Source organism: Magnolia sinica, chromosome 9 (assembly GCF_029962835.1).
Source record: "Magnolia sinica isolate HGM2019 chromosome 9, MsV1, whole genome shotgun sequence".
Lineage (NCBI taxonomy): Eukaryota > Viridiplantae > Streptophyta > Magnoliopsida > Magnoliales > Magnoliaceae > Magnolia > Magnolia sinica.
The window spans coordinates 640,230-755,678 of NC_080581.1; the positions used below are offsets into that span (position 1 = coordinate 640,230).

The following is a 115,449-nucleotide window of genomic DNA, read 5'->3' on the forward strand; positions in this document are numbered from 1 at the left end:
TATCCTCCCATTAAAACATTTGTAATCATTTGTTGGGCCCACCGAGGTGTGGTTCGCAGATCCAGCCCATCCATAATGTGTGTGTGTGTATAAACTCAATTAAAACTCAATATAATGTGCATATTCGGCTATATTCCACTGGTGGCAAATCCAAATTAGATTGATTGATATCCTAACTTTTCATTCATGGACATTTGTGTACAATATTGAATCTTTTCATTTTTAATTGTCTAATAAATGACTACCAAGCCAATAATCAGATGATCAAGCATGCATTATTTTCATACATTTTACATCAATATTAATTTTCTTTTTTTTCTTTTTTTTTTTTGTTTAGTTTCATTAATTTTATACTACATGTGCAATTTATAAATGCATGTGTATCATTCATCACACTGCCAGATTTCCAAAATTAACAAGATGTTCAATTTTGACAACTAGGGTCCATGCTTCAGTAATCTAAGCCATTGGTATAATATGTCATACTGTAGATGGGCCACCTCATAAAAGACTTCCTAATGAGACAATACAGACCTTTTGATTTGTGACCTACAAATAGATATTTCAGAAGATAGTTAGAGCAATGACCTAATTTCCCAAAAATCTCTCAAACTCGAGATCCTAGCCACTTATTCTGGGCTTTTTTAATTATTATTATTTTTGCACGCCAAAAGTTGGAATGTTAAAGATGGGGTTATCCTCTTTCATGCGCACACTTACTTAATCATCCAAACCATTGGTTCCATCGATTGATATATCATAACCTAATATTCAAAATGAGATGATTATCCTAGCTGCCAAGATGGTATCTAGAAATGAACGGTTAATAAATGAAAATTTAGCATTTCTCCAATTTTCAAACTGAATGGAACTGATCTTCTTAATGTGCTCCATCTGCAGTGAGGCCCAGTATCTGGATAGTTATGATTATTGCACATCACGACCATTTGAATACTGGCAACTGATAGATGAACGGTTCAGATTCAGAATTTTACGACCATCCGTCTTAGTTTGGTTATACAGGTTCCTAATGATGCAAAAAGCTCCAATTTAGGACTGTAAATGGGCCGGGCCTGGGCTTGAAAATCAAATTTTCGAATCCGATCGTTGAAATCACGAATCCAGGCCTAGCCCGTTGTAGATTGGACCACTGGGCCCCACGGCATGGTCAGACTCTCAAAATCAGCAAAGAGCAGATGGGCTGATTCAGGATTGTCTGACTAGTGGCTGGTTTTAAACGATAGACCATCCACGTTACTGACCAAATTAGGTGGATGGCCCACCTTTCCCCTGACACGTGTACGGTGGAGATTAATTTCAAAGTAGAGAAGTTCTCCGAAATGAAGGAAAAATTGGTGGAGCACCCAAATCCCAATCAGTCGCAACGCACACCCATTTTGATGAAACCAAGCGTGTCTAATTAACCTTTCGCAAATCCCAACCGATCATAACGTGGGCCACATCAGAACCCTGAATCAGACCATCCGCTCTTTTGCTGATTTTGAGAGTGTAGACTTCCTGATTAATTAACCTTCCTTATTTTTCGACCATCTTCGTGGTTGGATGTTCTGCACGTCTAACACCTGACCGGAAACATAGATCATTGTGTATAAACTGTTATTGACCGCTTCTTCCGGTTTCTACTGAGAGTGGGGGCCAGAGCACAGCATCCCATTCATTGATGGACGCGGATTTACAAAGCCTTTTACAACAAGTTCCTCCGCTGGGAAGCTAGGTGAGTCCCACTGTGATGTTTTTGAGAAATCCCCTCCGTTCAACCCTTTTTTCAGCCCATTTTAGTGTATGTTATGGAAAATGATGATCCAAAAAACTCTCAAGTGTGCTACACGAGAGGAAAAAGTGGGGATTGAACGACCACCGTTGAAAGATTCATATTTCCACAAAACTTTGTGTATCAGGCTAAGATATCTATGTTTTCAGTTCATCCCAGTGGGAAGGACCTTGTAAACAGATTGGATGATATATAAACATCCAAGCGGAGCCCATGAAGGTTTCAATGGTACGCGTCGTTTGAAGACGAGCGCTGACGCTCCTCGAGCTCCAAGTTGTACGAACGGTCGTAATCCTCGAGCTCCGAGCTGTACTAACGGTCCAAAGGAGATCAACGTAACATGCGCCCAACGATGATGTATTTATTATATCCATACCGTTCATCATTTTCCAAGCTTTTAGAGAACTAACCAAAAAAATTGATTCATTTCTAAGCTCAAGTGTACCACCCCACAAATAAAAATGGGACAATGATTCTAACTGTTAAAACATTCGTAGGGCACAAGGTAACGTTTATTTCCCATCCAATCTGTTCATAAGGTCACCCGAACCTGGATGAGGAGGGAAAAAATTATATCAAATTGATCCAAAACTTATGTGGCTACTAAAAAGTTTCAATGGTAGACTTTCAATCCCTCACTTTATTTTAAAGTATGGTCCACTTGATATTTTTATCTGTCTTATCTCAAGACTTACAACGAGCTCTCCAAATGGGCAGACGGTTTGGATATAAAACATACTTCGTGATGAGACCCACAGAACTTGGTGACGTCAACACACACCAGCCGGTCTGTTCCCCCATCGACAACTTGGGGTGCCGTACGATGACGGCTAAGTGGGAAGCTGTCACTTTCATGTGACGGAAATATCTGGGCGAACGTGCAAACGCATGCGAGCAACGGGTAGAGAGATGGAGAGAGACGGGTTGAGCGGGTGACGTGTCAGTAGCATCACCCACTCTCCATATCGTGGGCGCGGATTCAGTCAGGTGTTCGGTCTGGTCGTGATGGGGTTTAGGGTTTCAATTTATCACCACTCGTTGTAGCGGATCATCTTTCACCCTCACAGCATGACACGTTTGTAAAAAAGAAAAAAAAAAAAAAAAAAAAAAAAAACTGTACCGTTGGAGCCATAGAACTAACTAAGAACATCTCCTGGATATAAAATCAGGACGGTCGGCTCATTAGGTGGGACAAACTGTTAGAATAGACGGGCATTAAACTTGGACCAAGGACGGGTTCGAGCTAGTTGAAATCTCTAGTCTCGGTGGGTTCTCACAAGGCACAGCTAGGGCCATTGACGAATGGCCCAAGCCTCTAGTGGTTGACCGTTATACAATAAGACTGGATGGATTAAAAACACTAGTCAGCTATTCCCATGATGTATATGTACAAGGGTGAAACAAGGGTGAAATGCGTGTGTGGGGGCATACCATAGTGTTTTTATAACATCTTGATCCGTATAAACGTTCACGTGGGGTATTCCATTTTCATAATTACATTGACTTGATTTTTTGGGCATTCCATTTTTACGGTGGGATAACTTTTCTAGGGAGGCAAGATGTCATACAAACATCATAATAGGGCCCACATACCAAGTCATTGCGTGAAAATAAAAATAAAAATTCTTTAACTGGAGAATTTCAACTTTAATCGTTTAAATCTTTTTTGGGACTGGAGCTGGGGGTAGGGGCTTTTTGAGGCTGATTGGTTTCAATAAGAGTAACATTGTGGTTGAAGACCAAATCTCTCCATTTTTTATTTTTATTTTCATTTTTGGGTTTCTCATTGAGTAAGTTGCGTCTACAGTCTCTATACAGACGTTTCTTTACAAGTTTCCTATTCTCCTACGTCCGCGCATGCGTGTGACATTCAAACACGCGACTGCACTTGTCCATTTCACACCTCAATATATTGTGATGAACATGAACGGCCCCCGCCTTCATGCTCCTATATGTCCTTGAGCCTCTCTCACTCCCTACATGTTGCATCTGGTTCGCAGTTTAGTGATATGATGGTCCACTTCCATGTGAGCCATCTCAGATTGGTGCATCACCTGCCACCTGTGGTCTGTTCCTCTTTTAACCGTCTTATGTATTTTACTCTCCAAGGACTGTTTAGGCACTGACTGAAAGGCCATGAGATTTCCAAATATCCCCTTGTACAATGAGGCCCTTCAGATCATCAGATCTTCACCTCCATATAGAGAACACAGAAACAATGGAACCCAACATTGCAATCCTAATCTTCATCTAAGCCTTATTCCAACTAATCATTGTGATTTTCGTTTCATCTGGCCCATGGCGAGTTCATTGTTCCCAACCTGATGAATGGCTTGGATCTCTAACACGTGTTATGTATCCTCATATCTCTAACATGCGTCCCACCTCCTCAAAAGAGTAAACCCATACGGGCCAGGTACCTCGTGCCCCTAATCATCACCATGATACTGTAGGCCCCACCATGAATCTCACCTGGCATCTGACCCAATATGCAGGATTGGCCCACTAGTGAATGGATAAGCCTAATTTACACAAGTGGCATGTTGTCTGGAAAGATGGTATAATGCCCGAAAATCCCAATATCTCTGTCTTTATGTGATCAGTTCTCATTCTAATTCGATTGCTCTCCAAAGCTTTAAAAAGTTACAAGCGCAAAGCTCGTGTCATCAAAAAGCTGGAGAGCTTTAAAAAGTTACAAGCCCAAAGCTCGTGTCATCAAAAAGCTAGCAAATGAGAATCCATCAGTTCATTCATGCCTTTCTGGTTCAAATTTTCAAATGATATTTACAAGACCTAAATATTCGGGAATGCAATGCACTACTCAAAACTAAATATCATAGAACTATACAGTTGGATTCCAGATCCTGAACAAACTCTGAAAAGAAATGAATGAAATAATGTTCAGGAGCAGCAATTCAGTCACTGCACTGAATTTTTAACAGGCTCATCTGTCACTATTTCTGTTTTGCCTTCTAGCCTGATCCGCTTCTGATCTGCCTGCGGCTCGGATTCACTATCAGGATCGGTGGCTTTATGCTTTGATGGGAGAGATGAGCTGGAGTCCACCTTGGATTCAACTTTCTGTAGCAATGCATTAGTCGCTGAAGATCCAACCTGAGACTCAGAATTTGGCTGAAGGCCGGATGACGACTCTGGGTTTTGACCCGCAATTAATCTATGGCCAGCTTTCTGTTGTTCTTCCAAGATCTTCTGCAAGTGCCTTGCATGTTCCTCAATGCGTAACTGAAGGGCCCTTTGCACCTGCCGGGAAAATAAATAAATAAATTATACAATTAAATTCATGCCACTTGAAAGGGTGATAATCATGAGATTTTTGTGATAATAGGGGAAAAGATTGTTGTTTGCACTGCTACAGACGCATCATCTTGCTTATAAGTTTAACACAACGCAGAGAGAACTGAAGGAGCCTGAATTGAAAATCAGGTGAATAAGTGTGTTTGGACAGGAAAGTTATCATACTTATACGTTTATGTAATTGGAAAATTACTTCTTAATTTAGCAATGTCGCCTTTTGTTTTCAGAATTATTTCGAGTGTTTGACCTACCTACCATCGATCACAATTTACATAGTTTCCCTAGTTGTCTGTTTGGACTGCATAACCACAAAGTACAATTCAGCAGTGATGAGAAATGCACATTGCATGACTAGAGAAAGTGACACGAGTTCCAATGAGATGGCTAGAATATATTTACATGTACGGTATAGGGGCCTTTCATCTATCATTGTTACACTTTGGTTGTTAATTATCAATAAATCAGACAGGTGATCAATCCAACTGTTGGTTGACATCTGAATGTTGATCATCCATTATAACTAGATCCTGACATTGGTTGTCCAATCCCACTAGACCCAAGAACTGATAATTTATTATCACAAGATATGACAAGTGATCTCCCATTGTCACTAATCTAACCTTCCCTTCTTTTTTTTTTCTTGAAAGGCAGCTATTAACCATGTTGATCATTCATAATCACTAGATTGATCTTTCATTATTGCTAGATCGGACCATTGATCTTCAATCATTGCTAGATCGCCACTGATCCAGCCTTGATTACCCATCATCATTGTTGCTTTACCATTTCTCACCATTGACCTCTATCTGGACCCTTTGCTAATTGTTCCATGATGGACAAATCCTTGATTATTGATCCTTGCCAACTCTCTCTCTCTTGGCCCACTTGATCATCTTTACACTATTTTATGTCATATTAGGCAATTTGGGATGTTGGATCTCACTTTGAGACGTTGGATGCCGGGATGAGCAATGTAGAGCATTGGATCATATTTTGAGTACAGAATGTTGCCTTTGACAAGATGGCACCTAAAATTTGGATGATTTAATTTGTGTTCCATGTACTGTCCTTGTATGGTCCTGTACTTGACACTTCATAAATCATAATTAGAGAACATTTTACCTTTTTTTGTCAAACTCACTTCTGGATTTTGGGAGGGAATTTTCAATTTAACAGAACTTACCCACAAAGACCGTTTACCTTATATTTAACATAAAACTATAAACATATCAATATTACAAAATGCTTAAATTGCTTAAATTGAAATTTCATTTTGCACAAATGGACACTCAGTTGAAAGAGAATAAAATAGATTCAGATGTGATTGCAAATATTAGAAAATACATAGATTGCAATTTCCATGATTTGACTGTGATGCCTTGGAGCCTTTGGTACATTTATACAAAGCCTCTTTTTCAGCTTCTCCATGCAGACACATATTTTCAGGGAAGCGAATCAGGTGGCTGACGCTCTAGAAATTTTCGCTTGCTCATCCTTTTCAAATTATTTGCTGATTTCCCACAGTTGCTCGTAATGTTTATAGTGGGAGTGCCTTCCCCCTAGATTAAATGATGTATTCTCTGGGGTTAAGGCCAAATGTCACCCCCTAGTATCTTTTACCTGAATCAATAAAATTATAGGTGGTGTGCTCCCACCTTTTGAGAGAAAATAAAATAGTGGAAGGATGAATGACCAACATTAGAAAGTTTTAAGATAATAACATGTAAGCATCATACAGGCAAAGAATGCAGCTAGGAGACTTGTCAACGTAAAACTATGTGATCTAAACAAGAACAGAGAACCCCCTAGTATCTTTTACCTGAATCAATAAAATTATAGGTGGTGTGCTCCCACCTTTTGAGAGAAAATAAAATAGTGGAAGGATGAATGACCAACATTAGAAAGTTTTAAGATAATAACATGTAAGCATCATACAGGCAAAGAATGCAGCTAGGAGACTTGTCAACGTAAAACTATGTGATCTAAACAAGAACAGAGAACCCCATAAGTTAATTGACTAAAAGATATACAATCTTCTACAATTTCGAAGATCAAAATAATATTGCATTAGTATGCTCCTATTAGAATGAAATGTAGAGAAGACATCTTTTTACAGGAATACATAAACGAATCCAATTTTAAACAATACCAATGAGAAGGCAAAAAAATATATGATGAACAAAGGATTTGTTTGGGTAACCATGTCAATGTGTCTAACACCATCCTGCCAGTGTATCCAACATAGTCATTTCTTTGAAAGTGGATGGCCTAGTAAATTGCTGTTTAACATTTTCATATCAACTGAAACACCATTCTATGCAGATAGTATATGCTAGAGTGCACACCTCAAGCTGTTCATGAAGCTGTTTCTGGACTTCTATTTGCATGCGTAGAGCCTCTGCAACTTCCATGCCCCTGTAACAAAAATTGACAAATAAGAGAGCAAAAATATATAATAATAATAATAATTTAAAAGAATACTAAATAATGAAGAGTTACTTGACAAATTTGTGGGTAAAAGAACAAAAGAGAAGAAAGAAAAAAAGATAGGATGAAGGCTTACCTTTGGATGCATGGATCGGATTTAGTACCAACAGAAGCTCCCTTCATGTCTTCAGATGAGGACTTTTTCTCTATACAGCATGTAGTCAAAACCAAAAATCATAAAGAAATCTAAGTTCCACTACTACATAAGGACCTTCCTATGAAAAGTACTCTTCTGTGGGGTTATGAATTTCTCTACAAATATTTGATTATTTTTTTTCAGTGCCATTTCAAGGCTCCAAGAGCCCACAACATAGATGCTTCCAGTTGAGAGAAGGTGATGGTGGAAAAATCATGCTTGCAACAGCAAGAAATGAGGTGCTCTCCCAAATACAAACAATTACCCAAGAATAAAATGAGAAAATACATAACTAAAGACAAGACTGTCAAAAGTAAAGAGACAATTACAAGTATGCCTCTAAGGGAGATGTATAGAATTTGCAGACATGTCTACTTAATTAAGATGAGCTCATTATTCTACCAGAACATTTGGAGAAGTCATCTTTCCTCCCGACTTAATCAATTAGGAGCACAGATTGGAAATCACTATACATGCCATTAACAAATATATAGTTTTTAACTCGAGATGACTGACTGGTGGTTAACATATCATGTTACTAGATTACATAGTAAGCACTTCATTACTCAGCATAAGAACAAGTCCACATGTGTTATCATATATTACCTTCTTTTGCCTCCGGAAGATACTTGGCAAGTCGGTATTTCTGTAAGTTACGACCACATACAAAACTATTAGGTATCAAATGGCATAGGAACTGATTCAATATTAAAGATCTAGGTAATTCTTGAGAAGCTGAATACATAAAGTAATCGAGTGTGATAGCAGCTGAATGAATTGTTAAGATAACGATAATAATTCATGGAAAAAAAAAACTGAAAATACCTGTAGGTGGCTTTTTACATGATAGATTGTCAAACCCTGAACATTCATTACCTTCAATATACCCTTTGGAGTTGCCTCTGCATTTCATACTGACCTGTGTGAGATGAAAAATGCCTTGTATGTGTGTGCATCACTTGAAGTTGTGCACTCGCAAATACCCTCGACAACCGAGCAAGATGACAGTGGTTAAACCCTCATAAGAGGTATCATCAGTCATGAGACCAAATACTGTAGTTTATATCGTGCTGGATCCGGTCCAGAGAACTGACCTTACTTGACAAAAAAGGAAAAAAGGAAATAGAAGAAATTATATGCTCACTCTCGGCCCCATCAAGCTTGTTAACAGCTTCCAAAAACTGCTCATGGAGCTCTGGCGTCCATCTCAACCGTGGCTTGTTTAGAGCTGCAGCCACAGAAGTTGAGGGGCTTGAAGGGATTTGAACTGCTGGAGAGACCAGATGCTGATGGGTATCATTGCCTTTAGATCCAACTACTGGGACAGGTGGAACTTGAGGCATTTCATAAATTTCCTGCATAAAGTAAGCAACAATGTGAAAAGCAAGACACTGCCACAAACTTATTAAATAAAAGACATGTTGAAAGAACATGTTCCTGTTAGCACCTCATTCAGGGGAGAAAAAAAAAAGGCATATGGTAAATGTACTCACATCCAGCCCAGGATTTTCCCCATTGCCTGTGATGGCTATGTCGAGCTCCTCTGACAAAATCTGCAAGTCCAGTTGTTCTGTAAATGCTAAACTTTTGCTGGTGTAAGTCTCATCATCAAAGCTGCCGTTAGAAGCAACCCCAGGGAAATTAAGAAAGTCTTTCATCAGATCCTCTGAGCAGTCACCCTCATCCCATTGATCACCTAGAACCTCACCCAAATGCAATGTAGACTTTGTATATACAGGCTGGTCCCACTTCGGAGGATGAGGAAGGAAGGGTAGGTTGCCAAGCTGCCGATGGGTCTCTGAGCTTGTTGAAGATGATAAGTACAGATTGGTACAGAAAGAAGAAGATTGAGAACAAAGCTGTTTGGGGTCTTGGGGATGAGAACTATAAGAAATAGGACTGCTTGGATTAGAGTGCAGGCTTAACATCTTAGGATGGAATTCAGGTCCTTGCTGTGGTCTGGATGAACCAAGTGACTCTGTTTGTACATTCAAGGATGGATGAGTGGATGAAAAGCTCTTATCCAGCACTTTTTGGCCATTTGATTCAGCATTGAATAGATTACGAATTGAGGAGGGGGCATTACAAGAAGACAGTGATACTCCTTTATGAGACTCACTTTGTTTCAAAGTAATGATACTATCGCTACTCATGATCTTTGACAATGGCTCAGTCACTTACTGGGGTTTTAAACTGAGAAAATGCAATCTTCCAGTCCTCTTACAAATCTTACCTCCTTACAATACCCACTGAAACAGTGAACTTTCTAATGGATGGCTTTGAAATGAATTGAAGATAATAATAGACGACAAGTAATTGCATACAATCGAAGTTTCATAATCAGATCATACATGGTCCACCAGAAGAGTAGAGAATATCTGCATATTTACACAATAATCCAGAAACTAAGAACATATACTTGATTTTCTCTTAAGAGAGTTAAAAATGCATGTCTGACAGTCATTCAATAATTTGTACCCCTCGATAGGAGCTTCTGTCCAATTCAACAGCGGAGAAGGGAAAAACAGAGCCACATACTAATCTGATAGCCTAATTGCTTTATAGTTTGAATGATTATAATGTGTCACAAACATTAGACATTGGAAATAATAATAATTATCCATTAGCCAACCTTCAAAAATCAGTAATGAATTTACACTAGAACCACCCAATCTCGTGCTATTTATGTCCCCAGCTTTAAATTCATGGTCCAAGGAAGAAAGGGCTTCAAATCTATGCCGAGTGAATATGTTGCCACAAGCAGAAGCATTAACAGCATACTCTTTCTGATCATGAACTGTAACACAAGCCAGCAGCCAAATGATCAGTGCCATCAGATTCACAAGTAGCTTGGGAGTTAATGTGGCCTGTTAGCACTTAAATGAAAGACAAAAATGCTAAGTAGGATACATTATTCAGCCGAATCATATCTCCACTAGTCATAAACAGGTATTTAGACCACCATATTGAAATGAGGTTGCCAGATGTGGAAAATTAGGGAAAATTGACATCCAAGGAGTTGCCTTTCCTTAGACCTTAAGCGTTAAACAATCTGTATTAAGAGATTGAGAAGGTCAAGGGTTTCTGCAAAGGCATCAGGTACCTTCCAAGGGATGACAATCCTCTTGCCGGCCCCAAAAGAACACCATTGAGGGTGTATCCCTTGATGATTGAACCATAACCCTGTGAGACAGAAAGGTGCATCTCAAACACATCTAAAGTGACTTGGACTAAGCCACTGTAATCATTTCCTCAGGGGTGCCTATGTGAAGAAGTAAAACCAGCCAACAAGAATGGCATTAAACACTCTCATAACCGATGGATCCTGGGTTGTTTTTGCTGGAAAAAAATCAACCTTATAAGTAGGAAACAACATTTAAAAAAAAAAACAAAAAAACAAAAAAACAAAAAAACAAAACAAGAAAAAGGCCCATGCAATAGCAATGTGTCTCCACAAAAGTGTAACTAATCTTTCTCCAACTTTTTGTAGCCAAAGTATATATCTTAGGGAAGTAAGGAAGCGAGCAGGCTAGTAGTTCTATTGTTCACCTCCCATCTTTGTACAGCTAACAAGGTAAAGTTCACAAGCATATGCCACATCAAAGAAATGATCAGGTTTCTATTTAGCAACAAGCACAAAGAATGGTGAATGAACATAGATCATAGTAGACATTTATCATATTGTTTGATGTTTGATTTAGACATTTCAAAATCCAAAAATATAATCTGAACCTGCCACTCCAGCACACAGATTACCACAATTGATTCTTTCTGCAACTAGAAAGCAGGAAGTACTTCAATGCAAAATTCAAATTACCCAAACAAATAGGCTGAAGGATCTGGTCCCAGAAACTTCAGGAATCCTAAAGACAGTGCATAAAGTACATGCGTACAATGAATTTCTTAAACGAACATCATCAATCTTTCGCTCGACAGGTCTGCATGTATTGAGGAAGAGCTACGAAAACCCACAAAGGAATTTGTCCTCCCAACTTCTCACTACTAGATAAAATGCACAGAATGATATCTGCTATAACAAAGATATGCCAAAGGACTAGAAGGATCCAGAGCAGCCACGTCTTTCTTGGATCAAGAAAAATGAAATCTTGCTAAAACCATGACCAAACCATCAAACACAAATTGAAAATTTCTCAAAAAAAAAAAAATATAAATAAATAAAATCAAACACAAATTTCTCAAGCACTAACCTGGTAAGCAAATATGACCAGATTATTTATTTATTTATTTATTTGGAAGGGCAGGAACTTTTTTCGAAAAGGATCAAGAATAAATCAAGAGGGGCAAAATAAGTTCCAAAGAGCAAGAGAAGGGACAGCTGCCCCTCTAGCCAAACCATCAGCTAACAAATTCGCCTCTTTGCCAATGTGAGAAATCTATGTGTTAGCCTTGATGCTCAAAAATGAATTTCATCTAATACAAACAAGTGCCTCCATGGCTCAGCATGATTGAATTAAGAGATCGCCTTCCATGACAATCAAGCCCTTGTGCTCCTCACCAAGAAGCCTCGAAACCTTCATGAAGGACAAAAACTTCCATCTTTGATGCATAAATTATGCCATTAGGACAACGGTGCATAAAAATATAATATTGCCCTCATTGTCGAGAAGAACTCCCATAGCATAGGTCCAGGATTGCCACAAAAAGAACTATAGGAATTAAGCTTCCACCATGTTGGGATGTTCACAAGCAACAAATCATATGATTGAAATATTCATATTTGAGTTTAATTAGCCTAAGGATCCCTGTTTAGATATCATCAAATTTCTAGAAGCAAAAACCATAAATCCTATGACTATGATTATCTTCATCAAAGCCGTAAAAGAAAAGAACATTGATACCAATCATCCGAGCCAAAAGATCTCTCCCGATCTATCCCAAATGAAGGAGAAGGATGAGAGAGCCACAAGTTAGCACAAGAGTAGGACCAGGGTGACGCACGTGAGCTATCCGGATGTCGACCCCACACATGGAAAGAGGGAGAGAGAATGAAATCTCTCTAACTTCCCTCTCTTTTCTCTCTCTCACGAGGTGACACCTGAGAGGGCTTGGGACGTTCAAGGCTCTCTCTTAATCCTCTCCCTCTGAAATTGGATCTATTTATAAGGGAGGAATTCGAGTTGCGGGCAGAAACACTAGTTATGGTGCTCCACCACCCAACAGACTTTGGCATTGCCATACTACATCAAAGGTTTGTGATCCTGTTTTAACCATGCAACCAAATTGACCAAATCCCTCCACTCATCATAGCCACCATCCTTAGCCAATAACCCATGCAAGCCTAAGGTATTGATCACCATATCTTAACCATTGGATGTTCATCAAGCTCAGTTTGAAAAATTAATGGTTGAAAAACCTAAATTAACCAATCAAAATCCATTGATGCGCTAGACAGCCTTTAAAACACTTGATGAACGGCCCAAACCATAAGATTAATTCATTGGTAGTGTCCTAGGTAACCAAGTGGACCCCTTGTTGAATCATGTGAGTCTCAACTAGAAATTTATGTATGCACCCAGCTACACCCCTTTTGTTGGCCATAAGAAGACCTTGTAAATTGAGTCAACATGTCATCAAAACCTTGAATTCCTCACACGTCCTCAGGTTTAGGGATTGGTCAAAGCTAGTACATCCACAAGTCAATCTAGTCCAAGTATGATAAGCCCCCCAGTTTGGAGAGTTGAAATGATCTACTAATTTAAGTGTCCAACAAATCTAATACCAAGGGCATGTATCCATGGCACACTCACACTTCTACATGGGATAGGGCAAAGGCGCTCATCATAGTGCCCAACAATGGAGACCTTCCATCATGACTCGTTATCGGTCCCCTCACACAGGATAACCAAAACAAGAATAACCGCAAGTCTACAAGTTTCCAAGTAGTGATGGTCAAATAGTAACTGAGATCCATGGCCCACAACTCTCCATTTGGGAATGGCTCGTGTCCAATTTCGAGTTCCCAAGGACAACCAAAGGAATCCTTCTCTTTTACCAATTCACGAAGTATGATTACAATGTTCCACACAAATTAATGAGGCTAATGAATGAATGTCTCATACTATCATTAATAAGCGATGTCTTAAGAGTGTGAACATTGGTTTTCTAGGATGTGACCCCAACACACCACCCCCCACCCCCAAAGAGGACAACTCCAACGTGGCACAACATTGGGAGAGGGAGTTTTACAATCATAAACTACAAATATAGACATGGGGAGCTTCATTATCGTTAACTCCAGTGACCAAACAAATATCATGAATAACATTATCCAAAAATCCCCGAGGCTGGATCCGATACAAAGCTTTGTTGGCACATGTGAAGTGGCCAATAGCCCTCCCTTGAATAAGTCAAAAAATTTCCTGCTATCTTCTCTTTACAGGCTCATTGTTAAGTTGTTGGGAAAACTGTCACCTCCCATAGAGGGCCCTTTTCTACAGCTTTATATGGGAAAATCTAAGGGGTTGTGAGGAGCCCACTACAAATCAAAGATTCCGAGGTCATGAAAAGACAAGAAAAATACAACATACAATTAACACACTTAACTGTTCAAGCATATCCCATCCAAATCTGTGATCAACAGCCTTGCAACATTTCCTTCATAGGAAGCGACTAGTTTCTGTTGTCGTTCTGATATGCTTCACCTACACAAGTGCTTCTAAGTGAATCTGTATAAAATTTGTAAGTGCATCTAAGTTCATCCAAAAACTATTTGTAAGTTCATCTAGATGCAATGTACTTAAACGCATTTAAGTGCACTTAGATGCAACTAGACAAATGATGTATGTTATGCTTAATGTACAAAGCTTTGTCTTGAATATGGGCTCTAATGGCCACAATATGGAACATTGATTGCTGATACCTCAATAAAAAATTGCTCTAACTGCCCATGGGGGAAAAAAGAAAAGAAAAGAAAACAATTTCTCAAAAATACTGTTCATTAGAGAAATAAATAGCAATTCTACTAAAAGTTCTTGTCTTTCTTTCTATGAACAGCATTTAAGATTCAAAAACGACAACAATGATGACACAAAATACAAATAATTATGAATTTGAATGGAAACAATTCATCATTATCATCATCATCTAAGCCTTATCCCCAATTAATTGGAGTCACTACATGAATCCTATTCCACCATTTCACTCTATCAAAGACCAGACCGTCAGTTAGACCATAGGTCATGGGTCTTTTCTTGCTACCTCCACCCACATCCTTTTGGGCCTTTCCTTGCCCTTTTAGAGCCTTAAACTGGTACCAACTCACTCCTCCTAACCAGTACAGTTCTCTGTCTCCATTGCACATGATTAAACCATGTAAGTCTACTTTCCCTCATCTTATTACCTATTCATTTCTAATTCTATCCTTCCTCGTCTTGCCACTTATCCATCTCAACATCCTCACTTCAGCTACACTCATCCTATGGTTATGAGCATGTTGTTCCTTAACTGGCCAACATTCTGCTCCATAAAGCATGGGTGATGTTATATCTATCATATAAAATTTCCTTTTCAGTTTGAGGGGTACACGATGATCACATAAAGAAAGCAATTGCTAGGAAAATAAAAAATAAATAAATAAATAGAAAATATGAACTAATGTTCAATAGAGGCCAAACAATTAATTAGCTAAAAAAAATATCTAAAATAAAATATAGCTTCCCTTTCTACTCCCTCTCTGGAGAAGCAAATCAACGACGCTCCACTTCTGGTGCATACACCCCCATTTTTTGTTGAGTTTGGTACTAGATTGGACTTTGCGGTACTATATTCTAGTACCCAAAAGTACAAAATAGGGGCGCATGCAGCAAAAAAAAAAAAAAAAAAAGAGGTGTAGAATGTAAATGTCATTTAACTAACCAATTTTCTTAAATAAAAATTTTTAAAAAAAATTGAGAAAAATACGACAAGAGCAGCTTCTGATAAGAATAATAATCTTCAAATGAAAATAAGAACAAATCCCAAATATTATTTGAGGGAAAAGAAAAGAAAATTTCAGATTTCAAAAATTAAGAAAACTTGCATGAATTCACTTTACGAAAAAGAAAGGAAGAAGAAATGCTTAAAAAGACCTAACATCATAAAAATTAAAAATAATTCAAACGAAAAGGTATGACTTGATCCAAAAGAGAGATGGAACGAACGCATAGCATCTCAGCTCAGTAGCAAAACAGAGATAGAGATAGAAACAAAAAGAAAAGGCGTAAGGAAATTTTCTGACCTTTTAGAGAGAGAGAACCAAAGTAGAGAGCATATGGGAAAAGGAAAAACGAGAAAGGAGTCCCAGAAATTTGGGATTATATTCGTTGGTGCTTTCTTCTTTGTTTGGAAGGCGTCTCGTTTATCTTTTGCGTCTCTAATCGCTATTATTCTTAATTACAACTCCTTGTAATTCCCAACATACCTTGGATTCCTTACTCTGCATTCCTTCGGCCAGCTTTGTCTCTTCGCCCTCGTGTAAGGACAGGTACAAATGGAAACGACATAATTATAAGGAAATTTTACAGTTATCTACTTAATTATTACACAATTTACATTTCGATACTTTTTTAAAAATGATTTTACTAAACTAATCGTTACATTTCTCAAGGCAAGTAGGGTCAGCCGTTAAAGCAAAGAGGTGTGGATTGGGTGGGGTTAAAACCCACTTGAACGGGTGCTTCACCTCATGATGTGCCCATAGCCTGTAAATCAACCGCATCAATGATTCAGGTCGAATATATGATTGAAAATAATGGACAAGGTAACACTCACTCTCTAATTATTTCCTTAATAAGATGTTTCTTTTTTCATTAACATAGGTAAATAAATAATTATTATTTACTTAAGTAATTACCGCATCGTTCTTGAGGTTGATGTTGACAGCGAGTTTGTTTAATTACTATTTGGGTGAATTTAATTTGAACCAATAAATTTGCTGCAGTACAATTCCTTTGTGCATGCGCATGGAGAATTACGTCCGCCAGAGTATCTAATAACTCCTCCATACAAAGTTGTAGGTATCTCCCATGCGGGCGAACGACGGGTGAGATTATAGGCTTTCAGCTATAAAATGAGCTAGAAAAATAGATGGATGTTTCATTTGACATATGGATGTGAATCATTTACTGGTCATGTTGTAAAATGAGCTGGAAAATTGGACGAACAGCATGGATGAAACAAATACACCATGAGAGGCTCACAGAACACTTTCAGCCAATGAGGCTTGGCACACGGGCACTTTCAAATTATACACGTGCCATACATGGCCCAACCGCTGATGTTTGTGAGAAATTCATCCATCAATTGGTTTTGTCATTTCATTTTTATCATTTGAGAACTTGCACTAAAAAATTATGTAGATCGAAAACTCAAGGAAACCTATTAGTGAGCTGTATTTATGTGCTTTCATCTCATCCTAATAGGAATGAACGGTTTGGATAGCATATGAGCATCATGGCGGACAAAGGAAGATTTCAACGGTAGTAATTTTCCCACGCACTTTTCCCGAGTGTGACGTACTTGAGTTTTGATCTGATTTATTTTTTGGCCGAGATTTTAAAATGATATGAAAAAAATGTATGATGATATAGATTCCTCACAAAACTTCCGTGGACAGGAACTATAGTGCGTCGCAGGAGGAAACGGATTGGCTACTCCCCTGCCACCAGCCTAGTGGCTGGTAACCGGTACTACGTGGGCCTTACCATGATGTATATGTTTCATCCATTCCGTCCATCCATTATTAAAGATCACTTTAGGACTTGATCCCAAAAATGAGATGGATATAAATATTATTTACTTATCTATACACACTCATTTTTAAGATTTAAAAATGAAGGAAACTTGGGTTTTCACATCTGTAAATTGATTTATCTCTTGTACTTTTATTTTTATAGTAAAATACTTGTCACTTTGTGTCATAGTTTTTTCCTATAAGAGTTTTTACACGTAAAATAATATATTTTTTATTGTTTTTGTATTGTTTTGTTTATGTTTATCTTTCGTTTGTGTCATTCAAATTTGTGGTTTGCTTTCCCGATTCCCAACAAGTGATATCAAAGAAATACATTGGGATTCGAGTTTAATTTTGAAATATAATAATGAAAGGATCTAACATGAAGTATGAGATAAATGTTCAATAGAAAATATACCTTCGAATTATGGAATGTGAAGATAAGAGATTTTCTAGTTCAGTGAGGATTGCAACAGGTACTCCTTGACATAGCGAAGCGTCCTGTGACTATGAGCAATGAAGAGTAAGAAAAACTTAATCAGATGGCAATTATCTCAATCCAATTATATTTGGAAGATGGCGTCATTTATAATGTCCTTAATCAGAAGACCACTTCGAGATTTTGGACGAAGTTAGAAAGCTTATATACATGACAAAATCTCTCTCAAATCGTATGTATCTAAGAAAACAATTCTATAATCTAAAGATAACGAAAGGATTGAATCTTATTGAACATATTGACACGTTCAGTCAACTACTCTGCAAGTTGACAAGTGTAGATATGAAAATTAATGAAGAAGACTAAGCATTTATCCTATTGAATTATTTTCTAAAATCGTATGAGAGTCTCGTAGACACTATTTATCAAGGTAGAGAGACCATTGTTGTCAAAATTGTTATCTTAACCATTCAATCGAAGCAATTAAAAAAGAATGACAGTGGCAACGATTTCTCTACGAATGTGTTAGTTGTTAGGGAAGATGTTCTGAGTGGAATAATAAAAATTCGTGATTTAGGTCCAAATATAATGGCAAAGGAAAGATGAAATCCTAGAACTGTGGAAGGTTGGGGCATATGAAGAATGATAGTCAATATCTTATAGTTCAAAAATGCGGAGAAATCAGATGAATCACTAAAGGAGGTCAACACAACAAAATTCAATGAGAAGGCGGGTGGTTATGACCTATTGACTGCATTCAAATCCGCATATCTCAACAACGAATGGATTTTTTATTCAGGGGTTTCATACCACTAAATCTCTCATCGGAATTAGTTCACCAGTTACAATGAGTATAATGGTGGATAAGTGTTTATGCGTAATGACTTTGCCTGTGAGGTTATCAGTATCAGATTGGTACGCATCAAAATGTTTAATGGAATTGAGCATATCCTAACAAATGTAAGACACATTTCTAACCTAGGGAAAAATCTAGTATCTTTAGGGCTCTCGAGGAACTTTTGTAGATCGCTCGATACTTAGATTGATAGAGTGCAATTTTGCGTAATTGTGCGATTTGGTTCCTTTTTTGGGTGTAATATTATATATATGAGTGTAATGCGAGATTAGGATAGAATAGGGCGAGCTAAATCATTTCTACGATTTTAAAGGAAGGAAAATTGGATTTTCAATTCTGTACGTTGATATATTTATTGTACATTCATTTTCTTGTGCCTATTTTTTTTTTATGTGATTCGAATTTGGAATTTTCTTCCATGGCTCTCAACATAGACCAAGTGGACTATAATTGGCCAATTGGGCCCTAGTCTTATTAGATCGGTTCCCATCAGGTTTAAGTGTTGACATTAGATTGAAATTCTTTAAATTTCAGTGAAAACTATGACCACAATATTGCATTTTTACTATTTTACCTTTTAAAATGGTAAGAAAATCATTGAGACAAAAGGAGAAAAAAAACACACAAGTTAACAAGGTTTTAATCAGCTGCCTTGGTCTGATTGGATCCTTTCTTATCAAATCTATAGTTGTACAGGCCTTCACTAGCCCGGACTTTTCAGGTTCCATATATAGCGATGAGTGTTATGCGTGCCAATCATCGTATTATTAGAGTATAAGTGCAAGATTATCCAACAGTGATGGGTCCAACGGTGCACTCAAAAATTTTGTACTGCACTTAAGTGAAACTAAACTGTCCATATCATGAGCTGTGATTTATAAATGTTTTCTTAGCCGGCACATTGTTGAAGATAAAATTGATGGTTCATTAGATGTTCCGGTCTTAAAATGGGACATATCGTATCTAAAGTGAGTACCACAATTTAAGCGGTCTAGTTTAAGTTAATGTTAGAGAAATGTAGTAATGAAGGCGTAGGGACCATGACACTCTACCAGAGTATCAAGTACCTCGCCTCTCATTCTCATCCATGTGGAAGCTGATCACTAAGGGCAAAGGCTTAAACCTCTACCAATGTCATTAGGTAAATTGTGAAATACAATTAAAGCTTTTTAGAAGGTGGGAAAAAGTAAAGAAAAGAAAATCATAAGGGTTTGTTTTATTTTCCAATTACAATGATAAATAGTTGTAAATGTGTAAGATTATTTACTCTTGTAATTGTGCAGTGACATCATGTACATTTGATTGTAATGATAATTTTTCTAATAACAAATTACTTTAAAAATAATAATTTTATAATGTAAAAATATGAAAATTACAATTTATTTTACCTACTTTCTTCGTAAGTGCATTTGACTCTCAATTTATGAGCCATAACTCCTAATTCCACTTTAGCAAGGTTTCCAACCGATAGTGTCCCATAAGTACCACCATGATATATATGTTTTATTTCCAACCTATAGTGTCCTATAAGTATCCTAAAATAATCTACCTTTGTAGATCATTTTAGGATACAAGATCAAAAGTGAGTTAGATATATATCACAAGAAAACAGTAGCAATTGAATGCCCACCATTAGAAACTTCCTAAGGTCCACTATAATGTTCATTTGCCATCCAATCTATTAATTAGATCATGCAGACCTAGATGTGAGGGAAAACAAAAATATCGGCTTCATTTAAAACTTGTGTGCCCCTAAGAAGTTTTTAATGGTGATTGTTAAAACACTACTGTTTCCTTTGGTGTGGTCCACATGGGATTTAAATATGTCTATTGTTGGGGTTGTGTCCTAAACTCAGATCCCAAAATGAATGGAAGACGGGGATGAAACACATATATCACGGTGTGCGTCACAGAGCACCAGTAGACAATCAGGGTCGGTCCCTTGAGGCATCCAATGATAATTTCTGAAAAATTTTCATTGACAATAGATTCCATTTGGTAGTCTATTAAGACAACAAGTGAAGTTGAAGCAAACATCGATACAAAAATCACCTTAGGTTATTGTGTAATCCAACGTTTCCTTCTAAAGAAATTACATATTTTCATTTCTTTTTCTGCTTTCCAAAAGGCATGCAGTTTGAGTTTTCCATCTAAACAAGTGGGCTGTGTCCAATGACACTGACCATGGCCTGTTGGGTCCCACCTTATATTGTCCATGCCCACTACTCAATTGGAGAAAAGACCCCATCTTACAAGCACCATGGGGGACATCAGTCCCATGATCAGGATCTGAAACTTGAGCCGTACTTTTAAGAAACTTGAGACGCGGAGCATACAGTGCCCGTCCATCGCTTCAAGAGCAACGATAACATCACATCAGTAGTCTCAGTCTTTTAACTTTTGTTTTTAGGTAGACAAATGGCCCTTTAACCTATCGTTTGAGTTGTCTTCTTTACAAAAAAGGCACATCCAAACTCAAATCATTTTTCTTTTTTATTTTGTTTTTTTTTGGGCCTTAAGAAAATGGTAATAATAATATGAGGCTGAGAATGAATACAAGCATGCAGGACCACCGAAGTGGGGTAACATGCCACGTGAATAGCAGTCCTTAGTCCTTACCATCAATGAGATAGTCCAAAAAATCTACTGGTGGACCACTTTAAGTACCAACCATTCCATATTAGTTTGCAAATAGCTCACAAATCGAGACATTTCAAAACAAAAAGACCAACCGTCCACATTCTATAGGCAAACGTTCCCTGATTGGATGTTAGTTAGAATTGTCTCATTTGTGATATTTTTTAGCTGTTGGCCTACCCATGGTGAGAATGACATGATGAATGGTCTGGATCACCGTTCCCATTCTTCATTTGTTACTTGTTACAAGTTACTCCTTACAGCTGGAATATTTTTTTCAAAAAATGACGATTTTAACAAAGAATAATTCAAATATAGTATTTTTATTGAAGAGTGATTACAGCAAATGCTATAGTAAGCGTGATACATGTCTTGGCATGGTACACATAGGTTTTCAGTTCTGACAAGTCGCCTCAGAGTTCAGCAATCCAGACCATTGGTCTATTGCAATAGGACACTAGCATCTTCCATATAAGAAGATCCGAACCACCCATTTAGGACCTTTTTCATTTGAATGTGAACCACTGTCGTATTATCCTTTTGGCATGATCTATTCCAAGGCGGACTCTAGCCACCAGTAGTGTATGTTTCAAAGCCATGGACTGATCAACTTGTAAGACTGACAAGGGTGCATACGGATCTTCTGACAACTGGCGAATGAACGGATGAATGGTTTGGATCTTGCATATGGCCACTTCACCCCCATCGTATTTATTTCTAACACTTTTTGTTTTTTTTTTTTTTTTTTCTTTTTTTTTATAAACACGCGCACACACCGCACACACTCACGCTAGTGGAATTTCATCACCTATGGATAATCGAACCCTTGACAGGGTGTTGAAACTCCTGAGAGTCTACCACCCAAGCAAGAGTAAGAATCCTTATTTCTAACACTCTATTGGAACACCTGTGATTAATTTGGCCTCAAAAATCTCCACATTAAGATATTGAAATCGGAACAAAACTGCAACTGCAGAATTTTTGGGCCTAGAAGTTCCTGCGTAAGGATGATGGGTGGGGCCACCAAAATGTTTGTGAGAAATCCACCCCGTCTATCAGTTTTGCGAGCTCATTTTAGGACCTACGCATCAAAAGTGAGGTGGATCTAAAACTCAAGTGGGCCACACGAGAGGAAACAGTGGATATTCAATGAACTCCATTGAAACATTCTTATGGCCATAAAAGTTTTGTATTAGGCCAAATTTTTTTGTTGTTTTCACTTTATCCCAATGGGAATGACCTTATAAAGGGTTTGGATGGCATATAAACAACAAGGTGGAGTCTAGGAAAGTTTCAGCGGTAGGCATCAATTTTCTCAATTTTTTCTCTCGTGTGACCCACTTGAGTTTTGGATCTAACTCATTTTTGGTCAAATGTCGTAAAATGAGCTCGCAAAATGGATGGATGGAATGAATTTTTCACAAACATATCTGTAGAGCGCACCCAGCATCCTTGTGTAGGAACGTAAAAGGGCTTTTTCAAGATATCTGATATGTATATGTGGTTATGAGAAAAAAACGAGGCAGATTCAAAAATCAAGTGAACCACACGATAGAAAATAGGAGGAATTGAATATATATTTGAAAATTAAAATGAGCCTAGGGCACACAAATTGTGTACTGTCATCCAACCTGTTCATAATGTCACACGGCATGAATGAAAAGAAAACACATATCAATGTGATTCATAACTTTTATAGCCACAATGAAGAATTGAACAATAAGTGTTCCTATCTCCCTATTTCTTGTGATGTGGTCCACTGAAGATTTGGACTTGCCTCATTTTTAAGCTATTGCCTTAAAATGAGTGAGAAAAATGGATGAACAGCACTAATAAGCTAGATACATAACAACGGGCCTCACAGATTTTAGTGGAAAAAATCTTCTCTCCTCAGATCCAGCGGACAAGCTTTCCAAACAAGCTTCAGTCAACATCATCTTCAAGTCCACATCAAATGGCTGCATGTAATAATTACCCATTTACGATTATTTATATTGTGAATTGGAACTCTAGAGTTAATATTAGTATATGAATTAAAAGTTGGTAAAACAAAAATAAAAATCTTGCACAGGAATTGATATAAAATTCTTATTCTAATCTCAACAAAGAAAAATAAATAAAAAATAAGAAGATGACGACAAAGAATTAATAATAAAAATAACCAATGATTTGCAATGTAAAATTGACCCATTTTTAAAGCTACCTTTGAAGGTCCAAAATGAAATTTTCATAAAATAAAAATATACAGAGGGCACCTTTCACACCTAAAGTAATATGCACCTATGCAATTATTGATAAGCAATTGATTCTGTTGTGGGGCCCAGTGTCTGACAAGACTTCTCCATCGATGGTAACAAGTTGGACATTTGAGCCACCATCTCTCCACATAATAAGAGAAATGTCTACCTCACGCCCATCTCAACCGCATAACACAATCAACACCACACCTGCAAAAGAAGTGGACGGCTAAGAAACAGGCATACCCTCCATTAATGAGTGGGTAGAGTACATTACATTTGGAGTTATTTCAAATCGATTGGATGGCCCATTTACACAGTTGTGACTGTTGAATCTGGGGGTGGAAACACAAAATTCTGCCGTCAGCTAAAATAAAACACACAATATATAGGAAGATATGTCTATTCATTTATGCTATCTAATAATGATGGTGGTTTGCAAAATGTACCTGCCACCTTGATTTATTTCTTCTCTTCACTTCTACACAATAGGAAGATGTGTCTGTTCACTTATATCAGACAGTGCAAACTAACCTCCCTCCCTCTCTCTTTCTATCCCTTATACGTTATCTCACATGCGCCCATAAGGAGTTGCTACGTGAATGTTCAACATCTCTCACTCAATGAGAAACATACTTTTATAGGGCTGCTTGACAACATTAATCAAGATTGCATATAAAGAGCAATAATAAGGAAAGTGGGACTATCCTAGATTTCAATGTTTCTATTTATACATAGGTGTTTGTATACTAAATGATTAACATGCTAGTGCACAGCCTTTCATGTCAGCATATGCACTATTCATTTTATTTGGTTTAAATTATAAATTTCTTATGGTCATTTTTAAATTTTAATAAAATAAATTATTTCTATATATAAGTTTAAAAAATAAGTTACAAATTATCATCCTACAAAACTCGCTAATACCCCTGAAGATAAGTTTGTATAATCATGGTCTTAAGAAGTTGGAGTCGTTACAGCGGTTTTCCCAATTAAATATACAATTCTAAATTGACTAAGTTAATTTCCTAATGGTATATTCCTGATTGAATCAATCATGATTATCATACTGTATGCCAAAGTAGCGATATTCAATCTCATCATTCTATACACAAAGGTGGTGTTGGTCTCAAATTCAGACATACAGAACACGTGTGTGGAATGTGGGCGTTCCATAACCAATTGGATCTTATTCAAACCGTGATCACTGACTCTTGGCATTGAGATAGAGCAAGGCTCGGTTGTGTACTGTACTGTTTGTCTCTTCAACCAACTGTTACACACTCGTTACTCAGGCGATTGGTGGAGGTTGGGGGTCTTCCTTCAATGAGCATTTTTTTGTCTTGAAAATTCAATAACTTTCATAGGTACAACAGTTGTATAGTTAAAACTGGAAAAGAATTGAGAGAAATGGATGCAGGAAAAGGCATGTGACTTACCACTATAGTGGGATCACCGGCCTAGCTAAGAGCAGCAAAGTATTTCTAAAAGCAGTGTGTTGATGAGCGAGGCAAGGGCAATACTTGATATTATAAACAACGAAAGGCCCAAAGTATGAGCATAGGTGGACGAATTCTTATGCTAACGTCCTCCTTTAGATCCGGTACATAGGCACAAATGAAAGAAAATTACAGTTACTTGACTACAACTAAGAGTTGGTCAGGTGTGTGCGCAGGGACTATCTAGGACTAAATCTATACTATGAGTCTGTTGATGCTAAGCAGGGAAGAACTAAGCCTAGATAAATATCTTTGCGCTAGATTTGTAGTTGTGTTTTGGATTCAGAGATGGACCATTAAGAGACATATGTCTACCTAAAGCGCATGAGTACTAACTCATTAATTCTAACCTTATTAAATACAGGTCATGTTTAAAGTGTGCTGGTGTTAATACAACTCAATACTTCCACCGTTACTATAACTATGAATGTCATTCCACTCTAAGAGTCTCATCACTAGTCACCAAAGCTATTTAGAATGTGGTGGCATATTTCAATAAGTACTAAAAGGCATAAAATAAAAAGTTATATGAACATGCTCAACACATTAGGAATCCAATAATATATACATATACATATACGTAGTTGTGACTGGAGACCGACGTGGCTTATCTTCTGTTTCCTCATCTTCCATGTTGCGATAAAAGGTAACGGTACCTTCCTCATCCTAAAAATGTCTTCGACAGGCACACCAAGGATGGCCAATTCTCATATGAATGAAGAAGACTGGCTTACCAATGAAAAATGAATAAAAGACCAACAATGATTACATGGCTCTCAACCAAGACATAGTAAAAATTGATTGCATCATAAATATTTAATTAATGTATCATTTAAAAATTTTATTTTATAAATAAAAAAATTGAATACAAAACATTTCACATATGCAAGTCTACATCATGTACTCTCAAGAGTATATAAACTCTATGACATCTCACTTCACCAACTCTCAAAAATTATACCGTGTGATCTCTATCACTATAATCAATGGAGAAAATAACAAAAAAAATAGTCTCTCCTCTCTCCTATTTCTCCCATGGTGCACCACTGCATGTGCCTCTCTCTATGAGGGAGATAAAAGGGAAGAGGATTGGAGGTGGTTTTGCCAACCTCCCTCTCTCCTTTTATCTCTTACACGTACCACATTCACCCACCAGGGTTGCCACATGGACACACGTGTCCAACACTGGCTCCAATAACCCCGGGCGCCGATTAGCTACTGACAGGTTGATTAGCCAGACTATGATGTATGTATGTATTATATCAACACTGTCCATCCATTTTGAGATAACATTTCAGGGCATGAGCCAAATAACCATGCAGATAAAAAGATGTAGTGGACCCCACCACAGAAAACAGTGGGGAGAGTGATTCTCACCGTTGAAACTATCATAAGGCCCACCATAATGTTTATTTGAGATCCAACCTGTTCAAAAGTTTTTTAAAAAAAAGACACGAAAGAAGGAAAAACACAAATATCAGCTAGATCTAAAACTTTTGTGGCCTTTAGAAGTTTTGAACGGTGGGTCACTGTCCTCGCTTTCTGTGCTGGGTCCACCGGAGCTTTGGATTTAACTCATTCTTTGGATCTTGCCCTAAAATGATCTCTCCAAATGTACGGATGGCGTGGATACAAAACATACATCATGGTGGGCCCCACAGAACTTGGTGACGTCACTTCAGTAGCAGCGAGTCTCGCTACTCTAACCTGTCAGTAGCTAATCCGCACCCAATAACCCCACACGCATGCCACATTAGCACCACTGGTAGGCTGTCAATGGGCCAGCTCAGGCCTGCCAAAATCAAAATTTTGAATATACCTGGCCCAACGGCCTGGCCTAACCGTTCAAAATCTCAGTCGAAGCCAACTCCAGGCTTGGCCCGTTGCACAAGTGGACCATTAGGAAACGAGAATGCAAGTTGGCCGACCTCTCCCATCGGTATTACAAGTCTCTCTCTCTCTCTATTTTTTTTTTTTTTTTAAGGGTTGTCTAATCCATCCCACCCGTGCTTGTCTGAACAGCTCTGTTCGTTGATAGGATTAGTATAGACGGTTGCCATCTTCACTGACATGGACAGGAACGGACTTCAGGCTTTCCTGTTACCATACACTCCGTAGAAAATATCAACTGTATGATTAACTCGTTGATCTGAACCACTAAACCATTTGTGAATTGCTATCATTACAAGGCCATGCTCCATCCACAGCTGACCCTATCATTTTAGTGGACAGGATTGAGTTATACATGTTGCGTGCTGGTATATATATAAGTGAGCATCCTTTAAAAGTTGGCTGCTCACGTGAAAGCCGAACCCTTTCGGTCCACCACAGCCATAAATAGGTCCGTGCCACATAAGCCAAATTTTGTATAGTGACAGAATCATCAGGATATCTCTTAGCAGCCTTTTGTAATTAGACATGGCGGGATTAGATTAACCACGTGTGCTATCTTTTGAATCTGGTCATACAAAGCACGTTTGAAAGTTGTTAGGTTTAATATAATCCAATTTTATATCTTACACACGAGAAGCGTATTGTATATTACCTTAGTTTGGACAATAAGTCATCCGTCTAAATTTGTGTGGGGACCAATGTGATTTATTTGTTTATCCACACCATTCATTCTTTTTCTCAGATCATGTTCAGGCATGAACCCTAAAATGAGGCATATCCAATGTTGTAGTGAATCACACCAGAGATGATTCTTGTATTTAATGATTTGTACATTTAATGCAACCCAAGCTCACTATTTGGTGTGTTCCAATTGAGAATTGGATCTACTTCATTTTTGGTCCATGCCTTAACACGATCTGAAAAAAGGGGGGTATGAACGGCGTGGATAAACATATGCATTACAGTGGACCCCATATAGATCTGCTTGGATGGCTTACTGTCGGAGCCAGGTCGGACACAATCAGCTTCCCTCTGAAATCAACATGTGGCCAAATCAAATCTCACCATATCTGGTCACCAGGAAATCCACATCCCCCATGCCTGTACGGGCTCTGTGGAATTGTGGATGGGCCCACGCCATATGAAACAATGAGCAGACACCCCTAAACCTTCCAAGTCACGTGGTTACTCACGTGACTGTTGATTTTTTAAAACATCCGAATTTTAAGGGTGGAACGTAGATACCAAGAAAACATCAAGGTGAGCCCACGATGCAACAGTTGTAGAATAATAAGATTATCTTACATCCGTCGTTGGGCCTCCGTATGACTCTAATTCCTTACCAGAGTATCTCCACCACCATTGTACGCAGGCGCTTGCATGTTTACACGTGGTATATGTATCAGACTCGTATTAGAAGGTCCAAAAAATAGTTGTGGACCGTCAAATCACCAAACTCACTGTAGGTGGTACACACAAATCTAATAATAATATTAACTGGATGATTTAAAACTCTCCAGATTATCAAAGTTCTCTCTCAAAATTTGCAAACCAGCAACTATTTTCCTTTTTCTTTAAAGTGGCTGGCTAGCAATTGTATTCCTTAGGCCATGATTATGGATAATCGGATCCGTTGAAGAGGTAGGCCACACCAACATGAGGTAATTGGAATTTGGATTGGATGGGTTTCCATGGATGAACATAGATATCAATAATAAAATGTTAAATATTTAGTTGGACACATATTTTGTGGTGACCCCAACACATTATGACTCATCAGTAATGTGGGGGATATGAATAGAATTTTCTTGGACCAGGTGCTGCTGTTAAATATGTAAAGCATGTTCAAAAGTTGTATGTATGAGTGCCTATCTCGGATAGCGCTGCATGGCCCAATCAAACTGTCACGTCTTATTAAAAAGAATATTGATATGTGCTGTTGGAACACCATGCAATCTACATCCAACTTTAAGGAATCTATCAAATATGTTCAACTAGTGCTATGATCTCTTCCATTTTTATTTTTCACTTGTAGAAGAAAATTCAATTATATTTATTTTTCTAAAGGGTCCTGTGGATATTGTTGTTGTTATTTCAATCTCGGTCATGTGATTAGTGCATATGCATGGAAGAATTAAATGTGTGGCTCAAATTTTAAACTAAACAACTACGATTCCAAGTTCCAAAATAGGTAGATATATTGAAAATTTAGGGTCTGTTTGGATTCGCGTATAGGATTGTATTGCATTGTTATACAATACGGCAGATGTACAACAACGGATGTACACTGTATCTAGTGCCCTTTTCGTTTACGAACAGATTGTTTGGTAATGACCAGCTTTGGACATGTAATCAGTGGATGTATGCATATTCACTATTTGTTGAAGGATCAATCTGAAATGGAAAGTTAAGCAGACCACATACAATACGAGGTCCAGACCTCGTCTTCACCACATACATCCACGCTCAGGACCTCGTATGGATCTCGATGGACAGCGGGTGCTAAAGGACCTCCCATCTTCGCAGACGCCATCCTTTCTCTTCTCTCTCCCTCGCCTTCTCCCTCTCTTTTTCTCTCTCTGTCTTTCTCTCTCTTCTTATACCTCTATCTTTCCATCAATCCTCCAAAAACCAAACCTTCCAAATCACGATTCCCTCAATTCACGATCCAATGCTTCGGAATTCAATGGCCTAGGGTTTTAAATAACCGGCAAAAGATCGTCAGATTCTGAAAACATCGGCAAAAGGGTAGGAATGAAAACTAAGGATCAGCACAGATCTGAGACGACGGGAGAACGGAATTCTAATCAGCGTACCTGATATTATAAGGTCCAAAAAAATCGATAGTTGTACCTCTTCTTGTTTTGATTTTCCGTCATTTCTGTAAAACTAAGGAAATGTGGTGTTCTCGTTAAAAAACGAGGGGGTTGTTTTCTTCTTGTTTTTCTTGATGGAAGAAAGCTCTTTTAAGTTCATATCGCTGCTATCCATTTCATATTTATACTCCGCCAAAGTGTAATGGAAGAAAGCTCTTTTAAGCACGTAGTCAAAGGAAAGAGTTATCTGGTGGAAGAGGCGGTGCAGTGCAATGACTTCGCTGCACTTCCCGATGTCTTTTAAATGAACGTCCGAACCGCGTGTCCACGTTGTTCTGGTTCCGCGTTGTATTCGCATGTCACGTACAGATGCGGATTTCAAATCTAATTCAAACGGCGTATATTGTATTTATTACTCATAAAATAATGCGGTACGTCAGGATCCGGCGATCCAAACACTCCCTAACCGTATAAGATCGATCGCCTATTCAACCACTTGCACAGCGTTGCTTAAAATGATTAGGTGATAGTTAGAAGATGGGGTTAGGCCACGCCTTTACCTTCTATATGAAAGGATTTTTTTTTTCTCTTCAGTCAATGATTTAACATGCTACCTCTTGGACCATTTATATGATCTATTCAGGATTTACCCGCTAAGGTTCAACTATTGGCGATGGATCAGGAGCTACTCAATGATCTATCCCTCATGGAACAGTGGATTTCTGAAAAAATGCTGAAAAGACTACCCTCCTGATATATCCTGATTCTGAACTTCGGGAAAAAAATTCATGACCTCCCGCATTGGTCGCCTGAACTCGACATACAGTGAAGCATTCCTCTCATCTTAGGTCAGGATGGGAAGTGAATTCTACTATTTGGGAGGTATCGATGGCGGCTGAACCACGTTACCAACAGAACTTCCTTCGACATTATATTGTGTTATCGTACAAGGTCTTTCGATGATGATGGCTATCAATCAGTGCATGGCCTCGGTTTAGTTAACCATCCATCTGTTTACAGTCTCAATTTGAACACGAAATTGCTTGGCTTGTATGTATACAAACTCTACCTGAGCTCTTTCATATTCTCAAATGTATTAAATACTCATTTGCACATCCTGAAGTCCGACCGTTATCGCTTTAAGAGATGTCTGAGAAGTTGATGCCCCTCCTGGTTCACGAGACTGAGTGTCAAACTATTATTCAGATTCAATAATTCGAGAGCCACTTGAATCGGCACATCCTCTATCGGAGGTGATGTGGTTGGTGTAGAGGGTTCAGCCTCAGCAATTCAATTTCTTCTTTCATTCATATCAATTAGCAATGTCGCATAGGCAAGCATGCCAAGAATGTTATTGTTATTTCAATCTCAATCATGTGATTAGTGAGTGTGATGTAGAGCAGGTCGCAGACAGTTTCATGGCCAAGATGGATCAGAAAAGGCCCGGTCGACGACAGAAGTGATCCGGACCGTCGGATCTTAGATTGGGCGTATCTCACAATCCGGAATGAGTTATCTAACGTAAAATATATGATTTTGGGGTAGAACGAGCTACTTTAGCCAACCAACCCTGCTACGCCGGGTTACGCAGCCCGGAATTGCGAAAAACCCCTGGATCGAAGGTCGTTTCTCTGTTTTAATTTCGTTTTTACTATAAATAGTAAGTTTTAGTTTGATTATAACTCTTTATCCGTCGGGCTTTAGGAGTTGCGCCCAACGTGAAAAGAGCTTAGAATAATTAGGAGAAGGGTTTGGTGAAGCCAAATAGGACACTTACTATTTTTGGCCGACAACCTTGCGCACTAGTAGACATCACGACCGTCTATAAATAGTAAGTTTACTATTTATAGTAAGTCACAGATTCTAGGAGTTTGAGTTGTAGTTTGATTCTGATTTTTTTCCCATTACTTGGTACCCCTATTTAAAGGGTTGTGAACTCGTTTTTATTAATCAATTAATCAATTTCGAATTTATTAGAATTTATTTCTATTTTCTGCTTTCTTTCCTCGTGGATTTGAAAAGTCTCTGTGAGGAGTCCAGAGAAGCTCCGTGGATTCGGAGTAGTTATCCCCATCACGTTCATCCTTGCGTCAGAGTGCATGTTAGAATCGAATGTGCGGCTCAATTCAAACCGAACAGCTACGACCACAAGTGCCAAGATATGCAGATACGTTGAAAATTGACCATATAATAAGATCGGTCGCCTATTCAGTCACTTACACAGTCTTGCTTAAGATAATCAAGTAATAGTCAGAGGGTAGGATTCATACTCTAAAAACGGATCACACATTTGCCTTCCGTACGAAATGACTTTTTTTCTTTAGTACGGACAAAATAAAAAGAAAATTCTTACAATTAGCTACAAAGAATAATTGCAGAATGCTTTTTTAGATGGAAAACTTCACTTGATACTCTAACTGAATCCAACGTATGAGCGTGGACTCGAATTATAATTAAAGTTAACAAGTACTTGATTACTGTCGTGGATTACAATAAGGAATGTAAATGTTTGATAAATATAAGGATTACACTAAAGAATGTAAATGACGGATAATCGAAAGATAAATTTGACTTGGTTTAGTTTAATATGAGAAGTTTTTTTTATTGATTTCTTTCATTATTTATAGCATTATATTAAACATCTGAATTCTTTCCACATTCTGACGGTTGTTATAACCATTTCAACACTATTTACTTTTGTTACTTCTAAGTCACCTACCATATTTATTGATAACTGCTTCAACAAGACTACTTTTCGGTCGATTACTTTCTCTTAGGAGATGACGTAGTACTTGTCAAACACTAGTTATTTTACCATAAAACCCTCTTCGAATATCTCTAAAATTCTTTTAACTCCCTCCTGATTAACTTTTTCTACGTACTACAACATATAAGTAACTTATTTGAAATTAGTAAATTTTGTTTAAGATCAATTATAAGTAACTTTTTTACTTAAAAGTTAATCACTTCAAGACAATAAGTAGAAGCCAAAATGAGCATAAGTAGCTTATGTTAACTTACCATCCAAAGGCCCGTAAACATCCAAAAGGACAATGGAAGAGCAGGAAAGGTCATTCACATAATTATTGGATATGCTATAATTGAACTTGCTAATTAAGATTCTTTTTATGCAAAGAGAGAAAGTTCAACAGGGTTGGACCAAAAGTTATGATTAATTGAGCCGATAACTTCCAAGCTATTAAGTGAATGCAACACTTAACCTTTCTAATAGGTTCGGCCCACCAAGAGGATCTCCTAGTGCAAAAATCACCCCATCTACTCATCCTATGGATCACATCAAAGAAAGGCAATGTCTAGACATTGATAAATTGAAAAATACAAGAGTAGCCAGCTTAGTTAGTAGATGAGACTAATGTTTGCTTAAGGAAATCCACATGATGAGGCCAACCAGCTGAACGGATTGGATGTTAAAAGCACTGGAAAAGTTGGAAGTTATCCGATGGGTGGACTGTAACGTGTGGTTCAACCCATCGGACTTGAGAGACGTCACAAAATCACGCACTTTAAAAAAAAAAGGCAAATAATTCCATCTGAAGACCTGAGAAAAAGACGAGAGAGATCCCCAAGAGTCTACGGAAAATGCACCTCTCTTTCTCCCAACTCCTCATATTCATAAAAAGTCATATTCATAAAAAGTCAAAAAAGACAGCGCATGACGCTTGATAAGAAGCCCTTAGAAAATGTACACGTGGCATAAGGCAAATTAAAATGGATAAATTGTCCAAAAATTAGATTGGTTGAACGAAACTGATTCATGGACGTCTGTTGAAACAAATCCATTGAACAATTTTCAATTTTAATCATCCACGTATCTGATAGGAAGATGATCGAACGATTTAATTTGAATGCGACGCATGCAATTTCTAAGGAATTCTTAGGTTCCCTACGTCACACTAAAGACAGGGAATCGAAGTTTTTTTTCTCTAAAAAGAAGTCTCCAGAGGGATGATGAATCAAAGTAGAAAGAGAGAGAGATGATGTAACACATTCACTGGAGAATATTAGTGGTGTTGTTTTTGGGAATTGGGAACAGACCCCACTATCAATTTTTCTTCTTCTTTTTATTATTTTAATCTCCACATCATGGAAAAATAGTTAGTGGTAAGGATACCAATCATGGGATTTCATGGCCCACCTCCCTCTCTGATATAAGGATCCTCGTTGCCAAGAACTGCATTCGTAATTGGATAGCAGGCTTGGCATACCTTGGCTAGCCTGATCCAGTTGCATTCCTACCATTCCGACAGGTCAGCTTACTATATTGCAATCATCTGGATCTAACCATCGATCATCTTATGTGCATAATTCAGCATCTGCATGCAAGCAGCAATTCAATCTTAATTAAAACTATCAATCAGGTACGCCTGTCCTTGGTTGGACTGTCCACCAAGGGCGCCTTGGATTCCTCATCTGTTCAGGTTATTAGCGTCACAAAACGATTCCCACGTGCTCATGTAGATGGCATGCAAATGAGAATTGAGTAATCGTATCCGTATTTTCAAAGCTCGGTTAAACAAATCCCATTCTTCTTCCTAAATCTTCACAATATAGAAAGAAAAAAACAATGCTCCAGTGCTCTCAGAGCTCCTAGTTGCATCTCCGGCCGCTTGGACAGTCGAAGTCGAATTGATTGACCTCAGCTGTCCATTTAGTGCAGAAATGCAAAACTCACACCGATCAGATGGGCCAATCCATCCTTCACTTGCCCTTAATTTCATTAGGATGGCTAGGATTACCTAACAAAGACTTTTTAAAATCATAAGCAATCTATAACAGACCCTAACAAATATATTGGTCAAAATTGTTGACCGGACTTTTTTTTGGTTATAAATGATCTCAACCATCCATATTAAATACAAACAATCAGATTGTCACAATGTTCAGATCAGTGTGATTTTTGCATGGTATCCCATGAAATGTTTCTGGACTTAATAGACAGTCTGGATCGATCAATTGGATTGTCCAAATGACCAGATACAGCTATGAGGACTATAACTCACTCTGATGGCACTAGAGCATTCGCCACAACATATGTTTAATTTGAGCGTTTTATGATTCACTCACAGACTTCAGAATACGATTTCATCCAACTACATATCAATTTCTGGCCGTGATGTTCGAAATAGGAAATTGACTCTCTCTCTCTCTCTCTCTCTCTCTCTCTCTCAACCAACCCACTCTTGGTGAACTGAGTGGGTCCTCTTCAACATCAATCCAACTCCATAGAAGCACACCCAAATACCAAAGAAAAAGTTGTTTCATAACACAGTCTAGGATTAATCCAAGTCCTAACGTTAAAGGAGAAAAGATTTCCTATTACATAAATACCATTATAGCCCTCCAAAAAATTTTAAGGCGCTCTCAGGATTCCTCCTTTCAAATCTAAGGTAAATGACAACTAGATTCAACAGATAATATCATGGCATGAAATGAGTGCAGAATAGCTACACTTATGGAACTGAAAAAGAACCATAATAAAGCTTCTTCCATCCCCACTACCTATCTTTAAGCTCCTGTTCAAATTGAACAAGTTTTTCACGGATGGGCTGCAGAAAAAGCCTAATGTCCTTGCTGATCCGCTGTTTATCTGCCTCAATGATATCCTTCTCCTCGCTGAGCCTCACTTCCATCTGCCAGCCAATCAGGGTAAAAAGCAATCAGATTTTGGTATATAGAACCACAATCATCAGCATCATCAGCTTTGGATATCCTGATTTGCTAATCATATTCGAAACATCAATCTCATGTTTCAAGGAACAAATTATATCAAACTGGATTTCAAATTGATTAGGGTTGTTCATCGGCAATTGCCGAAAGCATGGTATATGGATGATTTGCAATTTAGTGCCTGAACAGATTTGCCTGTCTAGCATGTATTTTAGGTTTGCAACAGTGAAACAAAATCAGCTTGGACCTCAAGAGTTCAAGCTATTTTATTAATCAGCTTAACCAGGATCAAAGCATTACAATCCCTAGCACTTCATGATTCTTGGTCTTTTGTAGAACTTGGCTGAGATTATGATTAAACAACTACTATTCTCACTACCTCAGGCAGGCATGCCAAAAACAAAAACCATAATCTATATCCAATTATGTCTGGATTCTTCAATTTCTGAGATTATTTAAAGAGTCCTTTCATATACCTTCCACAAATCACTTAAAATTCCCACTTAGGGCTTTAGTGTCAATGGGAAAAGCACACTCCAATGTCCACATCTTGGTGTTGTTTTGCCAGACTCATCCCTAAAAAATGGGAGGATTTAGATAATTCACTCAAAATGGCAAAGATTCAACGTGGATTTCAGTGTGGCGAGCAATCGTACCCCTTATTAGGGTATGTTACTACCACAATAAAATCTTGCACCACAGAACCAAACAAGCGTTATTGGTCCAACAAAACAAACATAAGGCCTTCACAGATGATCAATTCCCCAGTCCACCCTGACCCTGATAGCCTACTCTCAACTCCACTCTCTGCTGATGTGCTTCTTTCTATCATCTCTCCCATTTTTTACCCACCCTTATTCAGATGATTCTTCCACTGTTTGTTGTTTTCTCACAATTTACCATTTATTCACTGAGTCACCAAGTTCACCCAACTCAAATCAAAATCCTAAAGTCCTGCATAGTCAGATTCAACCTTTTAAATATTGATATGTATCCCACATTATTTATTTATTCCCTCACATTTATAGATCAACATGGGGTCCAGAAATCAACCAAGCCATCGTGTTGCATGTTTGTCTATGAAAATTTTCTCTTTTGCTGCTGTGTTTAAGCATTCAGAGATTTTACCGTCTGTACCTGCAAATCATCTAGTTCACCAAATGAGAACTCCAGAATATCTATGTGGCCCTTGATCTTCTCTGTCTCCTCTTTAATTAACCATTCCCCTGTTTCCATCATACACATAGTTCTTTAAGTATCCGCAAGTACCTGTTGGATTTAGAATATAAAGAAGTGAAAAAAATGGGTAAATAGTAAAATTTATAGGCAATTATAACTTGCCCTTGAATTTCAGTGTTAATTCGTATGTGTATCCAACACGCTTCTTGTTTCGTACAGTCACCATGAATGCCTGCTCAAAGTTCCAGGGTTAAACATCAGTCAAATATCCACTCTAAAAGCAAAAGGCGCCCACGTTTATTACTTTAGTGCCAGAAGCAGCAGTGAGTGAGTAGAAAATAAGCTATTCAGGACACAGCATTCAGAAATCTTGAGATTTAAAGTGGGATGTACCCTAAGAAGGTCCATGCAACCAATGTTGTCAAAATCGTTATCGCATTACAGATCGTAACAGAGATTGAACTGTGTTGAATCACAAATGGTAACGTAAATCATAAGAAATCTTTATGATTTTCTTATTAAAAAAAAAAAAACTGAAAAATATAAATAAATCAGCAAAAAAAAATCATTAACCATTCTTTGCAATCAATATGCATCAAGTACCACCAAGTAATACCGTACCACGATAGTGTTGAAGAATTCTTATGTTTCCTTTATTTTCCTGTCTTTCAAGAAATTTCCGTTAAAATCATACAATTATCCTTTAATAATTTGTGTTGTTTTTACCTTTGTTGAACATAGAATCAAGTTGAAAAAATGGCATTTGATTATGTAGAGTGACAATAAAAGATATTATGATTTCTAATCATCTTCCCACAATACATATAGGTAAACATGATCGTAATCATCCATAAAAACATTCCAGATAAGTTATACATCAATTTGGTGTTTTGACCAATTAAGAAGTAAGAAATCATTATAAAAAAATAAAAAAATAAAAAAACTCCATGATTGAACATTAGAGAATATATATCATTTAATCTCTTATAAAGAACAAAATAAATAAATATTACCTCTTCTAAACGATTCTTCAAGCCTTCACCAATTTAAAAACATGGAATGAAAGCCAGGTTTAAAATAGACGAGAGCAAGTATAATATGAATGTAAATCATAGGATTTGAAACGTAGAATCATAGGATTCATATAAAAAGGGATTCAGGGTGGGATCCAAATCGTTTTTCGTAAGATTCAACTCAAGTCATAAATCATAGGATTTTGACAACTATGCATGCAACCAAATACCAATGTAATCACCTCTTTCTAAAGAATAGGCCATTCATCAATGTACCACTTGATGTTTACAGAAAACTCACTTCCCAAAATCAGAAGGAAAAGCACATGCCCTTTCAGGACAGCTCATTTTGCAACAATCAAGGTATAAAGCACTCTTCAAATCATTTTTCTTGGACGTCAAATTGCCTAGAAGATCAATTGATGTAAATGCAACTAACGAATTAAGCATGCATTCCTAGACTAGCAGAACATGAATAGGAGACAGGAAACTTCAATGACCAGAATAATATATTTGAGCATCCCCATTCAAAATGTAACCTCATGCGCCTTCAAAATTAATCAATGAATTAGGAATGTCTCCCATGCCCTCGAACTGAACAGGAAGGTTTTTTTTCCTCTAGAAGATGATGACACAAAAAGGCCCTTAGAGGGAGGGAGGGACGGAGAAGAAAAACTCACATCACCAGAACATCTAGATACTTCTGCAATATCTGCTTTTCCGCAAGAAAACTCCAAGGAGCCCATGGCGCCAAGCAACTCCTGAAATTCATGAGAATCAATGAAAAAAAAAATTTAATATATTAATTTAATTTATTATTTATAATATTAAAATTTTAAAAAAAAAAAAACACAAAAATACTAAAACGGATTGAATTTAAGCAGAACTACCTACTAAACCAACATCCTTGAAACAAATCCTTCATGACCTAGTGTTACTAGAGAGTTTGCATTGGTACTAACCTTTATCCTATTGCTTGCCCATGTATTAAGGTTCTTCTCCTCCCACGTACCAGCCTACATAGTAATACAACAGTTGTTATATGGTACAGGAAACCAAAATCCAGACAAAGGAGAAAAGTAAACTGATAGCACTAAGAGTGATATCAAACTTGGATTATGCCCTTTTGAGTAACCATTCAATTATTAACTTGGAAAATTTCCTATATGGTTGCTGGAGTTGGTCTGAAATAAAGTAACTGTTGGTGATACAGTACGAAGGTCATTTATGGGTTTTCAGTACCTTTTAGAGTTTTCTGAACTAGATAGTTTTTTACAATTTTTTATCATTAGAGTTTTAAGCCTATAAACATAGTATATGGTGCTCTACAGGACATGGATGCACCTAAGTAGATTAACCTCATCAGAATGACAAGTGTCTTTCCTGTAGTCACCAGCCACAGAAAGCCAAGTCGCAAAACCAATCACCTGGAAACTTTGGGTGAACCTTGCAAACACGAGTCTCTTTAATGGCAATGTTAGCTCACCCGTAGAGAGAGTCCATGTTCTATAAATCTCAGTATTGGAACAGCCATAAGAGTACACTGCTGCTTCAGAGTTCTATCTGGAAAGTTGAGCTCCTTCATCAAATGATGGTGATAGGTTGTGTGTGTGCATGCGTGCATGCATTCTGTACCTCTCTACTCTACTTTATTAGAAGAAACATAACTTCAACCCCGCATAATCTGCTCTTCATTTTTCCCCATTGCATTCTTCAATTTTTAAAAAGTTGCCTTGATAATAAATTCTACTTTTCCTTTCAAAAAAAGAGAGATTCTACTCTTCTTCTTTTTTCAGAGAGCCTTTGTTACTATAGTTAAACATGTTTTGGGCTTCTCTTTGTGTTCACTACATTCTTCAAAAGGCCACATTCCAATTCATACTACCATTTGCTTACCAGCTCTTTCTAATAATATTGCATCGAGGAATGCTAGCATGCTACCAAGACTCGCATGCATCATGGAGTTCCATGATGTGGGTTGATGCAGTGCAAAGCAAAAACTGAACATGAAAGTGAATTAGATTGTGCATGCTAGATTCTAGAGAAGGAATTCGACTTCAATGATGTGGAAATGTATCACGCGCACATAAATAGGGACTATTAAGAGAGGACTCAACAACCTGATAACGGAAAAACCACTACAAAAAGCTATAAAACTAGCACTAAAGAAAACTTCCCTTGGGCCACATTTATAACACCTAAACAACTCCACAAACCCCAATTTACAAGGCCTAAAACACTACTAATTCAACTTAGGGCCTGTTTATTAAATCTGAAGTCTGAAGCCTGAATCTGAAATCTGAATCTGAATCTGAAGTATGAATTTGAAGTCCGAAAACCTGTTTGGTAACTATTTGAAAGAAGTGCCAAAGTCTGAAAATTAAGTACGGAATATGAAACAACCCGTTCGTTAACAAACATCTAAGATGTATGAAATTTGTTAATTTGACACATTTGCCCCCTCCCCATTGCCCTAAGAAAAGCCCACTCCTTCACAAATTTTAACCTTTAATGAGGCCACCACTTTCCAAAGAGAGGAGGCTCTATACAGTGAGGATGTCTTTGTCCACCTAGCATTTTCTTGAACACCATACTTTCTACCAACAACTTCTCTCCAGAGACTACCCTCCTCGACCCCGAATCTCCACGCCCATTTCCCCAAAAGAGCCAAGTCTATAACCTCTAAAACTCGAAGCCCTACCCCCCTTTGTTCTGTAGGTTTGCACACTTTCTCCCATTTCATAAGATGAAAGTTGCATTTATCTTCTGCCCCCCTCCAAAGAAATCATGCTTATGCTTATCTACCACTGCTTTCGGACATTTGAACAGTGACATGTAGTAAACCAGTAAGTTTGACATTACCGCTTTAATCATTGTTAATCGCCCCCAATGACACGTGACTATTCTTCCAAACATATAGTCTACTAAAAAATCTTTCGATAACTTTATCCCATAGATGCTTGGGTGACTTTCCCATGCATAAAGGAAGCCCAAGATATGTTGTCGGAAAAACCTTCTCTACGGCCAAAAGTCTTGGCAAAGAAACCCACCTCTTCCTTAAACAAGCCAACTCACAGGATATCAGTTTTACCGAAATTTGCTGTCAAACCGGATACCACCTCAAAACACATATGGTCATCTTATGGTGCATTTAGTGGGAGAGAATTGAAAGATGCTTCAGGGACACTTGCCACTCCTCGACTTTCTTAGTCAATAAGGTGTTTTCTATCTGAAGGGAGTGGAATACTTGACCTTCGGGTTGGGGTGTTGTATTTTACTTTATGTCCTTGTTTTTCTGCTTTGTCCTTTGGCAGTTGAATAATATTCATCCTTCCAAAAAAAAAAAAACCTCAAAAGAAAATAATAATAACTGGATCTCAATTGATACATACATATATTGCTACTCCAATAAATTCAATAGCTTTTAATTTTATTACATTAGTAGAAAATGGATCATTGGCTCAAAGCAGAGCAACAGTTCACTTTCAATGATCAAAGTTGTCCAACCAGTACCATTGTTGACTTATTGGCCCCACCCATGCTGTGGCCCATCGAATCAACATTCCTGATCACCATATATGTTTACCACATGTATCTTGAGAGTAGCAACTCATTGCTGCACTTTAGCCTAACCATTGCGCATTGCTCTAAAAGGGGACTTTGCAATCAGCATGCAATAACAACAAGTTTGCTAAGAAGAATTTTATGTGTGTGTACACACACACACACACACACACACACATGCACAAGGAAAAGCCTGTGTGTGTCCAGATGGTGTCAATGTACCAGCCGGTTTCCAATCTAGGGAAAGGAGGGAGGTCAATGTAACATGAGCAGCCGATCATCAAACTATTGTCAAGAAAATATGCAAATTCCTGTTTTGACTCCAAAAAGCTGGGACAAGGCTACAAGGATTTTTTTTATTTTTTATTTTTTATTTTTTTGAAGATTAAGGCTACAACAATGATAATCTACCAAATTTATCCATTCTCAAAGAGATAGAGTAACCTCTCCATCTTTCCAATTAATACCAATGGCAACAAGAACATGATGATGGAGATAATTATGTTATTGAAATTCACATTCTAAGGGTGTGCATATAAAATTAGGACAATTGGGTTTCGTGAATTGTTGGAATGTGTCAAGCAAAGGAGCTATGGCAATGTAGTTGTTAACGGATGCAAGGTATTGGGCATAAATTACTATCGCCATTCCTTGCTTTCAATTGCTCTAGCTAGGAAAGAATAAAAACATGCATCTCCATTGCAAATCTCTTTTCATCTTCTGTTTTCTTGGTGATTGTCATTGATAAACTCCCGAAAAAAATAGTCACAGCGATCAACACATATAATTGGAAACGGTAACAAAAAGAAATAACATAGGAAAAAAAGAAAAAAGGGGGGATTTTTTTTATATATAATTTTGGGTTACCTGATTCCAGACAGATCCGAGAGTGGCGGGTTGGGACTGCTTTGATATGTCATCAGCTGAAAGCTTGCGAGGGGGCGGAATGGGAGCCGCGTCTTCCTTTGCTTCTCTAACCCAATACGTATAAGAAGCCTGCTTCTCTGCAACCTCACTCTCCATCTACAAACCCAATCCTAGAGAGAGATCCCACTCCAAATAACCCTAAAATCTCCAAACACTGCCTCGATCCGCAGATCTCTCTCGTTTCACGGCTAGAAATCGACGGATCTGGATTGGATGCCGTGCCTGCTGAGAGAGAGAGAGAGAGAGAGAGAGAGAGAGATTCTCCGATGGATTTGGGAAAAGTTCGGTTTTATATTTTTGGTGGGAGTGTTTGTCTTGATCTTTGACCCAACTAATGTCCTTGGAACCGCGACGCTTCGCGAAGCTTCGCCAGTTTTCCACGAACGCGGATTCCGTCCGGAAACGGATTGGCTAGTGGTCGGTGCTCTGTGGGCCCCACCATGATGTATTTATTTCATCCATGCCGTCAATATATTGTTCTAGATCATTTTAAGATATGATACAAAAAATGAGATATATTTCAATCTCAAGTGGACCACATTAATAAACTTCGACCATTAAAAACTTTTTCAGGGTAATAAAAGTTTTGGATCAAGCTGATCTTTGTTTTTCCTTCATCTGGGTATTTATGACCTAATTAACAGATTTGATCTCAAATAAACATTACAGTGGTCCTTAGGAGGATTTAAATGGTGGGTATCCAATCACTATTATTTTCTTTTGGTGTGGTCCACCTGAGATTTTTAACCTTCTAAATTTTTGAATATGCCCTAAAATGATCTTTAAAAATGGATGAACGGAGTGGATGAAATAAATACATCATGATATGGCCCACAGACCACCGATCACCAGCCACGGGGCTGGTGGCAGGGGGAGTAGCCAATCCGTTTCCGATTGCGTCCTGCCCCCTGTACCGAATCGGTACTGAGTTACTCATTACGCTCTTATCTTACTAAAAAATCTTTTTTGGGCCCACTGTGAATTCATGTGGATTATCCATGCCGTCCATCCGTTTTTCCAGATCATTTTAGGGGTTGAGACGAAAATTTAATTTTATCAAAATCCCAAGTATAACATACCAAAGGAAACAGTGGAAATATTGATTTCCACCGTTGAAACCTTTCTAAGGCCTCAATGATGTTTATTTATCATCCAACCTGTTCATAAGATCAAAAACACATGGATGAAGAGAAAAAACAAGTATCATCTTGATCTAAAATTTCTGTGGGCCCCCAAGAACTTTTCAACGGTAGAGTTTAATTCACACTGTTTCAGGTCGTGTGGTTCACTTGAGCTTTGGATATGAATAATTTTTTATTTAAAGCATTAAAATTATATGATAATATGGATGGACGGAGTTGATACAATGTATGAATGAATGTGAGCCCCACATAGCGTACTCAGTTGATCTGTACGCAATCCGCTTCCGCCTGGACGGATTACGGACGCGATTTCCTGCGAAAGCCTTTTGTGCTGCGATGATCATGAGAAAGTCACTCCGTCCATCCATTTTTTGACCTCATTTCCCGTATGTATGTGATAAAAAAAAGGGTGTATTCAAAAACTTAAATAGGCCACGTGAGAGGAAACAGTGGGGATTTAGTGGCCAGCGTTGAAACATTAATATGAAAACAAAAGTTTTGTATCCAGGTTAAGCTCCCAGTGTTCTCACTTCGTACAGTGAAAATGACATTATAAACAATTTAGATGAAATATAAATATCAAGATAAAGCCTAGGAACGTTTCAACGGTGGGAATTCATTTCCCACTGTTGCATCTCGTATGGCCCACTTGAGTTTTAAGTCCTCATTTTATGTCACATGTCCTGAAATGATCTCAAAAAACGGAAAAATGAGTTGGATTTCTCACAAACATTACATTCGGCCCTACCCAAAATCATTGCCCCGGAACTTCCTTCTAAAGGCTTCAGCAGGAAATCTGCTTCCACGGATTTACCGTCCAGCAGATCCATGGAGTGGCCCACCGTGATTTATCCGTTTATCCACTCTATCCATCCATTTTCTCTGATTATCTAAGTGCCCAACATATCTTACATTACATTACCCCCACTTATGGTCTACGTCTATGAATGGTTACATCATACTCATCACTTATTAGAGGATTAAATGTGGGGTTATCTTGATTTCCCAAGTACTGGAATAGATTAACAAGAGACTCGTTAATTTAGGGATGAGCATTGATAGATCAGCATCACACATTTCCTCCGTACCCATCTGGTGTAAGTATGATCTTTAGGGCCTATTTGGCCATTTGCATTAGGTGGGATTAAGATGAATGGAATTATAAAAGTTACAATAAATGCATATGTAAGGTATTGCTACTGATTGAATGTATCTCATGTTTTCTAATATTATTTTTTGAATGTATATATTAAAAAATAAATCTCAGGATTTACTTTCAAATTGCATTTGCATTGAACCTGGATGAAGTAAAAATTCATTATTCAGGAAATTATTAATCTCATCTCACACTTTCCAACACAAGGCTCATTTTCTAAAGCCTACAAAGTTAATTTTAACCTCATCTCACACTCTTCCAAACATGCCATTCTAAATTTCAAAGTGGGATTAGTAATGCAATCCCATTTAATACAACTTAATAACACTGTCGAAACAGGCCTTACCCTTTATATATTATTACATTTTATAAATTAAATGTTATTGCAAACAAAGATTCTTCAAATGGGTTGTATGATCAAATTATATTATATTCTATTCTATTGCATTTGTATGCCATGGACCTAACAAGTATCACGATGAATACACCAAGTCATCTACGCAAATGCGCAAAAAACACCCTCATATATGCCTTTAAATTGTATTTTTATTTTTTATTTTTTATTATTATTTTTTTGTGGCTGACTTTTAAGCCATTCATTATAGGAGGCCTCACGATGAAATTACCTTAACTAAAATTGAATCCATTCTATTATTCAAGTGAGTCACTCATGTTGAGAAATGAAAGGGAGAAAGTATGGCTTGGTGATTTATGGGATCACCTAATTAGTGGAGTGTGTCATTTGGGTCTATAAGTTAATATAATTGTTGGCCCAAATTTGGCACCAAGTATAGTGACTATAATCTTAAGTTTCAGGATGTGAATTAAAATTTGAGCATATATTACTTGAAATTTCACCGCACACGTTGTATATTTAAACTAAACCCAAATAAATTTTATTAAATTATACTTTAATTCAAAGTTAATTTTAAAATTTAAAATTTAAAACTAATTAATATACTTTTACTAAATTCTCTACTAAATGAAAACTTCACTAATGTCTTATTGTATTGAATTCAATGAAAAAAATAATTCAACCTAGTTTACGGAGGATGCTTTTATAGAAGTAACCATCAAGGTATTTTGCTTCACCCGTGTCTTATTCTTCCTAAAAAATTTTATGTGTTATTTAATTGGGTGAGCTAGAAGTCCAGTGAAATCATATTCATCTCAATTGAATTCTAAGGAAGACGAACAATTTGATAAAAGCGGAAGCTAAACAAAACAATAATAGGATAGAGACACACTAATGTTTACACTAAGATACAATGCACGACTACATGGTTCTAATGATATGAATGTATGATATGTTAAGCTAATTGTTTTATCTTGAATAATTAAGCAAAACTGTTTTTTTACGAACTCGCATAGCGTAGACATTGAGAATCTTTTACAATCCTAGTATACTCATATAATCGATTTACGAAGGCATGTACTTATATACAAGATCTTACACATCACTAATATTAGGGACCTTTTGCAATCTTTACATGCTTACCTAATCGATCCAACATTACAACAAATTCGGACATGCATGCAAATAGACAATCCTGAGATGTCCAAAGATCAGAGCACTTGAATCTCATATGACACTGACATTAGAAACCTTTCATAATTCTAACATGCTCACCTAATTAGTCTAATGAAGCGGCAATACCAGCATGCATGTAAATAATCAATCTTGATATGCTCATTGATCTGTCGCCCAAAAAGAAAAAATAAATCCAATTTTAAATTACATTAATTCGTTTCAGTTATTTCATGATCATGCACCTAATTCACTCGTGAAGTAATCGTAATGCGAGTCATAACACGTTTTCAAACACACGATACTCATGATGTATGTAATGTTCACGAATGGACAACTCTAATGATTATACAAGGTGAGATCAATTTAAGATGTACATCCTAACATAGATCGAGAGTATTAACTAAGACGCTGCCTCATAAACATTGGGCAATCTTAAGATCTTCTTACCCCTCGAAGGTTAGTTATATATGGTTGCTAAAAAAGAGCAAGGAAAGGAATGAGGTTTTTTCCAAGGAGGGAAAAACATTATGAGGTTCAGAGATTGAGCTTGAGATGCATCCTGTTTTGAGTAAACAAAATTCTATACATGTGCATGATGTAGAGTTCTCTAATTTGATCTAAGAATGATGAAAATTTAAAAATAGGCAAAAATAAAGAAAAATAAAACAACTTAGAAGAAGTTTTTTAATAAATGGGATTGGAACCAACATGAGTGAGTCACTCATCCAGTTTATGATGTTTCTCACCCCAAACACAACTTAAACCATATCCGAGTTGACTCAGTGAGTCAACTTAGTGGGTTAACTCAAACAAAGATTTTTCTCCTTTAATTTCCTTTCTTTATCTTTCATTCTTTTTCTCATTCTCTCCTTCTACTTTCTGATCCATCCAACGAAGTTTTTGGGCAAGTCAGAACCTGACTCAGTATAGTTTGAACCGAGTTGACTCGCTTTCTCTCTTTCAAAATTTTCTCTTAAATCTCCATTCTCTCTCATTGTTACTCTCAATTCGTAATTCACTCCAGTGTGGTTATTGTTGTTTTGTTCATTGTAACCAAGGAATTTTATAGGTTTTTTAGAGTTTAGAGATATTCCTTACACTTGGTTTTGATGGGTGCGGATGGTCTACATGTGCATTTCACGTGATTGTTGGGTTCAGATCTTTTTTCCTATTGCCAACATTGTTTTAATTCCAGGAATTGAATGGTGTCGGAGTGGCCAACTTAATGGTCATATCCAATCTCGCAATCGTTCTTTAATAAGATTGAACGATCACGGTACCATTAATGGTAGATTTGCAATCGGGTTTTGTTTATTCACAACATTTGCATTGGACAGTCCCGATAGATCCTACGATCTTTCAAGATTGAACTACGTCTTTCAATTTCTTGTGTGGAAAATTTCAAGGATGAACAGTTTGGATTGATTGGGAATGTTCCTCTCCAATCCTTGTTGGATTTGTTCATAAACATTGTAACACGATCAAATAGCTTGTTTGATTTTTTTAGCTTATTTCCAGTTTGACGTTGCTAATGAAAGCTTGGAAGATGGTGGGCCAAGATTGGTTTAATGGATGGTTTACATCTATTGGAGAACTCCACCTCGAATCCAAGATGGAGTTTCCATTCGTTTAGGTGCAGGAAACATGCAGTTCTCATTTTTGAATAACCAATTGATGCATTGGTTGTAATGTGATCTAGCATATGTGCACACGTGTGTTCATGCGCGTGAGAACAACCATGTTATAACATTTTTAGGGTTTGCATAGGTATATATAAATATAAGGGAGACAGATCATTCAATGGAAATGATGCGAAATGTGATGGTAGGTGGGTTTTGCAGGTTAGGTCTTGAAATTGAAGATGTATTGTCCAATCAAGTTGGTTAAGTGTTATCTAAAATTTTATTGCAATGGATTCTCCGAGGGTAAGTTTCCCAAAATATACAGTGTAGTATATACATATACACCATAGAGATCTTAAATAAATTTATATTGAGTTTATAGCTGTTGAAATTGAACTTACATGTGAAACACTCTTTCATACACTAGGATAAAGATGAGGGTTTCAATGTATTGATAATCGGGTGTAAACATCTTAATTGTGTTCTTAATCGATTTTACGATGATGTGATGGTCCAAAATCAAATTAAAGTTGGATAGTTTAATTTGTTCATGAAGAGTATCTTTATCTAATGTATTTTGGGTTAATCAAATAATTTGTAATATACAGTTTGTGATGTATATTGATGTGTGTATGTATATGTACAATAAAATCCGATGGTAGGTGGGTTTTTGCACGTTTGGTCTTGAAATTGAAGATGTATTGTCCAATCAAGTTGATTTAGTGTTATCTAAATTTTTATTGCAATTGGATGATCCGACGATAGGTTTCCTAAAAGATAAAGCATGGTATATACATGTGAACCGTAGAGATCTTAAATAAATTTATATTGAGTTTATAGATTTTGAAATTGAACTTCTGCGTGAAACACTGTTTTATACACTAGGATAAAAATGAGGGTTTCATTTTTATAATGATGTGATGGTCCAAAATCAAATCAATGGTTGGATGGTTTAATCTTCTCACAAAGAGTATTTTTATAGAATGAATGTTGGGTTAATCAAGTAATTTGTAATATATAGTTTGTGATGTATATTGACCTGTGTGTATATGTATGTACGGTAAGATCGAAAGTTAAACTTACATGTGAATATGCACCCATGTACTTACATGTGCACCAAATCTAAGGCAAGTCATGTTGGTCTTATAATGATTCTTGATTTTTGTCAGCCAACATCAACGACCTTTGATAATTTGGCTCTTTTGCTTTGAAAATGAAAGGTTACCACAAACTTTATATAATCTAAGGAATAAAATATTCAATCAGATCTAATCAAATCTAAGAAGTGCCCTACCAAATAAATAATTTGGGTCATTCGAAACAAAAATAAAAAATAAATAAATCAAGTCTATAGGGTAAAGTGCCGATGTGTCATATTGCAGTATGCCGCATGTATTCGAGCAAACATATGAGAGAGGCTACCCCAATGAGAGAATGGTTGGGTGCGGCCTTCACAAGGTTGGAAGCTATGTGCACAAAAGGAGGGGACGCGGATTGGGTGCTGGCCCAACCAGAACTTAGCTAGAGATGGCGGTTATGTGGGGCCCATTGTGATTTATCTTTTTATCCGTGCCGTCTGTCTATTTTAAAAGATCATTTTAGGTGGTGAGAACAAAAAGAAGGCAAATTAAAGGCTCAAGTAGACCACACCAGTAGTTGGGAATAAACACATACCGTTGAAATCTTCTTATGGCCACCGACCTTTTGGATTAAGATGATATTTTTGTTTTCTAGTCATCTAGGTCTATGTAATCTTATTAACAGTTTGGATGGCAAATAAATATCATGGTGGACATCATTGTCACCATTGGTCCACTTGAGTGTTTGAATTAGATCTTTATTAGGCTAATGCCATATATATATTCAAAACTTTATCCGTCCCTTTCCCTTTTACCCTTTTAGGGATAGTTCACCGTCCATCTTTAAAGTGATAGTGACTTATCCACCTCACAGATGTATAATTTGAACGGCTTAAATTCATCCAAATATAAAAAAGAATTATAATATCCTGACTAGTTTAATTTTTTGTGGAGTCAATAGTTCAACTATCTAAATCGTTGATCGAAGGCCTTGTAATAGGACGCGGATTACCTGTCAAACCTCTTCCCATGAACTTGTTGTAAGGTTCAAAACTGGCTCGAACTCACTCGATTGTTGATCGGGCCGAGTTCGGACTGGACATGTTGGCCCGGTGACTGCGCCGGGCCGAGTTCGGGCTGAGTTTGGCTGGTGACTAGGCCGGGCCAGGTTGAGCCCAATTCGACTCGGATCGACTCGTGTACACCCCTACCTATAATGATCTGTCAAAATGAGTGGACTGTGTGAATAAAACACATAAATAACGGCAGGCCACACCGAGCCCCTGCCAGGACCGTCCATCTCTAACTAGGTCCTCATGGGGTAGAAGTAATACTGAGTAAACTTTGTGGCACTCAACATAGATGTATATGTCTTATCCACGCAGTACATCTGTTTTTAGATATAATTTTAGGAAATAATACCAAAATTCAATCATATCCAAAGCTCAAGTGGACCACACCACAGTAAACAATGGTAATACAAATGTCCACCGTTTGAAACCTTCCTAGGACCAATAGTGATATTTAATTGTCACCTAACCTGTTCATTATGTCACACAGATATGGATAAAGGGAAAACAAAAATATTAGCTTGATCAAAAACTTATGAGACCCTCAATGAGTTTTCAACGGTAGGTGTTCAGTTCACACGGTTTCCTGTGGTGTGGTCCACTTGAGCTTTGAATATGCTATAATTTTTGGTTCATTGACTAAAATGACCTGATAAAACGGATGGACGGAGTGGATAAAATAGATAAATCATGGTAGGCCTACAGAGTTTACTCAGTACGCTTAAGGGTATTGAATTAGTCCGCAATCAGCTCCCGTCAAAAGGAGGTTGGTCCACCTGAGATCTGGATTTGCATATTTTTGGGATCATACACTAGAATAATCGGTAAAAACGGATGAACGGCGTGGATGTATAATACATACATGGCGCCTACGGCAAGGGCCGCACCTTCTTCGTTGAAGCCGGGGCTGCACCTAAAATCCGCTCCCCTTAGCAGAACTGCAGAAGCCGACTCGCGAAATCTCACGGGGGACCGTAAAACCGTCATTCCAACCTCCACTCCATTGACGAAAGTTCTTCCGTGAGTCCTGAATATTAGATGGCGTGCGCGTGGTGACGAGTTCAGTTGGATGAGATCCACCCCTTGTATCAGGCGAGCTACCGGCGTCGATCCCCAACATCAAACTGATCCAAACCACTGAGAAGCGTCACCATAGGAAACAGTACAAAATCTGCCTAACACTCCCAAATTCAGGTGGTGTGGTCCACCTGAGCTTGAGAATATGGTGATTTCTGGATAGTCACATGAATGGATTGGATGCCATACATAAAACCAGGTGGACCCCATGGTATACACATCTAACGGCAGGTGTCGTCCCACTCCAACTCCGTGGCCTACCTGAGATTTTTGACGGACTCAATTTTTTTGAAGCATGATGCAGCGAACCTGATGGACGGCGTGGATCTCATGCATCCGTACGAGTACGTTTGGCTTCCATCGATGGCTTTTAGTGGCTTATCGCGACCTACGAATTCGGGATTCTCTGTCTGTGCGACTCTCCAATCCTCAAGCCTCCATTTTACATTTTTACCCTCGAAATTTCATTCAATTCTGGCGGCATTTTCCGCTGACGTTATCCGTTTATGCGTCTGGATATTCATTTTCTGTCTCTGTTTCCTTTTCAATTTTCATCCTTCTTGTTGATTCCTTGGCAGAGTACATACAAGTATGGTATTTGATCATCGCCTCGCTATCTTCATTTCTCCTATGTTGGAACAACTCGAAAATTTTGTTGATTTGGTGTTAGAATTTTAATTATTTTGGTATTATTTATGTATTGTGTGGAATTTCATTCGTTATGGTTAGAATTTGTCTCCACGATCTGCTTTTTTCCATAGATGCCATCTTTTTGTTTCGATGATCAATCATAACATGTGATCTCATTTTTCTCTATCGTGGCTAACTTGCATTGTGGGAATCTTATGCGCTTCGACTTTCAGAGTATCCGTCCCTCTCCCTGGCTTAGTGAATTTGTTTGTTTGTTTGTTTTATTTATTTATTTATTTATAATTTTAATTTTTAGTTCAGGCCTCTCTCTCTCTCTCTCAATATAGCATTATCAGATTGTCATTGAATCCTTATTACAACTAATTGGGGTCGGCGCACACATATTTACGTTTTAAGAGTGCTTAAATATAAATATGCAACTAGTTTAACTAAATTTCTCATGTGTATATGACAGCGAATCCATCAAAATCTCATATAAGGAAATGCTGTATGAAGGTCAAAAGAACTAGTATCGCTTGCAAGTAGTTGTATTTGATCATCTCTCTCTCTCTATTGTGTATATATTTATGTGTGCGCGCGCGAGCTGCTCACACTTCAACAGCAAAATACAACCATATGATACTGTAGCTTATTCTATCATGTAACCTAAAGTAGAAAGGATGGGTGTATTTAGCTGTGAAAGTGGGTGAAAATAGTAGCTGTTATATTGTTATATAACTAAACACTTTGTGGTTGTTTCCAATGTAATAGCTGTTATCATTTTAAATTGTTGGCAAGATAAATTGAGGGATACAATTAAGCAAATGAATATCATGTTATAACAGTGAATTTCTATAATATACCCAATCTTTGTGTAATTAAAAAGATTTCAAGGGAGAAATATTATAACATTACAAATTAGGCCAAACACAATAACTCAAAGAGAAGGTAATCTTGTAAGTCCTAGAGTTTTGAGCGAACCCAGTATTATGGGAGCCATGTTGATTTTCTTCCCTCAATGAATGGGTTAAAATAATTGACCTAAAAAGAATCTACCCATTCCTTAGCTAGTTCGTTCATGAAAATTTCTTGTTGTGGCAAGCAAAGAGAATGAACAGAGATGAAATGTAGTCGGACTAGAATGAACATACTACAAACAACATTAGAAGGAAGGAATCCTGCCAAGATCAAGACACTAGAGAGCCACCCAAAAAAGGATCGAGTTATTTTGGTAAATACAGTCAGCCAACTCCAACACCTTTACCAATAAAATCTTAGAAGATTTCTCAAAACCTTTATCACTTAGTTTTTTTACTATTTCAGGAATATATTGGTTGATGATTTAGTAGCTGTTGTTCTTGTTGCTTTAGTACCTTCAGTAGTCCTTGTACCTATCTTGTTCCTTGGATTATTCACAACGAGGATTGAAGCTCTTATTTTTGCAACTTCAGCCGCGGATTATATATGTGAATCTATGGGGATCATCATTGACTAGCTTCTAAAATAAGCTGGTCTTTTTCTTCTTCTTCTTTTTTTTTCATGGTTCTGAAATGAGAGGATAGTTTAGTGCGCATTTTGGCTTTCACTGCACTAGCCTTGAATTGTGATTGAGATAAAAATGGGACGGTGAACCTCATGTGTTCGTTCTAGATTTTAGCTTTTATGTCTCTTGTCTTGAGTCTACTCTTTTTATGCCTTTTCATGTGCTGCTCTCTGCTGATCTATTTCCTTCATGATCTTCTAGCAGGAGGATTTGAACTAACCGTAACTTTTTGAAGAAATACTTGAGGTATTAAAAAAGGAAGAAGGAATGATTTCTGCCCATCATGTAGGAGGAACCGGAGATAGTGGTTTTGGAAAAGCCTTGTGCTCCTTTTAGGAATTTCGCCAATACAATTGAAATTTAAGTTATATAGACTCCACAGAGCAAAAGGTATTTTGAACTCCCACAGTGCAGATAATATTGGCTCTATTCAATGATAATGTTCATGGACTATTTGTTGTCATTCATGCTATTTTATCAAGGAAATCCATTTTTTTCATTTTTGAATGAAGATAGAAGATGGTGATGGGAAGCAGCTTTCGAGGAAGAAGTACAATCTTTTAGATGTAATGTAACTAAAAAATCAAAATACAAAATGATAAAAGAAGGAACATTAGGAGTAAATAAGATGTATAGAAGCATTTTTCCAGCCAGTCCATGCCATTAGGTCTTGGATGTGGCTCAGGAACGGCAATTCCACTTATAAATAAAACATTGATCATGGGTGGGCCATTGTTCAAGATTTTCAGAACCAAAATTAAAATTTTAGAAAGCAGGAAGAGGAGCAAATAGTTTAAATTATCCAATTCATACAACAGTTTTTTTAAAGATTCCAATTCCTACAACACCAGATAATGAAAATCAATTGCCAATCACATACCACTATGGATAAATTGTTTGATGACAGAATATCAATGCAATGAACAACTTAATCTGAGCTTCTGTTTGATTTGCTCTCAGGCCATTAACATGAACATGAAATATGCATGAAAAGGGACACCACTACACAAAAAACGAAGCACTAGATATGATCCGTCCATCACATAGCATATATGACTCACTGACTAGAATCAATTTCCAATAGCTGTAAATCTGAAGTACTTTTGCAGATAATATAGGGTAAGCTGGTAGAGACTGCAGCATGTGTGAGTGATCCAGGGTTCAATCCCCAGTAGTGTTACCTTCCAAAAAAAATTCTGCACACTAGTCTATTCCAAAATGATGAGATTAAAACCTCTTCTTTTATTCTATGATCACCCTCCACCATACACAGTCTCATAGTTTTGGTGGTGTCATTTTGTACATAATCTCATAGTTTTGGTGGTGTCATTTTGTACATAATCTCATAGTTTTGGTGGTGTCAGTATGGACTGGAGGGTAAAACATAAAAATATGGACTCCAGTATCAATTACTGGAAAGGGGAGGCTGGAGACCGTCTAAAGGAAGCTTATGCTTCAGTGCTTTAAGCAGACATTTCAGATTTGGAACTTGTGATCTTTCATGTTTCTTTGATTTTGCAGATGGAAGACTCGGGAGCATCTACATATACTGTGGATGAAGCACTTATAGTCTCATAGTTTTGGATTTGCAGATGGAAGATGGGAGCTGTACATATACCGTGGATGAAACACTTATAGTATCATAGTTTTGGATTTGCAGATGGAAGACGGGAGCTCTACATTTACTGTGGATGAAGCACTTATAGCCTTGGGGTTTGGGAACTACCAGAGCCTCGTGCTTGCATATGCTGGGATGGCTTGGGTGGCTGAAGCAATGGAGATGATGCTTCTTTCTTTTGTCGGACCAGCAGTTCTAGTCGAGTGGGAGCTTTCTTCTCATGAAGAGAGCCTGATTACTAGTGCGGTATTTGCCGGCATGCTAGTGGGAGCATATTCATGGGGCATAGTTTCAGATAACTATGGGCGAAGGTAACCACTGCTCTATATTTCCAAATATCTTGCAAGCATACAGATGTCTATGTATGGTCTTTAACACTATTTTAGACTTGAACCTAAAATTTCTCGCTCCCTGTTAAACTGTATTTGTCATATATATATATATATATATATATATATATATATATATATATATATATATATTACAATTTGAACAGATTAAGACCTTCCACTAGTATTAAAAAGTAACATTTTACCATTCCTATCTTATTGTTTTTTGGATGCCTCAACAATTCATGCTAAACCTTTTCTAGTCATTTTTGGAGAAGCACATGAAGATTTAGCTTTCAATTCTGAGTTTGTATGTTTTCTGTAAATGTGGTCTTTGTTGCATTTACTTCTATCAATCTACTTCTTGCAATCAATCCGATATTAGGCACATTTAGAAAAAAAAAATCAGAAAGGATTAACACAACAACAGGACATGCTTTGGCGGGAAATATTTGATTAGCGGCTGAAGTCATGACGAGTATATAAAGGATTTAAGTAGCAGTTCTTGAGTGCGACTCACCAGGGAACCGAAACTGGTGTGACTCACCTCAACTAGGTCCGTCTAGTCAGTTTCAGTCCCCTCTCGGTCCCATATCTTTATGCTGACTTGTTTAGTTGCAGAATGAAACTAAGAACTGAGATGATGCAAGCTGTATCGGACGATACCCAAAACCCCTATATATCATAACGTAGAAATTATTCTTATATCCATTATCATGATAGAATTTTGATTTTTGTTTCTTGATAAAATTTTTGTTACTAATACATAAATAAATAAAACACACGATGGTATGCCGAGTTAGATTAGTAGGAGGCATAACATTCTCAATTTCACTAACTAAATTGGTGCTCTTGCAAGTTGCGTCCTTAGTGTGATTAGAGAGATCTGTTGGGACATTATGGTGTCATTTCTATTCCTGTAAAAATTTCGATATATTTCTTGGTGGATGAACGTGGATGGATCCAATATCAGTACGTCCCATTTAATGGACATGGATGGGCCGAAGTTCTGGGCATGTCAAAGGTCCAGGTTTTAGGGTCAGTCAGGCAAGGTCCAAGTCCATGGTGAGCCAAGTTTCTAGTCCCGAGCCCAACCTGATTTGAAAGTGTTGAGCCTGAGCCTCGCTCAGCCTGCTGTACAGTTTATATCTGTACATAACCGACATTTGATACACACATACATGCATGCAGATATATAAACAAATACACACACATGACTAATGTATTTTATGGTTATATGGCTCAAACCTGACCCAACTGGCCCTACCAACAGACCAATGACCTCAACCGGGCACAGCAGATTACTAATTAGGCTTGAAGTTTTTAGATCCAACTTGACCCCCCAGGAGTCTAGGACCTAGAGAATACCATGGCAGCCTAGCTGTGTAGATCAATAACTGGTCCACACCCTTCCAAATTTTGTTTCTGTTCCTGTTCCATTATATGCAGGTGGTGTTTAGTTGTGACGTATGATCTATTTATGCGTGTGTTTGGGCTTGGTTCAATATACATTTAGGTGTATGCATGCTGGTTGATCCAGTTCTGGTGTATGTTTCAGTTGTTGTGCTATATATCCAAGCACTTGGAATGTATGAATTTATGAGATCATAGAAAATTTCAATGTCCATTACATGATATTAACCTAGAAGTTTAACTCTAGCATTGTTTCAAATGACTTGTGAAAATACACCAAATTGAGGCATGTATACAGTTCAGTACCTAGTTCAGATAACAAAGATGTGCCGAAGTAAATACCTAAGGTCATTGTTCGATAACCAGTGAAGTTGCGTGTTTGATATGGCAATCAAGGATATGTGATCATTGAGCCCCTATTCTTTGGTTTGTTGTCAACAACGAGGATAGCACCAACTTTTAGAAAAATAAATACAAGAGTGTCCCTTTCGAACATGAGGATGGTGGTGTCTTGTGTAAAATGGTTCTAGCTGTGGTAGGTGCTCGACTGACACGGTTTGCATGCATAAGTCACATGTGCCCCAAGTGCCAATGTCCTTCTTCAAGCATCCCAAATGTGCCGCGTTCAACCTGTGCCCAATATTTGCTACCTGCCAATGTGCCCACGTGTACTCGCCACACATACCACCATACATCTTCTAGTGCCCCACGTGTCACATGCATCTTCATGTGCTCCACATCTGCCACTATCAACCCTGCATGCCCAATGTGCCGATGTGCCAATATGGTATTTGAAAAACAGCGACCAGGACAATAGAATAGCCTATACATGACAGATGTGTCCATATAGGCCTGTTCTAGACAGTTTGCCTCCGGACTAGAAACAACAAGATACAGGTAATGAAAGATGCCTTTTAAGTGGGAGTTTGCATTTGGTAGAGTCCTTGCACACTATAAAATTTTACCATGTTTAGATTGTAAAATGAAATTTTGTTAGCTATTATTGTTTGATATGTGGATTGCACAAAACTCACCCTAGTTGAGACTGACAATATGATTACTTATGACTAAATTACCAGTGATCTTTTCTGGTATTCTTATTTGTAGAAAACATGCTAGTTGCAACTTGGTCCATTTAATACCTTTTGTAGTCGTGGATACATTTATTTTTGGTGTTAGTATGATTATGACAATGCTGGTTGTCTTTTAGCTTGATTGACTTCATCTCATTTTTCAGGAAGGGGTTCCTCATTACAGCACTAATCACTGGGGGAGCTGGTCTGCTAAGTGCTTTTGCTCCAAATTATATTTCACTAGTTATACTCCGCTGTTTGGTTGGTATTGGGTTAGGAGGTGGCCATGTGCTTTTATCATGGTTTTTAGAGTTTGTTCCTGCTCCAAACAGAGGTTATTGGATGGTTGTTTTTTCGGCGTTCTGGACTATCGGCACAGTTTTGGAGGCGTTATTGGCATGGGTATTGCCCTATACTGTACCATAATCTCAATCTTCTCACATGTTCTTCCATTAGATATTAATTTGATTTGTTGATCTCTTTTCTTTTCTCAATTGCTTATGCTATGTTGAACTGAGGAATTAAAGAACGTCAATATTTCTTATTTTGAATTTCTTTTACATCCTAAACTTTAAGCAGTATTCTCTTTTGCCTATGGAAATAAGAATAGCCTCTTTGTTATCTTGGGACTAACTTTTCCTACTGCTTAGGCCAGAGGTATACCTGAGGACTTGCATTAATATGCTTACTTATAACTATTTCATCAACATTAATGTTTATGTATTTTCCATTTGCCACAACTGATACAGCTCCTAAAAGCAGAAAATGAGACTAGAAGCTTCATTAGTTCTACCTTTTTCTGCTCTAATGAAAAGATAGAAGTCCCTTCAAAATAATTGTCATGTTCCATATTGCATTTATAAATTTAGCGACATTAAAGAGAAGAACAAAGGACACCCTCCATAACTTGGGAATAGGCAAACTGTTACTCTTGCGGAATTCAGTAATAATAATTTCAAAATTATGTGAGTGTGTTCTTAAGCTTTTATCTATAAAAGCCAGATCCCACAAGGGGATACATCTCTGTGGCCCAAGCAATCATTTTTGCTAGAATCAGTTTGCACCATTAACAACCCAGCCATCCAATTAGCAAAGATTTCCGCCCCTGTTTTAATAGCCAACAACTTGGCTCTGTTTGAGGAACCGTTACCTTGGCTTAAAGGAAGGAAGAAAAGAATTTAAAGGGTGGAGTTTTATGCCCATCGTCAGCAGATATCAAAGTTTATTAACAGTGTTATAGATTTTAGAACTTCACCAGTAGGCAATGGCTCAATTTCACCATAGAGCATTCGAGAAATAAAAACTATGTTAGTGGTGCTTAAGAAAATGTTTTTTGACATGATACACGCTAAGAAAGGAGTAGATTGGCCTGGTATTAGTACCACTCGTCTTATCCATTTCCTTGGTGGATTTTGTACTCACTTGTGCTATTGAATAGAACTCTAGTTATCTGTAAAGGACTTGTGTTATCGTTTTGATGGCTCAAACCCATGTTATTAGTTGTTTTCAAGCTGGGGAAAACTTGTGCATCAGTTTGAAGAATCATTTACTTCATTATTACTCTGCAGGCTGTTATGCCTACATTTGGCTGGAGATGGTTGCTTGCACTATCTGCTCTACCATCTTCAATTTTGCTTCTGTTTTATGGTATTGCACCTGAGTCTCCCAGGTACCTCTGCATGAAGGGTAGAACAGCTGCTGCACATCATGTTTTGGATCAAATAGCAAGAATGAACAAAGCGAACCTCCCTCCTGGCATGCTTGTCTCCAGTCACAACATAGAACTAGACGAAAACTGTATTCCAGTGGAAGATACTACTCATTTACTACCTGCAGAAAGACCTGAACCCACCATTTCCAAGAATGTTGAATTTCAAAAGGGAGGATCTACTTTGCTGTTTATGCTTTTTTCACCAAAATTAGTCAAATCAACCCTCCTCCTATGGATGGTATTCTTTGGGAACGCATTTGCGTATTATGGTCTCGTCTTGCTGACTTCTGTGTTAAGTAGTGGAAGTGGTAAATGTAAATCAAATTCCTTGGATTTGGAGAACCACAAGGATGACAGCCTCTACAAAAATGTTCTCATAACCAGTTTTGCAGGTAGGTACTTGTTAATATGTCCATTATTTGGTAGTCAGCTCTGACCAATTTGCCATGCCCATGTGGGATCAGTTTGCTTTTCTTAAGAAGGCTAAGTACTGTTTCTCTTGATCTTTTTCTTCTACCAGAATTTCCTGGGATTCTGTTATCAGCAGCAATTGTGGACAGGATTGGCCGCAAGCTCTCAATGTCAGCTATGTTTTTTCTAGGTTGCATTTTCCTTCTCCCACTGCTATTCAATCAGACTGAGGTTGTAACAACATGTCTTTTGTTTGGAGCCCGCATATGCATTACGGGAACCTTCACAGTTGTATATATTTACGCTCCGGAGGTTAGTTTTCAATCATTAGACTTCTTTTACTGTGACTTTCATTCTTCTTGTATGTACATATGCATGCGTACACATTTATGTATATACATACCTATGTATACATTTGCATATATATGTGTGTGTTTCTCTCTCTTTATATATATATATATATATATACACTCTCTCTCTCTCTCTCTCTCTCTCTCTCTCTCTCTCTCTCTCTCTCTCTCTCTCTCTCTCTCTCTCTCTCTCTGTAGTGTGTGTGTGTGCGTGTGTGTGTAATTCTTCAGTCTTTAAAATCCGCTCATTGACAAGGATTATGGTCACTTGAATGTGAGTGGATGTTGTGATGTGGATTGGTCAGGCTCGTGTGACAACAGGTCTACCCGTGACTACTACACATTTGTTGGAGGAAATCCATTAACATAGAAAAGTAGAAACAAAATGTGGTTCGATCGTCTATTGAAGTTGGATACAGAATAATAGCTAACACTTCCTGTGAGCTAATATGGCTGAAATCTCTTCAGGAGATGGAATTTGATGCTAGTACTCTGGTTCCCCTTCATTGTGACGATCAAGCTGTCATTCATATGGATAACAATTATTCCACAAAAGAACCAAATACATGGAGGCAGATTGTTACTTTGTTTTGCAAAAGGTAATGAAGAAGTTTGTCACCATACCATTTGTTCGATCCAACAGTCAATCAGCTAATATAATTACAAAGGCAACCAGCTGCAATCGAATTAGGGACATCTTAAGCAAGAAGTTGCTCACCATGCCATTCGCTTAATCTAACAGTCGATTGGCTAATATATTTACAAAAGGTAATCAGCTGCCGTCGAATTAGGGGCGTCTTAGGCAAACTGCACATGCGTGACATCTGTAGTTAAGCTTAAGGTGGAATGCTGCAAGTGTGATATATAGATGAGCTCTCTGCATAGATACATAGATGGGCTCTCCACACTCTCACACATGTGCGTGTTCACATGGTATTGGCACCATCACTATTAGTGGTAGTACCGAGCTAGGCCATAGGACCAATAATCAGCCTGATTCTAAACTCAGGGGGGCCTGACACATATCATGATGGGGCCCACAGTGATCATTACCACCATAATTGCGGTCGTAATGTTACCATGTGATAATTCCCCATACATATATGTGCACACATGCATAGGTGTACGTGTGGGAGTGTGCATGCGTGCGTGTGAGGGAGACATCGGACATGGCATGGTATCTTCATATCGCTAGGAATGTCATTGCATATGCTTGTACCTAATATGATGTTTCTATGAATTTTATCGTTGCATGTACTATGTTTGCATTTTCCTACGGAAAGTCGTGTGCTTGTTTTTATGTTCATCTTTACACTACCTAACGGGTCATGTTCTATACTCTAAAATCTGCATACCTAGAATGAGCTTCAGCAGGTTGGCATTGCTAATTTTGGCTTTTTGGAAATCACCCCCAGGTAGCTCTCTCAGTCGGTGCAAATAAGAGATTTACTTCATAAATTGTCACACGACTAAGTAAAAATGCTGAAAATTCATCTCTATTTAAATATGGGAGAACACATCCAAAGATTCAAAACAAAGATCAATATAGGAGACCATAGTACCAAGATTTTTTATTTTCAAAACAAAGAAATATCCTTATCAAGAATCTAACTTTATTGAGAACTGAATTCTGAATAATAACAGTTAACCGGACCGGGCCTATCAAGACTCTGCTGCTCTCAAACATAGCATTTGAACGTTACCTTTATCCAGCTTTCAAAAATGGCCAAAATTCCATTGATATTTTGATGATAAGTGCATACATGTTCTTCAATGTGTTCCCTTTTTTATCTGGCAAGGGATGCAAATGCCAATGCTATTGATTCATATTTTGTGGGGACATAGTACTCAAATATTGTCAGTGAACGGGTATGCTTCTTCCAGAAAATGACCATACCTTATCCTTTGCCATTGTAATAATGGACATTCTGCAGATCAAGGTATTCAAAATCAGTTACATAATGATAACGGTCGTAACCATTATGTGTTACGGGGCTGAAACGGCCACAACAGCCCTGTAACGGTCCATTAATGGTCCATAACAGCCTGTTATAGCCCCTTAATGGACCGAACGGCCTGTAACAGTCCCAAAAAAAAAAAAAAAACAACAACAACAACAACAATCTTTCAAAGAGAGAGAGAGAGAGAGAGAGAGGTTGTAATGGCTGTTATGGTCCATATCATCATGGTAATGGCAGTGGCTGTTACGGCCACCATTACCGTTACGGAACACCTTGCTACAGATAATTCATACAAACAAAAGGTACCATGTACTACTGTTTTGGATTTTTGAACTAGCATGAACAATGCATGTGCCAAATTTGCGTCATTCCAGTGTTATGAAGCTTCCCAGTACTCATAACTGTTGCCTGTGCACACTAAGTTTTTTTTTTTACTTCCATAGCAGCTTCTTGATTTCGTTCTGTTGTTTTTCTTCTGTAGATATACCCAACCTCAGTCAGGTCAACTGGTGTTGGAGTTTCAAGTGCTGTGGGAAGAATTGGTGGGATGATATGTCCTCTTGTGGCAGTCGCTTTGATACATAGCTGTCATCAAACCTTGGCTATTGTTCTGTTCGAATTTGTAATATTTCTTTCTGGGGTCGCAGTTACTCTCTTCCCACTAGAAACCAATGGCCTTGATTTGAGGGACACTCTCTCTACTTCAAGATAAAATAATTCAATCAACATTTTATCTCTTCCTCACATCGATGCCTTCTTAGGGACTGTTCTACTTCTGGTTGAGCTTCCTTCGGTTTCTGCTAGCTATGCAGGTTCAAACCCTTGTTGTAGCCACCTTTCGTGGTCTTCAGTATCAGTCCTATCAAATCTAGTCGAGCTAGGGAAGTTTGAGATCTTTCTGCAGAAAGATTTGTTCAATGACGTCGACTACTTGCATGCCACCATGTTTGCATCAGTAGGTGACATGAGACTATATATGTACACATATATACAGCATGCCCATGTGTGGGTTTTGTATATGTACATGTTTGTTGTCTATACACCAACACGAACTTATGTGCTTCTTACAGGAGGATGTGCTTCTTACACAGAACATACGTTTACGTCGACATTGACATGTGCACTTCTCTATGATACACATGCAACATCATTAAATTTATACGTGCCAAAGGTCATACATGAAAATGTAGCATGTAGTTGGTCAATGTATATGTTTATAATAGAATTGGATGATAGTTTCACTTATAATGTAATTGTAAGGTTCCCATTTCATAATTTTCTTTTTCAATGTAATAGGGAGTAGCTGTTTCTTTCATGCCACCAAGAATGCTGCTATTTTTCCTGAATGGTCAAACAGCAATTCTGCTAAGTTTTTGTTTTCTCAGGCTCTCTTTTTTGTTGTCTTTTAGATCATAGAAAAAGGCTTTACTTTCATCACATCGCAACTCCGGCATCCTCTCTACAGCATTTTCATCTGTGGGAACAACTCCAAGGTCCAAACACTTCTTTCCCAGACGTACCTAACAGGTAGGGGGAAAGAAAAAGAAAAAGGTCAAAAAACGGTACAGATGCCTCCTTTTTTTACAGAAAGATTGGTAAATTTCCCGTCCTAGCCAAAATACTGTGGACTATATAGTGTACCAAAGCTCAGCAGGCAGAATATGTGGAGGCTGTAACATGGTTTGCGTCAAGCCAAATTGCTGAATTTCCAAGTTTCAGGCCCAAATATCAACTCAACTAGACTTCTACAGTTGGGCAGCCAAGAAGATGTAAAACTGTGAAAGTCTCTTAATTTGTAGTGGTTTTGATTTTAGCAATTTTTTAAAAACATGCACTCACACCCGTTGGATTTCACCACAATGGGTACTCCAACCTATGGCCCTGGGTTGAAACTCTTGTGAGTCTAAAGGCATGAGCAAGGACCCTAGCATTCGAAAATCAATTTGCGAGTGTGGAGGTGAAGGCTTTATAGTCAAGATTTCCGAAGTCCTAAACTGTTAGGCCCAAGGTACAACATCCTGCCAAGCTCGCTGGTACAACATCCTGCCAAGCTCGCTGGCTTCATGCATTGATGCAGGATTTTCCAATCCATGAGAGACCATGAGTGATCCAATTGAAGATCAGGTCAAGGGTCCCAATTACTATCCATCAAATCTAACTGTGCGGATCAAAGAGGGTCATTAACTATCCAAATCGAAGATTCAGACCACCTCATGAAAGGAGACATGAAAGAAGATAGTGTTTAATGTAAGAGTGTTTGTTGTACCCTATTTCTGACCCATATTGAGATAACCGACTGCAAAAGGACGTGTCATTGCAAGGGAAGGGTATAACATACATAAGATCTCTAGAGATACTAAAGAGTGTTTTTTATGAATTTATTGCTGGTGCTGATCTGGATAAGAACGTGATTGAATGGAAAGAATGGTTAGAAGAACGTGTCAAGAAAAAAGGATCTGGAAGACCAGGGTGTGGTGACAGATTAGCTGCCATAACCATCCAATGAAGAGAGAAATGTCTGGGACATTATTTCCTGTGGTGTGGTCCACTTGAGCTTTGGATCTTACCTCATTTTCGGGATGATGCGCTAAAATGAGATGGAAAAACGGATGGACGGTGTGGATAAAACAAATACATCATGGTGGGGCCTACAAAGCTTCGACCAGTACCAAACTTGGTACCGAGAGGGGTCAGAATGGAACCAGGGTCCTTTGGGGAACACTTGGATACGACGCAACATGTGCTTGGGACCCTAGAACACCGCAGTAGGTGAGACCGGGGAAGAAAATCAGGGTGGCCCCTTTATTAAATCAAACCATCCAAATTGTGGGCCCCTCTGTATATTCATCATAGCCCTGCAATTTTGCAGAATTTATGATCTACACTGGCGGATTATTGGACATCTAATGAACAGTTTAAATTGGGAAATTCCAAACTGTCACAATTCAGCAAACAGAGGTTTATTAATCAGAAATCAGGGATATGATGCCCGATATACAGTGGATCTGCTATTTAGGACGATCCAGATGCGTTGGCGTGCATGTAGTGACGAGTTCAGGTGGATGAGATCCACCCCGTCCATCAGGCGTGCCACTCCATTTTAAGTCTTGATCCCGAACATCAAACTGATCCAAACCACTGGTAGGCCTCTCCATGGGAAACAGTTTAATAACTGCGTAAAAATCCTAGACCACCCGAGCTTTAGAATAGCTTGATTCAAAGTCCTGATTAGCATTTATGCAAGATAAATTGCTATAGGGTCTCCACAAGGCCAACCAGAAATAGGAAATACAGCTTTTGTACAAAACATATGGTTTATTGTCTAAGGCAAGGCTGTCAACAGGGTTTCAGATCTTGTGTATCCATAACCGCGCTGAAGGGGCTGTCGGTTCAAGGTACGCGATTTGGCTTTGGATCCAGGCATCATTTGAGGTACCAGATCCCAATTGGGTCTATGGGTCCAGGCATCATTTGAGGTACCAGAACCCAATTGGGTCCATGTACCCATATTAAAGGCGGAACCCAAGATTCGTATAGGGGTTGAGTGCTATTCCTAGCTTTGGTCAAGCTGGAACAAAGGTTTTGTTATTGCTGGTTTCCACTGGGTTTCATTTGGAAAAGAAGAGAAGAAATATAATAGTTAATAATCAGGCCCTCAGGAATTGAATTGGTTGATAATATAAGCAACATCAATTGGTTCATAATTTAAAAAAAAAAAAAAACCATTTAACCAGTGGTGTACAAATGGATAAAGATCAATGCAGGTAATGCTATTAGACCTGGGCAATTTTTTGTTGGCATCCAATCAGAGAGAATACTACTAGATGCAACTGTTCCGGTTCTCATCCAAATGTTACTGAACTTGCCAATGAAATTCTTGACGCCGGTGAATCTGTACAATTCACAACACATCTTCCTCCCCCAAGGGGAAGAAAGGACCGATTTACAATTAGATAGACCATGAGTTGGTCATGAAAAATCTCACAATGCTGGTGATACTACAGTCCGACCCAATAAGAACGACCGTTGGGGTTGTGTATCGGCGATGCACAAGGTGATGTGATGCACCATTCATACCAAACCTGCACAGCAAGGAAGATCCACATAAAATGGCAATCACCCACAGCTAAGGTGACTAAGGCTATAAGCGAAACCAATGGTGGGCGGTTTAATTTTCCCCATAAATCACTACTAATCATGAACTCAAATGTAATAAAATCTAATGTTTCCAGTTTTTGCACCACTGTTGGTTTAGGAAATCAATACTATAAATATCATAATTTTGTTATAAATCTAAGATGATTTCTGCAATTAAACCATAGTAGAATGATTACCTTGCTTGAACCACAGCACCGCCAGAAGTGAACTTCTAAAGGTGAATCCGGATGTACGCAAATAGGCGCACGCAGCGGGAAAAAGATTGGAAACCTAGCAGAGAAGTAAGAAATTAAAAGACAATCATACAATGCAATGTGATTGCTGAGACAAAATCAAGAGGCATACCAGCTGAACATATTTGGCGTCGCAGTAGTTGGTTCAATACCAAGATGAACATCTTTGTATAATGTTGCATCAAAATAGCCAGCAAATCCTGTCAATCAGATTGTCAAGAAGTGCCAGTAATGAGATCCTCAGGTTCCAAATATACTTAATCCTGGGATATAATATCACTACCTTTTTCATCAAGTGATAACAATGTGTCATTCCTAGGTATGAATACAAAGTTCCGTGGTGGTTAGCTATACACCATTTGAAGACAGTAAAAACTTGGCCAAGACAATGCAACTCAGCTAACTAGACAGTTCTAGAAATCATATTCAAAGGGGGACTGTTGATCTCAACTCTTGGCCATGCCACACAGGCGACTTGAGATTAGTAAAAAAAATGATAATTGGGCTTTCACAATTCCGTTTTTTCCAATGGATTATGAGTAAAGGGGATTTTGTACCTCGAGACATACCAAACTTAAAAAAAGTGATGACAGTGGCCCATCTCAACTGATTGAAGCCACCGCTCAAAATCAGTGATATCGGCAATATGTCAATACCACAAAAAATAATAATAATAATTAATAAATAAAATAAATACATAATAACAATAATAATAATAATAATAATAATAATAATAATTTTATAAAAAAAAAATTTTGAAGTGAAACACTACTATTATTGTCCACTATTACAGTATAAATACTTACATGTGTTGAGGATACTGGCAATATTATTGCCGACACAGGGATACACTCCAGAAAAGATGCATAAATAGAGGAAAATGAAGAAAAAAAACTGATTGACAGGATTTCAACCAGTCATTTCACCTTTTCAATTTCAAGCGTGGATTTTGGGGTGATTCAACACCCGAGAGTGAAAGTAGGGCAGAACTTCGAATGTGAGAAAATTTTGAAAATATAATTTTTTTTCTTAAAATCTTAGCATGAATTTCAACTCAAATCCATGTCTATGCATCATTCTCATACATCAAAATGGATTTGACTTGAAAATTTCAACATTTGGGAGGTGGAAATAGGAAGAATTTGGAAAATTCCTATCTTCCTCCATTTTCTCCCCTACAATTGGTAATTAAGGAGTGAAATATGTTGATGACAGTTGGCAAATCTATCAATTCAACCAAACTTTTCAATTTTTCGAAAATAATAATAATAAATAAATAAATCAAATTATTTAAATTTATGAAAATGAAATTAAAAAACCAAAAAAAAAAAAAAACTGTTTTATTTGAAACAAATGTTGTTTCATGAAATACTTATTACTCTTTTCTTTTATTAAGGTATGGATGTTGATGAGTGATTAAAAAAACTGTTTACATTTGAAAAATATTTGTTTTTTCTTTTTTCCAGTTTTATTTGGAACAAATGTTGTTTCATGAAATACTTATTACTTCTTTTTTTTGTTTTATTCAGGGATGGATGTCGATGAGCGATTAAAAAAACTGTTTACTATTGAAAAATAATCGTCATTTCATAATTATATTTTAATTATCAATGGATGTATAATGTATGTATGTGAAGATGGGCGCATTGATGGATGCATGGATGGATGAATGTAATGTATGTGTGCATGAATGGATGGATTAATATAAGTGTGTGTGTGTGTGTGTGGTATTTGAATGATATAAACTCATTTCGCTTATGTTTTATTACTTGTATTTTATGGGATTTGAATAATATGATCTCATTTTGGTTGCTATTCCACCAGTTCTTTATGACAGCATATGGCTTAGGTCCATATTAATGGAAACTTATTAGCACGGTTGTTTTTTGCAATATTTTGATCCCTAAATATGTAAACACGTCTTTTAACTTCTCATGAAGTTTCGCTAGAAAATCCACCTTTTCTCCATATTTCTGCAATGTTTCCCTCGATCAGCTGTATTTACTGTATATCAGAGATATCTTTACATATTTCCATATCCCCAGTCATCAATACACATAATGAAACCGATACTCCGAACACTGATTGAAGCAGACAATTGACTCAATTTTCACTTTTACGGTGTAGACTCCATGTCTCTGTCCTTTTGCCGTAAAACACAAACACGAATGACTGAAATGTAAACTTAAATCTCATGTTCAATGTCGCTTCAGAGGCTGCTTATTAGCAGAGGCGGCTACTGCAAGGATGGTTCTGACGGTGGACATTTTGGTGACTGGGCTAAATATTGATTAACAGTCCATTAGATTTCCACTCCATCTTTTAGACCCAACCAAGTGATTATGTATTGACTCAGCTGCTTTATGATTACCGTTTTTATGCTTTTTGCTGTGCTTTTGTTTTTCATTGTTTTAATGTACATGATCTTGACTTAACTAGGATTGAAGTGGCATGTGAATGTGCATTTCGGGCAACTTCTGCATGTTTCCTAATTTTTACCAATAATTTATTTACATTTCTTGCTAACAGTATAAATAGATAGTGTTTTTCAGTAATGTACATACACCATGTTTTGTAAAGAAAAATATGAACTTCACGTTTCTTTCCAAACTCCGTATGTGTGTGTGTGTATTGAGTTTATGGCTTTTTAATTTTCTTCACTAAATTAACAATAAATAAATACATTTTTAACTTTCCTTCTCTAAACTAACAATAATTTTTTTATAAAAAAAAAACCATAAATACCATCCTCCACAGCTTTGGGAGTTTCAAGCACCCAATAATGAATTTGTATCCTTGATTTATAGCATGTCTAGACAAAAATAGTAAAAGGACTTCGGTAGCATACCGTGAACCATGGTGGATCCAGTGTCACTAGGTACCTCAAACCGCAACTTCGTATACCGTTGATTGCTTTTCTTAGTTGAGAAGTTCGGATGCATAAATGTGAATACCTGAGCAAGACAAAAAATGTAAAAAGGTAAATCCACAAAAAGAAATCTGCTCATGAATTGAAAATGTGGAACAAAGAGACCCAAAAAGAAATAACAATTAGTCCTAGTTAAACTTGTAGGAAAACAAATTGCCTAGTTTTTCAAGTGAACTGCAAAACCCAATGATTAAAATCCCTATTATGTATTTAAACAAAATCAAAATTTAGAATATCAGTTGAATGTAGCATATATGCAACTGGCTGTTATGTTATATTCAAATTTATTCACAACAAGTATGCTGATATGATTATTTGTCTTATTAAGAATGTCTGAAAATTGAGAAGATAAGCAAAACTATTTAGCCATAAAATCATAGATTGAATACAAAAATCAACAGTAGGCAGAAACCAGATCTGACCGCTTTTTAGTAACAGTAAGAATTGTGGCTGAAGACCTGGTGAAGCTGCAAAGGTATAGGCAATTCACACACACGCACGATTCAATATGGGAAAGTGATGAGAAGCAAACTCTCAATAACTGTTGAGTTCTGATTCGCATGATTGCAAGGTAGACAGTATTTCCTACCAATGACAAAAAAGTGACAAGGTAGCCTTCTCAGCTGAAGGGAAAGGGCAAATGGTTTTAGTCTTTTAGAGGAACTACAATTTGAAGGATTAAAGTATTCTCCTTTAAATAATAATAATAATAACTTTTTTAAAAGAAAAAAGAACAGTAAAAGATGGGTTATTGATAATTTCAATACATAACGATAAATGTGGGTAATATGCAAGGGAATCAATAATATCGTTATCTATTGATAGGCAACCACACACCAAAACAAAAATAAATAAATAAATCTGGTTGATGTTATGATGGGAACATCACGCGCGCACGCGCATGCATGCCTCCCCCTACGCACGTACGCACGAAGGAGGGCACCAACGTCGATCTGGATCGATGACAACGTCCAGAGAGGGCCCCCTAGTTAGAAGACGGAGTTTTGGTTCCTTGGAGTGGGCCCGATAATCAAGTAAAGTCCATCGTGGGATCTCATGATCGGGGCTCACTAGTCGAATTGATTTCATATTTTAAGTTTTGCTTATTGTTATTATTTAGAACATCATGAACGCTTTAGATTTCTTTGTTTGATTTTTATTTTAGTTTACTTCATCGCCAAGTAATACGTTGTGCACATGGCGTGAGTTTTGGGGCATAGAGTTTTCTTATAAATGGCACCCCTTGTTGTTCTTTTGATTTCATTGAAGATAAATAATAAAAAAATTCTGCGTTTTCCTAATCTCTGAGTTGTGAAGCCTAATTGGGTGTGAAGCCCTCCCTTCATCGAAGGGTTAACTACCGTGGTGCGAATCCACATCTATCCCGATTCGCCCCCATCTATCGCCATCTCCACTGCCCATCTTCTATCATCCATTCTTCTCATCTCACCCCATCATCTACACTTTGAATCAATGTCTATTGCAGCAATTCTCCTCCCCACAGCAAAATTTCAAAATCTGGCCCTACAGGAGGGCTGAAACTTCGGCGAAACACCACGCACAAACCGTATATCGGATCGAGCTGAGATTTGGGGGTTTTGGAGTCCATCCCTGGCCGACCAGGGCCAAGGTGGCCTTTTTCTGAATAGTGGGTCCCACACATGTGTGGCCAGGATCACACGCACATGCATCTGGGCCATTATTGTTGTCCACGCGTGCGGTACTTCTCTGATTCGTCTCTCCTCTCTTTCACTCCGTTTTCACCCAAAATCCCTAAACCTAACCCTAACTTACTCAAATCTCAAATTTTATGCCCCCTTTCTTACCCTAGGGTTTTTCGAATTTTGAATTTTTGAATCCCTTGGATTAGGGACTAATTACTATGCATGTATGGATGATTATTTCTTATCTTTGAGTATCGTTTGGTTCATAATTTTTATTCATCCAGCCCTATCATGTGTAGACCTCGACCCGCATAGATTCCCCTTAATTGAATGTTTGGACTTTCATGTGGGATATGGAATTTGTGTAATTGTTTATGAACTAACGTGATCTTAATCCTAAAATCTCGCATATCATATTTAATTTCCATGTCCTGCATCATGTTAGAAAATTATGAGAAAAGGAAACATGGAATGCACACTTAAATCAACAACTTTGATACTACTAAATCTAGCTCCATCTGACACACGCACAAGAGAGAGAGAGAGAATCTCAGATTGTGCCGGAAAATCTCACAGGTTGTGAAGGAGCGAGTCTTGCTACACTGTGTAATTTGACAACATAAGCAGTTTCGAAGTGCACAACATCTTTATGCGACTTCACCTGCAACAGACATCTCAGCAACTGAAATGTTTTGTTAAAAAAAAAAAGCAGCAACAATATATCCAAGGATAAAAACAAAAGGCTTACATCATTATATAGTTTTGATGTTGTTACTGGCTGGATAAAACTCGTGTACCTGGATCAGCCATTGATTAACAAAAGAAGTCATATAAAGAATGATATGCATAAAAAAAAAAAAAGGGATCATCGTAACCGCAAGTCTTGGTGTCAAATATGCAAGAGTCACGCACTACTCATACAGTTAAATCATAACATTTGAAAGGAATGTTGATTCATATGAATATTGGGAGCCCCCCTTTTTTACTTTGCCATTCTAGCCAAAGCTCTCAGCAGAATGTTGGAGAAAGCTAGTAAGGAGGGATTATTCAATGGCTTCAAGGTGGAGTCTCGCATCTTCAGTTTTCAGTTTGCAGTTGATACATGCTGGCAATGTCCAAGGGCCTGTTTGGACGCACCCTCCAAAAGGCTGTTTGAGGGGAAAAACCCCTTTGGAGCCAAACCAGCATTTTTAATGTGCATTCGGATGCACTTTGCATACTCCGCATTCCACCATCTGCTTGACAACATAGATGCTAAATGGCCAACACTGAAAATCAAACAGATCGGTTTTCTGATTGGTTTTCATAATGTCAGCCGAAAAAGCAGGCTTGAAACCCCCTGCCGTGGGGACCCCCTTTTTCGCAAGAGCATCAAAATGGGCCCTAAGTTGATAATTTGAGAAAGGTCGTGCAATGTTCTGAGGCAGTTTCAGGGAAAGTGATCAATCTTCTAAAAGCAAGCCACCAGGGATCAAAATGGAGAGGGAGGAAATATCTTGTCTTATAGGTGGTTTGGTTGCAAACTAGGCAAAGCTTCAGACATCTAACTTGGGCCTTCCTCCTAAGTGTTGGGGAACCATAAAATATTTGATGGGATGTGGTCCCAAAAAGAGTACAGAAAGAACTTTTGGGATGGAAGAGCAGAAAGAGTGGCGAAAAATAAATAAATAACCTTCCATGATAGAAGAGCAGGTATCATTCCCCAGCAAGGTGTTCCAAAACAGTTTAGTAACGGTACCGGTGGTAACCGTTACGCGTCACAGAGTCGTAACAGCCATTACAGGAAAATATCCCGCAATGGCTTGTAACAGCCAATAACATCAGCTTTAAAAAAAAAAAAAAACCCATAATGCCCGTTAGGCCGTTACGGCCACCGTTACCGTTATGGAATACCTTGTTCCCTAGGGCAGCAAAGAGAAGTGTCATTTCTGGGAGGTGTGCAGTGTTTGCAAATGTCATTGGTTGGGTTGAGGGGAATTACGGAGCAAAATCCCCTCCCTCCCTCTCCACACAGCCTCACCTAGAGGTGCATCTCCACTTCATCAACTCAACGCTAGTCCTATTATAAACATCCTCCTCTTCCTCTCCATCAATTTGAATGATAAGAGAAAAATATAAATTTGATAAATATGTTTTGGCAAGAGAGGTTGCTGAGCCCACATGCACGTGGAGCGCTGTCTATCCACATGCAAGCACACATGACAATATAGCACGTGTGTGGGATTCAAGCCTCCATCAGGTGGACCACACTATTTCAATCTTTTGGCCTAAAAATCAGGCAGTTTCACTCGGGTGAACCACACTGTACAAAACAAACAGGCAGCTCAAACATTTCTTCCTAGCCATTCAATCTAAACATTGCGCATGTGTGCTTACATGCAAGACAGGCAGGGCTCCTTAGCAACACTCTATAAAAGAACTACATATAACAAAATACAACTAAACACAGATTCAACAGAAGTTCACAAATTTGAAAACTCCCTCATCTTCTACTACCATCCAATCTAAACATTGTGCATGTGTGCTTACATGTAAGACAAGCAGGGCTCCACACATGCATGTGGGCTTAGCAACACTCTATAAAAGAACTACATATAACAAAATACAACTAAACACAGATTCAACAGAAGTTCACAAATTCGAAAACTCCCTCATCTTCTACTACCACTTGAAACTTGTTCACTTGTATAAAATTCAAAATTGAAAATAGTATGTAAATAATACCAGAAAAGAAAACCAAAAAGATAAAGGTTTTCTCTAATGTATCACTGCAAGTCTGAACCAATAAACCCTACAAATGTAAATAAATAAATAAATAGGAGGAAGAACATACGATGATGGAATCGAAATCCCATCTGGTTTCAAAAATCTTTGTGCTCCATCAAGGCACTCAGGAGACAGCTCATTATCACCGAAAGACCCAAGCAGCTCACTCACCTAGCAATTTATGAAACATATAAGAGCTTTAAAAAAACATGTGAAACGCAAAAATCTAATGTAATATCATAATTACACACCAAGATGTCAGCTTTCTCAGGGGCATCCCAGCAACGCATATCACTAGAAACTACAGTCACAATGCTCTCCCAGCCCTCTAGCTTAAGCAAGCTCTGTTGCAGAGAAGAAAATTTCGTGTTACAATTGTGGCATGCAATCAGGAAAAAAATACAGAATGCAAGAATTCAAAAAGAGATGTGGAGTGGTCAAGTCATCCATACATACCTACATGAATACATACACATACGCATGCTTACATATGAGGAAAATAACCATCATACTCCAGATTTCCCTAAATCAGCATGAAACCCTTTCACTGGTAAAAAAAAAAATGATGGGGGACAATATTTCTTTTTCTTGGTTGTTTACTGCTCAACTGGGATATATTCACTAGCTTTTGTCTTTACAAAATATTTGAAAAGTAGAATAAAGTGTTTTGAGCAATTTTAGAAACATTTTACCGGTAGAAACATAATAGTGAGTATTCAAGAGAAAACAGAGAGGAGCCTCGAGACAATGGGTCACTCGAGAAGAAATAAAAAAGAAAGATCAAATAGCTGCACTATAATACTTTCAATGTTGTCCCTTGCCACACCCGCACACAAGTTTTTTTTCAGTAGCATAAGGGATCCCGCTTCCCTTAGTCCAGAATTCTAGATCTAAACAGGTCTCCAAATGTAGGCCTAGTAGTACTAGTTAGAATTTAGCATGCATAATATCAGCTGATCTGCAATTGCTGCTAGTGATATTAATAATAAAACATTCTAATAAGATAAAAGTCAAAAGCCATAGACAATCCTTGTCTTTGATTTTGATACCCCAAAAAAAAAAAAAAGAGCAGAAAAAGATCAGAGAGAAGCAGTGATGAGAGATCATCACTTCCATTACAACAAGAAGACAGATGAGACAATCCATGTCATAACCATATCCTGATAATTTGGGGTCCGCCGTATACCCAATATGTTAAATTCATAATCATGTATCAGCAAAATAAATACATAAATGCCACAATTGATGTCCAAGCTCCATATATCAACACGTAATTCTAATTATATACAAACATATATACCTAAGAACACAAATGTGAGATTTTACTGCAAAATACCTCAGAAAATTTACCAAACAATATCTTGACTTGTTAAAATTCCCAAAAAGTGATTCTTCGTGAGTGAAATGACTAAAACACCATCTATCATTTTTTATTTTTCTAAACAGTGGTGGGGTCCAGCATTTTGGCCCCACGTGGTGTGTGTAAGGCCCCCGACCCTTCCAAAAGTTGAGCCACATCATGATGATCGAAGGAAGAAAAATCAAGCCTATCCAATCATTGGGCATGCCATACCGTAAAAACCAATGTATAGTACCCAAAAACCTCAAAATTGACGCGTGGCCAACCTGATCATTGGATCATCCTTATTTTTGGTTTGTCTAAAGATCGGATTGGCGTGCACCTATTGGGGAGGTGGGATGCCGTTCACACACCAGGTGGGCCCAACAAAACTCCAACTCTGTGCAAATGTTGGACGAATTTCCTTTGTGGGTGCACATTGGGGAGTTAGGACTACTCTGAAGCAGCCTAGCAGTATTCACTGTGTGTCTATCTCTATTGAGACTACTACAGCCTAGGAGTAGTTAATGTAAGTATGATTGGCAATGGATGGGGTGGCCCAGCCTAGGCAGACTGGCCTCTAGGACCAGGATGAGGGCCCCTGAAGTTGGTTTGAGGGCCAGCCCAGGCTTAAATTTGGTCCAGTATTCAAAATGGCCAGCCCAGGTTCATTGTAAGTAGGTTTGGCAATGGGTTGGGTGGCCTGGCCCAGCAAGCTCTGCCCTCTAGGGCCAGGGCACCTAATCCTGGCTCACATGCCAGGTCCAGGCTTGAAATTTGGGCCAGTTGTCAGGGCCCGATAGACACTGATGAATGACCCGACCCACTTATTGGCCCGGTCCAATCATCGAGTGGAACACCGTTGTTTATAAAGAATAGACGGTTTAAAGACACTCGTTAATGGCTTCCATTCAACATGTTTTTTTTTTTTGTTAGCTTGTTAGTACACCCCACTGTCAATTGACACCTCACTGTTAGCCACCCCCACTAGGGATCTGATACCAAGACCTCAGTGTTGAAACAAGGTATCTTTCACTCGGTCCGCCACTTGAGCTATGGATCAGGGTGTTCCATTCAACATGTTTGTGTAGTTTAAAGACACTCATAGATCGAGGTCAATTTCTAAGGATTCAAAGTTCCAAACTGTTTATATGATGGGACTCAATGTGGAATAGGGGTGGAAATTATCCGTGATAGGACAGGGGTAGGGTTGGCCCAAGTCCTACCCTCGTATCCTCCACACTGGCCGTACAAGGCCAGCCCTATAACAAAAGGCGTGAAATGATCAAAGGTTTGACATAGTTGAAACTAAGAATTTTTTGGAGTATTCCCTCCATCCAAGAGAAGTCCCATCATATAAATGGGTTTGATCATTTAAACATGAGTCTAGATCAAAGAGTGCCTTTAAACTACACACAATGTTGTCGAATCACATATGCGATCATGTGCAATCGCACAATCGCATATGCGACCACATATTTTTAAAAAAAAAATCGAAAAATTAAATAAATATGCATATATAATAGGGGAAATTTAGGAGGAAAAAAAAAACTACGGGGAAATTTTCTAAGTTAATAGATAACTAATTTTACGTATTTAAAATACATCTGAGAGAGAAAAAATCAATTAAACAATGAATAAACATCAAACCATCGACATTCAACAATATAGTTAACAAGAAGTAACAACAAAATCAACAAGCTATTTATTTATTATTGTAAAAAATCAACAAGCTATCTTCCTTGAAACTTAAAAGTGCTTGAATCTTGATCTTCCAACTTCCAAGAGAGAGGCAATGTAGGAGAGAGAGAGAGAGAGAGAGAGAGAGAGATTAAGATCATTCGGAACTAGGAAACATGAGAGAGAGAGAGAGAAAGATTAAGATCATTCGGAACTAGGAAACATGAGAGAGAGAGAGAGAAAGATTAAGATCATTCGGAACTAGGAAACATGAGAGAGAGAGAGAGAGAGAGAGAGAGAGAGAGAGAGAGACCAGTTGTAATTAAGAAATGTAAGAGAAGATAAGAGTAAGAGAGTTTTGGGGTGAGAATATTGCAAACGGAGGAGATTTGGAAGCCTTTTTACAGGCAAAATGTTTTTTTTTTTTGCAATAAAATAAAATTAATGTGCCATGGCCAATTTGCGATCGCAAATTTTCGCATATGGCACATATGCGATCGCATATGCGCCATGATTGCATATGGATATGTGCATATGCGGTCGCACATAACAACACAGACTACACATGCACATTGAATGGGAACTGCTCGAGTGTCTTTAAACCATTCATTTTTATTTTTTTTGTACAGCAGTGCCCCACTTAATGATAGGACCGGGCCAACAGGCCGATCCAGGCCATTCATGGTTGGCCTGGGCTTAGCCTTTGCCCAGCCTAGACACCTGCCCTAGATTTCAAGCCCGAGCCAGCTCTCAGATTGAGTTTAAGGCCAACCCACTTGGCCCAATGCGACCCCTAATGTGGATTGAGGATGCACCCTAAGAAACTTCTTAAATTGCGCTATTTGAAACCTTTGATCATTTAACTATTTTCCTTCCACGGCCGACCTTGTGGGTCCAAGGCCTTTTCAACCCGATTAGTTTAAGGGCTTGCAGACAGGGCAAGGCTAGGGCCCAGCACGGCCCGGCCCGGCCCGGGCCATCGCCACCCATAACTTTAAGAGAGAAAATGGAGCGCAAAATGAGATGGCTCAATCATGTGCAATGAAGACCAAAACAACACTTGTGAGGAGGAGGGAACTGGAGGGCCGGAAAAGTAGATGAGAAAGGTTATTCACATACCGAGGATAGGGCCTTGGAAGGGAATGATTGGCACAACAGGATTCATAAAGCTGAACCTAAATAGCAAGGATAGGGGCTATGGTGATGATGATGATGATGATGATATATACATATATGAGCATATATAAATATTTCTCAAGTTCTAAGCAATCAACTCAGAAGTATCACTGCAAAATATCAGTTTCGTTACTTCTTTACTAGATTTTCATTATTATTTCATAGCCAAAAAAAGTGTGGGCTCATATCTAGAACTTACGTGGAGTGTCACAACTGCATTTGGATTTTTCTCCACAGCATAAACTTTCAATTTCCTGCCAGTTTCTTCAGCTGCCTACATAATTTTTCCAACAAGGGGGTCAAGGCAAATGATCTTGTAAAATGAACATCATCAACTGATCACCAAACTCAGCTAGCTAAACAGAAGATACGGGAAAGAACCTGCAACGAAGCCCTAACAAGAGGTCCTCGTCCTGCTCCCACAACCATTAGTACCTTTTTGCAAATGAAAAGAAAATTGTCATTAATCAAGGAAATTTTGTATAACAAAGAAACTTGGGTTTGTAACTTTCCCGAGAAGCAAATACAGGGTACATAACAAAACATATAAATTATACAAAAATTTGCTAGGCCCCAATACTAATTAACCTACATGAAGGAAATTGAGAACTAGCAACAATTTCAAAGTCTCTTACAGTGGTTGTAGTAGAAGCTATTTCATCGGGTACCCTTTCAAGTAAAGCTTTGTGCACTGCCCTTTGGTACTACACAATCCAAAGCACAAAATTAGGTTCTGCATAAGACGCTAAAATTTAAGAAATGCAAATGGATGGTAACAGATTTCAGTTCTAAGCCAGCTTACCTATCAGGAGAGAAAAAGATGACAAATTAAATGCAAAAAAGAAGAGGGTAAGGAAAGAAAAGAAAGCGACATGCTAGACTTGAGACAGGGGCACTAATTTCTGACCTAAAGTCAGAATGCATACGCAAACATTAGATACTTGATAATGGGGCTTCGACGATTTGATCCTCAATTTGAGACGTGTGTGCACGCAAGAGAGGAAACCATACAAAATGTCATACTGGACTGGAGTTCCTTAAAAAATATTAATAATAAATTAATTAGTTAATTAATTAAAAAAATAAAAATAAAAAAATAATCAAAATAAAAAAATCATACCAAACTTAATTATTTTATAGAGACGTCTCTTTCACGGCAATGAAGTATTAAAGTTGCTCAAGAAAAGACAAATATTTCAGCAAAGTACTAAACCACAACACAAAAGACCAAACCACAAACCCTAACCAAGCATCTATCAAGCATTCAAACAGGAGAGGTTGAAGACAATACGTAGGCATCTATTATGTGCACTGGGAGTGTCAAAATTTTCCATGAGTGCCAATTTACATGTCATAGTTTACAGATTTCCAATGCCTTAGTATTTCTTGGAGCTCTTAGGCCACATATTTGCTTAACTTCTGAATGCCCCATTCAAACAACTGCATTGTTGAACATGGGGTACATCAGAAGCTTAAAAAAAACTGAAATGAGAAACTACATAATTACTTCCAGTAATTGAAACAAACCTGGCAATATTTTACTGTGTCTTTCTCGAATGTCTCATAAGTTTGAGCCTCTAGATTATCCATGAGAGGCTGTATAAAAAAAAGCAAGCCATGCTCAATACAAGTAATTTAACCAAGAAGGCCTTGCTAGAGGAAAAGAAAAAATATATATATCTTCAATGAGGTTAAGTCCTTAGAGAATATTCCTGAATGTTTGGTCAATAAATGAAAAAAGGTAGATAATAAGAATAAGAAAAAAAAAAGATAAAGGATTTACCTGCAACGGAGATTGTAGGAAGTCCCGGTACCCAAGCTGGCATAAGGGTTTAAAGAGTCACAAGAAAGATAACAACAGAAATAAACAATACTTTCTGATAATAAACTCCAAATATATCACTATAAAATCACCTCAAAACGTTCTTGTTCTGGAAGTGGGTCCATCCGTTGGTAGAGATACCCAAAATAGTCCAAGTAGGACCTTAATGGATGTCTAGCCACACCTATATCAAAATTATGGCCATCAACACTATTTTACCACATCAAATAAAAGTCCATGACATAATGGAACCCATACACAAGAAGTGTACATGTAATACGACTTTCTAGAGACTCATGAAAATATGAAAATGAATTAGTCCTCAAGACGCACAGAAACAACAGTAATTTCTCTGGCTTCAATCACTTAAGAACTGGATTTTTCTCTAAATGTTCAAATTTTTGGACCGCCCACTGATAAGCTGAACAAGATAATAACCCAAGACCTTCAGAAATGTACCTTCAACATTATTATCGTTCTTGTTAGCTGATGAGCATTCAGAGCTGCCTAGAAAAACATTGTGCGCTAATTTTCCAGAAATTACAATCTGAAAGATCAAGAAGTGCTATCAGTATACAAATGCAAGATCACTAGCTTAATAATCCTCTAGAATAAGTATTGCTGACGACAAACTTGCTAAACAAATATACTCTAACCTATTAACAGAGAATAAAGTAGCTGCTACAATCTGAAAGATCAAGAAGTGCTATCAGTATACAAGTGCAAGATCACTAGCTTAATAATCCTCTAGAATAAGTATTGCTGACGACAAACTTGCTAAACAAATATACTCTAACCTATTAACAGAGAATAAAGTAGCTGCTATGAGAAAAACATGTTACTAATATCATAACTGAAACACAAACACAAGACTACCAAGACTATCAAGACATTTCAGATTTAGCAAAACACTCAAAGAATGAATAAACAGCATAACCGATGGTTGACTGGATTGAGGTACTAATATCAGTCAGCTAGTACTAAATCTCTGAAGAACAGTTTTGAATATCCAGTGGCAACCACAAACTTGTCAGTGCATGATACAAGCAAGATGACATTCTCACTCGGCCTACCTTATTTATTTATTTTTGGATGAATGGGATGAATTTTATTTGGAAACAAAATTAATGTTTCTCATTTGGCCTACCTGAACTGAGTGGTTAAAAAACCCCGCCATTAGCTTCTGGTGGCGCTTAGATAGACAAGGGTATCCCCGTGCATTTGTTAGGAACGACTGTCACAGCAACAACATCAATCTGTTAAAAACTTAAGCCTCTTTGCATATCCAACTATCACCTGTAAATGTTCAAAATAAAAAGCATGCAAACCTTAGGAAGTATTTACATTGGTATTGATGATGGCAGCCCTAACAGGCTCCCCAAACCAGCGCCCAAGTGAATTTGCAGATGGTAGAGAACTCCTGATGACCTAGGAAACCTCAGTGTCCCTTTTGAGCATAACTAAATCACCCATAATCAAGTATGATATTTATGCGACCAACTCCGCTAGACGCCACTGCATAATATTCAAATAATTATAGAGAACATAAGCTCATCTCACTCACAATATGTCAAGGGCTACTGACAGCTGACTGTGATGTTCACAGAGCAGACGGAATGAGTTCCACCATTCCCAGGTATCAAGCATGTGCCCTCCACTCTGCAGAGAAAGGGGCAATGCAAAACATTTCACTACCTACAGAATATATTAAGAAAATATTTCCCATTACAGCTGTGCAAGCTCACAATAATACAAAGTATAGATAGATTGCCAACCACCAACAAGACTTGGAAAGTACAAAGAACAGTTAGAATAGCTAAAAGTCCCAAATAACAACATACAAGGAATATAAGTCATTCAATATTCTTAGACAGCAATGTCCACCCTAAGCCTAGGAGGTTGGAAGATATTATTACCAAATTATTGCAGTTCTCATCCATGGCATCTTGATCTGCACACTCAGCCTTTTCCAATGGCACCCTAAGCCACAACTTTTGCATCAATCAAATAGTGAGAACAAGAGAAGGAAAGAAGAAGAAAGAAAGAAAGAAAGAAAGAAAGAAAGAAAGCAAAAGACAATACACAGAATCTACATAAGATTAGGTTGCACAATAAGCACCTGCATATTGTTTACACCTTGCAAAATCTGATTCACACATCTTGCGTAATTACCACATGATTCCCCTCGGGGAGCAGGTAGAAGACAAGCCTACAGTAGAACAACAAAACACCAAAGATATAATCTTCTTATGCCAACACAAATCAGGCATGATAAATGCCACAAGTCTCAAACATCACAAACACAGAAAAGGTACAACACTTTCATTCACATAATGTCACAGATCAATACAGAGCCCTACACCCATGTGTGCACCTAAGCCAACCTGCATCACTTGTAAAGGCAAGGGCATCAACTTATTTCTCTCACCCTGCTGTCATTCTAGCCATTGTGCCCTTATCATTTACACAAAAAAAAGGCTTCATAAGAAGTGCATCTACTAATAAAGAACACACTTTTGTGCCTCTTTAAGTTTATCCAGGTCCACAGTCAATGAAGCATATTGGCAATCTGACCATTTGCTTTCTTTGATTTCTTAAGGTCACATGTTAGTTATGCAACAAGAGTAATGAGAAGCTGTGTCTATAGCACTGAGAGAAATATGAATTTCCTACGGCTTTGAAATTCATACGGGTCCACAGCAAGAGGAACCATATCAATAACCAAGTCAAGTACAGTTCTAAAACTTCAGAAAGGCATGTGCATGCTAGGGAATGCAACTCTATCCGTTCTGCACACCTAACAGAAACAAGCTATAATAGAATCTAAAAATCAAACATCTTCAAGCCATAATCCCGGCATCATCAACAAAATAGGAACCCTACCAGATATGAAGCATGTTTGTGGATAAAGCATACCTTATTACAGAAATTTTCTTTCAAGAGGATGGTTTCACCTGAATCAAAAGCCTTTTTTCTGCCAAGATTTGTATCTGTACGAACATTTTCTTCTAATTCCTAGGAAGCATGACGACTTGAAAAATATTTTCTGAATGTGATCAATGCATACCATGGGACCCAGAACTCCAATCACAGCCACACCGGTGGTCCAAAAATGGATAGAGTGCATTTTTATTTTTATTTTTATTTTTGGGGTTAGCTTGTTAGTACATACAACACTGTCAATACACACTCCACTGTTAGCCACCCCCATCAGGGAATCGATAGCAAGACCTCAATGTTGAAACGAGGTATCTTCACTCAGTCTACCACTTGAGCTATGGATCAGGGTCTTCAGAGTGCCATTAAAGTGTTGTGACTTGATCTTATCTAATGTGCATAAGGCTAAGGAACCAAGATGCAGGGTCCACTCGAAGACGGCATAATTGAAAATAAGTAAACCTTGATTCCAGGACAAATAAAAAATCACTTTCAACCACTGTTTTAAATATCGACGATATCGGCCGATATATCCCACGATATATCTTGTATCCCACCGGTGCGATACGAAACGCACAAGTAGTGCGATATATCCCACATGTTTGATCCAGTGAGCATTTTCAAATTTCAATGCTCTTATTTTCTGTAAATCATGTTAAATTAGTATTAGATTGTTACGAATTCATGATTGGGAGCTTCGATTTCAAGATTTGGAGGAGATGGGCCGAGTTGCAAAAAATTGAAAAAAAAAAAAAAAAATCAAAAATTTCCAATTTCTTGTAAATTGTTTGCAATCTGTGTTCAAACATATCACATTAAACATTTCTGTAACCTAATCTAGCGATTCTTCTTTTGCTTTTGAATGTATTGCTTATGTTTCCACTCATCTTCTTACATTTATAAATTATATGAATAGACATTGAATATACTTGCATCAATTCAGTTAGACAACGCATAGATTAGGATCCCATACAAAGAAAACCTATTATGTGTACTTGTTTTTTGTAATGTTTTGATTTATAAGTGTGTATTGATGTCTTTTTTAATAATCACCGAAGTTACATCGAAAAATTCAACCAATTTCCCAATGTTTCCAACAACAGCGATGCATTGCACAAAACAACCGATATATCCCATGCGATAACCGATACGTATCTATATCCCAAGAATGCGATATGTAACACAATACCGATATTTCGAACACTGCTTTCAATTAAGAACCAGAAGCAAAAGCAACTAAAAAATAAATCCATTAAGCCACCTCATTTGTCAAATGAAGCAATGGTGGCTTTCAATGGATGATGGAATTCAAGCAACCTACACAGTATGGCTGCCACAATAAAAGACTTTGAATATGCCTCATGGAATCATGTGATAACAAACCTGCAAGGAGAGATGTAAAGCCCATGCTATTTCTTGCTTCAGGGCAATTTCAGAATCCACCCTAAGTACTTCATCTTCTGAATCCAAGTCAATCCATGAGCTAATTTTTCCTGGAACAGATAGAGAATGGTCCATTAACAGGGAGCATTAGAGGATTATTATACCCAAAAGATTAGCATAATAAATGAAACAGTCTCTGAAAATGAAAGAAAATCTTTTATCAACAATATGACAAACATGAAGAGAGATACTTCAATAAAACTGCAATGCAATGGGACAAATCAGGGACTCAGCCACCAAGATAAATATTTTGTTTTTTCTTAGTCCCAAAAATTGCCATTAGTTCCACTTTCACCATTAGATAAGAATGGACGCGGTGAAGGTTGATTTGTATTGGGAATATTTTCCCTTCTGTGGTAGCTATGTTTTCATGTTTAAGAGGAGTTCCATTATCCATCTAAAAAAGGAAACCTAACCTCTTGAATAATGAAGTTTTTCATACATGCAGCAGCACATTCATATGGAATCAGGACAAAACTTGATTTGCCTTTTCTTTATATCAGCTGCCAAATTAGAAATTTAACTTGAACATTGACCAGGTAAGGATAGACATGAGGCTAGAGCTTAAGTCTTCTGTTTCAAAATATCTCTATAGTTGTCATATTGCCGTCATCGTCGTCATATAGCCTTTTGGGTGTGCTTGACGAATTCCATTTTGCCAAAAATTCCTATGTCTGTAGGGATATGATGCATGAACTACATAATCTTGGTAAAACTTAAATAATAAGACGCATGGAACAAAATATGAAGCCTGGACTTTTTTTTAATAATTAAAAATGAAAGCCTCATGAAGATCTACTCAAATGCTCAAACGGTCAGATAACTTGCTTCCACTTTGGGAAAAACATATATTTGATTGAATACTAGAACCTATCTATCCACAATGTAAATTATATCAGCCACCAAAAGTGAGTATTTATCATCGACAGTAGTACATACCCACAACATGACTACTCCATTGTGAGGGGCTTAAAACTAAGTCCGACCCGGCAAATGGCAGAACACAAGCTCCATTGCCATCATTTTTTGCCAAGCTGGGCCTATAACTGGGATCAATCTGCATAACCAATAAGTTAAATGCGTAAAACATCTAAAAGGGATTGGAATAGAAACAATGACAAGTAATATCAGTTATCAGCTTCGTTGGGTGTGTGTGTGTGTGTGTGTGTGTGTGTGAGAGAGAGAGAGAGAGAGAGAAAACTCCCCTGCGAATTGTAACGCAGTAGAGCTTAACGTACAAACTCTTGTGCATTCTCAGGGTGGCCCACACAAGTGTTTTAAGTATCGACGATATCAGCCGATATATCCCATGATATATCTTGTATCCCACCTGTGCGATATAAAACGCACAAGTAGTGGGATATATCCCATATGTTCAATCCGGTGAGCATTTTCAATTTTCGATCTTTTTTTGTAAATCATGTTAAATCAATGTCAAATTGTTACAAATCTATGATTTTTCATGTTTTGCATAAAAAATCATGGATTTGGAGCTTTGATTTCAAGATTTGGAGGAGATGGGCCAAATTGCGAAAATTTAAAAAAAAAAATTCAAAAATTCCCAATTTCTCGCAAATTGTTTGCAATTTTTGTGTCCAGAGTCCAAACATAAAATCAAACATGTATGTCACCCAATCTAGTGATTCTTCTTTTGCTTTCGAATGTATTGATTGTGTTTCCACATGTCTTCCTACATTTACAAATTTTATGAATAGACTTTTAATATACTTGCATCAATTCAATTAGACAGTGCATAGATTAGGACCTCATACAAAGAAAACCTATTATGTGCACTTGTTTTTTGTAATGTTCTAATTTATAAGTGTGTATTGATGATTTCTTTTTTAACAATCACCGAAGTTTCATTAAAAAAATCAACCAATTTTCCAATGTTTCCCCATGTTTCCAACAACGGCAATACATTACGCAATAAAATCGATATATCCCATGCGATAACCGATATTTCGAACACTGGCCCACACCTAGATGTGTACGTGAAATCCACTCCAGCCATTAGATGTGTCTGCTCATGTAGGCCCTAGACCAAAAGCTTAGGCCAACCCGTTCATGTGGGCCCCACTAAAGGAAATAGTTGGGGGAGAAACGTAAATGGTTGATTTTTAACAAGGCCCACCATGATGATCATGTCAAATTCACCCAAACCATTATATGCCACACTAAAATTTAGGCACGGGGCCCAAAAATTAGGCTCATCCATGATTCACGTTGGGCTGATTTTTGACCCATCTAATATTGGGTCACACTCTCGATGGTTAGAGTGGATTTAATAAATACATGATGGTGAGGCAAACCTTGCTAAAGGACCCCTTTACCTAACCATTTAGGTTAGGTAAGTCATTTACACAAGACAATAATGTAGAAGACGTTTGCAACGTAAGCTGAAAGGCATTTAGGCAGGGGAGGGGTACGTTGGCAGTGTGCCCCAACATGAGGTTTTACCTAAACTCACTCCAATCATCACATGCGTGACCCAACATTAGACATAGGGCTTAAAAACAGGCAAATCCATGATTCAGGTGGGCCGCACGATTTGAAAGTGTACAGGGCAACGCTCACTCTCCAAACTGTTTCCCTTGGTGAGGCCCACCCGAATCACTGATGTGCTTGATTTTTTGGCCCCATGCCTAAATTTTAATGTAGCATATAATGGTTTGATAGATTTCACATAATCATCACGGTGGGCCACGTTAAAAATCAACCATGTACATTTCTCTCCAAACTAATGTGCTTGATTTTTTGGCCCCATGCCTAAATTTTAATGTCGCATATAATGGTTTGATAGATTTCACATAATCATCACCGTGGGCCACGTTAAAAATCAACCATGTACATTTCTCTCCCAATTATTTCCTTTAGTGGGGCACACATGAACCATGGGTCGGCCGCATTTTGGCCCTGTACTTAACATGGGATGGCATGCATAATGGTCAAAGTGGATTTCACATAAGCATCATAGTCGGCCCATCAAAATCAAGGGTGTGTACCCCTCCCAACTGTTTTCCATGGTGCGGCCCACTTGAATCATAGATCAGACCGAACTTTCGCCCTTGGGCCTAACATGTGCCGACACATCTAATGGTTGGAGACAATCTCACGTACACATTATGGTGTGGGCCACCCCGAGAATGCCTAGAAGTTTGTACATTAAGCTCCCTTGCGCTACAGTTCACAAGGGATATATATAGGGAAATGGTACTATGAGGTCGAGTTGTATGGGCCCCACCATGATGTATGCCAGACATCCACACCATCAATCAGATGCACCATTCCATGGTGGACCATGAGCCTAAAAATCAGGTCAATCCATGACATAAGTGGGCCACACCACAAACAAAAGTTGAGAGTGGTTACCCACCCATTGAAACCTTCATGATCGTTTATAGGGCCCAATGAGATGTGGTTCAGACATCCAACCCATCCATTGTGTGTGTCTTGCCTGGATAGGGGGACAGACCAAGTTTTGACCGCATCCAAAAGTTTTTTTTTTTTTTGACAAATAATAGAGAACAATTTCATTAAAGATTAAAGGGGGGGAAGGGGCACACTGAGGTAGCAAACCCCTTACCCACCCAAAGGAGACAGATTACAAAGCTCTAAGTTGACTATAAAACAGGCCCATTCTATAATGAACTGATAAACTCTTTTGACAATGTAATCTACTGGCTTAGAAATATCCTTAAAATATCTCTCATTTCTTTCTTCCCAGACTGCCCACCAAACTACCAGCAAAGCCATTCTCCAAACCGTGGATCTGTTTTTGCCTAGGGACACTCCATGTCATGCCGAAATCAAATGATCCGTAGAATTTGGGAATGCCCAATGAACATGAAAAGGGGATAAAATTTCTGACCATACCTTGTGGAAGAAAGTGCAATGAATAAACAAATGATCGACAGTTTCTTCGTGTGACATACAGTATAGGCAGATGTTGGTAATGATCATTCCTCTTTTTCTTAGGTTGTCAACTATTAGAACTTTCCTTTTGCCCACCAACCAACCGAACACCACGATCTTTGCCGCATCCAAAAGTTAGGTCGTGCTTTTGGATGTTTTAGGCATGATTTCACACAGTTTTAGATGGCGTGACCCACTTGAGTTCCGGATACGGCTGATTTTTGAGACATGCCATAACTTAAGAGGAGATCCACCAAATGCTTAGTGTGGATGTCTGACACATCATGGTGTGGCCCACTCAACTCGACCTCAAAGTACCATTTCACACACACACACACACACACACACACACACACACACACACACACACACACATATATATATATATATATATATATATATATATATATATATATATATATATATATATCAGCTACCAGCTATCAGCTTAAGAAGGAATGTCACGTGCACCACTGAACATGCTCCAAAATGTAACAAGCCAATTATAGAAGGTCAGTATGAAGTTTTCCAATCCAGTCTCAAGCTAGATTTCCCTATTGTAATTATTGCTAGAAATTTTATCTGGGAGAAAAACAAGAAAAAAGAAGGCACAGTTTTCTCTTTACCAGAGAAAGAAAAAGAAAAACATAATCCTATGCATCTTGGAGTTGATTTTTGGATTTCCATTACAATGGATAAGTACAAAAGTATTTGCTTTCTTCCTAGTCCTATTTCCCATTAGATCAGTTGGATACCTCCACATAGAGTATTGGCACTAAAATTTATCAGATAGAAAAAGAATGATTTCAACCAGGAATACATTGCTACCAACACAGCAGAGGTCCCAATATTTGCGCTTGCAACCATCTATGCCTTTGTACCAATTCATTCATATGTAAGTGATGGCACTTTAGAGAAAACAGAATTTTGTTTTGTCTATGAGGTACCAACACTGTATTATAGGTGAAGCTTACTGACCATTCACACAAAAAGATGGCCAAAGTTTTGGCTACTATGTGACTGGCTAATTGACCCCCGGATGATTTACATCATTAATGAGATCTATTGAACTTCTTCACTTTCAAAAAACAAAAGAGTACAACCTCTTTCTGCATTTAACAATAGGATGAAAATCACTTTTGATCAAAACAACAAACCACAAGAGAAATTTTAACTGAAATGTAAGTGTGGTATTTTAACAAAAACAAAATTTTGTTTCCTCTGTGAGATACCAGCACTGCAGCATAGGTGAGCATACTGACCATTCACACAAGACAGCCAGTGTGTCTGGCTAATTGGCCACCAAATGGTATGACATCTTTAATGAGAACAATGGCACTAATTTTTGCATACAATAACCAAAAAAAAAAAAAAAAAATGGTAAAAACAAAGTATCAATTAACATCATCATAAATCAGTTTCATGAACCCTGTTTCTCCTTCGTTTTGATCTACAAATAATATTCTTTATTCAAAGAATAAAAAAACCGCAAGAGTCCATGAAGATTTTTAAAAAAATAAAAAATAAAAAATTTCTTTCGCCCATCATTCCTTCCTGAGGCAATCTTTATATCCCTTTTCACCACCTGAATCCAGGTCCTTTTGAGCCTTCGCCGCATCCTCATTTCAGGCCCTTCTGCCCTAATTAAAGTTCCATCCTTACTAGCGTTGTCTACTGTCTTTATTGCACATCATTGGACCATCCAGATCTATTATCATATGATGCATCAAATGACCTCATTCTTGATCTTATCCTTCCAAGTCTTCCGCACATCCATATCAGCATTCTTATATCTAAAATGCCAACTCTATGCTCATGTTCCCTCCCATCATATTCATAGCCCATACTGCAGGGTCAGTTGGATATCTGTCCTATAATATTTTTCCTTAGTATTCATAGCAATGCAGCAATCACAAAGCACCCAAGAATTTCATCTGCAATCCATCAACATAGCTTCATGTCCAATATTTTATTCTATTGGACACATTGTCACCACCAACACTATAATATAGGCTAGGTTACTGACCATTCAGTCATTCACACAAAGGAACAGCCAATTTTTTGCTATTATGTGGCTGGCTTCACTTTTCAAAATCAAAACAGTACAATTTCTTTCTGCATTTAAAAATAGGATAAAAATACATATGATCAAAATGGTAAACCATGAGAGAAAAGGTAATTAAAATGTAAGTGGTGGCATTTTAACGAAAACGGAATTTTGTTTCCTCCGTGAAATACCAGCACTGCAGTAGTATAGGTGAGCTTACTGACCATTCACACAAGAAGACAGCCAGTTTGGCTATTATGTGACTGGCTAATTGGCCACCAGATGATATCATATTGTTAATGTGAACAACGAAACTGCTTTTTGTATTTAATAATAACATTATAAAAAAACATGGTAAAAACAAAGCATCATCATAAATCAGCTTTGTGAACCCCTATTTTGCTTTTGTTTTGGTCCCAAAAAAAAAAAAAAAAACAAAGAAAAAGGATTACAAGAGTCCATGAAGATAAAAGAAAAGCATTAAACATGTGATGGTTTCACCAATCATTATCTGATGGAATGTTTAACTCCCTTTTCACCACCTCAATACTGGTCTTTTTGGGCCTTCCTAGCATCCCCTTTTCAGGCCCCTCCGCCATAATCAAAGCTCCCTCACAAACATTGTCTATTGTCTTCATCGCACATGATCGAACCATCTCAATCTACTGTGCATCATTTTATCTCTTATTACGACTACTCCTAGGCTGCTTTGAATGACTTCATTCTCAACGTTATTCTTCCAAGTCTTCCCACACACCCATCTCAGCAGTCTTACATCTAGAATGTAACTCTATGCTCGTGTTCCCTCTAACTACCCATCACACTCCATACTGTATGATTTCCTCTAACAGTTTTTCCTTTTTCTGTTCCCTCTAACTACCCATCACACTCCATACTGTATGATCAGTTGGATAACTATCCTCTAACAGTTTTTCATGCAACGATCACACGGCACCCCAAGCATGCATCTGCACTCCATCCACCTACCCTTGATCCTACCGGACACGTCCTCACCACCAACACTGTAGTATACTCTAGGTTACTGACCATTCACATAACAAAAGGGCCAACTTTTTTGGCTATTATGTGGCTAGCTAATTGGCCACCAAATGATTTAAATCATCAATGAGATCTACTGAACTTCACTTTTCAAGAAGGAAACAGTAGAACTTTTTGCATTAGCAATAGGATAAAAATCACATATGATCAAAAAAATAAACCATGAGAAAAAAAGTAATTAAAATGTAAATAGTGGCATTTAACAACCAAGAATTTTTCTTTCCCCGCAAGATACCAGCACAGCAATAGTATGGGTGAGCTTACTGACCAGTCACATGAGAAGACAGCCAGTTTGGCTAGTGACTAGCTAATTGGCCACCACGCACCAGATGATATGGCATTGTTAATGAAAACAATGGAACTGCTTTTTGATTTTAATGACAGCATGAAAGGCATATTGTAAAAACATCAGCATCATCATAGATCAACTTTTAAGAATCATGTTTTGCCTTTCTTTGGTGTGTGTGTGTGTGTAGAGAGAGAGAGAAAGAGAAATGCTCTCCTAGAAACCGGTTCTCGTAAGAACTTTTTGCGAGCTCATCTCAAATCATGTGTATATGCAATCTAGGCCATACAGGCCCTTCAGCTAACTTAAATGAAAGGTTGGGCAAAAAATCATGTTGTTTTGTAACTCGGGTGGGCCCTGGTGAAAATCAAGGGTGGGAATTCCCTCACGTTGCTATGGCCCACCAGATTTTAGGATCAGGCTAACTTTTAGGCCCTAGAGGTTTCATGACGCGACTTGTCTAGTGGACTGTTCGTATTTTGTGCCCACATCACGTGAGATGAGCTCTCAATCCAAGTGCCTTCACATGATTATATCGCTTTCCACCACTTCAATCCAAGTCCTTATGGGCCTTCCTTTTCGGGCCCTTCCACCCTAATCAAAGTTCCCTTCTTACAAGCGTTATCTACTGTCTTTGTTGCACATGACCAGACCATCTCAATCTGTTGTCCATCATTTTATTTCTCATTAAGAATGACCTCATCCTCAATTTTATCCTCCCAAGCCTTGCCACACATCCATCTCAACATCCTTATATCTAGAATGCTCACTCTGTCCTCCTATTCCCTATTAACTACCCATCATACCCCATATTGCATGGTCACTTGGATAACTTCCTCATAAAAAAATTATCCTTAAGCTTCATAACAATGCAATAATCATGCAGCATCCCATAAATGCATCTGCACTCCATCCAGCTAGCTCTGATTCTATTGGACACATCAGTGATACCATTTGCCCATTGGCTCCACATTTTAACCCAAGCCCATGACATTCCTCAAGTCACCTTCAAAGATAACCACTTCGATAAATCTTTTACTAAATTCCCTAAGCTTCCCCATGCACCAAGGTCTCTGCTTCATGAGCTTTTCCAACAGGAATAGGCCCACAAAAAGGCATATGAATGATGCCATGATCGTCTCAAAGAACCCCTCCAATGCTAAACAGGCCCCAGATACTAAAGGACAAACTATCAGTATAGACCACCATCTTTATCCTTTCCAAGGCTCACTCATGCCAACAGCCAGTCTTCTTTCCATGGTTCAGTGATCAATCCCTCCATCCTTTTGAATGGTCAAGACAAGTCTTCCAACCTTCTAGGGGAAGACCATTTAACCATCATAAGTTCTCCCCAGGGTTCACTCATACTTACCTCTAGTCTTCTTTCCATGGTTCACTCATCGACGTTCCATCCTTTCAAGTAGTACAACCAAAAGTTACGAAAGAAATCATTTTTATGAATCTCCTGACCATCAGAAACAAAAGCCTTGCTCCTATAACTATTCCCACTATAGTTGTGTTCCAAATACTCCATCTTAGTTCTGCTGAATCTTAAGTCTCTGGACCCTATAGCCTTTCTCCAAGCCTCCAACTAGAACTTTCCCCCCTCTCTAGTCTCATCAAACAAGACCGTGTTAATGTGGGCTAAGAAATAACTTACACAAAATCGAACGCCCATTGCATTTTATACTCATCTGTTTTCAAGGTTTTATCTTTACACAAATCTCGGGTTCCATTACATAAAATCGAAGTATGGGCATAATGCTCAAGACTGCAGCCAGAACTAATCGATTCAACCAAGCACCAGGATAATCTACAACTTCTGAATATTGCCATAGGGGCCTCTTTGAAAACCAAACAAATCATTATCCATGTTTTTACATTCCAACATAGCAACAAAGAACTCGACCATTGTGTTTTGCTTTGTTTTGTTGTGTTTTTGGCTCTGGATTCAACCAAGCACCAGAATTCATGGTTTTATTTACAATAAAAGCAAAAGCAAAGCAGCTTAGGAGAACCAGACAACTGCAACATGTTATATTCACAAAGGAGCAGAAATTGCAGCATGGCTAATTCAAGTGTTCCAATGAAAGAGTTCACAAATTAATGGATTTAACTGTAAATTCAGAAAGTTTCTCCCCCCACAATAATGCAGTGTGAAGAAGCTAGCTACAAAGTCTAACAAGTTCATAGAGCACCATCCAGAGATAGAGAGGGGGAGAGAGAGAGAATGCATGAAACAAAGGAAGTTGGGTGTCAATGTACTGACCAGAGTAGAAACGACAAAATCGAATCCGCCGGAGATATTGAAGGACAAAACCTGAGGCATGTCGTCATCAAATTCTGTCTCAACTCCACAGTATCGGGAGTCGCTCTTATCCCCTGCCCTTTGTCCGAGCGGCATCTTCCAATCCAAATTAATATATGTATATATATATATATATATATATAGAGAGAGAGAGAGAGAGAAATTTCTTGGTGGAGTCGGCTCAAAAATATATATTTATATGTAAAAGTGAAAAACTCAATCTTTCTTCCGTAATTCCACTAAAGCAAGAGGTAGAAAAAATATATATATATCTTCCTAGAGAACTGAAGTGAGATAGATTAGCAACTTCTGTTCTGATTCTACATCTAATTCCAGCAGTTGAAAAGAAACGAAAAGAAACGAGTACTAAAAATTTCTCGGAAGCAGTCCGAAACCTCAAACAGAAGCTTAGGAAGGAGATCGAGAGAGAGGGGTGGGGGGGTTACACTGGCAAGGAGAAAGGAAGATTGTGAAATGTGGGAACTGGAGAAATGGGGGAGTCACAGGACTGGAAAGGGTTTCAGTGGGGTTTTAGTAGGGTTTTTCGCGTGTTTTTGGAGAAAGGTCGGAGCTGGTTATAAATAGAGGTTTTTTAACGCCTGTGATGTGGCGCGGTTTTAGGGTTTATGAGAGGGGACGCGGCGTCCTACCCCGCCTGTCTCCAGCTGGGAACGAGCTGGAGCTTTGAGTGGCCACTGTGCTTTATGGGTCTTATCCACACCGTCCATCAATTTTTTCGTATCATTTTAGCATATAACCCCAAATAAGACTCGAGTTGACTACAAATGGAGATTAAACTCTTACCGTTGACAACTTCTTGAGGACCACATAAGCTTTAGATGGAGCTGATATATATGTTTTCTCTTCATCCAGGTCTATGTAACTTTATGAATAGGTTGGATGGAAAATAAACATCACGGTGGGCCCTAAAAAAGCTTCAACTGTAAGAATCATTATCACCGCTGCCTCCTGTTGTGGGCCACTTTAGCCTTGGATCTACCCCATTTTAGGACTTATATCTTAAAATGATACGAAAAAAATGAATGGACGGTGTAGATAAGAACATACAAAAACTCCTGACCGTTCCCAGCTGGAGACCGGTGAAGAGAGGACTTTTGAGTGAGGCTGGTAGGGCGTCTACAGGCCAGGCCAAGCTCTGTCAAAGCCCAGCCCACGTTAAAAAATCTAAGTACAAACCTGGCCCGACCCAGCCAAAATACTAAAATAGTCCATCTGGGCCCAGAATATTTATATAGGCCCAGAATGAAATCAACTAGAATGCGGTTTTATAAAATAAATGAACGTTTTAGTGGGGGCCACACTTACCTCTTGCACGTTGGTTTTTCTTCCTTTTTTTTTTTCCTTTTAATATTCCATCTGTGTATTTGGGCAGGCCCTTGAGTCAAAGGCAGTATCGAAAGCCGATTTCATATGATAACTACACCAACCCGTAGAAAATGAAACAGAGTGCCTTGTTCCCTTGGATTTCTAGGCAACAATTAATATTGCTTTGCCAATGTAACCAACTACAAACAAATACCATAAACAAAGCCACTTCTATTAGGGGCTCCACCATGATTGCCCTTCTCTAACTTTTATTCCCCAACCTGAGAGCCGACAGCTAATACGTTCCACTTATTGAACAGGGTCTATGGTCAGTTTGTGACCCGAGAGGCCTTACTGGTGCAATGGTGATGAGGGTCAATTTAAGTACAAAGAGATATATGGGAGGAGCAGATTGGAGGTGAGAGAGAGGTGGGAGTCATGGGTTGAAGGTGAGAAATACACAGCTTGTCTTTTATTTTAATTGTGTTTCTTTTACCGAGAGACTCCAATCAATCGGGGTTGCCGACTTGTGCGCCAGTAGAACTTCCGGGCCACACGATTATAAATAGTATTCAAGATAATGCTCACTCTCTAAATTAATTTCCTTGGTACGGCCCCACTTGAATCACAGATGGCCGTGATTTTTGGTCCCTGTGCCTATATTGGTGTAGTGTTTACTGGTTAGGTCGGATTTTATATAATCATCGCGGTGGTCCTAGTAAGAATCAATGGTAAACTTTTCTATAGTAACTCTTTCCTTTAGTGTAGCCCACCTTAATCACAAAATCATTTTATTTTTTTTGCACTTAGCCTAAAGTAGAATTACACATCTAATGGTCGGAATAGATCTTACATATGCATCATGATTGGGCCCGTACAAAATCAATGGTGTGAATTTTTCACTTTTAAAAAAATGCTCTGAAAAAGCGAGAGATTGTACACCCACTCTGGTTTTTATGGGGGCCACCATAACGGGATGTGTAATGCAGCGTTATGCCCATGTCCAAAAAACCATGATGACTAGTGATTTAGGTGGGCCACACAAAGGAAAATAGGTTGAAGAAATGTTCACCCTTGATATTTACAAGGCTCACTTTGATGATTATATAAAATTCACTTTACCCATCATATGCCACACTAAAACTTATGCATGGAGCCCAAACATCAAGCCCATCCATTAACTGTTTCCAATTGTATGGTCCACTTGAAAAACGGACAAGGTTGATTTTTGCCTCCTAGGCCTAACATGAGGTGCCACACATGTGGTCGAGGTGGATTTAACATAAACACATGGTGATGCTAACTTGAGCGAGTAACCCCAACCGATTTAAATTTTTGGTTTAAAAAATACAATTAAAATAAGAAGACATTAATTCCTCTCATGATCCAGCTCTGTCTCTCTCGCCTTTTAACTCTTAATTCTCATCTCTCTCTCTCTCACCTCCAATCCATTCCTTCCAATCGCTCTCACCTCTAATCCGTTCTTCTCATATTTCTTTGCACTTCAACCAACCAATCCCTCCTCATTGTTGTAATAAGGCCTTCGGGTAATGACATCAATGGTGATCACAATAGGTTTGCGTAGATAATCCATCCGAGGCCGATGAGCTAATTGAGTTTAAACCAATGGATGGTCAGCCAAAACCCTAACCTTAAAGACCTAAACCTTAAGAACCCTAATATTAGAAACTTAAACCCTAAAAACCCTACTCATAAACCTTAAACTCAACCATGTCAACCCAATCGATCTAATCCTAGATCCCTGGACCCTAAAACATTTGAGTCTTGAGTCAACTCGACGAGTCAACTTCCCAAGCCAACTCGTTAAGTCAACCCATCTAGTCAACCTACCCAGTCCAAACAACCCAGTCAGATCACCTAGTTAAGCCCAAAACCAAGCTCAAATAATACACAACCTCAGTGCAATGTTCTTCATAGTAGAGCCTCTTCACGAGTGAAGAAGGTGACATGACGAAAGAGTTCCAGGTGTGGACCAGTGGCAGCCTAACTGCCGCCAGCCACGTGGCACCCCCTTCTTCAGGCTGGCATCCCTCAAGCATGTGGAGCATTTCTTTTACAACCCCCAAGTATGTGACTAGTGCGTATTTACTCTGATGCCTATCTTACTTTTCAAGTATACCATTTTACCACCCCATCTAACCCATAAAATGATGTCATATAACAATCTCAAATCCAAACCATCCAATCATATTTTTCTTATTGACTTTGCGGCCATTACAAGAAAATCAAATTTGAAGGCTATAAATAACCTCCTCCCCTTATCATTTCAAGCATCACATTACATCAAAGCATCCATTCTCATCTAGAAGCCTCCTCATCCCTTAGGGCTTTAGTTATATAACCATCCCTCCATCATGGGAGAGTAATAGTGAAAGAGTCCAACCCTGGTTTAGACTAGCCTGACGCAACTAGAATTTGAGCCTCATAAGCCACCTAATTCTTAATCTGAGCCACTCAATCTTGCCTTTGTAATATTATTGTTCATCCAACTATTTAAGCTTCAATCAATTGCATCCAATCCCAAACATTAGCATTGTGCAACACTCATTCTCTTCTCAACTCTCATGCTCCTGAAACACACCATCACTACATTACATTTAATTGTTTTCTCGTATTTAATTGGCGGACGTATGTTTTATGGCTTGCCGATATAATCGGAGTCTGCCTACCAGAAGCCTAGCCAGTTAGTCATCACTTTATCACAAGCATCAACATAGCATTGAGCACCCCACACATCACATTTGTACATACTTTGCACAATGCACTCAATCGGTTCGAACGTATGCTTTACAGCTTGCTGATATAATCAGATTATGCTCATCAGAAATTCAAATCGATTAGCCATCATCATCATTGCATTACATTGTATCTTTTTTATATGAAAATTAATCATATTCCTCATAAATTAGTCAGATATTGTATAGTAAATACCATATGCTCGTATGGGCAGAGTAGGTGCCTAAAACATCCCCTATATATAACTGTGGTTTTTATTTAAAATCTATGAAACGCGAACTCAATAGTCATCTTAGGGCTAAGGTTATTTGGATTATTAATACTGTGTATTTTTATAGGGTCTAACCGACTGTAGAATTGAGGTAATTGGTTAGTGGTGACTATGGTTAGACATAATACCCTTTTAACCCCCAAAAGCCCCGAGAGAAACAACTCGTGGAAAGTGAGTTGATTCCTTGCCTCTCTCTCTCTCAATAGTGGGGCCCACCAAATGTATGGACTGGATATCAAAATAAAATAAAATAAAATGTGCCAAAGGTAGGTATGGGGCCCACCAAAACATTTATTTATTTTGCAAACTTCATACGGGCTGAGGTTTGGCCGGGCCCTAAATAAATATTCTAGGCCGGGCTCAGGCTGGATTATTTTGGTTCATCACGGGTCTAGGCTAAGTTTGGGCTTAGGTTGTATAGTACAGGCTGGGTTTGGTAGAGCCTTACTAATCACATGCGTTGGTAAAAAAATCAAATTAGCTGCATTTACAAAGCATGTTGTTCTTGCCGCATTTGAAGAATATCATGATGATTGACTGTTTAGATCCTGCCCTGTGGACGTCGTGACTCAAAATTGAGGACAGTAAAATAATCATGTTGTGCGGCCACCGCGTGAGTGAAGAGACCTGATTTTTCTTCTGTCATGATCTCTAAGTGGTTAGATCCACCTAATAATGGCTGGGATCTCACACAAGCATGCCATGGTGGCACATGTGATGACCTTTTATGGGCTGGAATGTGGTTGATCGAGAAGAGGGTTTGCCCATTTACTTTGTTTTCCAGCCATGACAAGTGGGCTTCATGGTTCCAAACCTCAATTCAACTGGAGGAAGGGGAAGTGATCTTGTGCCTTTCACAATTCTTGATTAGCCTTAACAAGGTCAACAATCTAAGGAGCTATTTGGCAGCCTGTATATAATATGCATTGGCAGCTATTACAGAATTCATGTAAATTGGAATCAGTCATGGTATTTGGCAACTTATAATTGGAATTCACTCGAATTCAGAATCTAGTAATCAAAATCACTTAATTATGTTTGGCAACTTGTAAATGAAAGAAACAAGGATATGGGAAATAAGAGAGATGATTATGACTTGAGAATAGGTGGTAATCGGAGTCAATGTGAAATGGAATTACATGATTTTATTATGATTTTAAAATTGTGTTTTTTTTTTTTTTTTTTTGAGATGAATTGGATTCTAATTCACGTTAAATAAACTCCTCCCAAACACACCACAAGTTGATCATCATGGGCCAAGCATACAATCATTGGGTGTGATGGTCCATCGTTAAATGTGTGGTCCACATTATTTTATGGAGTGGTGTCTTGAGTTCTATTCGCATGTTTGTCTCTACGTGTAAGCGGTAAGCACATGCCTCTTATATATATATATATATATATTATTGTTCTTCTTCTTATTTTCCCTTTCATGAGATAAAGAAAGCGGTGGAGAGAAAGAGCCTCGGAATCTAACTTTCTAATTTACAGAATAATTCATTTTCTTGAGAGAATGTAAGAGCTTGTTCTCTCTTTTTGAGTGAAAAAAGGGAATACTTGCATGCATGAGAGGTGATCCTCAAACGAAAGTTAGCTTGAGAAGAAAGCTTGTATTACAATTATTGCATTGTGGAATTGACAACCCCCTATGTTTTTTTACCCACATTTATTAAAAGGGTTTCCAATCGTGTCATGGCTGCACTTGACTTTAAAGGGAAGAGTTCCACATCTCCCCATCAACAATTAAGTTGGTTGAGATTTCTCTTCAATTATTTCTTCACACAACACATAAGATTTCTTCTAGACATGGACAATTCTACGGTTTCTACCCATGAAACAGTCTATCAAGAGTCCTGGACATAGGGAACAGTTTTTAGGTACCCGTGATATTCATGCTCGTCTATCATGTGCAGCCTGCTTCATTTCTCTCCTCTCTTCACATATAGCCCAGACCCACACACCAACCTATCTCATGTAGCCCTCTCTCTCTCTCTCTCTCTCTCTCTCTCTCTCTCTCTCTCTCTGCATGAAGCCCACCCCCTATCTATCTCCACATGCGTTGCACATGCCATACCCATTGGTACACAGAAAATCATTTCCTAAACATTCTTGGCATCATTCTCAAATTTTTTTTTTTGAGAGCACTGCTACTAGGGACATTTGTGTGCGGCAGACTGCATCTTGGTTCAAACATAACAGACAGTTGCAAGATCTGAGCATTTCACCAGGCGAGCTTGACCATTTACATGCCCTGCCTGAAATAGATAGCCCACTTTGATGGGTGGGCCAAGCATGTATAATATGGATGCTTATGATTCTTTTCTTCTTTTTTGAAAGATTGCTGATATATTCACTCAACCATCTGATTGGATTGTGTCCGTGTGTCATCCACCCATGAGGAGACCAGCCAGATTTTGGGACCCACGTGTGTTCAAGTTCAGGCACAGCTTATAAATGGTCTAGACCTCACAAAAGTGGTAACACTGCTTAAATTTCCAAGCACTTTGGACTCCTCACATGGAAAGGGCACTTGTGCTGTTTAACTTAATCCAAGTAGTCAGCATGGTTTTAAGACTTGTCTGAGTCGACTCAGAATCTGTAGTACCCGAGCTGATTCGATACCAGAAGTCACCCCCCAAAATCAACCCCAACTCGGGAGAGTCAGGTCGATTCAGCCCCAATTCTGGCGAGTCCCAACTCAACTCATGGTTGGGTAAGTTTATCTGAGTTGCCAAGCCTTTTAACCCTGGTAGTCAGTAGTAATAAGAACGTCAGAGCGTGAAAGAGAAAGGAGCAAAAGGATGCACATATTTTTATAGATTCAACTACAGATTTTAATCCTCCTAGTAAAATACTTTGAAAGAGAGACTAATGCAAGAGTTTTTCTTTCTCCTTTCTGCCTGTAGATGTTTTACACCCCAGACTGAACCGGCTCAGCTCCATTAGCACTGTATTCGGTAGTGTGGATGTGGCCATATTCACCTTTGGGATCCTCCTCTTCTAAGTAGTCTTCTCGGGCGTTGAGTGTCAGCATTTGGCAGACCAACCAAAAGAGGGCTGCATCGAGGGCCAGAAATGCAGCACCACCAAAGAGTCCGGTCTTGGCAGTGGGGCATTGTGTATTGAGGTTGTGGTGAACATTCCGGACACGGTGAAGGCCTTCAGTGATTGTTGCCCACATCATCATTGCTTCTGCCAGCACAGACACACTCCTGATAGCAGAAAGAGAGTGAGAAAATGAGCAAGCATGCATATGTGCAACATATACTAGCATGTACTATGAAAGAAACACTCCTGGTAGCAGAAAGAGAGTGAGAAAATGAGCAAGCATGCATATGTGCAACATATACTAGCATGTGCTATGAAAGAAAAGCTATCCCAGAAACGCACTTCTTCAAATCCAATGCGTAACAGATTTAATGGATTTACTGTTGATCTGGAGAGGATTTTTTATGCAGACAATTGTCATTATTAGTTTATAACATTACAACTCCAAAAGCACAACAACACATTTCTGCTATAGAAGAACCAGCAAAAAGAAGCCTTTCCCAATTTTGCTTCAAAGCTCCAACATCCTTCCAGCCATGGTTTGCAAATCGGCTTTTGCATTTGAATCATTCACCACCGATACGGGTTGTATCACCCCATGTTGCCCTTGTTGTTTCAGGTCGATATAGCTGCATTGTTCATGGACAATACTGGCGATACATGCCAGAATCGGAGGGACGGAAATGTAAGTAACCTGCTTAACCCACCCAAAATCACAGCAATCAGATGGTCCATACATCCATGACTGGATGTATCTTCTACAAATGATCTTGCCCATCCATTTTTACTTCCAAAACAAGCCAATGCTTGAAATCAAAAGAATGGGTATCATGTCGGTGTCAAATTCTTGTTAGAATTCTATAAGGTGGGCCTAATTGATCAATGGTCTGGATCTTTCTAAGTGTTGGATATCATGATCAGGCATATCGGTGGCCCCCACTATAGTCGTAATCAATCTAAATTCGTGTAGGGGTGGTAAGCTTCAAATGTGTTACACACACAGTCTCCTAAACAGAGTAAGAATGCTAAAATTGTGTGGAGCCTCTATGGAGAAGAGTTGTGATGGGTTTCAAACTCTTCCTCTATGTAAACTATTTAAACCTGGATGGGTCCCTAAACCTACACACGTTAGAGGTTTATTTTCCCATCCCGGCGCTTCTCTAAGGTTGTAAGGTGCAGAAGACTCCAGCAATTAATCTGAAGCAAGCAATGGATGCTTTGTTCGATCCTTTCAATTCGGCAAATCCAGTTTACAATTCTTTCATTTGAAAACTCATAACTTCCGCAAATCCAGTTTACAATTCTTTCATTTGAAAACTCATAACTCTTTAGTACATTGCAAGAAAAACTGTTTAGTCTGAAGAAATGGATGGTTCTACTTACATTGCAATAACAAAGAAGACAAGCAGGGTAGTGCTGCGGAACAAAGCTTCGGTGGGGACAGATTTTCCTTTGTAGGGGTAAAACATAGAAACCACCCCGAGAATGGTAGCAACAAAAAGAGTCACCACGGATAAGCTTCCCAAAGCAACGGTCGGATCAGATGGATATTTACAAATCACTACATCTTTTCCAGAAAATGGTATTCCAGCTGCTGGCTGTCAAAGTACAAGAGAACAAGAAAATGAGAATCTGACAGCATCCAGAGGAAAACAAGGGCACTTATAGACTCTCAAATCAAATTTATTTTAGAACAAAGCTGAGAATTTATTTATTTTTCTTGCATCAAAGCCCACATATACCGAGTACATCAACTGGTATAGTCTCAGACATATATTTCCATGTCCATCGCATTGGGTATAAAATTTGCCCAATTAATAATCGGGATGGGCTCAGATCAAGCTCATGGATCCGTCAGTTTGGTAGGGCTGCGCGTGAGCGATGATAACCATTGGACCAAGACCGGTAAACAAATGGGCCAGGTCACTGAAAACCTGGGCAAAAAATGGTCGACTATTCTCATTTATAACAACTACACTCACCTACATAAAACTCCAACCTTTAGTTCTTCATTTCAGACCAAACATCATATTTACTAAGCCTGGGCATCTGTTTGCTTAATCCTTGCATTTCTTTAATTATTATTTGTAGAATGTCATAGATCAAAACAGATTGTAGCAGGTCATAACAGCTGTAACAGTCCGGGTTTTAAGATATTGACGATAATATATCATTACTTGTATGCAAAACCATTGTACACTGGTAGTGCCTAATGCATCGGGCTGACCTGATCCTGCCCAGGCCAGGCCTGTTGATCACCCTAATATAAACTCTATTCACTCACTGCACAAGGGCACTCATTATCAAGATACTTGCTCTTGCCTCTCATAATGCCAAATGCATGAATGAAATTTGTATTTCTTGCTGCATACTGTATTAAAGGAATTCCTTAACTAGTAGAGAAACTAACCTTTTTATTTTCAGCAATTACTCCAAATATGAAAGCCAGTGAGCCAAATGCTGCCACACTAAGAGCAATCTGTGCAGTTCGATTTATAGCCATCTCCTGCAAATCAGTACCACACTATGAAAGTAAAGCGCTCTGCAACCACCAACAAAAAGTAGCACATTGGCATTAAAAGGAATAATCAGACAATTTATTGCTTAGCTTCCCTTCAAGTTCAGTTTTAAGGTAAAAATCATGATAATAGAAACGACAGTCATTCCCCATCAGTAACACAAGGCAATCATCTCAAGTGTTTCTATTTACTACAAATTTGGGAAATTTTGATGCAACAAAATTTATGAAAGATTCATCTCCACTGAAAATCTAGAATGGAGAAATACCCTGAAGCCGCTTACATGATCAGTCAACTTCTGAGGCAACAGTACATTTCAAATCATTTCAGGCACACCACATAACTACAAATATCAATTACTATCTTTAATTGGGTTGCAAGAAGAGATGTTTTCACAGCTATGAGATTTTTAAGTCGCAAAAATATCGCCATCAGATTCAATGATCAGTTTCTGGTATTTGGAAAAATAAACGTATTATAAAGAATCTCCACACTGACATCCGAGCAAAGTCACTTTAGTCAACAAAAATGAAGTCATGCCAAATAGCATGAAAAAGCATATCATAATATCATACGATGATAATAAGAATAAAACACAAACAGAAAAATATGCCGCTGAGATACTGCATATAATGAAAAGATAAGAATATGTAAACCTAAAGATATGTGCAGTCCAAGGTATTCAAAATCGATCATGTAATGGCCGTAACGGCGTTATGTAACGGTAACGGTCATAACTGTTATGCGTTACGGGGCTGAAACAGCTGTAACAGCCTTGTAATGGTCCTGTAACAGCCGATACAGGAGCCGTATCATAACGGTGATGGTGGTGGCCGTTACAGAACACCTCCGTGCAGTCTTTAATGAACAAAGCTCACAACATCTACAACTTTGTTCCTCATCCACCATCTCTGATTTAATAAAAGGCAAACTCTCATGGGTGAATTCACTAAGTAGAAAATTCTTGAAGATGAATAATCAACCATTAGCTACTATTTTCCCCTATCGGTTTTTATAAGAATCACTTGAGCCAATAGCAAACCAATTTTTCCCCAATTGGCAGTATCCAAAACTTGCCCATTTTAGGTCTTTAGAGCATTTTTACCAAGGTTTCAATGTGGAACCATGCTAACAACAGTAACATATTCCATTGTTAGGCCCAAAACTTGATATTCAACATCCACGAGCAAAAAGAAACCACATGCAAACAGAACCATAAAGCCATTATAATTTGAAGTCATGAAATGAAAAGTTACAGTAATAGCCTCTTGAGTTATACTAGAATGGATCACAACTGAAGAGAAAGCATATTCATGCCAAAGTTGCAAAAAATCATAGAAAATTTGGGTCATTTCAGGTCCCAAACAGCAAAATCACCAAACCAAGTAAATGGGTCCAATCAAATGACCAAACCTTACTGCGCAATTCCATGAATTTGACATAGCAATTCTTAGAACAACAGTAATAAATAAATAAATAAAACAAGGAGTTGCTATTAACGGATGGAAAACTCTTGCCTACCGCGGGCAGGTACCTACCATCGTCACGCTCTAACGTGGGGGAAACGACTTAACGTGAATGCAATCCATCCCATCCATCAGATAAATCATTTGTTTGGTATTGATCCCCAAAATTACACTGATTCAACACCCAGGTGGGCCACCCCATAAAATTATACCTAAAAACTTGCCAATTCACATGATATGAACCATCTGAGTTTTGTCATACAGTGATTTTTTGGGTAGTTCTTCCATACTGATTAGGTATATCAGATGAAATGTACTGGATGGCAGATAAACACCATGAGGCCCACACAAAACTAATGGTGGGGGTCCCATCCCAACGTTTTCCTTGGGTGTAGCCACCTTGGTTTTGGATGGTCATGATTTTTGGGTTCCAAGGTGAGGAGAGAGAGGGAAGATCACCAACTAACCAGAATAACGATTGATATCACATAAGGAAAAAAAGAAAAAGAAAAAAAAGAATAGAAACAAAGAATCAAATGTCGAAGAACAAACAAAAATGGAATGATTAAAAAGATGAGAATAAACAGAGAAAATAACCTTCTCCATCTAAAACAGAATCGAAAGAGGAATTCTTCATACTTAAATTCAAACAGTCCTAAAAACGATCGATGATAGTAAATAAACCGAATTGCAAAAAAAATGGAGCTAAAACAAACCAGAAATCTTCTTACGGTCGCCTCACAGCATAAGAGAGAAATGAAAGAAATCAGAGAAAGAAAAGGAGCTCTTTTTTCTTTAATTTCTCAGCAGTTAGCGGAGAGTAGAAATAGAGAGAGAGGATCTGGATCTTTACGTCCGTGACTGGATCCTCGGTTGGAATCTTCTATCTTTGCCTATTCGCAGCTGGCGGTTGTTTCTATTAAAAGACGGATGCTTACATCCATCCAACTCACTGGACCACAGATTACTGTTCTTTGAGAAGCTACAGTAATCCTATCATTTTTACCATGATCTGATCCGTTGAAAAGGAAAGTACCATAAATTTCATCACATGTATACAAATCTTATTTGATTATCCAATATTTTTATCATAAATTGACATTAAGTGGATATACCGTCCATACAATATATTTCTAATTCTCAACGCACAATCAATGGAATAGCATATTTTTAAATTAACAGTCTCCAGTAATGTTCCTTCCATCTTAGCGGCTCAGATGTTATATAAAGAAACTCATAAGTTATCCGTTTGCACTCAATGGACATCCAGCTTTTGGTCCATTGAGATGGATGTTAGTTTTTTTTTTTTTTTTTGTTTGTTTGTTTTTAACTAGAAAACGATTTGTAAGCTAATTGATATTGACGAGTTGCTTGATACTCGGTGGAGTTTGATGCTCCATACACATGCATATAAAAAGTATAAAAGTAGCATAAATTTATATATAATAAACCGCCCAAAATAGCGGAAACAGACGCAGATGGGAGATTAACCAAAATAATGATTGGTCACACGATTTGTCTTTCAGATCTTGACCGTTGGATGTTTGTCATTTTATCCTCAATCAATCATATATGATCACGAGTTCAGTGGACCATCTCTCTCTCCAGGACCAAAATACAATATTAACATAATTTTGAGGGATGCACGTGCCACCCTTTACCACGGTGTGAAGACTCCGTGAGATCATATATTGCATGTGTTTTATCCACGCCATTCATTTAACCTTTTGTCTACTGTATGTGCCACTGGTTCAGACCAACTTAAACTTTGTTTTAAAGCTCATTTTAGAGCATGAGCCCAAATTTTTAAGCATTTCCAAATGTCAAGTGGACCCTCCGTGGAAAACAAGAGACAGTGGCTTCTACTGCGAAACTTTCTAAGCTCCACACCTATGTTTACTAGTAACCTTGGGGAAGAAAAGGAAGGGAAAAAAAAATACCAACCTAATCCTAAACTTCAGTGGCCTTGAAAAGTTTTTACCAGTAGCGGCTCAATTCCCTCTATTTCTAGTAGCATGGTCAACTTAAGATATACTTCAATTTTGGTCTAATGTTAAAAATAAACTCAAAAATAAAACTTACAGCCTATCTTATATAGATCATGGCCGGTGCATGAGTTCAATGGTAAACTCAACTTGTGGAGTAATCACAATGGAGCTTAGTATGATATATGTGTTTTATTCATATCATTTGTTCATATGTTCTAAGACCCATTTTAAAGCATGAGTCAAAAATTAAAGCATATTCAAAGTTCAAGTAGACCATACCACAAAAACTACTAGGATAATGATATCTATTATAGAAACCTTGATAGGTATTGATTGATGTCTTAAATATGTAAATTAATGAGTATGTTGATGACAACTCGATGTTATCGCGTAGACTTCGATGCCATCAAAGGCTGCTCAATGATATTAGAAGAAAATTGAAAATCTAATGATTTATTGTTGGACACTTTTGGTGTCCTACTTGATACCATCAAAAGGAGTTTAATGCTATCAATGAATTGTCGATGGCATCGAAGTGCCATCGAGAAAATTTAAAAAATTACATGTTTAGTCGTTGGAACATTTTGATGTTTAGTTCAATGGCATCGAAGATGTTCAATATCATCAAAGTACTATCAAATGTATCATTGAACGATTGCATAAAGTAACGCAAAATTGCGCATGTGCGGAATTTGTTTCATATTTTACTTGTGATTGACCTAAAGATTATATATATGGGTGTAATTGAGAATAGAGATACCAAATAACTTTATAATTCATTTCTAAAGTTCCAAGGGTATAGCTCGAGTGTTTTGAGGCTTATTTGGATTAGGTAATTTTTATCTTTTAATTTTTTGTCTTCATATTGCATATAAGTTGGTCTATACCTTGGTTTTTTCTCAAAATGATTTTTTCTCTTTAAATGATTGTACTTAGTTATGCTATTGATATACTTTACTTGATTCATTTTTATAAATTTATTTCCCCATTAAGGGGGTCATCCAACGAGGTCAAAGGAATAAGGCTGCATCCAAAACTCACGCAGGCCAAAGGAACTTTCCACAGTATTCGTACAATTGCAACCGTTTCCTGTTCAAAATGAGCTGGAAAGATGGCGTGTATAAAACACGTACATCACAGTGGGGCCCACGGAATCTTTTCACGACGGTAAAGGGTTAATGCCTAGCTACGAAATCTGCGTCATCATTCCCGTGTCATCCGTATGCGTACAAACCATCACAATCTGTCGCCGGACTATTCGAAGTTTCTTCACAACCTTATTTCCTCCGTTCAGCAGACCGCGGGACAGTCCATAATGTACTCCGTCGGGTCAATCATCTTAATCGGGGCCCACCTTGGTGATCGAAACGATTCACTCGGCGAGACATCCACCTGGATAGCTTAATCTGTAAGTTTTTGTTTTTTATATTTTCGAACAAAGGATCTCTCTCTCAGCACTTATTTCGATGTAGAAAATAAACCGTTGGATGTTTTAACTTTCAACCGCTCTTTTTTCTTCTTCTTTTCAGGCCATGGTGAGAAACGCCTAGCACCGTTGCCCATACTTGGAGCTTCCAATTGAATGAACGGGTCTGATCATGGCGTGTGGCCGCATGTAAGGTGAAACACTCACAGACCACTGGCCTTCCAGAGTATCAATCTTTTCAGGGTATTTGATAGTCTGTCTGCCTATGACGCTTCATACACAGGAAAATAGAAAATGGCCCACATATCATATATTAACTCAAGTCAAAATGATTAATCTGTGGGACGCACTGTTGCTAATTTATAGTCCAAAAATCAGAATGTCAGGACAAATCCTTACATGTGGTTCTCAGCCACATTTATTATTTTAATAAGAGGTTGGATATTTCATTATCAACGGTCCGTGAAAGTTAAGGGAACAAAACAAAGGTAACCCTTTTGCTGATGATACATCTAAAACGACATCCGTGATTTGAACGGTTTAAATTAAGTAATTTAATAATACTTAGAAATTGCATATTTGAAATATAAGTAATCCATATTGAACTGTCCAAAGTATGGGTCGCAGTTTAGATGCATCTGGATACAATATTAAGCTTATTTGATTACGTGAGCATTGGATTTGTAGACATGGGACGATTTGAAATAAAAAAAGAAAAAAAAATAAGCAATATCCAATGGTCTTATTTCGACAATAAGTGTCCACATGTCAGAGGTTATAATTGTTGAACGGTTCTGATTATAGGTTTTTGACTTAGGGACAAGGAGTTCTACAATTTAGCCGGTTTGATTAGTTAATTTTGTACACGGATCCAATTTCCAACTGGCCGTGTATCAAGCGTCATGCGTAGACGGAGCATCAAATAAGTCGCTATCTACTTAATCCAGAAAGGTAGGGGACAACGGAAGCATTAGATGACGAACGCGATTTTCCTGGATGGTTGCGTGATGGGCTTGGAAAATCGTTGGTCCAGGCCATTTACATCTCACCCATTAGATCAATGGTTTGGATCGCTCGCACCATGAGTCTTGCTTGCCATGTTAGCAGATGCGTGAGTAGCTCTGCAACAAGGCCGGCCTGCTAGAAAGTGGGCCCGGCCCATCTTAAACAATATCTAGCACAGGATGGATTGGGCCTACATCCATTTTCATCTCATGGACTAGAATGAAACATGCTTGGGCCCATCCCGGGAAGCCTGCAGTCGGACTTCACTTGCCTGTGCCACGCCTACAGGAAGTAAGCGGAAGATATGTGGGTCCATAAGCGATGTCCGTGTTACATCCTTTCCGTCCATCAAGTTCACCAGCTAACGTCACGGCATGAGCCTAATAAGGCCACATGGAAGGAAACCGTAGAGATGGAAATGCACACCATCGAAACATTCCTAGGGCACACCGTGATATTTATCTTCCATCCAAACCGTTCATAAGGTTTCAATGGTCGCTGTTCTTCACTGTTTACTGTGGTCTAGCCCACTTGAATTTTGGATCTGCCACTTTTTTGGATTCATGTACCAACATGAGCTGGCGGAAACTGATGGACGGAGAGGATTTAGCACGGACATCTTGGTGAGCCCCGTATAGCTTCCACGTGTGTACAGGCACGGCAAGTCACGTCGTGTGTAGTACTGTAGTACGTAGACTCTGTACAGCTCATACAGAACAGACCGACCGGAACTTGCGTTTCACGAACGCGACTTACCTGTCATCGTGGGTCACACGGCTCCCCTCTCACCAAAGCTCTGTGGGGCCCACCGTCATGTTCGTATTATATCTGCTGGAACATGAACCCAAACATCATGGAGATCCAGCAGTGTAGTGTAACACACGAGTGAGGATTAAACGCCCACCGTTGAAACGAGCTTTGGGATGAAAGTTACATCTGTGCTTTCCCTTCATCCAGTTGGCAATCCTTATCGGGTTGGGTGGTATCTAAAAATCACGGTGGGCATTAGGAAGATTTCAACGGTCAGTGTCTCTGTTCCCACTGATTCCTGTGGTATGGCCCACTTGAGTTTTGGATTTCCCTTGTCTCTAGGCTCATTTAGGTTATGAAACCGATGGACGGAGTGGATATAACAAAAACATCGGGGTGGGCCCAAGGTCAAAAGGGAACCCTGCAACCGCGGGTTACCGGCAGTCGCATCCGCGTTTCACCATCCATCTGACCATCCAAATCTCGTGTGCCCCTTGTGATGGCGGATATTTGAAAACGAAAATGGCCAGTGGTCCAAATCAACGGCGTATGTCAGATGGTTGAGATCGCGCATCCACTGTTCCATCCACGGATTTGGATTGCACATTGTAGTCGGGTTCTGGAGAAGATAACTACCGTTGAAAATCAGTGGTTTAAAAAATAATTAAAAAATGAAAATTCAAAATTTTCAAAATTTTGAGATTTTCCCGCCAAAATACATTTTTAAATTTTTTAAATTAAAAAGTGCGATGCGTGTGCTTCGTCCCACATCGAAAATGTAAAGAAAAGTTTTGCGGTTTATATGAGATGTTGAGAAAGATATTCTTACTTAGAGCTTTTTGGAAGAGATAAAACACGGGTTGTGTGTTCACACACGCACGCACGCTCGGGTAAGGGCGTGGGCAGTGTGGCTGTAGTGGCGCGTGTGCATCGTGTCGCAGAGTGCGATGGGTCTAGTCAGAGCCTTAGGACGGTGTGGATCTGAAATGTTGGAAATGAGCCTGTGTTTTATAGGTGACTAAGAACGGTCAGATCTTAAATCCGAAACGTCCAGCCGTTTCTTAAACAGATAGATACCTTAAAAGCCACAGCGGTCCGAAAACGGACGGGCTAGGATGATTCAACGGTCAGATCTACAGATCTAATGACCAGAAACGTCTGAGATTAATGAACAACGGCCATAAATGTTTTTCAAACGTTCTGGACCATTGAATACCACACAGCAACGGGTCTAAACCTGAGGCCTATATAAACTGGACCATTCCAGTCCGATTTCATCATCTCAACACACCATCTCCCCATCAAATCAGATACAGTCCATAGCTTCTTACTAGAATACTGTTATCATCTCCATAGTCTAAGTCTGCCTGAATAAATCTACTACGTTAAAATTGTTCCATAGTGAACCTATCGTGATTGCTGCACGCTGGATCCAGATAAGGCTTGTCTTATCCTGGAAGCAATTCGCCTGTAACCCATCAGCAGTTGATAAGGAGGCGAATCACACTTTAAGGACAACGTATTTTATACGTGATTCAGCCTAGTGATAATTTTATTTATTTCATTATTTATTTTTCGGTGTATCCAAAAGAAGTTTTTCTAATAATTACGTGAATCCACCATGATGTATTTGCATCATCCATCCGTCCGTTCATTTTTTCTAGCCAATTTAGTGCCTATTTGGCCAGCTGCATTAGGTGTGATTAAGTGGATAGAATTGTAAAAGTTACAATAAATGGGTGCGTAAGGTATTGTCCTTAGACCAGGTTTATCCCATGTTTTCTAATATTATGTTTGGCATGTATGTATTAGAAAATAAAATGGACATGAATGAAGCAAAAATCTATCATACATGGGATTAGTAATCCTATTTCACACTTTTTAACACAAGGCTCATTTTCCAAAACTTACAAAGTTAATTTTAATCCCATCTCATAGATAGGGATTAGATACTGACAATATAAGTAGCCAAATCGTTACTAAAGTGATGTCATCAAGCTCTATGGCCCCCACCATGATGCATTTGTTGTATCTATACTGTCCAACCATTTGTAGAGATGTTTTTATGGTATTAGAAAAGGAATGAGATAGATCTAAAGTTCAAGTGGGCCCACCACATAAGATTCTGAGAATAGTCACACCCATCGTTGAAACATTTATATGGCACACCATGATCTATTTTTGAGATCCAACCTATTCATTAGTTAACATAAAGATAGTTGAAGTGAAAACAAAAATATCAGCTTGATCGGAGACTATCGTGGCCCTTAAGAAGTTTTGAACGATGAATGTCATTGTCCCCATTGTTTTCTATGGTGGGGTTCGCTTGAACTTTAGATCTATCTCATTCTTTTTCTAATGGCATAAAACAATCTCTCCAAATGGATGGACAGTATGGATACAACACATGCACCACGGTGGGGTCCACATATCTTGGTGATGTCACTTCATTAGCCATTTGGCTACTCACCTTGTCAGTATCTAATCCGCGTCCCATCTCACACTCTTTCTAAACATGTTATTTCAAATTTCAAGGTGGGATTAGCAATGCAATACCATTTAATACAACTTAATACCACCGTCTAAACAGGCTCCTAGAGAGCGTTTGGCTCATGTTATTAGGTGGGATAGAATTGCATTTAGTCCACTCAATTACATTCACATTGGGAGAGGATGGAAAAGATTGAGATTAAGTGGGATGGAATTTCATTTAATCTAGTGGAATTGCATTTGGTCCATGAAATTGGATGGCTATAATACCATCAAATTTCTAAACATGCAATCATCATGCAATAATGATGTTAATCCCATCTAATACCATTCAAACACGTTAAGGGCATGAGCTAAAAATCAGGCAGATCTATATATCAGGTGGACCACACCAGTCCCCATGAGATTTGGATTATACATCATGGTGGGGTTGACAGAGCTTTTTCAACACTTACGAGAACCACGTCAGTGCTGTGTGCCCCACGACGCAGTCCGAGTTCTCCATCCGCAATGAATGGCCCAGGTTCAGATTTCGGAAGTAGCGAAAAAATGCAGGACGGATGCTAGTAGCACTAGCACACTCAGTTTTCACACGCGGGAAAAAATGACGCATGAGTGTAAGATCGAAGCCGCTCATCTGATGGATCCTCGGTTACATGCATTTTAACCCAACATTCCAAGATGGGGCTCATCAGATCAATGGTCCGGATCACAGATTCGGAGGACATGCTTTTCTAACGTACCCAGTGCTAGCCGTTCTTTACTTTTTTCGGTGAACCGACTGGTATCATCTGTCGCTTTTTGTCTTTGCCAAGACCGTCGTCTTGTAGTATGCGGACGACTAAAATTATTTCCTAGTCTGCTACTTAGACCTTGCTTATAAATGATCACAACTGTACAAATCGTTGGTCCCACCGTGAATAGGCTATCACAAAAGTACGAGTTTCAATAAATGATTATAAAATTATAGCCGTTGTTTATAAAAACTGATGAAATCATAGAACGGTCAACAGTTTACATTCAATTCCATTTTTTCAAATTTTAGATTCACCTGTACAGTGGGAAAAGGGCCAGTCACGACCGTTCCCTGGCAGGGCCTACCTTCCCATACACAAATCCACGTAGGCTAGCTGGCGGACCACCACAATTTCAGTATTCTGAAGACTACCTAATTTTTTAAAATTTCTGCAGGTACTGGATACGCGATTCGAGGCTTTCACAGGATTGCGCGGCTTCGGTGGATCCCCGGATACGTCGAGGTGCGTGGGACCCCTGACTGTGGGGCCCACCTTGATGTATGTGACTACATCCACGCCGTCCATCTGTATTTAAAACTCATTTTATGGCATGATAAAAAAAAGTCAGATCCAAATATTAGATGGACCATACTACAGGAAAAAGTTGTAATTGACCATTAAAAACTTATTGGGAGCCAAAAAGCTTTGGATATTGATGATATTTGTGTAGTCTCTTCGTACCAGGTTGGATTACAAATAAACATTTCGGTAAACTCCGTTAATATTTTAATGGTGAGAATTCAATTACTTTCTAGTGGCGTGCTGTGGTCCACCTAAGATGAGATTTGTGAATACTGCATTTTCGGATCACGCCTCAAGGGCATGTTTGGTTTGATATAATTATATATTTTTTCAAATAATATCTGTGGAATCATTATTGAATGAATAAATGAAACAAAATCTGATACATGACCCCATTCATTAATTACTACAGATTATTTTAGTGCATTGGCCTAAAAATGAGTCTGATTCAAAGATTAAGTAGACTACCTTACATAAATACTTCAATTGAACTCTAACCATTTAAATGTTCTTCCCTAGCGCGGTCCACATGTGCTTTAGATGTGTCTCATTTTTAGAGGCATACTCTAGAATATTTCGGCCAAATAAATGGATAAGTTATATATATCATGGTGGACCACGGAGGCCATCTCCTTTTCCATGCTTAAGAGTTGCTCTTAATGTTATACATCATCCCTTCCATAATAAATTATTGTAGTATGTAATTAATGTTTAAAAGGTGTAAAATACATGCAATTTCTTTAAAATGCATTTGACAAAACATGTCCTTAAATGTGCTTTAAAATGGTTGGATGGTGTGATTTAAGGAATATACATCACACTAAGCCTCATAGTCAAGTGTCCTACCTGCCTGGAACCGGGGTCTCACATAAATTGAAGAAGGATAAATAATTAAAATAGCTTTCAATTATGACATTATAAAGGAGTGACATTGGACTTTTAAGCCATATCTCTTTTAGCTATCTAGATACTTTTGGTTTTTTAAATAAAAATAATTTTTCCAATAGAAATGCCCTCCTCTATTACAATCTCCCCTCATAGGAGATAACTTTTCACAGAGTTTGAGAGGATATTTTGATAATGAGAGTATGAGCCTCATTAAATCAATGAGGGGGTCTCACATAAATTGAAGAAGGAAAAATAATTAAAATAGCCTTCAATTATGACATCATAAAGGAGTGACATTGGACTTTTAAGATATATCTCTTTTAGCCATTTGGATACTTTTTGGTTTTTTAAATAAAAACGATTTTTCTAATAGAAATGCCCTCCTCTATTACAGTCCCCCCTCATAGGAGATAATTTTCGCGGAGTTTGAGAAGATATTTTGATAATGAGAGTATGAGCCTCATTAAATCAATGAGGGGGTCTCACATAAATCAAAGAAGGAAAAATAAT

At 38.2% G+C, this 115,449-nt stretch overlaps 4 protein-coding genes across 18 annotated transcripts; 1 reads left to right on the forward strand and 3 right to left on the reverse strand.

The window, feature by feature from the left end:
* Positions 1–4,523: 4,523 nt before the first annotated feature.
* Positions 4,524–16,156, reverse strand: LOC131256562 (protein PHOSPHATE STARVATION RESPONSE 3-like). 7 transcript variants are annotated; one of them, XM_058257442.1, is made up of 8 exons: positions 15,967–16,156; positions 9,224–10,108; positions 8,875–9,085; positions 8,556–8,632; positions 8,337–8,376; positions 7,671–7,740; positions 7,453–7,522; positions 4,524–5,053 (listed from the first exon to the last, which is right to left on the reverse strand). In XM_058257442.1, exons 2-8 carry the CDS (start codon positions 9,881–9,883, stop codon positions 4,712–4,714), a joined length of 1,470 nt encoding a protein of 489 aa, XP_058113425.1. In that variant the 5' UTR covers positions 9,884–10,108; positions 15,967–16,156; the 3' UTR covers positions 4,524–4,711. The 7 variants fall into 7 exon arrangements, with proteins under 7 accessions (XP_058113425.1, XP_058113422.1, XP_058113427.1 ...); XM_058257439.1 differs by having other exon boundaries at positions 9,224–10,527; XM_058257444.1 differs by lacking the exon at positions 15,967–16,156 and adding an exon at positions 11,548–12,580.
* Positions 16,157–35,097: 18,941 nt separating this feature from the next.
* LOC131256566 (protein arginine N-methyltransferase 1.5) lies at positions 35,098–94,264 on the reverse strand. Its single transcript, XM_058257453.1, has 30 exons — positions 93,648–94,264; positions 85,011–85,128; positions 84,012–84,121; positions 81,811–81,900; positions 81,608–81,682; positions 81,256–81,350; positions 81,036–81,111; positions 80,839–80,925; positions 80,151–80,238; positions 79,784–79,875; positions 79,653–79,688; positions 79,397–79,465; positions 78,505–78,573; positions 78,251–78,304; positions 78,069–78,143; positions 73,926–74,018; positions 73,742–73,845; positions 71,657–71,705; positions 71,483–71,569; positions 69,164–69,269; positions 66,428–66,515; positions 66,259–66,352; positions 65,924–66,006; positions 48,719–48,737; positions 42,758–42,772; positions 38,680–38,733; positions 38,398–38,478; positions 36,867–36,936; positions 36,663–36,751; positions 35,098–35,488 (listed from the first exon to the last, which is right to left on the reverse strand). Exons 1-30 carry the CDS (start codon positions 93,780–93,782, stop codon positions 35,354–35,356), a joined length of 2,436 nt encoding a protein of 811 aa, XP_058113436.1. The 5' UTR covers positions 93,783–94,264; the 3' UTR covers positions 35,098–35,353.
* LOC131256564 (organic cation/carnitine transporter 7) lies at positions 51,282–63,737 on the forward strand. 8 transcript variants are annotated; one of them, XM_058257452.1, is made up of 7 exons: positions 51,282–51,474; positions 53,260–53,448; positions 54,580–54,987; positions 57,656–57,893; positions 59,060–59,594; positions 59,723–59,925; positions 63,334–63,737. In XM_058257452.1, exons 3-7 carry the CDS (start codon positions 54,719–54,721, stop codon positions 63,535–63,537), a joined length of 1,449 nt encoding a protein of 482 aa, XP_058113435.1. In that variant the 5' UTR covers positions 51,282–51,474; positions 53,260–53,448; positions 54,580–54,718; the 3' UTR covers positions 63,538–63,737. The 8 variants fall into 8 exon arrangements, with proteins under 8 accessions (XP_058113435.1, XP_058113428.1, XP_058113430.1 ...); XM_058257445.1 differs by lacking the exon at positions 63,334–63,737 and adding an exon at positions 62,406–63,303 and having other exon boundaries at positions 51,283–51,474; XM_058257447.1 differs by lacking the exon at positions 63,334–63,737 and adding an exon at positions 62,406–63,303 and having other exon boundaries at positions 51,283–51,474; positions 54,637–54,987.
* Positions 94,265–100,819: 6,555 nt separating the features above from the next.
* LOC131256567 (uncharacterized) lies at positions 100,820–105,950 on the reverse strand. 2 transcript variants are annotated; one of them, XM_058257454.1, is made up of 4 exons: positions 105,790–105,950; positions 103,499–103,630; positions 102,472–102,686; positions 100,820–101,252 (listed from the first exon to the last, which is right to left on the reverse strand). In XM_058257454.1, exons 2-4 carry the CDS (start codon positions 103,589–103,591, stop codon positions 100,952–100,954), a joined length of 609 nt encoding a protein of 202 aa, XP_058113437.1. In that variant the 5' UTR covers positions 103,592–103,630; positions 105,790–105,950; the 3' UTR covers positions 100,820–100,951. The 2 variants fall into 2 exon arrangements, with proteins under 2 accessions (XP_058113437.1, XP_058113438.1); XM_058257455.1 differs by having other exon boundaries at positions 103,499–103,594; positions 105,790–105,944.
* Between the last annotated feature and the right edge of the window lie 9,499 nt (positions 105,951–115,449).

What these genes read in the sequence shown, in the direction of transcription:
- LOC131256562 (XM_058257442.1), bottom strand. Translation starts at nt 9,883, where the DNA reads ATGAGTAGCGATAGTATCATTACTTTGAAACAAAGTGAGTCTCATAAA. An exon ending in TCTTCCGGAGGCAAAAGAAG is followed by an intron (nt 7,741 to 8,336) that starts GTAATATATGAT and finishes CATGCTGTATAG; the next exon opens with AGAAAAAGTCCTCATCTGAA. An exon ending in TCCGATCCATGCATCCAAAG is followed by an intron (nt 7,523 to 7,670) that starts GTAAGCCTTCAT and finishes TTTTTGTTACAG; the next exon opens with GGGCATGGAAGTTGCAGAGG.
- LOC131256564 (XM_058257445.1), top strand. Translation starts at nt 54,719, where the DNA reads ATGGAAGACGGGAGCTCTACATTTACTGTGGATGAAGCACTTATAGCC. An exon ending in TCAGATAACTATGGGCGAAG is followed by an intron (nt 54,988 to 57,655) that starts GTAACCACTGCT and finishes CTCATTTTTCAG; the next exon opens with GAAGGGGTTCCTCATTACAG. An exon ending in TATATATTTACGCTCCGGAG is followed by an intron (nt 59,926 to 62,405) that starts GTTAGTTTTCAA and finishes TTTCTTCTGTAG; the next exon opens with ATATACCCAACCTCAGTCAG.
- LOC131256566 (XM_058257453.1), bottom strand. Translation starts at nt 93,782, where the DNA reads ATGCCGCTCGGACAAAGGGCAGGGGATAAGAGCGACTCCCGATACTGT. An exon ending in AAGGTGTAAACAATATGCAG is followed by an intron (nt 81,683 to 81,810) that starts GTGCTTATTGTG and finishes TTGATGCAAAAG; the next exon opens with TTGTGGCTTAGGGTGCCATT. An exon ending in GGGCAAGCAATAGGATAAAG is followed by an intron (nt 38,479 to 38,679) that starts GTTAGTACCAAT and finishes CATGAATTTCAG; the next exon opens with GAGTTGCTTGGCGCCATGGG.
- LOC131256567 (XM_058257454.1), bottom strand. Translation starts at nt 103,591, where the DNA reads ATGGCTATAAATCGAACTGCACAGATTGCTCTTAGTGTGGCAGCATTT. An exon ending in TAATTGCTGAAAATAAAAAG is followed by an intron (nt 102,687 to 103,498) that starts GTTAGTTTCTCT and finishes GTACTTTGACAG; the next exon opens with CCAGCAGCTGGAATACCATT. An exon ending in GTCTTCTTTGTTATTGCAAT is followed by an intron (nt 101,253 to 102,471) that starts GTAAGTAGAACC and finishes TTCTGCTATCAG; the next exon opens with GAGTGTGTCTGTGCTGGCAG.